At 36.6% G+C, this 144,179-nt stretch overlaps 6 protein-coding genes across 10 annotated transcripts in view; 2 read left to right on the top strand and 4 right to left on the bottom strand.

Annotated features, from left to right (window-relative positions):
- kank3 (KN motif and ankyrin repeat domains 3) overlaps positions 1-11,814 on the bottom strand; it is an 18,565-nt gene extending 6,751 nt beyond the window's left edge. The window contains exons 1-7 of the mRNA XM_078790370.1: positions 11,689-11,814; positions 8,868-10,568; positions 7,381-7,483; positions 5,145-5,366; positions 4,983-5,073; positions 2,599-2,818; positions 816-958 (exon numbers count right to left, since the gene is read on the bottom strand). Of these exons, the coding sequence (XP_078646496.1) occupies positions 816-958; positions 2,599-2,818; positions 4,983-5,073; positions 5,145-5,366; positions 7,381-7,483; positions 8,868-10,568; positions 11,689-11,725 (2,517 nt within the window). The 5' untranslated portion in view covers positions 11,726-11,814. The remainder of the gene's footprint in view (positions 1-815; positions 959-2,598; positions 2,819-4,982; positions 5,074-5,144; positions 5,367-7,380; positions 7,484-8,867; positions 10,569-11,688) is intronic.
- Positions 11,815-50,426: 38,612 nt separating this feature from the next.
- On the top strand, positions 50,427-56,270 carry LOC131129875 (angiopoietin-related protein 4-like). Its single transcript, XM_058073805.2, has 7 exons — positions 50,427-50,874; positions 50,955-51,065; positions 51,142-51,229; positions 53,525-53,638; positions 55,184-55,279; positions 55,356-55,640; positions 55,700-56,270. Exons 1-7 carry the CDS (start codon positions 50,458-50,460, stop codon positions 55,876-55,878), a joined length of 1,290 nt encoding a protein of 429 aa, XP_057929788.2. The 5' UTR covers positions 50,427-50,457; the 3' UTR covers positions 55,879-56,270.
- A 2,836-nt stretch (positions 56,271-59,106) lies between these two features.
- On the bottom strand, positions 59,107-81,113 carry LOC131129245 (dipeptidyl peptidase 9-like). 2 transcript variants are annotated; one of them, XM_058072565.2, is made up of 21 exons: positions 80,844-81,113; positions 78,213-78,303; positions 76,789-77,036; positions 73,990-74,102; positions 73,570-73,755; positions 73,300-73,468; positions 71,659-71,769; positions 71,450-71,578; positions 69,390-69,451; positions 69,222-69,322; positions 67,624-67,810; positions 67,376-67,535; positions 66,432-66,511; positions 64,931-65,101; positions 64,581-64,716; positions 64,308-64,453; positions 62,933-63,079; positions 62,704-62,856; positions 62,490-62,632; positions 60,989-61,100; positions 59,107-59,732 (listed from the first exon to the last, which is right to left on the bottom strand). In XM_058072565.2, exons 2-21 carry the CDS (start codon positions 78,266-78,268, stop codon positions 59,640-59,642), a joined length of 2,703 nt encoding a protein of 900 aa, XP_057928548.2. In that variant the 5' UTR covers positions 78,269-78,303; positions 80,844-81,113; the 3' UTR covers positions 59,107-59,639. The 2 variants fall into 2 exon arrangements, with proteins under 2 accessions (XP_057928548.2, XP_078646505.1); XM_078790379.1 differs by having other exon boundaries at positions 73,582-73,755.
- Positions 81,114-81,557: 444 nt separating this feature from the next.
- Positions 81,558-131,066, bottom strand: dazap1 (DAZ associated protein 1). Of its 3 annotated transcripts, none has more exons than XM_058072570.2 (12): positions 130,918-131,066; positions 121,099-121,139; positions 114,768-114,934; positions 111,507-111,572; positions 103,997-104,104; positions 103,760-103,808; positions 94,721-94,803; positions 91,769-91,916; positions 91,631-91,663; positions 88,371-88,520; positions 86,192-86,356; positions 81,558-82,359 (listed from the first exon to the last, which is right to left on the bottom strand). In XM_058072570.2, exons 3-12 carry the CDS (start codon positions 114,879-114,881, stop codon positions 82,190-82,192), a joined length of 1,086 nt encoding a protein of 361 aa, XP_057928553.2. In that variant the 5' UTR covers positions 114,882-114,934; positions 121,099-121,139; positions 130,918-131,066; the 3' UTR covers positions 81,558-82,189. The 3 variants fall into 3 exon arrangements, with proteins under 3 accessions (XP_057928553.2, XP_057928551.2, XP_057928550.2); XM_058072568.2 differs by lacking the exon at positions 130,918-131,066 and adding an exon at positions 123,251-123,412 and having other exon boundaries at positions 81,561-82,359; positions 103,997-104,101; XM_058072567.2 differs by lacking the exon at positions 130,918-131,066 and adding an exon at positions 123,251-123,412 and having other exon boundaries at positions 81,562-82,359.
- Positions 130,914-135,370, top strand: gamt (guanidinoacetate N-methyltransferase). Of its 2 annotated transcripts, none has more exons than XM_058072573.2 (6): positions 130,914-131,285; positions 132,560-132,705; positions 134,177-134,240; positions 134,348-134,415; positions 134,530-134,640; positions 135,138-135,370. In XM_058072573.2, exons 1-6 carry the CDS (start codon positions 131,102-131,104, stop codon positions 135,276-135,278), a joined length of 714 nt encoding a protein of 237 aa, XP_057928556.2. In that variant the 5' UTR covers positions 130,914-131,101; the 3' UTR covers positions 135,279-135,370. The 2 variants fall into 2 exon arrangements, with proteins under 2 accessions (XP_057928556.2, XP_078646514.1); XM_078790388.1 differs by lacking the exon at positions 130,914-131,285 and adding an exon at positions 131,309-131,466.
- A 1,118-nt stretch (positions 135,371-136,488) lies between these two features.
- Positions 136,489-142,541, bottom strand: ndufs7 (NADH:ubiquinone oxidoreductase core subunit S7). Its single transcript, XM_058073889.2, has 8 exons — positions 142,470-142,541; positions 141,967-142,003; positions 140,904-140,960; positions 140,596-140,716; positions 139,402-139,581; positions 139,288-139,334; positions 139,101-139,189; positions 136,489-136,788 (listed from the first exon to the last, which is right to left on the bottom strand). The coding sequence occupies exons 1-8, from the start codon at positions 142,483-142,485 to the stop codon at positions 136,691-136,693; spliced, it is 645 nt and encodes a 214-aa protein (XP_057929872.2). The 5' UTR covers positions 142,486-142,541; the 3' UTR covers positions 136,489-136,690.
- Positions 142,542-144,179: the final 1,638 nt, after the last annotated feature.

Genomic DNA, 144,179 nt, shown 5'->3' with positions numbered 1-144,179 from the left:
TCCAAATTGTTCTTTCCATGATCCAAATTGTTCTTTCCATGATCCAAATGGTTCTTTCCATGATCCAAATAGTAAATGTGAAATCATCCATCAGTCAAATGAGTGAATTCCCCTCCCATGTCTGGACCTTGTTTTTCTGCTGGTATACTGGAAAAGCGGTCAAAATGAGAATCCCCTGAAGCTTCCATGATGAGAAGAGGAGCTGGTTGTCATTGTGTTGGCTAATTGTACACTTATGATTTCACTTGGGGCTCCAAATATTGCTTTATAGTCATATTATTATTATTATTATAACCGGGTCCAAACCGACCCTAACAATACAGTGGTCATAATTTCAACCAGACCATTTCAAAATGTAATTTAAAAATTTTTTTTTGGTTTTATTTAGTTGAAATGGAGTTTCCTGACAAAGTCAAAAAGCCTTGATGCAATAAACAAATGTTATGTGATTCTTCTTATGCATTAAAATGTAAAACGGGTCAATGCCGACCCTAACACAAGAGGAGGGTTGTGGGGCAAGGCTAATTTATGTCTTCTATAGTTCTAATCTTGTATCGCAGGAGGCCATTACTCAATATAGCAGTCTGAATCACAAAGACGGCTAAACTCATCATACAGCAACTGGACACTCAGATCTAAAAAAATATACAGACTTGTACCAGTTTAAAATGGAAAAAAAAAACTTTAAAGTTTACCCATAATGCATATGCGTCTGAGCAAAGATTTCATCTGTGCCTGCCGGGGCGCTGCATTGATATCAGCCTCCCTCTGGGCTCCTCTGTTGCGATACCCCGATAAGAAAGACGGTAACATACCTGGCTGGCCTTGGCGTTGACGTTGCCTTTACTGAAGAGCTTCTTGACCACGGACATGTCGTCGTCCTCCTTCACGGTCGACAGAGCAGCCAGCATGATGGCCGTGTAGCCCGCCTTGTTCTGCTTATCCACGCAGCACATGTCTGGAGATAAATATATAAATAGAAATATATAAATAGAAATATAATATGAATAGTAACACCTGCATGAAGAAACGCACCTATACAAAAGATAGTTTAACAATATGTTTCTTATTTTTCAAAAATAATGCCAAACAGAAGTAGGTTTTGTCTTGCATAGGGGCCCCATGTTGCAGGGAGCCACTGCAGCCACCAGATGGCGCTGTGGCGAACAAAGCTTGTGTGTGTGTGATAACATTGTGTTGTACAGGACCGGAGCAGAACTGGACTGGAACAGTATCTTCTAGCTTAATGTTTCTTCATATTATTATTTCTTTATATATTTTATATATATATATATATATCTTATTATATATATTATATATATTTCTTTATGTCTAAGGTGAAAAAAATCTGCTTGTTTTTTTTTTCAATTTTCTTCGAGCTTAATGTTTCTTTATATTATTATTTCTTTATATTTTTTATACATTTTTTAAATTATATTATGATATAATATATATATATTTATAATATATATAAAATATAATATATATATATTTCTTTATATCTAAGGTAAAAAAAAATAAGGTATACGGTAAAATATAGTATAAGTAAATAAAGTATAAGGTAAAATAAGGTAAAAAAATCTGCTGTTTTTTTTTTCAATTTTCTTCGAGCTTAATGTTTCTTTATATTATTATTTCTTTATATTTTTTATATATTTTTTAAATTATATTATGATATAATATATATATATATAAAATATAATATATATATTTCTTTATATCTAAGGTAAAAAAAATAAGGTATACGATAAAATATAGTATAAGTAAATAAAGTATAAGGTAAAAAAAAGTTTTTTGTTTTTTGTATTTTTTTCAATTTTCTTTATTATTTCTTTATATTATATATATATATATATATTAATATATTATTATATATAATAATATAATATAAATATATTTCTTTATATCTAAGGTAAAAAAAAATCTGCTGTTTTTTTGTTTTTTGTATTTTTTTCAATTGTCTTCTAGCTTAATGTTTCTTTATATTATTATTTCTTTATATTTTTATACACATATTTTTATTATTATATATATATATTTTAATATATATATATATAAATATAATATCATATAAATATATATATATACATTATATATATTTCTTTATATCTAAGGTTAAAAAAAATCTGTTTTGTTTTTGTATTTTTTTCAATTTTCTTCTAGCTGTCTTTATATTATTATTTCTTTATTTTTTATATTTTTTTATTATATATATATTATAAATATATTTCTTTATATCTAAGGTAAAAAAAAATCTGCAGTTTTTTTTGTTTTTTGTATTTTTTTTTCAATTTTCTTCTCATACATTTTTTTCTTCTTAATAATAATAATAATATTATCTTTATTTTCACTATATTTTGACTTTATCATAGTATTAGAAAGTATAACTTTTACCCAAAAGTCTTTAATATTTCAACTTCTCTTGCTATTATGATTTTATTCTGCTAATATTTTGTCTTCATTCTTGAAAAATGACTGCTTTCTTTCTCGTGTGCTGCTGCTCTTTTTGGATGAATTCTATTTTTAGGACGGACCAATAAAAAACCACTTTGGCCGTCCCTGGTCTAAGAGATACCAAGGAGGTCTACCACCACTGACCCGTGTCCAGCAGCAGGTCCACCACACCAAAGTTGGAGTGCGAGACGCTGTAGTGCAGAGCGGTGTTGCCGTTGCCGTCGGTCATGTTGACCACGTGCTCCAACAGCAGTGAAGACACCTCCAAGAACGCCATCAGGTAGTCGGAGACCCGCGAGGGCTGAGCCATCTTGGCGCTGGAGATGCGGAACCACTCCAGCTGGACGGTGTGGGTGCTGGCGAGCTGCAGGTACGTTTCATTAAATCACATTTACATACGTATGTACTCCAGGTTTTCCACATATTTTATTACATTTATATTTTAGAATTTAGAATAATTTTTGCACTGTGCACAAGTGGTTAGCACACAGGTCTCACAGCTAGGAGACCCAAGTTCAATTGCACCCTCGGCCATCTCTGTGTGGAGCTTCCACATTGATAGTAACACACATGAGCATGAGTCTTAATTTTTGTCTGCAATTGCATATTTTCTCTTATTATTATATTGGGTATATGAATGTAAAGTTGACTATAGGGATGTTATATCACGTTTAGATGGCTCTAATCGTGTTAAAACCATATTTGGGAGTTGGTAAATGGGATTCCGATGCTCTAACTAAATATTTCATTCATAATTAAGGAGTCCTACTTCCGGGCTGCACGGCGGAAAAGTGGTTAGCGCGCAGACCTCACGGCTAGGAGACCCGAGTTCAATTCCACCCTGGTTAATTGGCGACTGCAAATTGTCCATAGGTATGAATGTGCAGCAAATGAATGAATGAATAATATTAATATGAGGCTGCACGGTGGATGAGTGGTTAGCACGCAGGCCTCGCAGCTAGGACACCCGAGTTCAATTCCACCAATTGCATGTTCTCCCCGTGCATGCGTGGGTTTTCTCCGGGTATTTCCTCCCACATTCCAAAAAAAACATGCTAGGTTAATTAGCGACTCCAAATTGTCCATAGGTATGAATGTGAGTGTGAATGGTTGTTTGTCTATATGTGCCCTGTGATTGGCTGGCCACCAGTCCAGGGTGTATCTCGCCCGAAGACAGCTGGGATAGGCTCCAGCACCCCCGCCACCCTTGTGAAGATAAGCGGTAGCAAATGAATGAATGAATGAATAATATTAATATGAGGCTGCACGGTGGTTGAGTGGTTAGCACACAGGCCTCGCAGCTAGGACACCCGAGTTCAATTCCACCAATTGCATGTTCTCCCCGTGCATGCGTGGGTTTTCTCCGGGTACTCCGATTTCCTCCCACATTCCAAAAAAAACATGCTAGGTTAATTAGCGACTCCAAATTGTCCATAGGTATGAATGTGAGTGTGAATGGTTGTTTGTCTATATGTGCCCTGTGATTGGCTGGCCACCAGTCCAGGGTGTACCCCGCCTTTCTCGTCCGAAGACAGCTGGGATAGGCTCCAGCACCCCCACAACAGTATCACTCGGATACTGTGAACATCCAGCAGCAACACAACATTTTGGCATGACTACTATTTTTATGAAAAATATACTGAACTGAGTGGTTAGCACACAGGCTTCACAGCTCGGAGACCCAAGTTCAATTCCATCCTCGGCCATCTCTGTGTGGGATAGGCCCCAGCACCCACGCGACCTCATGAGAATAAGCGGTAGCAAATGAATGAATGAATGATTAGCTTTTTAGCTCACTAGCTTATTAGCTAGTGGGCGTCTCAAGTCTCTGCAGCATCAGAGTTGCACTGCGATGTACAAACAATGAATAACAGGAGAGTAATGGGGACTATAGGGGTGTTATTTCATGTATACATGTCTCTAATAATGTTAAAAACCTTATTGGGAAAGTCATACACAGTTGTGCATGTGCCCTGTGATTGATTGGTGTACCCCGCCTCTCGCCTGAAGACAGCTGGGATAGGCTCCAGCACCCCTCAATGACCCTCGTGAGTTAAAGCGGTAAAAAATGAATGAATGAATGAATTTTGTCTCTTTTTAGGTTTGTTATTTCTTGAATTTAATATCAAAATGCTTGCAACTTTCTTTGGTTGCATTTTGGTTATTGGGATGAATAATGGAATATTAAATAACTCATGGCAAAACAGGAAGGTGTTGCTCTCACTGCCACTTTGTGTCTTTGGGAAGAGTCACATAAAGAATCACATCTTCACTGAAGGTAAAATACAACTTTTGGAATTGTTTTCCGACACTGTAATTGTAAAACTATAAAAACGCGTTTTGTGTTGGCTTTCTGGATTTACGTTAATTTTCTGATCGGTTGAAATCGGACCTTCTGTAACGAATTAAAGACACTAATCAAGGTTCCATCAAGGTCATCGCCGATAAACGATTGCTTGAACCAGGCTTCAGTAATTAGAGAATAGAATGAAGATAGAATAGTTTAAAAGAAACATGCATGGACGCACCACTTCCTTACTCTTCAGTGATTGGACGTCGTCATTGAGGTGATTCTTCAGAATGAGACAAGCTTCACGCATTTTGGAGCTCAGCTCAAACCTGTTCAGTAAAAACAAATATTCGACTTAATAAGAGTTAAATCCGGACGTATTAGCAGCGTGAGTTCCTACTTTTCTTTTACGCCATCAGATGAGAAATCGGATGCTCTGAGGGTTTCTTCGTCCGTGTCGCTCTCATCCAAGTTGACGTTTCTTTCCTCCTCTGATGTTTCTTCCTCCACATCCACCTCATCCTCCTCCGTGCTATCTAGGCAGTCCCCGTCTCCGCTTTCTTCAGAGGTGCTTCCCGCTTCCTCCTCCTCGTCTTCCTCTTCACTAGACGTGGATTCATATCTGCTGATGAGAATTTTTAATGCTGCAATTAAGTGGAATTAATCCTCACTTATCATTAAGTTTATAAGGTTAATATAGTGGCTGCAACAGTATCCTGTGTTGTTATTGTTAGAATAATTAGTATTCTGGCTGCACGGTGGATAAGTGGGTAGCACGCAGGCCTCACAGCTAGGACACCCGAGTTCAATTCCACCCTCGACCATCTCTGTGTGGAGCTTCCACATTGATAGTAACACACGAGTACGAGTCTTAATTTTGCACAGTGGACAAGTGGTTAGCACACAGGTCTCACAGCTAGGAGACCCGAGTTCAATTCCACCCTCGACCATCTCTGTGTGGAGCTTCCACATTGATAGTAACACACGAGTACGAGTCTTCATTTTGCACAGTGGACAAGTGGTTAGCACACAGGTCTCACAGCTAGGCGACCCGAGTTCAATTCCACCCTCGGCCATCTCTGTTTGGAGCTTCCACATTGATAGTAACACACGAGTATGAGTCTTAATTTTGCACGGTGGTCAAGTGGTTAGCACATAGGTCTCACAGCTAGGAGACCCGAGTTCAATTCCACCCTCGACCATCTCTGTGTGGAGCTTCCACATTGATAGTAACACACATGAGCATGAGTCTTAATTTTTGCACGGTGGTCAAGTGGTAAGCACAAAGGTCTCACAGCTAGGAGACCCGAGTTCAATTCCACCCTCGACCATCTCTGTGTGGAGCTTCCACATTGATAGTAACACACGAGTACGAGTCTTAATTTTGCACAGTGGGCAAGTGGTTAGCACACAGGTCTCACAGCTAGGAGACCCGAGTTCAATTCCACCCTCGACCATCTCTGTGTGGAGCTTCCACATTGATAGTAACACACGAGTACGAGTCTTAATTTTGCACAGTGGATAAGTGGTTAGCACACAGGTCTCACAGCTAGGCGACCCGAGTTCAATTCCACCCTCGGCCATCTCTGTTTGGAGCTTCCACATTGATAGTAACACACGAGTATGAGTCTTAATTTTGCACGGTGGTCAAGTGGTTAGCACATAGGTCTCACAGCTAGGAGACCCGAGTTCAATTCCACCCTCGACCATCTCTGTGTGGAGCTTCCACATTGATAGTAACACACATGAGCATGAGTCTTAATTTTTGCACGGTAGTCAAGTGGTTAGCACAAAAGTCTCACAGCTAGGAGACCCGAGTTCAATTCCACCCTCGACCATCTCTGTGTGGAGCTTCCACATTGATAGTAACACACGAGTACGAGTCTTAATTTTGCACGGTGGTCAAGTGGTTAGCACAAAGGTCTCATAGCAAGGAGACCCGAGTTCAATTGCACCCTCGACCATCTCAGTGGTTAGCACACAGGCCTCACAGCTAGGAGACCCGAGTTCAATTCCACCCTCGGCCATCTCTGTGTGGAGCTTCCACTTTGATAGTAACACACATGAGCATGAGTCTTCATTTTTGCACGGTGGTCAAGTTGTTAGCACAAAGGTCTCACAGCTAGGAGACCCGAGTTCAATTCCACCCTCGGCCATCTCTGTGTGGAGCTTCCAATTTGATAGTAACACACATGAGCATGAGTCTGAATTTTTGCACGGTGGGCAAGTGGTTAGCACAAAGGTCTCACAGCTAGGAGACCTGAGTTCAATTCCACCCTCGGCCATCTCTGTGTGGAGCTTCCAATTTGATAGTAACACACATGAGCATGAGTCTTAATTTTTGCACGGTGGACAAGTGGTTAGCACACAGGTCTCACAGCTAGGAGACCCGAGTTCAATTCCACCCTGGTTAATTAGCGACTCCAAATTGTCCATAGGTATGAATGTGAGTGTGAATGGTTGTTTGTCTATATGTGCCCTGTGATTGGCTGGCCACCAAATAATTAACAGTGTGTATGAGTATGAGGTATGAACTAGTATGAACTAGTATGAACTAGTATGAACTGGATGAAAGTATATGAAATAGTACATGTTTATCATGTTTATCCATTCCGACATACAAGAGGAACACCTACCCTCCATTTAGGATACCAACAAACTGTAAGCTCTTCTTGCCTGCTGTGCGATTCTCACCCGAGCCGTTACCATCCTTCCTCTTCATGATGGACTTCAGCATCCCTGTTTGCATTCGGGATGAAACTCATCATTAACATGGCACAACATTGACATGATTCCCGGATTCCCTATTCATGAAGATAGCGAGATATCCTGGTCTCTCTTGGAGTAAACATGCTTCTACAAGGTCTCAAGTATTGATCATTTTTAGGTCACGGCAAAACACTGACATCATTGCAACTGAGTAAAGCATTTCATTGGAGGACAAATACGAATGGATTGCACTGCAATGTACCAGCAGAAAAACAAGGTCCAGACATGGGAGGGGAATTCACTCATTTGACTGATGGATGATTTCACATTTACTATTTGGATCATGGAAAGAACAATTTGGATCATGGAAAGAACAATTTGGATCATGGAAAGAACAATTTGGATCATGGAAAGAACAATTTGGATCACGGAAGGAACAATTTGGATTATGGAAAGAAGAATGTGGATCATGGAAAGAACAATTTGGATCACGGAAAGAACAATTTGGATCATGTAAAGAACAATTTGAATCACGGAAAGAACAATTTGGATCGTGGAAAGAACAATTTGGATCATGCAAGGAACAATTTGGATCATGCAAAGAACCATTTGGATCACAGAAAGAACAATTTGGATCGTGGAAAGAACCATTTGGATCATGTAAAGAACAATTTGGACCACGTAAAGAACAATTTGGACCACGTAAAGAACAATTTGGACCACGGAAAGAACAATTTGGATCATGTAAAGAACAATTTGGATCGTGGAAAGAACAATTTGGATCGTGGAAAGAACAATTTGGATCGTGGAAAGAACCATTTGGATCGTGGAAAGAACAATTTGGATCATGTAAAGAACAATTTGGATCATGTAAAGAACAATTTGGATCGTGTAAAGAACAATTTGGATCGTGTAAAGAACAATTTGGATCGTGTAAAGAACAATTTGGATCATGGAAAGAAAAATCTGGATCATGGAAAGAACAATTTGGATCACGGAAAGAACAATTTGGATCACGGAAAGAACAATTTGGATCACGGAAAGAACAATTTGGATCACGGAAAGAACAATTTGGATCTTGTAAAGAACAATTTGGATCATGGAAAGAACAATTTGAATCATGAAAAGAACAATTTGGATCACGGAAAGAACAATTTGGACATGTAAAGAACAATTCAGATCGTGGAAAGAACAATTCAGATGGTGGAAAGAAAAATTTGGATCATGGAAAGAACAATTCAGATCGTGGAAAGAACAATTCAGATGGTGTAAAGAAAAATTTGGATCGTGGAAAGAACAATTCAGATCGTGGAAAGAACAATTTGGATCATGTAGAGAACAATTTACTGGTCAAAGGTTCCTGATGTCATCAAGAACATCAGTTATGTAAACATCGATGTAAACATCAAGATACCTGTTTTGATGTTGCAGGGCATCGTTCCGTCCTCCTGGTGTCCTCCTTTCTCCTCAGCTATACTGACCTCCTCCTCCGGTAAGACTTTATAATCAGTCATGGTCATCTGTCTCTTCTTTAGCACTTTATGTTCTTCTATGTTTTCATCAAACATATTTTCATACTGGGAACCAGTGCTGACCATGACACTTGGAACTGGTTCTTCTGGTTTGATTATAGGATCAGTTTGGGCGCCTTGCTCGGTCGTGTGCGGTTGTAAGCTATCGCCTGTACTTGCGTCCGTCGTTTCCGGACAGCAGAAAACCGCGGAATCCTTTAAGGTAAAGGATATGGTTTCAATCTGGGCGTCCTTTAAAACGGGTTTTGCGAGAACTTCCTTCTCGGAGGTGACTTTGGATGTCATGTGATCAATCTGGGCTCTGAGAGTTCCCAAGTCATTGCCGGTGACGCTGAGTTGGTTCTCCAGATCAGTAATAGACTCCTGCTGGAATTTAATGGTGTCCTGTAAGGTGTCCATCTCGCGTTGCGTCTCAGACGTCAAGCCGAGTAATGACTCCGTTACCCAAACCCCGGCATCCACTGTCTCGGATCTGAATTGTGTTGCTTCATCGCAAACTGCAGGGCTTTCAGTCCCGGTGCTCTTCTCGCAAACGTGGATCTCGGTTCCTTCAGAGGCATCTCTCAGATTGTGGTTGAAATAGAAAACCACTGAGTCCATTGGTTGATCATGTCCAACAGCTATGGATTTCTTCTCCACTGACACCTTCACTGGAACCTTCAATGCGGCTTTGGATGAAGGTTCTTCCTTTCCTTCAAATTTCTCAGCCAGCTTCTTCAGTTCTGCGGATTTTCCATGGTTTTTGTGAGAAGGTGAAGTTGAGGAGCTTAATCGATTTTGGATACTTTCTACGGTCTGGGTAGACACGGTCTTGGCTGCTTTGGTCTCCTGAAGTGCTATCAAGAGCACGTCTTTCTCGGCACGAAGTTCAGCCACCTCTTTTTCCAGCGCCGGAACTCCTTTCACTCGTTCCTCCATCTCCTTCAGTTGCTTCAAGGCCGTCGCCATCTGCTCTCTGACTGTCTGCAGCTGGCTGGGCGGCACCGGAGTCGCTGCCGGAGTGGTGCGTCCGGAGGTTTGAGGACTGGGTTTAGTCCAGATACTTTGCAGAGGTTGAGCTTGGGGGGGCAGCAGCTTGGGGGGATCCGCAAACTGGAACCGGCCGCCATTCTGGTGATGGTGGCTCTGTTCCTGCTGTAATCGCCGACTGGTTTCCAAAAGAGTCCGCTCGACTCTGGGGTTGCGTTGCGGCGGCGGAGGTGGGATTCTGGCGCCGGCAGACAGCGGGGGGGCACCAAGGAGCGTCACAGAGAGCCCTTCACAAGGCGCCGAACCGAGGCGATTTCGTGGCGGCGGCAGAGGAGGGGCTCTGCCATCCTCGCTAGCGGGGGAAGAGAGAGACTCCGTGGATGTCCAACCACTGGTGCGCCCGCCCGCACTCGGACATCTTTGAGAGGTCTTGAGCCCCCGTCCGGCGCGACGAGATGTGACAGCTGCTCTGCGAATGTTATGCCCGCTTTCGATCTCTTCCACATATTTCAGGAAGTCCAGATCAAGCTGGAAACCATATGGTGTTTGGACGGAGTACGATGCCGGCTGGTCAGCTTCCTCTTGAGTGGAGTAGAGGAATGAAGAGCCCAAATCTGCAGGAAGAACAGACATGTGACTGAACAATGCAGCATACCTTAACAAATTAATTTCCACCATAAAGGATTCAATGTCAATAAATGGAATATTTTCATAGTTAGAGCATAAAAAACCTGTTTATGACTTTCCCAATGAGGTTTTTAACATTATTAGAGACATGTATACATGAAATAACACCCCTATAGTCCTATTCTTCATTGTTTACATCGCAGTGCAACTCTGATGCTGCAGAGACTTGAGACGCTAGTGAGCTAAAAAGCTAATAATTTATTCATTTTCTGCCGCTTATCCTCATGAGGTCGCATGGATGCTGGAGCCTATCCCAGCTGTCTTCGCTACACCCTGGACTGGTGGCAAGCCAATCACAGGGCACATATAGACAAACAACCATTCACACTCACATTCATACCTATGGACAATTTGGAGTCGCTAATTAACCTAGCATGTTTTTGAGTTGGCCGAAGATGGAATTGAACTAGGGTCTCCTAGCTGTGAAGCCTGTGTGCTAACCACCCGGCCGCTGTGCAGCCCTGGTTCAGTATATTTTCCATCAAAATAGTAGTCATGCCAAAATGTTGTGTTGCTGCCGGATGTTCACAGTATCCAAGTGATACTGTTGTGGGGGTGCTGGAGCCTATCCCAGCTGTCTTCGGGCTAGAGAGGCGGGGTACACCCTAGACTGGTGGCCAGCCAATCACAGGGCACATATAGACAAACAACCATTCACACTCACATTCATACCTATGGACTAATTAACCTAGCATGTTTTTGGAATGTGGGAGGAAACCGGAGTACCAATGTGGCTAGGGTGGAATTGAACCCTGGTTTCCTAGCACCTCCGCTCGACCGCTGTGCAGCCCAAAATCTAATCAGTTCGCGTTTCAAACTGAGTGGGGAAGAAAATAAAAAGCCAAAATCTACCACTTCCACATGGAACGGGAGGTGAACTTTTTTTCCCTTTCAAATGCAAGACAAAATGTCCCATTACTGCCACCTAGTGACCAGAATACCACATATTTCAGTATGTTGTGACTAATAATAGACCATAGTCCATAATAGACCATGACGGCCATGATTGTACTGTAAAACAAAGCAGAGACATGACCACGTACTTACCAGGCAACTTAGTGTTAACTTGCACGGACTGAGTCATCTTTCAGGTGGGGGACCTTTCAGCACATAGAGCCTCAAACAACACCTGGCGAAGAAAACACAGCGACGTGATTGCGTTTGTCATCCATGACAAAGACAGAAAAGTGATGTCATCAGCGAAGCATTTCCCTTCAGTTTGGTGCATATATATATATATATATATATATATATATATATATATACACATAATGTACAGTATATGCCTAAAGACAAACATCGCTGTAGAATTGTTCCCTCTTGGTTAGCATTTCTTTCAGTTTGAGTCGGACCAAGATTTCCCAACATTTATTGAGGCACAAGGCACATACAATGGAACCTTGGTTTGCGTACGCCCCGGTTAGCATGTTTTTATTTATTATCAAAAATTTATTCAAAAATTAACAACAATTTATTCGGTTAGCGTTTGTTTCAGTTTGAGTTGGACCAATATTTCTCAACATTTATTGAGGCACAAGGCACATACAACGGAACCTTGGTTTGCATACGCCCCGGTTAGCATGTTTTTATTTATTATCAAAAATGTATTCAAAAATTAACAACAATTTATTCGGTTAGCGTTTGTTTCAGTTTGAGTTGGACCAATATTTCCCAACATTTATTGAGGCACAAGGCACATACAATGGAACCTTGGTTTGCGTACGCCCCGGTTAGCATGTTTTTCAGTTAACGTTGATCATTCCCACCCAAATTTTGCCTTGGTTTGCTCACATTCTCTGGTTAGAGATACACCATGTGAGTCCAACTGTGTTCCCAATGTATTTTTATTTATTAGCTTGGTAATACGTGAAAACCGGAACCAACCTAACGCTTTTCTAAGGTTTCTCCTGTGACTGAATGCAATAGAATCAGACTCTGAGATAAAAAAATGAATTCATTCATTCAGAGCTAAAACAAAAATTTAAAATTATGACTACAATTATAAAATTATGACTATATTTCCATTTCATTCTCTTAAAATAACTTATTTTTCTTGTTTATTTCTTATTAAGTCATTATTTTTTTCTCGTAAGATGGCAATTTTTTTCACATAATGACTATTTTGCTAATATCATCACTTTTTTCCCCAACCTAACAACTTTTTTATTTAATATTCCAACTCTACAGTATGCTTCTAAAAATGACAATAATAAAAAAAACAATATGATGACTTTATTGGCATGAAATTGACTTTTTTGCCCACATTTTAAAAATTATGTTGTTTTTTTTTTGTTCTTTACCTGTTTACTAATTTTCAAATTTTCTAATGTTTTTTGAGGAATACCTGGAATATGAAATGATAAAAAAAATTTCATTACAAAGATATTTCAAGAAAACAACCTGACCGGGTCATTTTTGACCCACTTATGGAAGGTTGGGGTAGTAACACAAAAACTAAAATTTCTTAAAATCTATAAAAGATAAGTTAAAAATGTGAACGGCATGATATCAAAAACATGTTTTTTTGAGGAATACCTGGAATATGAAATGATAAAAAAATTTCATTACAAAGATATTTTTTTGACCCACTTATGCATCTAAGGGTTAACTGTGCAACGGGGCAATAAAATGGCCACCGGCCCGCACTTTGGAGCCCCCTGGCCTACAGCACCTCTGTAATGACCTGGTGTCCCAATACATTGTGTGTATCTTCTTACATATGATACGGATGTAAGTATAGGGACTACTCTATCTAAGATAGATGACAATATGGAGACAAGCTTACGTCTCTCAGCCGCTTAACGGAGGATCCAGTCTGGTTCCTTCTTGTGTGCGGCTGTACTCAGCCCTGCAAAATAGAGAGGCAAAGACCATAACTCAGACATGACCCCACCAGGATGGGAGAGTGGGAATTGAGCCCACACATACAGTATAAAGTCAGCTATCCAATCCAATCCATTTTATTTATACAGCACATTTTATAAACAGTTTCCACATAAACAGTGCTGCACAGACTATATTAAAATTGTGGTGGCACGGTGGTCGAGTGGTTAGCGTGCAGACCTCACAGCTAGGAGACCAGGGTTCAATTCCACCTTCGGCCATCTCTGTGTGGAGTTTGCATGTTCTCCCCGTGCATGCGTGGGTTTTCTCCGGGTACTCCGGTTTCCTCCCACATTCCAAAAACATGCTAGGTTAATTAGCCACTCCAAATTGTCCATAGGTATGAATGTGAGTGTGAATGGTTGTTTGTCTACATATATGTGCCCTGTGATTGGCTGGCTGGCCACCAGTCCAGGGTGTACCCCGCCTCTCGTTCGAAGACAGCTGGGATAGGCTCCAGCACCCCCACAACAGTATCACTCGGATACTGTGAACATCCAGCAGCAACACAACATTTTGGCATGACTACTATTTTGATGAAAAATATACTGAACCAGGGCTGCACAGTGGCCGGGTGGTTAGCACACAGGCTTCACAGATAGGAGACCCGAGTTCAATTCCATTCTCGGCCATCTCTGTGTGGAGTTTGCATGTTCTCCCCGTGCATGCGTGGGTTTTCTCCGGGTACTCCGGTTTCCTCCCACATTCCAAAAACATGCTAGGTTAATTAGCGACTCCAAATTGTCCATAGGTATGAATGTGAGTGTGAATGGTTGTTTGTCTATATGTGCCCTGTGATTGGCTGGCCACCAGTCCAGGGTGTAACCCGCCTCTTGCCTGAAGACAGCTGGGATAGGCTCCAGCACCCCCGCGACCCTCATGAGGAAAAAGCGGTAGAAAATGAAATAATAAATAATAAATAATAAATAATAAATAATAAATAATAAATAATAAATAATAAATAATAAATAATAAATAATAATATATATGCAAAAAAAATAAAAAAAATATTAAAACTTATAAAAAAAATATTAAATATTATTAAAAATTATTACATATTATTAAAAATAAAAATAAAAAAAATTATAAAAACAATTATAAAAAATAATAATAATAAATAATAAAAATCATAAAAGATAATAAAAAATAAAGAATAAAAAAATATAAAAAATAATAAATAATAATAAATCATGGCCAGTCATTTCCTGTCCATCAAAATTCGAACCAAAATAAGGAGTACCATACCACTTTTCATCACCCCCCCCCCCCCCCCCCCCCCCCCCCCGTTGAGCTTGAAACTACATTGTTATGATGCAGTACAGTGATGGACTGGGTGGAGCTATACCCACTCCTGTCATCTCATTGGTCGGTTGTTACTTCCATTCAATAATCGAGAAGATTCCAAGTCATTTCTGTTAGTTTTTCTTTGTGATAAACACGATAGAGAAGCCATAAGCCATAAGTTATGTCCCAAATATGAGCACACTTCCAAAGTCTCATACAGTAACATCTCACACACGCAACCTCAAGTACATGTAGGCATTAATTTGCCTTCAAATACACACACACACACACACACACACACACACACAGATGTGTTTCCCAGCAGCCTCAGGCACATTCCTACAACATGCTGTTGAAACACGCCAGTCGTCCTTGGAACCAAAAGACTACTGATAACCTACACACACACACACACACACACACACACACAGCTGTCAGCTTAGACAGTTTATTGTCAGTAAGAACCCACAAAGCCCACAAGAGACAAGACCCTGGTAAAGTCCTAATGGGTCCAAACGGAAGGTGGATTCATTCATAAACAGTCCCCAGTGGAAGCAAAAACATATGTTGGACATTCTGGCAGCCCCTCTGCACAGTATCGTCTTATCAGCTACTGCCTGTTTCGACTCAGTGGGTTCTGTTTTTTGTCTCACTACACAGCACCACAGTGCACACACATACAGGTTTTGTTTTTTTTTTTTTTTAAGAAAGAAAACCTCCACTGGTGTATTTGGGACCAAACCACAACAAAGCCTTTAACTTTATTTGTGTTTGTTTACGTTGTTTTACCATAATGTGGACTACATTCATCTACATGGGCATGTAGGGTTTTTAGATGACATTGACAGACTTGATAAGGCGGGGTACACCCTGGACTGGTGGCCAGCCAATCACAGGGCACATATAGACAAACAACCATTCACACTCTCATTCATACCTATGGACAATTTGGAGTCGCTAATTAACCTAGCATGTTTTTGGAATGTGAGAGGAAAACGGAGTACCCGGAGAAAACCCACGCATGCACGGGGAGAACATGCAAACTCCACACAGACATGGCCGAGGGTGGAATTGAACTCGGGTCTCCTAGCTGTGAAGCCTGTGTGCTAACCACCCGGCCTCTGTGCAGCCCTGGTTCAGTATATTTTTCATAAAAATAGTAGTCATGCCAAAATGTTGTGTTGCTGCTGGATGTTCACAGTGTCCGAGTAATACTGTTGTGGGGGTGCTGGAGCCTATCCCAGCTGTCTTCAAGCGAGAGGTGGCCTACACCCTGGACTGGTGGCCAGCCAATCACAGGGCACATATAGACAAACAACCATCCACACTCACATTCATACAAACTCCACACAGAGATGGCCGAGGGTGGAATTGAACTCGGGTCTCCTAGCTGTGAGGCCTGTACGCTAACCACTCGCACACCGTGCAGCCCTGAAGTAGGACTCCTTAATTATGAATTAAATATTTCTTTAGAGCATCGGAATCCCATTTACCAACTCCCAAATATGGTTTTAACACAATTAGAGCCATCTAAACGTGATATAACATCCCTATAGTCAACTTTACATTCATATACCCAATATAATAATAAGAGAAAATATGCAATTACAGACAAAAAATTAAGACTCGTGCTCATGTGTGTTACTATCAATGTGGAAGCTGAATGACAGGCAAACAGGAAGTGACATCGGTGGTTCTGAGTTGGCTTGGCCGCAACAGTTTGGTGTTTTTATTAAGGGATTATTGTGCCTATAATGAGCTAATTCTAACGTACAGTAAAAGCTTGTTCTTCCGGCGATCAAGTCTGGTGCTTGTGTGTCTCGCCAACGACAGTTAGTGACCATTGTAGAATTCTACATATCTTTTTAATGCCTTTATTTTTGTATTTTTTGTTAATTTCGCATTATTTTTTTTATCCTTTAACAAGCTTAATTTATACTGTATTTATATACAGTCATGTACAGTCATTATACAGTCATGATGTGCTTTATATATCACTATATTGACAGTTACTATAGTACACATAATGTCATTTTATGGTCATATCACCGAGTACTTTGGTACGTGCCAAAAAAATTAAAAAATTTAAAAATAAAAAAAAAATTAAAAAAAATTAAAAACTAAATAAAAATTTATAAAAATTAATAAAATAAATTTATAAATAAAATAAATTTGCTAAATACAAGGATGAAGAGTCTTGAACCAGTCATGATGTGCTATATATATCACTATATTGACACTTACTATGGTACCCATTATGGCATTGGATGCTCATATCACTTACTTTGGTACGTCACAAAAAATTAAAAAAATTTAAAAATGTAAAAAAATTAAAAAAAACTAAAGAAAAAATTTAAAAAAATAATAAAATAAATTTATAAATAAAATAAATTTGCTAAATACAAGGATGAAGAGTCTTGAACCAGTCATGATGTGCTATATATATCACTATATTGACACTTACTATGGTACCCATTATGGCATTGGATGCTCATATCACCGAGTACTTCGGTACGAGGTACATTATTAAAAAAAAACAAACAAAAAAAACCTTAAACTGTATTATGGAAAGCAGGAAGTGAACAAATGTAACAGTTACTGATTGTAAAAGTACCAGATGGAGGGGTAGGATTTAATAAGCTTTGCTTCTTCCTACTCCTTTTGGACATGTGGAACTGGGAACTGATTATGTGATGCATTCAATTGTAATCTGAGGCATGTTCAAATGAAATAAAACCATAAAAAAATAAAACTGTATATATCTCGGCCTCCATGCACCCTGCCCATGACCCCCCCCCCTCCGCATCTCACAGCGAGTGTTGTTGTTCTTCTCACCACCACTTGGTCTCCTGTCTGATTTGATGACAGGCAGCAAATTACAGAGAGCAGGATGAAGGTGCATTCTTTTCTCTCGACACCCTAAGCTGTGACCGCCTGAACACTAAACACACACTGAACACACAACTAACTGTATGAAGTCAGCCAAAACCCCAAAAATGTTTAAATATATAGTCAGCCTACACAAAAATGTAGTGGGGGGGGGGGAAACCCCATAAAGAAAACGCAATAAGCCATAATTTCTGCTAACACACAAATGGAGTTAAGTCGTTGTCGTTGTGTATTTGTTAGAAATGCGCATGACAACAGACTCATTCATTGTTGACAATTCTTGTTGACAAAGCGTGTCTTTGAGGCAAAATGGAGTGAGTGCTCTAAAGTAATCTTTCCCAAGACACATACAATGGAACCTTGGTTTGCATACGCCCCGGTTAGCATGTTTTTCAGTTAACGTTGATATTTTACACCCAAATTTTGCCTTGGTTTGCTCACATTCTCAATGAAGTCTAGCGTTTTTGTTTCAGTTTGAGTTGGACCAATGGAACCTTGGTTTGCATACGCCCCCGGTTAGCATGTTTTTCAGTTAACGTTGATATTTTCCACCCAAATTTTGCCTTGGTTTGCTCACATTCTCAATGAAGTCTAGCGTTTTTGTTTCAGTTTGAGTTGGACCAATGGAACCTTGGTTTGCATACGCCCCGGTTAGCGTGTTTTTCAGTTAACGTTGATATTTTACACCCAAATTTTGCCTTCGTTTGCTCACATTCTCAATGAAGTCTAGCGTTTTTGTTTCAGTTTGAGTTGGACCAATGGAACCTTGGTTTGCATACGCCCCCGGTTAGCATGTTTTTCAGTAAACGTTGATATTTTCCACCCAAATTTTGCCTTGGTTTACTCATATTCTCAATGAAGTCTAGCGTTTTTGTTTCAGTTTGAGTTGGATCAATGGAACCTTGGTTTGCATACGCCCCGGTTAGCGTGTTTTTCAGTTAACGTTGATATTTTCCACCCAAATTTTGCCTTGGTTTGCTCACATTCTCAATGAAGTCTAGCGTTTTTGTTTCAGTTTGAGTTGGACCAATGGAACCTTGGTTTGCATACGCCCCCGGTTAGCGTGTTTTTCAGTAAACGTTGATATTTTCCACCCAAATTTTGCCTTGGTTTGCTCACATTCTCAATGAAGTCTAGCGTTTTTGTTTCAGTTTGAGTTGGACCAATGGAACCTTGGTTTGCATACGCCCCCGGTTAGCATGTTTTTCAGTTAACGTTGATATTTTCCACCCAAATTTTGCCTTGGTTTGCTCACATTCTCAATGAAGTCTAGCGTTTTTGTTTCAGTTTGAGTTGGACCAATTGAACCTCGGTTTGCATACGCCCCCGGTTAGCATGTTTTTCAGTAAACGTTGATATTTTCCACCCAAATTTTGCCTTGGTTTACTCATATTCTCAATGAAGTCTAGCGTTTTTGTTTCAGTTTGAGTTGGACCAATGGAACCTTGGTTTGCATACGCCCCCGGTTAACGTGTTTTTCAGTAAACGTTGATATTTTCCACCCAAATTTTGCCTTGGTTTGCTCACATTCTCAATGAAGTCTAGCGTTTTTGTTTCAGTTTGAGTTGGACCAATGGAACCTTGGTTTGCATACGCCCCCGGTTAACATGTTTTTCAGTAAACGTTGATATTTTCCACCCAAATTTTGCCTTGGTTTGCTCACATTCTCAATGAAGTCTAGCGTTTTTGTTTCAGTTTGAGTTGGACCAATGGAACCTTGGTTTGCATACGCCCCCGGTTAGCATGTTTTTCAGTTACCGTTGATATTTTCCACCCAAATTTTGCCTTGGTTTGCTCACATTCTCAATGAAGTCTAGCATTTTTGTTTCAGTTTGAGTTGGACCAATTGAACCTTGGTTTGCATACGCCCCCGGTTAGCGTGTTTTTCAGTTAACGTTGATATTTTACACCCAAATTTTGCCTTCGTTTGCTCACATTCTCAATGAAGTCTAGCGTTTTTGTTTCAGTTTGAGTTGGACCAATGGAACCTTGGTTTGCATACGCCCCCGGTTAGCGTGTTTTTCAGTTAACGTTGATTATTTTCCACCCAAATTTTGCCTTGGTTTGCTCACATTCTCAATGAAGTCTAGCGTTTTTGTTTCAGTTTGAGTTGGACCAATGGAACCTTGGTTTGCATACGCCCCGGTTAGCGTGTTTTTCAGTTAACGTTGATTATTTCCACCCAAATTTTGCCTTCGTTTGCTCACATTCTCAATGAAGTCTAGCATTTTTGTTTCAGTTTGAGTTGGACCAATTGAACCTTGGTTTGCATACGCCCCCGGTTAACATGTTTTTCAGTAAACGTTGATTATTTTCCACCCAAATTTTGCCTTGGTTTGCTCATATTCTCAATGAAGTCTAGCATTTTTGTTTCAGTTTGAGTTGGATCAATGTAACCTTGGTTTGCATACGCCCCGGTTAGCGTGTTTTTCAGTAAACGTTGATATTTTCCACCCAAATTTTGCCTTGGTTTGCTCACATTCTCAATGAAGTCTAGCGTTTTTGTTTCAGTTTGAGTTGGACCAATGGAACCTTGGTTTGCATACGCCCCCGGTTAGCGTGTTTTTCAGTTAACGTTGATATTTTACACCCAAATTTTGCCTTCGTTTGCTCACATTCTCAATGAAGTCTAGCGTTTTTGTTTCAGTTTGAGTTGGACCAATGGAACCTTGGTTTGCATACGCCCCCGGTTAGCGTGTTTTTCAGTTAACGTTGATTATTTTCCACCCAAATTTTGCCTTGGTTTGCTCACATTCTCAATGAAGTCTAGCGTTTTTGTTTCAGTTTGAGTTGGACCAATGGAACCTTGGTTTGCATACGCCCCCGGTTAACATGTTTTTCAGCTAATGTTGAGCATTTCCACCCAAATTTTGCCTTGGTTTGCTCACAATCTCCGGTTAGTGTGCAATATGGTGCACATCTTATTATGTTAATACACCGTCTGAATCCGACTGTGTTCCTAATGTATTTTTATTTATTAGCAAAAATTAATTCAAAAATTAAGTTTGTTTCAGTTTGAGTTGGACCAATCTTTCCCAACCTTTATTGAGGCACAAGGCACATACAATGGAACCTTGGTTTACATACGCCCCGGTTAACATGTTTTTCAGTAACGTTGATATTTTCCACCCAAATTTTGCCTTGGTTTGCTCACATTCTCAATGAAGTCTAAAAATGTTGGATTTAATAATTGGATAATTGGATTTGTTAGAACGGATTAAATGGATTTACATTGTTTTTCTCATGGGTAAAAATGTATTTGGTTAGCGTTTGTTTCGGTTTGAGTTGGACCTTCAGGAACGAATGAATGACTGTTCCAATGTAGCACACCAAACAAATGACTTTTCCCTTTCCAAGTATTCCCAATTCAGCAAGAACATATGGTCGTTTACATTTTCACAGAAGAGGAAATGTGCTGCTTTGGGTCTTGGGCTCATGTTTTGCAACAATGACCTCATTTCCCTCACCGCCACTTTTCCCCCAAAAAGAGACGTCAGCGAGAATAAAGACCCTAGCGAGGGGAGGAGGGAGTCAAAGTCAATGTCCTCCTCCTGAACCGGCAACCACTTTTACTACCTGGCAAAACTTTCTCCACCGAGGGCCACATACTGAATAACAAAAGGACGCAAGGATCACTTTGACATGTGTCAAGCATATGCTAGGATGTTAGATATATTTCAAGAAAAAAGTACATCGCAGCTTTGTGATGAAGATGATGAAAAAGAGATTTTAGTCTTTGCTCTTTTTTCCCATTTTTGCATTTTTTTTCTCAATTTTCCAAATGTTTCAACTTTCTTCTGACGTGATCTTCAAAGTCAATGTCAATTTTCTTCTCATAATACTATAGCTTTATTCCCATCACATTTTGACTTTATTCCCACAATATTTCTATAACTTTCCCCCAAGCTAATTTTTCCAAAAAGTACAACCTCATTTTGTTTAAAAAAAAAAAAAAATTCTCCTAATATTACAAGTTTATTCTTGTAAAATTGTAACTTTTTTCTTTTAAAATTTTGACTTTATTGACTGATTTTTTCCATTTCTGCTGTTGATTTTTTTTATTCTTCTTGTAAGGTATCTTTTTGTAATATGGCTTTATTCCCAGAATATTTTGACTTTATTCCAAACTACAACAACAACTCATTTTCCAAAAATCTAAATTTTTTTCTCATATTACAACTGTTGAAGAAAGTCTTTTTCTTTCATATTTCAATATTATAATGGTAAAAATAAATTATTTTTCCTCATAATATTATAGCTTTATTCCCATCACATTTTGACTTTATCCCCACAATATTTCTATAACTTTTCGGAAAGCTAATTTTTCCAAAAAGTACAACCTCATTTTGCTTTTTTTTTTAAAAAAATATTTCAATGATATGCTACTAAAATGACTATTTTTTTCTCCTGATATTACAAGTTTATTCTTGTAAAATTGTAACTTTTTTCTTTTAAAATTTTGACTTTATTTTTGTAAAATACAGAATTTTTCAATTTCTGTTGTTGATTTTTTTTTTATTCTTCTTGTAAGGTAGCTTTGTGTAATATGGCTTTATTCCCAGAATATTTTAAGGAATTTTTAAGGAATTTAAAAAAAAATCAAATTTTGTTTTTTTTTTTATATTACAACTTTTGAAGAAAGTCTTTTTCTTTCGTATTTCAACATTATATTGCAAAAATTTTTATTGTTGTGAAATGATGACTTTTTCTGGTTAGATTTTTTTCTCTTAATATTGGACACACTTTGGATATTTGGACATTATTCTTGTAAAATTACTGCAAATTTGAAACAATTGTATTAGGTTTTTAATTATATTAGATTAGATTATTAAGAAGAATTTTTCCATTTCTGCTGTTGATTTTTTTTAATTCTTCCTGTATATGTCTTATCTTAATATGTCTTTATTCCCAGAATATTTTAAGGAATTTTTAAAGATTTTTTTTTATCACATTTTGTTTTTTTCTCATATTACAACTTTTCAGTCTTTTTCTTTCATATTTCAACGTTATATTGCTAAAATTTTTGAAATGACGACTTTTTCTCGTAAAATTACTTATTCTTGTAAAATTACTGCAAACTTGAAACAATTGTATTAGGTTTCTTGTTTAAAATTATAATTATGTAATAAATAATAAATAAATAAATAAATTAATAATAATAATAATAATACATTTAAAAATTATTAATTAATATTAATAAATTATATTATATTAAAACAATTGTAATAGGTTTCTTGTTAAAATTATATAATAAATAATGAATAAATAAATAAAATAATTAATTAATATTAATAAATTATATTATATTTTTATATTACATTACATTATATTAATTTTATTTTATTAGAATTAGCCCCAGGTCACAAATGGCCCGTGAGCCGCCCTTTGGACACCATTGATGTAGCATTTTAAAATGAGGAGCTAAAGCAGGTTAATTTCCTTGTAAAGAAGAAAAGAGCATCGCAGTGCAAACGTCAGTATTCATACTCAACCTAAACTGGTGTAATCCTAATCTTAATCCTTAATCTCCTCTAGAAGTAAAGATCTGAAACCCTCTTGATGGCCTCTCGATCGCTACTTGGAGAGAAATCTGCAGTTTCCTGAAAGGAAGCCTACTTTTCCCCCTAATAAATCCCCCCTCATTCACTCCCACCCGCCCATCCATGCCCCTGCAGGAGACCTGCTATTGTCTCCCAGTAGGAATCGGGGGTGGAAGCGGAGGAGTGTTTGTCGGGGACAGGAAGCCCATCAAGCCGTCCTGAAAGCTGCTTCCTGAAAGCAGCAGGAAAACACCGCAGAGAAGAGAATCACAAAAATGAGTACTGAACAAATAGCGCCGACGTGACACACATGTATCCACCATCATAGAGGTCACATGATCACTTCATCACGTATGAAGAACTGTCTGTTTACACTTATAAATGCTACAAGTAGCTACTTCCTGTCTCCACTGTTCCTGTATATCCCACTGGAACGTGACATTGGCTTTTAACCGCAGTCAGGTCGACATCACATGCAAGCCCCTCCCTCTTCCTTCCAGATTGTCCACAAAACACAATCAAGCACATTGAACGTGTACAATGGCGCTTTATGCTGCTTTGGTGGCAAACACACACTCGCCATGTTGTGTGAGACCTCCCTTGTTTCTCTTCATACCAGAAGGCCTGTGTTCCTTCTCTAACAACTGTGTCCAGGTTCATAACGTCACACAGTCCATCTCATGAAGCCGACCAGTTCAGACACTGCTTATTAATTACACCAGGGGTCTCAAACACGCGGCCCGCGGGCCAAATGTACAATCATGATAATGGCTAAGACCTTAGCAGTAAATGACAGGAAGTGATGTTGGGGGTTGTAGTTTGTAGCCATGGCTGCAGAGTGAAAAAAGGTTCACCTCCCGTTCCGTGTGGAAGTGGTAGGCTTTGGCTTTTTTAAATTTTCTTCCCCACTCTGTTTGAAACATTTAAAAGGAATAAATTTGAGGCTAACTGATTAGCTTTTAGCATTCCAAAAACATGCTAGGTTAATTGGCGACTCCAAATTGTACATAGGTATGAATGTGAGTGTGAATGGTTGTTTGTCTATATGTGCCCTGTGATTGGCTGGCCACCAGTCCAGGGTGTACCCCGCCTCTCAGCACCCTTGTGAGGATAAGTGGTACAAAATGAATGAGTTATTTTATTTTATTTTATTTTATTTTATTGTAATGTAATATTTTATTTTATTTTATTTTATTTTATTTTATTTTATTTTATTTTATTTTATTTTATTTTATTTTATTTTATTTTATTTTATTTTATTTTATTTTATTTTATTTTATTTTATTTTATTTTATTATGGGGCTTAGAACCCAGAGGGAGGCTGACGTCATTGCAGCACCGCAATGAATGTGTTGCTCAGATCCAATTCATTACGGGATAACCTTAAATGAGTATTTTTCATTCATTTTTCTACCGCTTTTCCTCACGAGGGTCGCGGGGGGTGCTGGAGCCTATCCCAGCCTGGGGCTTAGAACCCAGGGGGAGGCTGACGTCATTGCAGCACCGCAATGGATGTGTTGGTATATTTATTTATTACTGATTGATTTTCTTTATTCTTGATTTGTTTATTTATTTTTCATCTTATTTTGTGTAGAAAAATAAAAATTAAGATATTTGAGAACAGTGGAATGTTTTATCAGAGATTTTATTGTAGAAAATCGGAACCAAAGCACTGAAAAAGTTTGTATATTTTTCTGTTTTTAATAAATTTTTTTTTTTTTTTTTTTTGGAAAACCTTGCCCAGACCGTAGCTCCAGTGTCCCCCAGGTAAATTGAGTTTGAGACCCCTGGTCTAAGTGGATAGAAAGCGTCTGAATACAACAACCAGCCACAATTAGAAGTTGACTGATTTTAAGGAAAACACAAAAGTCCTCACTGAGAGTGTGTGTGTACTTGAGATGCCTACACACTGTACATGTACATCAGCTGCCTTGTCATTACCCCCCCCCCCCCCTCCATCCATCAAACACATGCTGAACTGGTATAATTTTCAACCAGTGACGGAAATAATACGATCTGAGTCGCATATTTGTGTTGTGTCCCGGCAGAAAATGTCACCGACATCTGGTCCTTTTCCTTGCAAACATCTGGATACTGCTACTGTTGTTAAGGCAGACAAAAGTCATTAAACACAACTCTGTTGACCAGAAAATCTAGGTCAACACAAGCTGGTTGACTTTTGTTATTTGCTTGTGAGAAAAACACAAAGAGAACAAAGTGAGAGGAGAGGAAATGGCAGAATTGGCATTAAACCCTGAGCTTCAGCTTCTCAGAGCTTCAGCGTCGGGTGTCTTAAAATCTGAATCTTAAAACTGTTTGGACTTGTTTTTTTTTCTTTTATATAAAAACCCACGCTGGCGCCATTGTTACCAAAAAGACACACAAAATGGTTGCTAGAAATAATCCAGTCTTGTCAGCTTTTGGTCCTTGTGGTAAGCATTTTTTGAATGAAAAACCACAAAGAGCTGCCACTGGAACCCTGCTTTGGATTCTCACACCGATGCATTTTCTTGGATTGTATCTATGTTGGAGCTGCACGGTGCCCGAGTGGTTAGCGCGCAGGCCACACAGCTAGGAGACCTGAGTTCAAGTTCCAGCACCCCCACGACAGTATCACTCGGATACTGTGAACATCCAGCAGCAACACAACATTTTAGCATGACTATTATTTTGATGAAAAATATACTGCACAGAGGCCGGGTGGTTAGCACACAGGCATCACAGCTAGGAGACCCGAGTTCAATTCCATCCTCGGCCATGTTCTCCCCGTGCATGCGTGGGTTTTCTCCGGGTACTCTCCGGGGTTTCCTCCCACATTCCAAAAAACATGCTAGGTTAATTAGCGACTCCAAATTGTCCATAGGTATGAATGTGAGTGTGAATGGTTGTTTGTCTATATGTGCCCTGTGATTGGCTGGCTACCAGTCCAGGGTGTACCCCGCCTCTCGCCCAAAAGAAAGCTGGGATAAGCTCCAGCACCCTCCAGCGGTAGAAAATGAATGAACGATACTCATTTAAGGTTATCCCGTAATGAATTGGATCTGACCAACACATTCATTGCGGTGCTGCAATGACGTCAGCCTCCCCCTGGGTTCTAAGCCCCAGGCTGGGATAGGCTCCAGCAGGAAAAGCAGTAGAAAAATGAATGAAAAATACTCATATAAGGTTATCCCGAATTGAATTGGATCTGACCAACACATTCATTGCGGTGCTGCAATGACGTCAGCCTCCCTCTGGGTTCTAAGCCCCATAATAAAATAAAATAAAATGAAATGAAATGAAATGAAATGAAATGAAATGAAATGAAATGAAATGAAATGAAATGAAATGAAATGAAATGAAATGAAATGAAATGAAATAAAATAAAATAAAATAAAATAAAAAATTAAAATAAAATAAAAAATAAAAATAAAATAAAAAATAAAAATAAAATAAAATAAAATAAAAAAATTAAAATAAAATAAAATAACTCATTCATTTAAAATAAAATAATTCATTCATCTCCAAGAGATTTATCTCAACGGTGTCTCGACTGTAGACCTCGAACAGTTTGCTGCTAAGCTCGTATGCAGACTAAACACAAGGACCCAGTGTGATAATTCCAAAGAAAACAGGAACGTTTACCTTCCGTCATTCCCATCCCAACTACAGCATGACAACAAATGGCGCATTAAACATTTGTGGTAGCTTTTGTGTTTGTATTGCAGTATTACTGTGTGTGTTCCCCGTAGTATTAGGAACAGATGTATTTCATTATTATGAAACATTTTGGGAAGATTGAGGTTTGTTGTTTTGTTATGTTGTCATGTTCATGTGGAAATGCTGGATTATGAGAGTGGATGGTATTTTTTTTTCTTTTTTCTGAGCAGTGTTGACACTTACAGTAGTTGAGTTTCATGCAATGACTTCATAGGGCAGGGAAGCTTTTCCATAAGCGACATAACATTTCCATTATGAGCCAATGGATACAAGTCATTTCTGATTTGGAAAGCAAACCTAAGATTGAAAAAGCTGCACTCATTTTTAGTGATGAGGCCGATCCGATCCGGTGTTCCGATACCAGCATAAAATTCCGTTATTTGTGAAGATTTCCAATCCATGAGTCCCATCTGTGCTTTAATGTTGTCAGCAAAAGCAGCTAGAAAAATATCAACAAATGCAGCCAGAAAAGTCTTAGCGAATACAGCTGTCTCCACACGTGCATTGCAGCCGTCCTCCTCACTCCGCCGCACGCACACGCATGACGCGTTCAACCACCACGTACAAAACAGTCCCACTTCTACCCATTACGGTACAATCAACAATCGTGATAATGGCTAAGACCTTAGCGGTAAATGACAGGAAGTGACTTTGTGGGTTGTAGTTTGTAGCCATGGCTGCAGAGTGAAAAAAGGTTCACCTCCCGTTCCGTGTGGAAGTGGTAGGCTTAATAAATTTGAGGCTAACTGACTAGCTTTTAACATTCCAAAAACATGCTAGGTTAACTGGCGACTCCAAATTGTGCATAGGTATGAATGTGAGTGTGAATGGTTGTTTGTCTATATGTGCCCTGTGATTGGCTGGCCACCAGTCCAGGGTGGCCTCTCAGCATCCCCCGCGGCCCTTGTGAGGATAATTGGTACAAAATGAATGATTTATTTTATTTTATTTTATTTTATTTTATTTTATTTTATTTTATTTTATTTTATTTTATTTTATTTTATTTTATTTTATTTTATTTTATTTTATTTTATTTTATTTTATTTTATTATTTTCTTCTCCTAATATTACAAGTTTATTCTTGCAAAATGGTAACTTTTTTCTTTTAAAATTTTGACTTTATTTTTGTAAATTTTTTTCCATTTCTGCTGTTGATTTTTTTTAATTCTTCTTGTAAGGTAGCTTTGTGTAATATGCCTTTATTCCCAGAATATTTTAAGGAATTAAAAAAAAAAATCACATTTTGTTTTTTTTTCACATTACAACTTTTGAAGAAAGTATTTTTATTTCATATTTCAACATTATATTGCAAAAAAAATTTTTGTTGTGAAATGACGACTTTTTCTCGTTAGATTTTTTTTAAATATTTCAATGATATGCTACTAAAAAAGTTCCCTCGACATGACTTATTAATGACTATATGTTTTAAAAACGGTGGTAGAGTGAAAATTTGAACGGCTGGATGAGCTTTTAAGGCTATGAGAATGATGTCCCGACAAGGAAGCGCTCTGTTTGGTGATGAGACCACAGCGGTTTGGTTCAACTGAAAGTAAAAAAAAAAAAAATCCAACTCGGAAATAAGCGAATGTGGTGTGAGAGTTTTAAAAAAAAAAGTACAAATGTAGTACTGTCTGGTTAGCGTGTCTTGTGCGTGGTAGATTAATGCCTCATTCCAGAGTATTTTTAGCATGGAGTGGACGCAGCAGCAGACAGAATGTCTCTTTTGAGACACACATAACAAACAAACCTGTATGCACTATTGTCTGTCTTCCCATGTTGATCAGACAGCTGCTTTTAGACTGCGTGCAATTAAAACGTTGCCATAAAAAAAAATGTAAGACTCAAGTCCGACAATAATACATAGCCACAATGCTTCAATCCCACACATGAAGTGTCTAAATAATATTACAAACACATCAGTCAGTCTCAAGTATCAGGTAACATGAATATGAGCGCTGCAGTTTATTTTAATGCTGTTCCAATGTAGTTTAGTGCCAGACCGCTGTAAATACTTGTAATGTGGAAGCTCCAAAATACATCCCAACAACAACACGGTTACCTCTGGGTACAGTACAGGTGACGTTTGCCACGGAAAACACTTGAAATATGTTCAGTCCAGTTTTTGACTGGACACATTCTTTTATTTTTTATTTTTTTCTTTTTTACTCATTTTTTATTTTTTTATTTTTTTTTTTGTATATTTTGTTTTGTATATTTTGTTTTGTATATTTTGTTTTTTTATATTTTGTTTTGTATAATTTTTTATTTTTATTTTTATTTTTATTTTTATTTTTATTTTTATTTTTATTTTTATTTTTATTTTTATTTTTATTTTTATATGGTTGGACACATATGACTTTCTCTGGACTTGTTATCTGGACTTGTATATTATATTATTATATGAATTATTACGTTAACATAATTGGGCCTGTTGTGAGATAATTTAAACCTGCAATAAAAGCCTGCTGTTCCGGCGATCAAGTCTGATAATTGTCTCACGAACAATTACTGACACCTAGTGACCAGTGTAGAATACTACATTCACGAGTCTTCTTAATGCTTTTATGTTTGTATTTTATTTCATTTGGCCTTTTCTATGTTCAATATGTATATTCAATGTAGTTTGAATATACATGTAGTAGTGCCAGACCGCTGTAAATACTGAACTACAAATACAAATACTGGACAAATTTGTTTTTATTATTATTTTATTTTTTAGTTTTCATTTTATTTATTTTATTTATTTTATTTTTTAGTTTTCATTTTATTTATTTTATTTATTTTATTTATTTATTTTATTTATTTTATTTATTTTATTTATTTTATTTATTTTATTTATTTTATTTATTTTATTTATTTTATTTATTTTATTTATTTTATTTATTTTATTTATTTTATTTATTTTATTTTATTTATTTTATTTAATTTATTTAATGTATTTTATTTAATTTATTTAATGTATTTTTATTTTTATTTTTATTTTTATTTTTATTTTTATTTTTATTTTTATTTTTATTTTTATTTTTATTTTTATTTTTATTTATTTTGCATCTGACCAACATATTCATTGCGGTGCTGCGATGACGTCAGCCTCCCTCTGGGTTCTAAGCCCCAGGCTTCTTTGTCTACAGAGGCAGACAAAGAAGCTATGCTTCTTGTCTCCAATAAATGTGTTGCTAAAACTAAATGCATTATGGGAATATTATTATATTATTGGGTATAGTGGGTCATTATTATTATTATTTGACTGTGCGACGCTTGTGAGGATAACCGATAGAAAATGAATGAATGGTTTACACTATACATACAAATTAATCAGGAGTTGGACTAGAATCCTAATTATTCATGTTATTAATATATCTTTATGCTTCCAACATTGTGGGAACGACAATTTTTAAGTTTTGCCAAGTGTGCTATTCCAACTGCACTGCAGTCTAATGCTAAATGGTAGAGTCCAGCCTTTCTCGCCTCATGTGATAGCAATGCTTTGGCGACTGATCAAATGAACTCGTAATACGGCTAAAAATGGAAATCAGCGTCTTGCATTTTATCAAGGTTACTTTGCGTGACCACGGAGCTAAATTGGATGGCATTCGATGAAACGAACGTTGCCACAATCGACTGCGGCGTAACACAAGAAGAAAGCGGCATGAATGTTTGTCTGTAACTCTGGCCTCTCGACACCTCGGACTAAACTTACAGAGCGTCTATTTGAGGCGGCGGCGGCGGCGGCGGAGGCGGCGCCGCAGTAAGTCAAACCTCAGAGTACGGTTGCATAAAGACGCCTGAGGGAAAAGCACAATGTTGTTAGGGACATCAAATCTACTCTTTCTGCACGTGTCCTGTCACTTTAACTTCATCAGTCCAGCAAAGCAGTCAAGGCATTTTGATTACCGTAAATTCCGGGAATTAATAAAACATTACGTAAATTTCCTGACATGTATTTTACTTCAAAAATACTAATAAATGTTTGAATACTGTGTACATCACGAGTTAGTGAGGAAACGGGTGCCTTTTCTTTAGCATGAGCTGATCATATTACTAAGAAGATAATTCATCACACAGCAATCTAACATTCAAAATGTATACCTGACAAATATACAAACATTCACCAATATGACTTGATGAATGTTAAATGAAAAATACAATACTCATTTAGGGCTGCATGGTGGTTGAGTGGTGAGTGCAGAGACCTCACAGCTAGGAGACCAGGGTTCAATTCCACCCTCGGCTATCTCTGTGTGGAGTTTGCATGTTCTCCCTGTTCATGCGTGGGTTTTCTCCGGCTACTCCGGTTTCCTCCCACATTCCAAAAAACATGCTAGGCTAATTGGAGACTCCAAATTTTACAGCTGGGATAGGCTCCAGCACCCGCCCCAAGACCCTCGTAAGGAAAAGCGGTAGAAAAATTAATGAAAAATACTCTTTTAAGGTTATCCCATAATGAATTGGATCTGACGAATACATTCATTGCGGTGCTGCAATGACGTCAGCCTCCCTCTAGGTTCTAAGCCCCAGGCTGGGATAGGCTCCAGCAACCCCCGTGACCCTCGTGAGGAAAAGCGGTAGAAAAATGAATGAAAAATACTAATTTAAGGTCATCCCATAATGAATTGGATCTGAGCAACACATTCATTGCGGTGCTGCAATGATGTCAGCCTCCCTCTGGGTTCTAAGCCCCAGGCTGGGATAGGCTCCAGCGCCCCCCGCCGCGACCCTTGTGAGGAAAAGCGGTAGAAAAATGAATGAAAAATACTCTTTTAAGGTTATCCCATAATGAATTGGATCTGACCAACACATTCATTGCGGTGCTGCAATGACGTCAGCCTCCCTTCTAAGCCCCAGGCTTCTTTGTCTACGGAGCCATACAAAGAAGCTATGCTGCTTGTCCTCCAATGAAATATGTTGCTCAAACTAAATGCATTATGAGAAAACTTTTTTATTTAAACTCATGTTGGTATATATTTATATATTTGTGAGGTATACCTTTTAAGTGTTAAGTTGCCGTGTGATGAGTTTAATGGTGTTTGTACGATTGATGGTGAGTTTTTTTTTCATCGCTTACGATTTCAGCAAAGTCAAGAAGCACCGTGCCATCGAGTCATTTCATGGTCCTTGAACTCATCACACGGTAAAACAACAGCAAATGCTAGTCCTGCCTCAATTTCACACAAGGACGAAGAACCCTGCAGTGTTTGTACTAATGGCCTGATGAAACCAACACACCAACTCTCAATTGTGGGTCACACCCTTCCCCCCCTACCCCCCCTACCCCCCCCCCACCTGTGTAAACACACTTTGAAACCAAAAGTAATGATGTTATTGTGGGATCCTGACTAATATTTAATCACACTTTTCTTTCTCGAATCATCGAGTAATCGCTTACAATGGCGTCCAAATTAAAAAAAAATTAATAAAATATAATAATTAAAATATAAAATAATAATTAAAAAATAATTTGTTAAAGCAACATGTTTAGATATGCTAAGAAGTTATATTTGACAAACGTCTCTCTTTGTCCCCTTTCCCATTTTTAAGATTATTTCAACTTTATTCTAAAATAATCTTTTAAATAAATAAAACATTGCACTCGTAATATTCCGATTTCATTCCCATTATATTATAACTTTTCTACAATTTTTTTTTTGCAAAAATTACGGCTTTATTTTTCATATTAAAACTTTTAAAAAATAACATAGTTCTTCCTTAATAATTTAACTCAGCTCAAAGCAAATGAATAATAATGAAATAAATAATTATACAATAATATATATATATAATATATATAAAATAATAATAAATAAAATAATTATTTTTTTAAAGATTTAAAAAAAATATTTTTACTATTATTATATTATTATTATTATTATATTATCCTTGTAAAATTGCTACTTTTTTCAAATTATTATGAGAATTTCTCTTAATATTTTAACTTTGTCATAAAACAACAACACAATAATTTCCACCAAGCTAAAGTGGCTGCACGGTGGACGAGTGGTTGGCACGCAGGACGAGTGGTTGGCACGCAGGCCACACAGCTACGAGACCCGAAACTGTTTATCTTTAAGTACCCCACCTCTCGCCCCAAGACAGCTGGAATAGGCTCCAGCAACCCCCGTGACTTTCGTGAGGATAAGCGGATAGAAAATGAATGAATGCCGCTTAAGTAGCATCATTCGCGTTAATGCTACACTTTGTTACGGTAGTCGAATTGACAATTGACACACATTAGGAGCGTAAAGCGGGCAGCCAATTAATCAATGATGTGAGTTAATCGATCCCGGAGGCTCTCGCTTACCTTCTGACTGTGTCCCGGAGGTCCGTCACACTGGGACTGATCATGCCTTTCGCGGAAAGGCAAGCTAGCAAGAAAAGTTTGGGAGGGCAAGAAAGAAAACTCCTCCGTCCCCCTTGTTGAAGTTCGACGGCAGTGTCAAGTGATGCACGTGTGACCGCATGCTTCCGGTTTGGATTTTCAAAATTAAATAAAGCATTCGGCCACATTACAGTTATAAGAAAAAGCATGTTCTTTTTGTTTTTACTTTTCCCTTGACAATATAAACAAAATTAAATCCATAATTTGATTAAATAACGTACATTTAATGCATGCTAAATTATTTTAAATAATAAAATTATTAAAATTAGTTTAATAACTTTATTACTTAAAATATAATGTTTTGACAATATAAACAAAATTAAATCCATAATTTGATTAAATAATGTACATTTAATGCATGCTAAATTATTTTAATAATTTTATTATTTAATTATAAATATAATTATTATTATTTTATTATTTAAATCCATAATTTGATTAAATAATGTACATTTAATGAATGCTAAATTATTTTAATAATTTTATTATTTAATTATAATTATAATTATTATTTTATTATTTAAATCTATAATTTGATTAAATAATGTACATTTAATGCATGCTAAATTATTTTAAAAATTTTATTATTTAAAATAAAATTTTAAATAATTTTATTTTAATAATTTTATTATTTAAAATAAAATTTTAAATAATAAAATTATTTTAATAATTTTATTATTTAAAATTATAATTATTATTTTATTATTTAAATCCATAATTTGATTAAATAATGTGCATTTAATGCATGCTAAATTATTTTAATAATTTTATTATTTAAAATAATTTAATTATTTATTTATTATTTTAATAATTTTATTATTTAAAATAATTTAGCATGCATTAAATGTACATTATTTAATCAAATTATGGATTTAAATAATAAAATCATAATAATTATTATTATAATTAAATAATAAAATTATTCAAATAATTTAGCATGCATTAAATGTACATTATTTAATCAAACTATGGATTTAATTTTGTTTATATTGTCAAAACATTAAATTTTAAATAATAAAATTATTCAAATAATTTAGCATGCATTAAATGTACATTATTTAATCAAATTATAATTTGATTAAATTATTATTTAATCAAATTATGGATTTAATTTTGTTTATGTTGTCAAGGGAAAAGTAAAAACAAAAAGAACATCCTGAAAAGTTCCTTTTTTTCTTATAACTGTAAATAATACACAATAAATACTCAATATTATGTACTAAATGTATGATTACTTTAAAATGTACTAGTTCTTTGATGTGTGTTTCCATTGGGCGGCCACAATATATGCATGACAATTAGACAATTTTTTTACCTAGAAAATAAGAAAGAAATAGAAAAAATACACATAATTATTGACTAAACGTACAATAATTTTAAATGTATATAAGTTGTGATGTGTGAGGTCATGCTTTTTGTATACATATTTTGTATTGTTGGATTTCCTTGAAATGTGATGTGTAAGATTGGTCTCTGTGCTGATAAGTGGTGTGCACAAATATTGTCATATTCCAGCTGCAAGATAACCGCAAGGTTTTGCTGTTTTTGACGCACTGTGCTGTACTGTGCTGCACTTCTGTCGTTGGAGCAACAGAGGGCGGTGTTGTCTCTGCTTGCTGTCTTATGCCTTGGAGAAATCCCTGACTATGTGACATAGGATGATTTGGAAAGAGAATATAATAAAAGAGTGCAAATACATGCACACAGACACTGTAGTGGCCATTGGTGAAAATTGTAAATATTATTGGTCATGGTGAAAGTAAAATGAATAATGTAAACAACATTATGTGTTGTTTATGTTGTGGCATGGATCCATCAATACATGCATACATGCATACATGCATATGTGCATACATACATATGTAAAAACGTACATGCATACATACATACATACATACATACATATATACATACGTACGTACATGCATACATACATACATACATACATACATACATACATACATACATTCATACATACATATATACATACATACGTACAAACATACGTACATACGTACCTACGTACGTACCTACGTACGTCCATTCATCATGCATGCATGTATGTATGTATGCATGTATGCATGCATGCACGCGTGTCTTGATGTGTGCATTTATGCATGCATGTATGCATACATACATACATGCATGCATGATGGACTTACGTAGGTACGTAGGTACGTATGTGTGCATGTATTGATGTATATATGTATGCATGTATGTATGTATATATGTATGCATGTATGTATGTATGCAGGTATGCATGTATGTATGTATGTATGTATGTATATATGCATGTATGTATGTATATATGTATGCATGTATGTATGTATGCAGGTATGTATGTATGTATGTATGTATGTATGTATGTATGTATGTATGTATATATGCATGTATGTATGTATGTATGTATGTATGCAGGTATGCATGTATGTATGTATGTATGTATGTATGCAGGTATGCATGTATGTATGTATGTATGTATTTATTGATGTATGTACATATGCATGTATGGATGGATGGATTGATGGATAAATTTGAATGCAGGTATGTGTGCATGGATGTATGGATGGATGTATATTGTATGTATGCAAGTATGTGTGCATGTATGTATGGATGTATATATGTATGGCTGTGTGTATGTATGGATGTATATATGTATGCAGGTATCGATGGATAATTGTATGTATATATTTGTATGACGGTATGTATGGATGTATGTAAGGATGTTTGAATTTATGTATGTATGTATGTATGTATGTATATATATATGCTGGTATGCATGTATGTATGCACGTATGTAAGGATGTCTGTATTTATGTATGGATCCATCCATACATCACTATGCGGTCCCCCCCTGGACTATGTGGGAATCAAACGTTGAGCGTTTGTGTTGTTACCAAAGACACGTCAGACAGGAACAGGAAGTCTTGTGTCTCCTGTGACCCAGCGGAACAATGCAGGGTTTGGCAGGTCGCTGTGACCCAGCAGTAACAAAAGGACATCTTAGAAATGAATCAGTCATGAACTACCCACCATCACATCAAAACATTCATTTCTCTTGGTGTCCAAGAAGTAGTATATACAATATTTATATACAAGTATTTATAGTACAATTTTATAGTATGGCTCAGTGGTGGTTGTTTTTTGTATTTTTTTGTATTAAACAGTAAAGTACATAATGTAGAACGCTGATATTGACTTTGATATATTTTTGCAAATTGTTGTTGCAGTACAATAATGTGTGTATTTTGTGTTTACTTTGTTAATTGGTTTTGTGTCCCCCCCCCCCCCAATAAAACTTTGTACTACTTCACTTGTCATTTGTAATTATTTTTGCATCATTTTTGCATATAAAACTGTAATTATTGTCAACAAAATCAGTTTTGTGTTAACATTTTGGTTGCCTGGAACGGATTCATTTATTTTCTAAGGGAAAATATGTTTTGGTTAGAGTCCGTTTTGGTTTGAGTCAGATCCTCTGAAACGGATTCGACCAAGACACACTAAGCTGCGAAAATTTGGTAATGGTTTAATTTCATTTGAACATGCATCAGATTACAATTGAATGCATCACATAATCAGTTCCCAGTTCCACATGTCCAAAAAGGAGTAGGAAGAAGCAAAGCTTATTAAATCCTACCCCTCCATCTGGTACTTTTACAATCAGTAACTGTTACATTTGTTCACTTCCTGCTTTCGATAATTCATTTTTTTTTTAATAATGTACCTCGTACCGAAGTACAAATCCTCACAGCGAGGAGACCAGGGTTCAATTCCACCCTCGGCTATCTCTGTGTGGAGTTTGCATGTTCTCCCCGTGTTTCCTCCCACATTCCAAAAACATGCTAGGTTAATTAGCGACTCCAAATTGTCCATAGGTATGAATGTGAGTGTGAATGGTTGTTTGTCTATATGTGCCCTGTGATTGGCTGGCTAGGGTGTACCCCGCCTCTCGACTACTGGGATAGGCTCCAGCACCCCCACGACAGTATCACTCGGATACTGTGAACATCCAGCAGCAACACAACATTTTGGCATGACTACTATTTTGATGGAAAATATACTGAACCAGGGCTGCACAGTGGTGAAGTGGTTAGCACACAGGCCTCACAGCTAGAAGACCCGAGTTCAATTCCACCCAATTCTGTGTGGAGTTTGCATGTTCTCCCTGTGCATGTGTGGGTTTTCTCCGGGTACTCCGGTTTCCTCCCACATTCCAAAAACATGCTAGGTTAATTAGCGACTCCAAATTGTCCATTTCACCTTTATTGTAAATATTGATCCAAAATCGAAGTAGAACATCAAAGAGTCTATGGAACGAGAGATGACCTGTATTCCCGTGCTTCTTGACACGTTGGACATGCTTAGATAGACGCTATAAAGGTCAGACCTTCTCAGAAAACCAAAGCTGGAGGCCAAAAACAAAAAGCTGATCTTTATCAGAACAATATAATCATTTCCCCGCTGAGCGCTACCACTGCCGTGCTGACAGGATGGAGATAGCGCAACACCTGTCTGTCACCTCTGAATGTGCATCAAAGTCCACAGGCGTTGTTGGCAGCAAAACATGTTTTGACTTTCCTGCAATAGAATCCAGCGGGCGAATCAGGAAGAAGTCATAAACGCCTTTATATTGGTTTCAAGGTCTTCGGTCTGAGCTCCCAGTGGATATAATGGTTAAAACAGCAATATGAGGAGGTCAGCTGGCCAAATGTGGCCCGCAGGACACTAGTTTGAGGCCCCCAGCCTTGATATGAAAGTTTAATGTTAGTGCGGCCCGCGCAAGTTTGATATGGATGCTGTATGGTATCATGTACCCAGAAAAAATTATTACGTTTGATTCATGTTCATGTTAAAGGTTAAATAACTGTTAATAGTTATCCTCCCTATCCGTGTGGAAGTGGTACGTTTTTTTTTTTTTTTTTTTTGCTATTTAAGTTGAAAGGAAATAACTTGAAGGCTACCGTTTAGGTCGCTAGCTCTCTAGTTTGCGAGTTAGCATGTGTCTCAAGACCCTGCAGTTGCGCAATATGTTGTAAATAAAAAGAGTATAAATGTGACTATAGTCGTGTTTTGTCATGTCTATAAAAAAAGATGAAAAAAAAAAAAGAATTATCTCTCAGAAAATACTTAGCAAAATATGTATAAATCAGGGGTCTCAAACATGTGGCCCGTGGGCCAAATGTGGCCCGCAGGACGCCAGTTTGAGGCCCCCCGCCTTGATATGAAAGTTTAATGTTAGTGCGGCCCCACGCAAGTTTGATATGGATGCTGTATGGTATCATGTACCCAGAAAAAATTATTATGTTTGATTAATGTTCATGTTAAAGGTTAAATAACTGTTAATAGTTATCCTCCCTATCCGTGTGGAAGTGGTAAGTTTTTGGCTATTTTATTTTTAAAGGAAATAACTTGAAGGCTACCGTTTAGGTCGCTAGCTCTCTCGTTTGCGAGTTAGCATGTGTCTCAAGACCCTGCAGTTGCGCAATATGTTGTAAATAAAAAGAGTATAAATGTGACTATAGTCGTGTTTTGTCATGTCTACAGGGCTCTAATAATGCTTTGTTCATTTTAATCTGAAAAAAATCATTTGTCTACCCACCAACTATATGTGGTTTCTTAAGTTTTTATTATTATTATTATTATATTTATTTATTACTGATTGATTTTCTTTATTCTTGATTTGTTTATTTATTTGTCATCTTATTTTGTGTAGAAAAATAAAAAGTAAGATATTTGAGAACAGTGGAATGTAGAAAATTGAAACCAAAGCAAAGTTTATTCATTTTTCTGTTTTTAATAAATGCGTTTTGCCAAGAAGAATGAAAAAGTGTTGACTGACTTTATATGTTATGTACACAGCAATATATGTAAAATAATGCCAAATAACGCAGCAAAGACGCAATTAAATGTGGGATAAAAAATGTATTATTTTTTTCTCCACACATCTCTTGGATTTGTGTTTTGTAGGTAAAAGGTGAAACCGTGTGAGGGAGGAGTTTGACCTCTCTCACAGCAAAGGTCACGAGTGTTAAGTAACGGGATCGACCCAATAAGTACTTCAGCAAATGAAAGGCTCAAGCAGGGTTTGACTGTAAAAGTCAAAAATGAAAATGTTTAAAAATTGATCACCATAGCAATATTTGTGTGACTAGTATTATGTATAAATCAAATATATTTGTCACGGCATAGAAAACCTGTTTAAAACCTTCTAAATATGCTTTTTTAAACCATTATTAGAGCCCTCAGGACATGAAATAGCACCCCTATGAAGTTAAAGTTGAAATTTGGCATGAATAACAAGCAAGCTAGCGATTTAACAAGCACGCAAGCTAGCGAGCTAACAGTTAAAATTAAATTTATTCAAAACTTTAGAAGCCAAACATGTACCACTTCCACACAGGATGGGAGCAAGACTTGTACAAATGGCTGCATGAAGTAAAAATACAAATTTAAGGCAAGATCTTTCAGCAAGATCTACTGTATCGAATGTGAAAGTCAAAAATGGAATTATTAAAATTGATCACCATAGCAACAATCATTCGTTCATCATAAGGAAAACTATCAAGTCTTCATTGAACGTAAAGATATTTGTGTGACCAGTGTTCTGTATGAATCAAATATATTTGTTACGGCATAGAAAACCTGTTGAAAACCTTCTTAATATGCTTTTTTTAACCATTATTAGAGCCCTCAGGACATGAAATAGCACCCCTATAGTCACCTTTACACTCATATTACCCAATATATTAGACACAATTAAAGTAAATAAGCCATTTAAATAAGACTTGTGTTTGCGTGTTGTTATGAACGTCTTCCCAACAGGAGGTGAGCGTTGGGGAAAATGCAAGGAAGTAACATCGGAGGGTTAAAAATGTAGTTAAATTTGGCAGGGTCTTGAGACACATGCTAACTCGCAAACTAGAGAGCTAGCGACCTAAACGGTAGCCTTCAAGTTATTTCCTTTCAACTTAAATAGCCCAAAACTTACCACTTCCCCACGGATAGGGAGGATAACTATTAACAGTTATTTAACCTTTAACATGAACATTAATCAAACGTAATAATTTTTTCTGGGTACATGATACCATACAGCATCCATATCAAACTTGCGCGGGCCGCACTAACATTAAACTTTCATATCAAGGCAGGGGCCTCAAACTAGTGTCCTGCGGGCCACATTTGGCCCGCGGGCGGCATGTTTGAGACCCCTGTTGTAGAGTGCTGTATCATTCCATCTGTTGTTTTTCTGCGGTATTTATGCTTTTTTTTTGTCAATTTATTAGCCCACTTTTCCCCCCGAAGTGTAAAATTTACATATCAATATCAATATCTAATCTTGTGCATTAAAAAAAAACCAAGAACTTGGGTCTGTGTCTGAACAGGTGACCTTCTACATGTTGACAGAGTATAGCACATACCAAGCTTACATAAAGAAAAGTACAGTCCTGTGCTCTTTTATCAGAAAGAGTAGATGCCTCGGGCAAACAGCGTTGCTTTCTGGGTTAAAGTGCATGCTGGAGAACAGGATTGTAAAAAAAAAAAAAAAAAAAAAAATTGGAGAATAGGTCCCAGAGCAAGCTGGGACACAAGGATACATACTCCGAATGTGGAATCTGGGTAAAAGGTCGGGAATCAAGGAAGACTCAACGTTTGGAGCATTTGTTTCCAGGAGGAAATGAATGGCACATGGGAGCAACACATAACAATAACATTAAGCTAAACATGTACCACATAGAAACCGCATAGAAAACCTGTTTAAAACCTTCTAAATGTTTTTTTTTTACCATTATTAGAGCCCTCAGGACATGAAATAGCACCCCTATAGTCACCTTTACATTTGTATTACCCAATAACCACATAGAAAACCTGTTTAAAACCTTCTAAATATGTTTTTTATACCATTATTAGAGCCCTCAGGACATGAAATAGCACCCCTATAGTCACCTTTACATTTGTATTACCCAATAACCACATAGAAAACCTGTTTAAAACCTTCTAAATGTTTTTTTTACCATTATTAGAGCCCTCAGGACATGAAATAGCACCCCTATAGTCACCTTTACATTTGTATTACCCAATAACCACATAGAAAACCTGTTTAAAATCTTCTAAATATGTTTTTTATACCATTATTAGAGCCCTCAGGACATGAAATAGCACCCCTATAGTCACCTTTACATTTGTATTACCCAATAACCACATAGAAAACCTGTTTAAAACCTTCTAAATATGTTTTTTTAACCATTATTAGAGCCCTCAGGACATGAAATAGCACCCCTATAGTCACCTTTACATTTCTATTACCCAATAACCACATAGAAAACCTGTTTAAAACCTTCTAAATATGTTTTTTATACCATTGTTAGAGTCCTCAGGACATGAAATAGCACCCCTATAGTCACCTTTACATTTGTATTACCCAATAACCACATAGAAAACCTGTTTAAAACCTTCTAAATGTTTTTTTAACCATTATTAGAGCCCTCAGGACATGAAATAGCACCCCTATAGTCACCTTTACATTTGTATTACCCAATAACCACATAGAAAACCTGTTTAAAACCTTCTAAATATGTTTTTTATACCATTATTAGAGCCCTCAGGACATGAAATAGCACCCCTATAGTCGCCTTTACATTTGTATTACCCAATAACCACATAGAAAACCTGTTTAAAACCTTCTAAATATGTTTTTTACCATTATTAGAGCCCTCAGGACATGAAATAGCACCCCTATAGTCACCTTTACATTTGTATTACCCAATAACCACATAGAAAACCTGTTTAAAACCTTCTAAATATGTTTTTTATACCATTATTAGAGCCCTCAGGACATGAAATAGCACCCCTATAGTCACCTTTACATTTGTATTACCCAATAACCACCTAGAAAACCTGTTTAAAACCTTCTAAATGTTTTTTTTACCATTATTAGAGCCCTCAGGACATGAAATAGCACCCCTATAGTCACCTTTACACTTGTATTACCCAATAACCACATAGAAAACCTGTTTAAAACCTTCTAAATGTTTTTTTTACCATTATTAGAGCCCTCAGGACATGAAATAGCACCCCTATAGTCACCTTTACATTTGTATTACCCAATAACCACCTAGAAAACCTGTTTAAAACCTTCTAAATATGTTTTTTATACCATTATTAGAGCCCTCAGGACATGAAATAGCACCCCTATAGTCACCTTTACATTTGTATTACCCAATAACCACCTAGAAAACCTGTTTAAAACCTTCTAAATATGTTTTTTATACCATTATTAGAGCCCTCAGGACATGAAATAGCACCCCTATAGTCACCTTTACATTTGTATTACCCAATAACCACCTAGAAAACCTGTTTAAAACCTTCTAAATGTTTTTTTAACCATTATTAGAGCCCCCAGGACATGAAATAGCACCCCTATAGTCACCTTTACATTTGTATTACCCAATAACCACCTAGAAAACCTGTTTAAAACCTTCTAAATATGTTTTTTATACCATTATTAGAGCCCTCAGGACATGAAATAGCACCCCTATAGTCACCTTTACATTTGTATTACCCAATAACCACATAGAAAACCTGTTTAAAACCTTCTAAATGTTTTTTTTTACCATTATTAGAGCCCTCAGGACATGAAATAGCACCCCTATAGTCACCTTTACATTTGTATTACCCAATAACCACATAGAAAACCTGTTTAAAACCTTCTAAATGTTTTTTTTACCATTATTAGAGCCCTCAGGACATGAAATAGCACCCCTATAGTCACCTTTACATTTGTATTACCCAATAACCACATAGAAAACCTGTTTAAAACCTTCTAAATGTTTTTTTTACCATTATTAGAGCCCTCAGGACATGAAATAGCACCCCTATAGTCACCTTTACATTTGTATTACCCAATAACCACATAGAAAACCTGTTTAAAACCTTCTAAATATGTTTTTTATACCATTGTTAGAGCCCTCAGGACATGAAATAGCACCCCTATAGTCACCTTTACATTTGTATTACCCAATAACCACATAGAAAACCTGTTTAAAACCTTCTAAATGTTTTTTTTACCATTATTAGAGCCCTCAGGACATGAAATAGCACCCCTATAGTCACCTTTACATTTGTATTACCCAATAACCACATAGAAAACCTGTTTAAAACCTTCTAAATATGTTTTTTTATACCATTGTTAGAGCCCTCAGGACATGAAATAGCACCCCTATAGTCACCTTTACATTTGTATTACCCAATAACCACATAGAAAACCTGTTTAAAACCTTCTAAATGTTTTTTTAAACCATTATTAGAGCCCTCAGGACATGAAATAGCACCCCTATAGTCACCTTTACACTTGTACTACCCAATATATTAGACACAATTGAATGAAATGAAATTTGGCATGGCTTAACTAGCAAGCTAGCGATTTAACGAGCATGCAAGCTAGCGTGCTAACAGTTAAAATAAAATGTATTCAAAACTTGAGAAGCTAAACATGTACCACATAGAAACCGCATAGAAAACCTGTTTAAAACCTTCTAAATATGTTTTTTATACCATTATTAGAGCCCTCAGGACATGAAATAGCACCCCTATAGTCACCTTTACACTTGTATTACCCAATATATTAGACACAATATATTAGTTCACTTCCTGCTTTCTTATTAAAAAATAAAAAATAAAAAATAAAAAATAAAAAATAAAAAATAAAAAATAAAAAATAAAAAATAAAAAATAAAAAATAAAAAATAAAAAATAATAAAAAAAAATTTCACCAAATTTAAAATGCCACAAAATTTAAAATTCCACAAAATTTTAATTTTAATTTTTTGTCACATACCAAAGTTTTATTTTTATTTTTATTTTTTTAGGTGATAAGAGAACAATCAACACTTTGACATCCTTTGACGTCCTGACAGTTTTCATCTTCTAACACATCCCAAAACATTCCTGGGATGCTAATGAGCCGCCAGGCTGCTGCTGTGTGGACCAAAACAACGGAACATGTTCGATCACATCTGCACATGCACCGTACACGAGCTTCCTTCTATTGGGGGAGATTAGACATTGTTTCTAGTGGGTTAGTGTGCGAAAGGTTAGCCTGTCGTCACGTGCCTGCCTTATTGCATCAGACACCCCGCCCCCAACACCCCCGACACCCCCTTTTTTGGGGACCAGACACACAAAAAGAAAGCAAATAAAATGCATGAAAACACGTGCCTAATGTGACGTAATTAAGATATGCTAACATAACTTGAATGCGTCTTTTGAATGCCTTATATTTGTATTTTTACCTCATGTAGTCATTTGTACACGTTCTGCTCCCATCCTGTGTGGAAGTGGTTACATGTTTGGCTTCTCAAGTTGGGAATAAATTTAATTTTAACTGTTAGCTCGCTAGCTTGAGTGCTTGTTGAATCGCTAGCTTGCTAGTTAGCCGTGCCAAATTTCAACTTTAACCCCCTAATGTCACTTCCTTCCATTTGCCCAACACTCACCTCCCGTAGGGAACACATTCATAGCAACACACACAAACACAAGTCTTATTTACTCTAATTGTGTCTAATATATTGGGTAATACGAATGTAAAAGTAACTATAGGGGTGCTATTTCATGTCCTGAGGGCTCTAATAATGGTTAAAAAACATATTTAGGAGGGAACACATTCATAGCAACACACACAAACACAAGTCTTATTTACTCTAAATGTGTCTAATATATTGGGTAATATGAATGTAAAGGTGACTATAGGGGTGCTATTTCATGTCCTGAGGGCTCTAATAATGGTTAAAAAAACATATTTAGGAGGGAACACATTCATAACAACACACACAAACACAAGTCTTATTTACTCTAAATGTGTCTAATATATTGGGTAATATGAATGTAGAGGTGACTATAGGGGTGCTATTTCATGTCCTGAGGGCTCTAATAATGGTTAAAAAAACATATTTAGGAGGGAACACATTCATAACAACACACACAAACACAAGTCTTATTTACTCTAAATGTGTCTAATATATTGGGTAATATGAATGTAAAGGTGACTATAGGGGTGCTATTTCATGTCCTGAGGGCTCTAATAATGGTAAAAAAAACATATTAAGAAGGTTTTCAACAGGTTTTCTATGCCGTAACAAATATATTTGATTTATACATAACACTGGTCACACAAATATCTTTACGTTCAATGAAGACTTGATGGTTTTCCTTATGATGAACGAATGATTGTTGCTATGGTGATCAATTTTAATCATTCCATTTTTTTACTTTTACATTCAATACAGTAGAAAGATCTTGCCTTATATTTGTATTTTTACTTCATGTAGCCATTTGTACAAGTTCTGCTCCCATCCTGTGTGGAAGTGGTTTTAAAATTTGGTGGAATTTTAAATTTGGAGAAATTCTAAATTTTTAATTTTTAATTTTTAATTTTTAATTTTTAATTTTTAATTTTTAATTTTTAATTTTTAATTTTTAATTTTTAATTTTTAATTTTTAATTTTTAAATTCCACCAAATTTTAAATTCCACCAAATTTTAAAACCACTTCCACACATTAAATTTAAAATTTAAAATTTAATAAAAAATTTAAAATAAAAATAAATAAAAAAATAAAAAATAAATAAAAAAAAAAAATTATGATTACATTTTAAATTAAATTTTCAATTTTAAATTAAATTAAATGATTATGTGATGCATTCAATTGTAATCTGATGCATGTTCAAATGAAATAAAACCATTACCATTACCTGCAGTAAAATAAAAATTGATCAAAGAAAACAAAAATAAAATAATAAATATCAAAATAATCTAAAAAGTCCAAATAATCTACCAAACACCAATTTAGACCAAAACAGAGCTATCTAGGATGCTTAGTCTAGGATGTCAAATAACCCCCCCCTAACCACAAATCTATTTTTAACACAAGACTCGCTCCTTCCCCATCCAAACCCTCAGTGACATTGTTCTGATGATGATTTTGGATCAACATTTGCAATAAATGTGTCTGTTGCCATAATTAGATTGGCTTCACGTCATCTGAGGAAAGGAGGCTGGAGGGTACGTGCGGCACAGCGGCTGTGCACAGGGAAACGTGCACAGGGTCAGCATCCCTGCAGGACCGCCATGTCCTCAGATGACACACACACTGGTAAACAAAATGTCCAGTATCAACACGCTGAAGGAATTAACACAAAACCCAACCAGCTATTTGTTTGTCTGGGATTTGTGATACTTGAAAGGACTAATAGCAAATACTGGGTAAATGTTGTTGTAGCAGCTGTTAATTATTAGCCACTATTCAATTGAATGAGCATGAATAAGTAGGGCAAATAGTACAAGTGCTTTAAATGCTAACACTGAAGTGCCTAGCTCTCTATCACAGTTTTTTAAAAATATATTCATGAATAAAACTTGCTGTTTTGCAGTTGATACAAATAATAATAATATTATATTATTATTACTTGCATATTATTATTATTATATATAATTATTATATATAATTTATATAATATAATATTTTTTATTTGTATATTATTATTATTATTATTATATCATATATAATATAATAATTAGTATTTGCATAATATTATTATTATATATATATATATCATATAATATAATAATCATTATTTGTATATTATTATTATTATATATTATTATTATTATACATAATAATAATACATTTTATTTGTATAGTGCTTTTCAAAATACTCAAAGACACTTTACAGAAAAATTGAGTTGAATAAAAGCAAGCAATTTAAAATTTAAAATTTAAAATTTAAAATTTAAAATTTAAAATTTAAAATTTAAAATTTAAAATTGCTTGCTTTCATTCAACTCAATTAAAAATTAAAAATTAAAAATTAAAAATTAAAAATTAAAAATTAAAAATTAAAAATTAAAAATTAAAAATTAAAAATTAAAAATTAAAAATTAAAAATTAAAAATTAAAAATTAAAAATTAAAAATGCTTTTATTCAACTCCATGCCAAATTTCATTTCATTCAATTGTGTCTAATACATTTGGTAATACGAATGTAAAGGTGACTATAGGGGTGTTATTTCATGTCCTGAGGGCTCTAATAATGGTAAAAAAAAACATATTTAAAAGGTTTTAAAATTTAAAATTTAAAATTGCTTGCTTTTATTCAACTCAATTAAAAATTAAAAATTAAAAATTAAAAATTAAAAATTAAAAATTAAAAATTAAAAATTAAAAATTAAAAATTAAAAATTAAAAATTAAAAATTAAAAATTAAAAATTAAAAATTAAAAATTAAAAATTAAAATTGCTTTTATTCAACTCCATGCCAAATTTCATTTCATTCAATTGTGTCTAATACATTTGGTAATACGAATGTAAAGGTGACTATAGGGGTGTTATTTCATGTCCTGAGGGCTCTAATAATGGTAAAAAAACATATTTAAAAGGTTTTAAACAGGTTTTCTGGATGTGTTTAAAAACAACAACATTTAACTAGTGTATAAAAAGTCTCACGTGTGAGTTTCAGGGATTTGCCGAGCATCTGTACCGTGTCTGGAAACCCACGTGTCTCGTGTGTGGGTGTTGGTGCGTGTGTGTCCTCGTGTGCGTGCGATTGTTTTGGATTTTGATGAGTTTGTAAGAAGCCCTGCGGGATGAACTTTCCCCTACTTCTCACAAGGAAGCATTCCTGATTCATGCTCGAAAACCAGCAGCGACCCCCCCCGCCACACCCCCCCACACATTCATCCACATAAGTATGCCCATACGTCACAGTTGTCCCTTTGATTTTTCACATATAACTTGACATCATTAGAAGCATGATTGATTTGTTCCAGAAGGTCCAACTCTAACTGAAATATTCTCGTTTTCCCATAAGAAATGTTTTAGCATCTTTGTGTGTCGTTTGCCTGTTCCAGTATAACAATAACTGTTTGACTAAAATAATTCATCACACAGCAACTTAACATTCAAAAGGTATGCTGAATAAATTATTAAGCATGCAGTTTAAAATGTACAACAAAAAAAACAGTTAAAGGCTTCCCGTAATGCATTGCCCCTAATGGGGCGCTGCAATGACGTCAGCCTCCCTTTGGGCTTCTCGGGTTCCCTCTGGCGGACAGAGGCATCATTTTAAATCACATACAGTATTTACAATCTAAAGGCAAAACTTGGAAATAATTGTCATGGCATGTCATCACGTTCGCGTCAATAAAATATTCCAATATGAAGCGATATCTCATTTTTATGCCAGTTTCTGCCAAAAAATATCAGTCAAAAACAATATTAATGGACATCCCTCGTTATTAATACTTGTTATTATTAACATGTCATTTGGACAATGGGCCAATAATTAATGAATCATGGGTTTAAGCTGAGAAATTATAATTTTACACCAAAAATATTCCAATATGAACCGATATCTCATTGTTTTGCCAGTTTCTGCCGAAAATATCAGTCAAAAACAATATTAGTGGACATCCCTCGTTATTAATAATTGTTAGTATCAACATGTCATTTGGACAATGTGACAATAATAAATTAATCACGGGTTTAAGATGAGAAATTATAATTTTACACCAAAAATATTCAAATATGAAGCAATATCTCATTTTTATGCCAGTTTCTGCCGAAAAATATCAGTCAAAAACGATATTAATGGACATCCCTCATTATTAATACTTGTTATGCCAGTTTCTGCCGAAAATATGAGTCAAAAAAATTATTAGTGGACATCCCTCGTTATTAATACTTGTTATGCCAGTTTCTGTCGAAAATATCAGTCAAAAACGATATTAGTGGACATCCCTCATTATTAATACTTGTTATGCCAGTTTCTGTCGAAAATATCAGTCAAAAACGATATTAGTGGACATCCCTCATTATTAATACTTGTTATGCCAGTTTCTGCTGAAAATATCAGTCAAAAAAATTATTAGTGGACATCCCACGTTATTAATACTTGTTATGCCAGTTTCTGTCGAAAATATCAGTCAAAAACGATATTAGCGGACATCCCTCATTATTAATACTTGTTATGGCAGTTTCTGCTGAAAATATCAGTCAAAAAAATTATTAGTGGACATCCCTCGTTATTAATACTTGTTATGCCAGTTTCTGTCGAAAATATCAGTCAAAAACGATATTAGTGGACATCCCTCATTATTAATACTTGTTATGCCAGTTTCTGCTGAAAATATCAGTCAAAAAAATTATTAGTGGACATCCCACGTTATTAATACTTGTTATGCCAGTTTCTGTCGAAAATATCAGTCAAAAACGATATTAGCGGACATCACTCATTATCAATACTTGTTATGGCAGTTTCTGCCGAAAATATCAGTAAAAAACGATATTAGTGGACATCCCTCGTTATTAACACTTGTTATGCCAGTTTCTGCAGAAAATATCAGTCAAAAACAATATTAGTGGACATCCCTCATTATTAGACTTATGTCAGTTTCTGCCAAAAAATATCAGTCTAAAACAATATTAGTGGACATCCCTCGTTATTAATACTTGTTAGTATCAACATGTCATTTGGACAATGTGCCAATAATAAATGAATCGCGAGTTTAAACTGAGAAATTATAATTTTATACAAAAAATAATCCAATATGAATGATCTCATTTTTTTGCCAGTTTCTGCGATATTAGTGGACATCCCTCATTATTAATACTTGTTATGCCAGTTTCTGCCGAAAATAATTTTACACCAAAAATGTTCCAATATGAACCGATATCTTTTTTCTTTGCCAGTTTCTGCCGAAAATATCAGTCAAAAACAATGTTATTATATTATATTTATTTGTATATTGTATACAAATAAATGATTACTGAATAAAAGATTTTAAAAAGTATATAATGACTTTTACAGGTTTTAAAGTGTATGTTTCAATGGTTGACTGGTATTTGTACTTAAACCAGAAAAATGCAGAATTTTAGAATTCTTCACCTCCTCGTGTCTCCACTAGAAATAAAGAGCTTTCATTTCATCATCATACAATCGGTGACCATGATGAGTTGTTCCACGCCCCCAACCTCCCCCCTGCGTCCGCCTCCAAACCCCACCTCCGGCCAATCAGCTGCAGCGCTCAGCTATAAAAACTTCCCAACACAAACCAAGAAAAAGCAGCACGGAAAAATCCAAAGAGACCAAAGATGAAAATGCCTCAGCTTTCCCTCCTACTCCTTCTCCTCCTCGGTCTGATGAATGCAGCAGCAGGCTTCCCTGCGGACCGAAGGGACAAGCAAGCCTCCTGGGACGACGTCAACGTGGTGGCTCACGGCTTACTTCAGCTGGGCCAAGGTCTGAAGGAGCATGTGGACAAGACCAAAGTCCAGATGAGGGACATCGCCGGCAAACTCAAAGCCTTCAACAGCACCTTGACTGCACTTGAGAGGAAGCAGCAGGAGCAGGATGACGTCGTCAAGGTGGAAGCCGCTGAGGAGGTGATGAAGCACAACAAGGACATCCACTCCCGCGTGGACAGACTTGAGAAGAAAATGGAGGAAGTTCTTCAAGTGATACCTAACTCCAGCTTCAGCGATGCCGACTCAGCGATGCCATTTATCCAGGTGAGAAGGAAAACTTGATCCGAGTCAGACAGCGGGAAGAAAAACAAATCATCCCAAAAGTGTCCCAAATGTGTTTGCAGAGCGTCGTGGCTGCTCAGAACAGACGTATCGACCAGCTGGTGGACAAGATCAGGCAGCAACAAGACAAGCTGGAGAAGCAGAGCTTACACCTGCAGGCGCTGCAGAACAAGGTGAGTAAAAAGTGTCTCCGCCCGTGTTTTCGCACCATCAACCTGCTACCAAAAAAAAAATGTGTCATTCCTCCAGGTTGCACACAAGGGGGTCAAATCGCACAGGTGGAGGGATGAGGAGACCACACTGAGGGGCGACGCCCCACCAAGTGACACCAAAAATGGTAAAGTATTTTTCAGATGCAAACAACTGAAGGATGCATTATTAGAGCCCTCTAGACATGAACTAACACCCCTATAATAATTAAATTTCCGCAAAGTAGGATTCATTGAATATTTTCAGCATAGAAAACCTGTTTACCAACTTATAGATATGTTTTTTTAACATCATTAGAGCCCTCCAGACATGAACTAGCACCCCTATAATAAGTGAATTTCCGCAAAATAGAATAAATTGAATATTTTCAGCATAATAAACCTGTTTACCACCTTGTAGATATGGTTTTTAACATCATTAGAGCCCTCCAGACATGAACTAGCACCCCTATAATAAGTGAATTTCCGCAAAATAGAATAAATTGAATATTTTCAGCATAAAAAACCTGTTTACCACCTTGTAGATATGGTTTTTAACATCATTAGAGCCCTCCAGACATGACCTAGCACCCCTATAATAAGTGAATTTCCGCAAAATAGAATAAATTGAATATTTTCAGCATAAAAAACCTGTTTACCACCTTGTAGATATAGTTTTTAACATCATTAGAGCCCTCCAGACATGAACTAACACCCCTATAATCAGTGAATTTCCGCAAAGTAGAATAAAATGAATATTTTCAGCATAAAAAACCTGTTTACCACCTTGTAGATATGGTTTTTAACATCATTAGAGCCCTCCAGACATGAACTAACACCCCTATAATAAGTGAATTTCCGCAAAGTAGAATAAAATGAATATTTTCAGCATAGAAAACCTGTTTACCATCTTGTAGATATAGTTTTTAACATTTTTAGAGCCCTCTAGACATGAACTAACAACCCTATAATAAGTCAATTTCCGCAAAGTAGGATAAATTGAATATTTTCAGCATAGAAAACCTGTTTACCACCTTGTAGATATAGTTTTTAACATCATTAGAGCCCTCCAGACATGAACTAACACCCCTATAATAAGTGAATTTCCGCAAAGTAGAATAAAATGAATATTTTCAGCATAAAAAAACTGTTTACCACCTTGTAGATATGGTTTTTAACATTATTAGAGCCCTCCAGACATGAACTAACACCCCTATAATAAGTGTATTTCCGCAAAGTAGAATAAATTGAATATTTTCAGCATAGAAAACCTGTTTAGAGCTTTTTTTTAGCTGTAATCATCAAATTAGGAAATAAATTTTTTTACATTCTGTTTTTTTCTTTTTTATTGGCCCACAGTCCATTTAAAAAAAATACAATAAATTTTTTTTGGAAAAATACAACCATAATTTTCCGAGAATAAAGTATAATATTAAATATAATAATATAATATTATATTAATATAAAATAAATAAGTAATATTACGAGACTAAGGAGAAAAAAGGTAACATTTCATGACAATAAAGTCATAATATTATTAGAAAAAAACATAAAGTTGTCAAAGTCGCAAATTTTAGAAAATTAGGTTACCAAAAAGTTGTGATATTAGAGAAATAAAGTCCTAAATAAATAAGGTCATAATAATTGGAGTTAAATAAAATGGTCATATTACAAGAAAAATAACATGTAATATTATGAGAATAAAGTTGGAATAAAATTGAAAAAAACATGTTATTTTTTGAAGCATAAAGTTGAAATATTCAAGAAGAAAGATGGTATTAGTTGAAATATAAAAAAAATTAAGTTGCAATTTTTGGAAAATTAGGTTGAAAAAAATTTAGGATGTTAAGAGAAATGAAGTGTAAATATTAAGAGAACTGCATTGTCATTTTATGAGAATAAAGTCATAATATTCAAAGTAAAATAGAAAAAAAACTTTTTTTTTAGAAAATTTTAGAAATTTTAGAAAATTTGGTTACCGAAAAGTTGTGATATTAGAGAAAGTCCTAAATAAATAAGGTCATAATAATAGGAGTAAAAAAATGGTCATATTACAAGAAAAATAACATGTAATATTATGAGAATAAAGTTGGAATATTCTGAGGAAAAAACATATTATTTTTTTTTAAGCATAAAGTTGAAATATTCAAGAAGAAATATGATACTAGTTGAAATATAAAAAAAATTAAGTTGCAATTTTTGGAAAATTAGGTTGAGGAAAATTTATGATGTTAAGAGAAATAAAGTGATTTCAAGTAACAATGTTAAGAAACAAAGAAACTTTGCTCCTGAGAATATAAAAGTCGCCTCGTTGGCTGAGCTGTTTGCAGACGGTCCAAAGATCAGGAAAATGAGATCACCAGCTTGAGATCTCATCCGCTCTTATCTTTCAACTTGCATTGTCTGAATGATCAGAATGTTTGTGTTTTTTTTTTTTTGTTCAGGCTTAGCTCGAGATTGCCATGATCTTTTTCTCCACGGGCGGCGAATCAGCGGCATCTACGCCATCCAACCGCACGACTCGCAGCCATTCAACGTCCTCTGTGAAATGACCTCAGGTGAGAACCACAACAAATCGTTCATCTTGGTTAATTGGTTCCAGACTCCACTCTGATAAGTCAATTGGAAGCTTTCTAAATACATTTTTAACATCATTAAAGCCCTCTAGACATGAAATAGCACCCCTATAATAAGTGAATTTCCACAAAGTAGGATAAATTGAATATTTTCAGCATAGAAAACCTGTTTACCACCTTCTAGATATGTTTTTTAGCATTATTAGAGACCTCTAGACATGAACTAACACCCCTATAATAATTGAATTGCCACAAAGTAAGATAAATTGAATATATTCAGCATAGAAAACCTGTTTACCACCTTGTAGATATGGTTTTTAACATTATTAGAGCCCTCTAGACATGAACTAACACCCCTATAATAAGTGAATTTCCACAAAGTAAGATAAATTGAATATATTCAGCATAGAAAACCTGTTTACCATCTTGTATATATGGTTTTTAACATCATTAGAGCCCTCTAGACATTAACTAGCACCCCTATAATAAGTGAATTTCCGCAAAGTAGGATAAATTGAATATATTCCGCATAGAAAACCTGTTTACCACCTTGTAGATATGGTTTTTAACATCATTAGAGCCCTCTAGACATTAACTAACACCCCTATAATAAGTGAATTTCCGCAAAGTAGGATAAATTGAATATATTCAGCATAGAAAACCTGTTTACCACCTTGTAGATATGGTTTATAACATCATTAGAGCCCTCTAGACATTAACTAACACCCCTATAACTAACACCCCAGCTGTAATTTTGCAAGAATAAAGTCAAAATATTGAGAGAAAAAAATAGGCAATTTAACAAGAATAAACTTGTCAAACTTATTTTATGAAAAAAATAATGTCATTTTAGAAGCAATGACTGGAAATATTAAAGAATATTCTTAAAAGTTGTAAAATTATGAAATAGATTTGTAATTTTTTGAAAATTAGGTTGGGGAAAAAGTTCTAATATTATGTGAATAAAATCATAATATTACTAAAAGAAAATTTTGAAGAAAGTTGAAATATTTGGAAAATTAAAAATTTTGGGTTTTCTTCGGGTACACCGGTTTCCAAAAACATGCTAGGTTAATTAGCGACTCCAAATTGTCCATAGGTATGAATGTGAGTGTGAATGGTTGTTTGTCTATATGTGCCCTGTGATTGGCTGGCCACCAGTCCAGGGTGTACCCCGCCTCTCTCACCCAAAGACAGCTGGGATAGGCTCCAGCACCCCCACAACGGTATCACTCGGATACTGTGAACATCCGGCAGCAACACAACATTTTAGCATGACTACTATTTTGATGGAAAATATACTGAACCAGGGCTGCACGACGGTCGAGTGGTTAGCGTGCAGACCTCACAGCTGGGAGACCAGGGTTCAATTCCACAATCGGCCATCTTTGTGTGGAGTTTGCATGTTCTCCCCGTGCATGCGTGGGTTTTTTCCGGGTTCTCCCGTTTCCTCCCAGCGACCTTTGTGAGGAAAAGCGGTAGAAAATGAATAAATGAATAAAAATATGTCTTTTTTTGCTTTCCCAGAGGGTGGATGGACCATCATCCAGAAGCGTCTTGACGGATCCCAGAGTTTTAACCATCTTTGGGAGAGCTATAAAAAAGGATTCGGGAGCCTAAACAGTACGTACACACTTCAAATTACATCATAAATTTATGTCACAAAACTAAAATTAAAACTTAAATTTACCTCCCTCAGGTGAATTCTGGTTGGGTTTGGAGAACATTCACACCATCTCACAACAAGGCCAGTACCTACTACAGGTGGAGCTCTCTGATTGGGCGGGACAGATCCAAGCCACTCGTTATCACTTCCGACTTGATGGAGAGGAGAAGAAATACGCTCTCCACCTGGAGCAGGAGTCCACATCGGGAGCTAAGGAGGCGCAAAGCATCCTGACCGGACCTTCGGGTCTTCCCTTCTCCACCGTCGACAGCGACAATGACTTCGCTGCCGACGCCAACTGCGCCGAGCTTCACTCAGGTACGCTTTGTTGTGACACGTCTCGAGTATTCCAAACCAACAGGCCATTTTTCTTGTAGGTGGTTGGTGGTTCAGCAGCTGCGGGGCATCGAACCTCAACGGGAAATATCCCAGAAGGCTCGGCTTGGTCAAGAGGTCGCAGCCGAGGAGGATGTTTTGGGTGAACACAAAGGGAGAAAATATTCCACTTAGGACAACTCTTCTGAAGTTGGCTCCTACGTCCATAAACCAACAATAAAGTCCCAAGCATGAGAAGCAATGAAAGACTGCAAAAAACAAAAACATGCACATTTATTATGTATTTATTTATTTATAAGCTGTATATTATTCTCTATAAATATTTTATGCTGAAAACATATTATTTGTAAAAAAAAAAAAATAAAGAGGACCTATTATGCTTTTTCCACTTTTCTGACCCATAAATGTTGTAATAAAGATGCCAAACTTTCATATAATAATTAGGAAGTGAGCCCTGAAAGAAGTTTGGCATGGCTCAAAACGCTCGGTAGCAGAAGACGTGGTAAAAGTGTCCCTTTGTGATGTCACAGAGGGGCTGACTTCCTGGGGGCCAAATGTGGCTCCCTATCCGTGTGGAAGTGGTAAGTTCTTGGCTATTTAAGTTTAAAGGAAATAACTTGAAGGCTGCCATTTAGGTCAGTGGTCTCAAACACGCGGCCCGCGGGCCAAATGTGGCCCGCAGGACACTAGTTTGAGGCCCCCGCCTTGATATGAAAGTTTAATGTTAGTGAGGCCCCGCGCAAGTTTGATATGGATGCTGTATGGTATCATGTACCCAGAAAAAATTATTACGTTTGATTCATGTTCATGTTAAAGGTTAAATAACTGTTAATAGTTACCCTCCCTATCCGTGTGGAAGTGGTAAGTTCTTGGCTATTTAAGTTTAAAGGAAATAACTTGAAGGCTACCGTTTAGGTGGCTAGCTCTCTAGGTTGCGAGTTAGCATGTGTCTCAAGACCCTGCAGTTGCGCAATATGTTGTAAATAAAAAGAGTATAAATGTGACTATAGTCGTGTTTTGTCATGTCTATAAAAACAAAAAAAGATTTAAAAAAAGATAAAGAATGATCTCTCAGAAAATACTTAGCAAAATATGTAAAAATCAGGGGTCTCAAACACGCGGCTCGCGGGCCAAATGTGGCCCGCAGGACACTAGTTTGAGGCCCCCCGCCTTGATATGAAAGTTTAATGTTAGTGCGGCCCCGCGCAAGTTTGATATGGATGCTGTATGGTATCATGTACCCAGAAAAAATTATTACGTTTGATTCATGTTCATGTTAAAGGTTAAATAACTGTTAATAGTTACCCTCCCGATCCGTGTGGAAGTGGTAAGTTCTTGGCTATTTAAGTTTAAAGGAAATAACTCGAAGGCTGCCGTTTAGGTCAGTGGTCTCAAACACGCGGCCCGCGGGCCAAATGTGGCCCGCAGGACACTAGTTTGAGGCCCCCGCCTTGATATGAAAGTTTAATGTTAGTGAGGCCCCGCGCAAGTTTGATATGGATGCTGTATGGTATCATGTACCCAGAAAAAATTATTACGTTTGATTCATGTTCATGTTAAAGGTTAAATAACTGTTAATAGTTACCCTCCCTATCCGTGTGGAAGTGGTAAGTTCTTGGCTATTTAAGTTTAAAGGAAATAACTTGAAGGCTACCGTTTAGGTGGCTAGCTCTCTAGGTTGCGAGTTAGCATGTGTCTCAAGACCCTGCAGTTGCGCAATATGTTGTAAATAAAAAGAGTATAAATGTGACTATAGTCGTGTTTTGTCATGTCTATAAAAACAAAAAAAGATTTAAAAAAAGATAAAGAATGATCTCTCAGAAAATACTTAGCAAAATATGTAAAAATCAGGGGTCTCAAACACGCGGCTTGCGGGCCAAATGTGGCCCGCAGGACACTAGTTTGAGGCCCCCCGCCTTGATATGAAAGTTTAATGTTAGTGCGGCCCCGCGCAAGTTTGATATGGATGCTGTATGGTATCATGTACCCAGAAAAAATTATTACGTTTGATTCATGTTCATGTTAAAGGTTAAATAACTGTTAATAGTTACCCTCCCGATCCGTGTGGAAGTGGTAAGTTCTTGGCTATTTAAGTTTAAAGGAAATAACTCGAAGGCTGCCGTTTAGGTCAGTGGTCTCAAACACGCGGCCCGCGGGCCAAATGTGGCCCGCAGGACACTAGTTTGAGGCCCCCCGCCTTGATATGAAAGTTTAATGTTAGTGAGGCCCCGCGCAAGTTTGATATGGATGCTGTATGGTATCATGTACCCAGAAAAAAATATTAAGTTTGATTCATGTTCATGTTAAAGGTTAAATAACTGTTAATAGTTACCCTCCCGATCCGTGTGGAAGTGGTAAGTTCTTGGCTATTCAAGTTTAAAGGAAATAACTTGAAGGCTACCGTTTAGGTCGCTAGCTCTCTAGTTTGCGAGTTAGCATGTGTCTCAAGACCCTGCAGTTGCGCAATATGTTGTAAATAAAAAGAGTATAAATGTGACTATAGTCGTGTTTTGTCATGTCTATAAAAAAAAGATTAAAAAAAAGATTTAGAAAAAAAAGAATTATCTCTCAGAAAATATTTAGCAAAATATGTATAAATCAGGGGCCTCAAACATGTGGCCCGCGGGCCAAATGTGGCCCGCAGGACACTAGTTTGAGGCCCCCGCCTTGATATGAAAGTTTAATGTTAGTGCAGCCTGCGCAAGTTTGATATGGATGCTGTATGGTATCATGTACCCAGAAAAAATTATTACGTTTGATTAATGTTCATGTTAAAGGTTAAATAACTGTTAATAGTTATCCTCCCTATCCGTGTGGAAGTGCTAAGTTTTTGGCTATTTAACTTGAAGGCTACCGTTTAGGTCGCTAGCTCTCTAGTTTGTGAGTTAGCATGTCTCAAGACCCTGCAGTTGCGCAATATGTTGTAAATAAAAAGAGTATAAATGTGACTATAGTCGTGTTTTGTCATGTCTACAGGGCTCTAATAATGCTTTGTTCATTTTAATCTGAAAAAAATCATTTGTCTACCCACCAACTATATGTGGTTTCTTGAAGTTTTTATTATTTGCCGTTTTATTATTATTATTATATTTATTACTAATTGATTGATTTTCTTTATTCTTGGTTTATTTTTCATCTTATTTTGTGTAGAAAAATAAAAATTAAGATATTTGAGAACAGTGGAATGTTTTATCAGAGCTTTTATTGTACAAAATCGGAACCAAAGCAAAGTTTTTTTAATTTTTTTGTTTTTAATAAATGTGTTTTTTTTTTTGTTTGTTTTTTTGGAAAACCTGATGCGGCCCAGTCTCACCCAGACCCTAGCTCCAGTGGCCCGCAAGTAAATTGAGTTTGAGACCCCTGCACTAATGCTTTATGAAAAAACAAAAAACACAATCTGGAGTTTAGTATACCATAAATCCCTTTAAGAACAAAGTCAATCAATATATGGCCATCAGGCACAAATACAAAGCAATATAATGTAATATTTTTTTTTTAAAAAGTGGCATGTGTTTTACACATCCTGCTTGTTACATGTGACACACTTGTGCCTTTTTTGATTCGATCACCTGTGAGATAATAATAATTTGAAACAATAACAATAACTTATACCGGGTTACAATATGATGGAAATTGATTAAAATGTCCTAAATGTTTCTACTGACCAATAACAAAACAAAGTGAAGGATTTGTGTATGTATCTTTTCCAATTACTTCTCCACAGCACTGTTACGTCTCCTTTAAAGTACGCCGGACAACAAAAAGGGGAACAAATATGTTATCTTTTCGCCTGTGTTTTTGTCATTTTTACATAAAAAAAAATTATAAATATTTAGTTGCATGACTGATTTTAGAAAAGCTACGGTAAATAAAGGAAAAATGACGAGCTCACCAAAATCCATATAATGGGCAGAACTAACCAGAATGCAAAGCAGCTGCCCCCTGGTGGAAAGTCAGCAAAGTGAAAACTGCAGACAAGGTTCAGAGGTTCTGCTGGAGGAAGTGGAGCAGCGTGATCTCGTAGTGTTCTCCAGACTCTGGACACCTAATGCTGTGGCGTTCATTGGGGTACACCTAAAGATGGTTAAAAAAAAAAAATTCATTTGAACATGCATCAGATTACAATTGAATGCATCACATCATCAGTTCACAGTTCTACATGTCCAAAAGAAGTAGGAAGAAGCAAAGCTTATTAAATCCTACCCCTCCATCTGGTACTTTTACAATCACTAACTGTTACATTTGTTCACTTCCTGCCTTTCTAATATATATATTGTTCATTTTTAAAAATTTTAAAATATTTTTACAAAATTAATTAAAAAAATATTTTATATTATTTTATTATTTTTTTATTAAATTAAATTTAAAAAACAAAAAAAAATTTTATTGATTTATTTTTTTTTATTAATTTTTTTGTCACGTACCGAAGTACTCGGTGATATGAGCATCCAATGCCATAATGGGTACCATAGTAAGTGTCAATATAGTGATATATATAGCACATCATGACTGGTTCAAGACTCTTCATCCTTGTATTTAGCAAACATCAACTGCTTTTTTTTAAAGTAATATTTTATCTATGTATGTATTTACTAGTTTCATTTTTATTTTTTCTGTTTTTATTGAAGCCAAACCAAATTGACAAATGGTCTCAAAGTATAGGATAGAAATTTTCCAATAGTTATTATTTTTATTTACATAAGTCATTCTAGTTTTTTTTTGTAGAATTTTATTTTACAATTATTTGTATTATTTTATTTATGACTTTTATTTAAGTCTTTCTTATTTTGGAATTATTTGTATTATTTTTATAGACTTTTATTTAAGTGATTTTAGTTTTTTAATTATTTTTTGAATTATTGATATACTTGTTGTTGACTTTTATTTCATAAATTTTTATTTTGGAATATTTTTTTATGATTTATAAGACTTTTAAGTTATTTTAATTTTTGAATTTTTAAATTTTTTTTTAATTCTTTGTATCTTTTTTTTAGACTTTTGTCATTTTAACTTTTCTGTATTTTTATTATTTTTTAGACTCATATTTAAGTTTTCTTTTTTAGACTATTAAGTATTTTTTTTTCTTTTGTCACGTACCAAAGTACTTGGTGATATGAGCATCCAATGACATAATGGGTACCATAGTAAGTGTCAATATAGTGATATAAAAATAGTGACATTTTTAGCTAATTGCTTATTTTTAGCCATATGCATTATTTTAGCTGTTTAAGATATAGACGCTTTCTTTTGTATTAAACCTGCTTAAAACATTTTTGGGAAGGGGGTGTAAAGGCTTCAACTAGTGTACATTTAAAACTACTGTCTCCTACCTGAAGGTTGTATGGTTTCCCTGCCCGGATAAGTTGGGACACCAGGAAGTTGGTGTGAAAAAAGTGCACATTCTCGTCAAGAAACCCATGCAGGATCAGTAGCCTGTTTGGTCTGTGGGGAATAACAGCAGGTTATGTCATGTTTTATACATCGCTCTAGAACAGGGGTGTCCAAAGTGTGGCTTGGGGGCCATTCACAGCCACGGACTGTTTATTTACTGGCCTGTGGCATATTCTAAAAATATAATCTAACAAAAAAAAAAACACACGGCTGCACGGTGGTGGGGTGATTAGCGCACAGACCTCACAGTTAGGAGACCCAAGTTCAATTCCACCCTCAGCCATCTCTCTGTGTGGAGTTTGCATGTTCTCCCCGTGCATGCGTGGGATTTCTCCGGGTACTCCGGTTTCCTCCCACATTCCAAAAACATGCTAGGTTCATTAGCGACTCCAAATTGTCCATAGGTATGAATGTGAGTGTGAATGGTTGTTTGTCTATATGTGCCCTGTGATTGGCTGGCCACCAGTCCAGGGTGTACCCCGCCTCTCGCCCAAAGACAGCTGGGATAGGCTCCAGCTACCCCCACAATCCTAGTGAGGATAAGCGGCATAGAAACTTACTTAGAAACTTAGAAAGAAGAAAGTTTAAATAGTTAACAGAACTGTAAAATCAGCTGTAATTTTGCAAGAATAAAGTCAAAATATTGAGAAAAAAAATGGCAATTTGATGAGAATAAACTTGTAATATTATGAAAAAATTTTAGAAGCAATGACTGGAAATATTAAAGAATTCAACTTTCTTCAAAATTTTATTTTAGTAATATTATGATTTTATTCACATAATATTAGAAATTTTTCCCCAACCAAATTTTCAAAAAATTACAAATCTATTTCATAATTTTACAACTTTGAAGAATATTCCTTAATATTTCCAGTCATTGCTTATAAAATGACATTATTTTTTTCATAATATTACAAGTTTATTCTCGTCAAATTGCCAATTTTTTTTCTCAATATTTTGACTTTATTCTTGCAAAATTACAGCTGATTTTCCAGTTCTGTTAACTATTTCAACTTTCTTCTTGTAAGTTTCTATGCCGCTTATCCTCACTAGGATTGTGGGGGTATGCTGGAGCCTATCCCAGCTGACTTCAGGCGAAAGGCGGGGTTCACCCTGGACTGGTGGCCAGCCAATCACAGGGCACGTATAGACAAACAACCATTCACACTCACATTCATACCTATGGACAATTTGGAGTCGCTAATTAACCTAGCATGTTTTTGGAATGTGGGAGGAAACCGGAGTACCCGGAGAAAACCCACGCATGCACGGGGAGAACATGCAAACTCCACACAGAGATGGCCGAGGGTGGAATTGAACCCTGGTCTCCTAGCTGTGAGGCGGGCGCGCTAACCACTCGTCCACTGTGCGGCCCAATTAACAACATATTTTCAGAAAAGATTAATGAGTGTATGTGTAGGCTGAAATGACAGCTCTTACTCATTAGGGAACTTGTTGACATGCAGGGCAACAGAGCAGGCCTCGTAGCCCACTTGGTTGTTTTCGGGGGTGCCCAAGTACCGCTCGGTGTAACCGGTGTCGTAAGCCATCCACAAAGTCACCGGTGCACCCGCGATGGCAACCTGAATACCATAACAATATTCTCTTCATGTCATCGTTAATAAAATAGTTTCTGCAAAAATCTAGTGTTTACCTTGAAGATATCGGGTCTGTGAATGAGGCCCATGAGCGAGAGGAAGCCCCCATACGACCACCCATGAATGGCAACGCGATTCAAGTCCACAAACTTGTACTTGTCTGCTACATAGTGCAAACCTTCCACCTGGTCTTCGATCTCCACCTGACCCTGAAAACGAGATAATACCCCCCCGTACAGTGGATTGATGCTTTCATGGAACCTGCGTACAAAAGGCAAGCATTACCATTTTGTCCTTCACGGCTCCTTCAAACTCGAGTCCTCTCTGACAGGAGCCCCGCCCATCGATGATGAGCACAGCGTAACCAAGACTTGCTAGGATGCTTAGCTGCTGGTACTTCACACCCTTATACGAGTTATTCACCAACTGGACCTGGCAGAAAAGGAATATGTCTCTGGTAAAAAAAAAACACTAAAAACATATTAAAGCATATGGCGGCACGGTGGTCGAGTGGTTAGCGCGCAGACCTCACAGCTAGGAGACCAGGGTTCAATTCCACCCTCGACTATCTCTGTGTGGAGTTTGCATGTTCTCCCCGTGCATTGCAAGGTTTCCTCCCACATTCCAAAAACATGCTAGGTTAACTAGCGACTCCAAATTGTCCATAGGTATGAATGTGAGTGTGAATGGTTGTTTGTCTATATGTGCCCTGTGATTGGCTGGCCACCCCTTGTCAGGAAAAAGCAGTAGAAAATGAATAAATGAATGAATATTATGCATATTTTAGCCCCTTTGTGATGAGTTGTGGACTTTTATAGTGCAGCCACACATGAAAGCTTTCTAGATCTTCCAGAATCTGCACCTATCCAACTGGATTTCATCTGGTTAGGCTTATGTGCTATATATATCATTATATCGACAGTTACTATGGTACCCATTATGTCATCGGATGGTCATATCACCTCGTACTTCGGTACGAGGTGCATTATTTAACCCCCCCCCAAAAAAAACGAACAAAAAAACTGAAATGTAAAAATGTAAAAAATTAAAAATTAAAAATTAAAAATTAAAAATTAAAAATTAAAAATTAAAAATTAAAAATTAAAAATTAAAAATTAAAAATTAAAATCAGAAAGGCAGGAAGTGAACAAATGTAACAGTTACTGATTGTAAAAGTACCAGATGGAGGGGTAGGATTTAATAAGCTTTGCTTCTTCCTACTCCTTTTGGACATGTGGAACTGTGAACTGATTATGTGATGCATTCAATTGTAATCTGATGCATGTTCAAATGAAATAAAACCATTATGATGTGCTATATATATATATATATCACTATATTGACAGTTACTATGGTACCCATTATGTCATTGTATCACCTTGTACTTCGGTGCATTATAAAAAAAATGTATTATGGAAAGCAGGAAGTGAACAAAATTAAAAATTAAAAATTAAAAATTAAAAATTAAAAATTAAAAATTAAAAATTAAAAATTAAAAATTAAAAATTAAAAATTAAAAATTAAAAAAAAACATTACCATTAAGCAAAAGAGCAAAACGCATTCAACTGTCCATCATAGGAAACACCTAACAGGTTCTTGAATAGATCACGACAATAACCAAGATACAAACAATTAGAAATGAGAATAAGGATCTCAAACCTGAGGGCCACCGTAGACAAAGACAACAGTGGGATATTTCCTCCCCGGGACCAAGTTGTCTGGTTTGTACAAGAGGCCATAAATCTGGAAGCCAGACTTCCCTAAGAAGCTAAAGATCTCAGGATGAGTGTAATTGGGCGGGTAGCCTGCAAGTAAAAGTGAATGTATTGGAGAATGAATTTGTAAAACACATTATCGATATTTATTATCGATGCTAACATGGGAGAGAAAAATGAAAAACACACATATATATATATATATATATTTTAGTACCAGAGGGCTCCATCAGACTTGCCCAGAACTCAGGCTCTTTGTGCAGCGGGTTGTCGTCTGTGCTATTCAGTTTGTAGACATGCACGCAGGGTGTCCTGGTCAGGCTGCTGTAGTGGCTGACAAACATGTCAAATGTCTGTGCAAATGGACAAAAGAGGGACACAAATGAATGAAATCAGAAAAACAAAGCGATGCAATTAAATTCTGTGTTAATTAAATTTAGCATCTGTGCTAATTTAACAGTAGGAGTTGGAAACAGAAGAAAAATAACCGCATGTCAGTGTAAGCGGAAAAGATGATTCATTCCACAACGTAGTGTTATGCCGCTGTGTGTGTGTGCACGTACGTACATGGCTCACAGAGCAGCTGTGGGAGAAACCAGGCTTGGTGAGTCGTACAATTTCCCCCGGAGACTCGTAGCTCACGACGTACAAGTGATGCTCCAGGGGTGAGTCTTTGGTTCCCTGGAAGTACACCAGCTTGTCTCTCTCGTCCACCCAAATCTGAGGATTGGATGACCGCTGTATCAAATCAAGCATAAAACACAGGTCAGAAGAATATAAATTACTATTTTTTATTAGCATCAGCACTTTTCCTGCAAGGACATGCAACACAAAGTGCTTTACAGAATTAAAAACAATTACCACAATTAAAAAGAAAAACAATTACAAAGCCCCTATGAGCTGGAAACCTCATATTACAAATATACAACATAAGGTGGCCAGAAATATTTCAGTATGTTTCAGTAAAGCAAAATTTGTTCTCAATCAGAAATCACTCCACACTCTTTATTGATCTCTGGTTCTACCATATCTTACTTATTGTGTGGAAATATAGGCTAATAACTATAAAAAAAAAACTTCACTCGCTAAATGTACTGCAAAAAAGGCCAGTAAGGATAATTCATAATACCGCCTACGGAGAACATACTAATTCCTCATTTCTAAAATGGTACCCATTATGTCATTGGATGCTCATATCACTTTGGTATGTAACAAAAATAAAAAATAAAAAATAAAAAATAAAAAATAAAAAATAAAAAATTAAAAATAAAAAATAAAAAATAAAAAATAAAAAATAAAAAATAAAAAATAAAAAATAAAAAATAAAAAATAAAAAATAAAAAATAAAAAATAAAAAATAAAAAATAAAAAATAAAAAATAAAAAATAAAAAATAAAAAATAAAAAATAAAAAATAAAAAATAAAATGGATTGAGTAAGGAAGTCAAACAATGCACAATGATGAGCCAATTCAAGTAACAATACAAGCAGTTGATGTTTGCTAAATACAAGGATGAAGAGTCTTGAACCAGTCATGATGTGCTATATATATCACTATATTGACACTTACTATGGTACCCATTATGGCATTGGATGCTCATATCACCGAGTACTTTGGTACGTGACAAAAATAAAATAAAAAATAAAAACAAAAAAAATTGTAATTAAAAAAAATTTACAATTAAAAAATTAAAAATTTTACAATTAAAAAAAAAAAAATAATAATAATAATAAAATAAAAAAATACTTAAACTAGATTAGGAAAGCAGAAAGTGAACAAATGTAACAGTTACTGATTGTAAAAGTACCAGATGGAGGGGTAGGATTTAATAAGCTTTGCTTCTTCCTACTCCTTTTGGACATGTGGAACTGGGAACTGATTATGTGATGCATTCAATTGTAATCTGATGCATGTTCAAATGAAATAAAACCATTACCATTACCATACTTATTCTACTGTAATCAAATGTATGGGACCACCTGTATTTACCAAATGAGTGAGGCTTCGTGACTGCTTAATTTGAACAATACAAAAGCATATTATACAGACATGAACACATATATACAACCTTTGCGCCTTGAGTGGCCAACACCTCCCACTCTCCACTGGTTAGTGCCACCTCCTCCTTGATTGGACACTTGAAATTATCTGGTGAAATCACGTGAAGACAACTTAGAATGGAATTCTTGGTTGCAAAGTACACAAACGGTGGGGGACGTGAACAACATGGTGTTAATTTAGATTTAGATGTAGACAGACTTGCTATGAATAGTATACTGTATAGCAGGGGTCTCAAACATGCGTGGCCCGCAGGACACTAGTTTGAGGTCCCTGCCTTGATATGAAAGTTTGATATGGATGCTGTATGGTATCATGTACCCAGAAAAAATTATTACGTTTGATTCATGTTCATGTTAAAGGTTAAATAACTGTTAATAGTTATCCTCCCTATACATGTGGAAGTGGTAAGTTTTTGGCTATTTAAGTTGAAAGGAAATAACTTGAAGGCTACCGTTTAGGTCGCTAGCTCTCTAGTTTGCGAGTTAGCATGTGTCTCAAGACCCTGCAGTTGCGCAATATGTTGTAAATAAAAAGAGTATAAATGTGACTATAGTCGTGTTTTGTCATGTCTACAGGGCTCTAATAATGCTTTGTTCATTTTAAATCTGAAAAAAATAATTTGTCTACCCACCAACTATATGTGGTTTCTTAAGTTTTTATTATTTGCCGTTTAATTATTATTATTATTATATTTATTTATTACTGATTGATTGATTTTCTTTATTCTTGATTTGTTTATTTATTTTTCATCTTATTTTGTGCAGAAAAATAATAATCATCAGTCATTTTTCTGTTTTTAATAAATGCGTTTTTTGTTTTTTTTTTGGAAAACCTGATGCGGCCCAGCCTTGCCCAGACCCTAGCTCCAGTGGCCCCCAGGTAAATTGAGTTTGAGACCCCTGCTGTATAGTAATAATAATAATAATAATAATAATAATAATAATAGTATACCTGCAGAGTGTGTGTATCTTCTGTTCCAGTTGTAACTGCCACGTTCTAACAAAGCGGTGACCTTGTAGAGGTGGCAAAACCCCGTTTTGGACTCGTTTACAGTGATGAATGTAAACTCTTCGTCGCTGCTTTGGATGAACGGATGGAAGATATCATGGACCTAAAACAAAACAAATGTCACATGACTTCCTTTCCATATTACCGAAGTACACGGCGTTGATGGAAGACCATGCATCCCATTTACAAACATTGATCCAGATGTCACTAGTCTGTTGGTAAATGACGAGTGGGTGAACGGTGTCTCCCAGAGCCTCAAGGCGCCGCAGACGCTCCGGCCCAGTGGTCTGGTCCTGGTCCACAGGGATGAAAAGCGAAGGAGGCAAGAGGACCAACTGGAGATGCTGCTGGCGTCGGTCCATCATGGCTGCCCATGCACTGACAGAGGAGACAAGGTGTCATCACATGATCTTGTGTACTTCGGTACTCATTCATTCATTCATTTTCTACCGCTTTTTCCTCACAAGGGTCGCGGGGGTGCTGGAGCCTATCCCAGCTGTCTTCGGGCGAGAGGCGGGGTAGCTTTTATTGAGTTCTTCCTACATTTTTAAAAATGTTTTTTTTTTTCCAAATATTTCAACTTTCTTCAAAATTTTCTTTTAGTAATATTATGATTTTATTCACATAATATTAGAACTTTTTCCCCAACCTAATTTCCAAAAAATTACAAATCTATTTCATAATTTTACAACTTTGAAGAATATTCTTTAATATTTCCAGTCATTGCTTATAAAATGACATTACTTTTTTCATAATATTCATATCTCGTCAAATTTCAATTTTTTTCTCAATATTTTGACTTTATTCTTGCAAAATTACAGCTGATTTTCCAGTTCCGTTAACTATTTAAACTTTCTTCTTGTAAGTTTCTATGCCGCTTATCCTCACTAGGATTGTGGGGCTATGCTGGAGCCTATCCCAGCTGACTTCAGGCAAAAGGCGGGGTACGTGCTAACCACCCGGCCTCTGTGCAGCCCTGGTTCAGTATATTTTTCATCAAAATAGTAGTCATGCCAAAATGTTGTGTTGCTGCTGGATGTTCACAGTATCCGAGTGATACTGTTGTGGGGGTGCTGGAGCCTATCCCAGCTATCTTCGGGCGAAAGGCGGGGTACACCCGGGACTGGTGGCCAGCCAATCACACATATAGACAAACAACCATTCACACTCACATTCATACCTATGGACAATTTGGAGTCGCTAATTAACCTAGCATGTTTTTGGAATGTGGGAGGAAACCGGAGTACCCGGAGAAAACCCACGCATGCACGGGGAGAACATGCAAACTCCACACAGAGATGGCCGAGCGTGGGGAAAGACAAAATAAGAAGCCAAAAAGTTACCACTTCCACACAAAATAGGAGGAGAACTCATTCATTCATTCATCCATTTTCTACCGCTTATCCTCACAAGGGTCGCAGGGGTGCTGGAGCCTATCCCAGCTGTCTTCGGGCGAAAGGCGGGGTACACCCTGGACTGGTGGCCAGCCAATCACAGGGCACATATAGACAAACAACCATTCACACTCACATTCATACCTATGGACAATTTGGAGTCGCTAATTAACCTAGCATGTTTTTGGAATGTGGGAGGAAACCGGAGTACCCGGAGAAAATCCATGCATGCATGGGGAGAACATGCAGGGTGGGAATTGAACCCTGGTCTCTTGCTGTCCGTTATTACTATTTTTTTGCAAAGTAATAATGAATAATAATTAATAACAACAATAATGATAATTATTACCTCTATATTTATGTATGATTAGCCTGTAGTTGTCGTTCAAACTCACTATCGTCCATCTTTAGTCCACCCAGCTCTAGTGATGTATTCAGCACCGGGGAACAAAGTGGCGAAGGGCACAGGAAGCTCTTTTTCCTGCGTGCTGATAATCTAGTAGGAAACAAAACATGGATCAAAATAAAACTCTTTCAGTTTTTTGGAACGAGTGAGGACTTACTTTGCCGAGACTGTCAGTCTTGATTTGAAGTAATTTCAGAGTAATTGCCGGATTCTTGCTGCCTGGAAGTAAACAGTCATACTGTAACAAAGAGTAGTGGTGCCTCAATGTGGGAAAATTGGTGAATGACAGTTTCATACAAACAATTTACTAAAAGAAGGGTGTCCAAAGTACAATTATTAAAAAAAGAAAACAGCTAAAACTGTGAAAAAAAAATAACGCTTAAGAAAAAGTTGAAATGTTGATGCTAAAAGCTGATATGCAGGCTGTTTTTTCTTAAAAAAATCTATAACTGCATATTTTTTCAGCCTTTTTTGCAAATGATAAATACAAAAATGGCCGCCACATCCTTTCATTTTTCAGTATGAGGCCCTTAGTGAAAAGTTTGGACACCCCTGGACTAAGACTTAGTTGTCTTGATGAACTCTCAATTACTGTATTAAAACATAAATTGTAATTGTAATTGTAGCTGTAATTTTATGAGAATAAACTTCATAAACCTAATATGTTATGAGGAAAATTTTAGGAGCATCCTAAAAAATATATAATTCTTTTAAAAGTCATTATATTATGAGAAACAAAACAAAATAAAAGTTTTTATTGCTGGAAAATTAGGTTGGGAAAAAGTTTTAATATTACGGGAATAAAGTCAAAATATTCTGGTAATAAAGTCATAATATTACAAAAAGAAAATTTACAAGAATAGTGAAAAAAAAAAGTTTATATATTGTAAAAAATATTCATTCATTTTCTACCGCTTATCCTCATGAGGGTCACATTGGTGCTGGAGCCTATCCCAGCTGTCTTTGGCCGAGAGAGGCGGGGTACACCCTGGACTGGTGGCCAGCCAATCACAGGGCACATATAGACAAACAACCATTCACACTCACATGCCAAATGTGGCCTGCAAGACACTAGTTTGAGGCCCCAGCCTTGATATGAAAGTTTAATGTTAGTGCGGCCGGCGCAAGTTTGATATGAATTATGCTTGATTAATGTTCATGTTAAAGGTTAAATAACTGTTAATAGTTATCCTCCCTATCCGTGTGGAAGTGGTACGTGTTTGGCTATTTAAGTTTAAAGGAAATAACTTGAAGGCTACCGTTTAGGTCGCTAGCTCTCTAGTTTGCGAGTTAGCATGTGTCTCAAGACCCTGCAGTTGCGCAATATGTTGTAAATAAAAAGAGTATAAATGTGACTATAGTCGTGTTTTGTCATGTCTATAAAAAAAAGATTAAAAAAAGATAAAAAATTATCTCTCAGAAAATACTTAGCATAATATGTATAAATCAGGGGTCTCAAACATTCGGCCCGCGGGCCAAATGTGGCCCGCAGGACACTAGTTTGAGGCCCCCGCCTTGATATGAAAGTTTAATGTTAGTGCGGCCCCGCGCAAGTTTGATATGGATGCGGTATGGTATCATGTACCCAGAAAAAATTATTACGTTTGATTCATGTTCATGTTAAAGGTTAAATAACTGTTAATAGTTATCCTCCCTATCCGTGTGGAAGTGGTACATTTTTGGCTATTTAAGTTGAAAGGAAATAACTTGAAGGCTACCGTTTAGGTCGCTAGCTCTCTAGTTTGCGAGTTAGCATGTGTCTCAAGACCCTGCAGTTGCGCAATATGTTGTAAATAAAAAGAGTATAAATGTGACTATAGTCATGTTTTGTCATGTCTACAGGGCTCTAATAATGCTTTGTTCATTTTAATCTGAAAAAAATCATTTGTCTACCCACCAACTATATGTGGTTTTGCAAGTTTTTATTATTATTATTATATTTATTTACTACTGATTAATTTTCTTTATTCTTGATTTTTTATTTATTTTTCATCTTATTTTGCGTAGAAAAATAAAAAGTAAAATATTTGAGAACAGTGGAATGTTTTATCAGAGCTTTTATTGTAGAAAATCGAAACCAAAGCACTGAAAAAGTTTGTATATTTTTCTGTTTTTGTTTTTTTTTGGAAAACCTGATGCGGCCCAGCCTTGCCCAGACCCTAGCTCCAGTGGCCCCCAGGTAAATTGAGTTTGAGACCCCTGGCTTTTACCCAGTACCTGCACGTGGATATCGGTATACGTCGGTGTTGCACTCCTCCAGAGCTGGAGAAGGGACGTGGATGACATCAACCTCAGACTCATCAACTTCCTCATAGAGAATCTGCATTGCTTTTCCGCCATCTGACTCTGAGACGGAAATATAAACAAACAATAACTTTGAATTGCAACGCATCAACAAAGACATCAAACCTTTGCAAATGACTCACCATGCTGTGCAACTGGACGCCACCAGTATGCCGTGAAACGGTTAAATTCTTCTTGAGTGACAAAAGAGGCAACACCGGCTGTTTTGGCATCCTCGTTTGGTTTGTCAATGCCTAAAAGGTGATTTCCAACACAGTTGCAGAATCAAATCAAATCAACTTTATTTGTAGAACACTTTTCCTGCAAGGACATGCAACACAAAGTGCTTTACAGAATTAAAAACAATTACCACAATTAAAAAGAAAGCCCCTCCCTCCCACCCTCCAAACTAGACACAAACACAACACTAGGGAGACATGGCATGGCCGTCCACACTGGGAGGAGCCGAGGAGCCGCAGGCCGTGCCATCGGGGGACCAGCACCCGGGCCCCCTGATTCCGACGGGAATTTTGATGTGGAACCCCACATCAAAAAGGAGGAACCCCCATCCCCAGGGGGATGGCACCCCCTCAGCAGACCCGACACAGCCCCCAGTGTGGAGGACCCCCCCCTGAGGAAACAATGGAGTTAAAAGCTAAAGACTAAGAGCATAAAATAGGACTAAGAAGATTTTTTAAAATATTAGTTCAAAGCCTGATATTAAAAAGGTGTGTCTTTAATCATCTTTTAAAAATATCAATATTAAAAATATCAATAAATATTAATATTTATGTATTTGCACAAATAATTTAAATAATTTATTCTAAATATTTAATTAATTAAATTATTTCTTATTTATTTATTTATTTATGATTTATTTATGATTTCTTTGATTTATTTTTACATTATTTTTTACATTATTTAAATTATTCATTCTAAATTATTTAAATTATTTGTACAAATTACTGTTTACGCTGTACATTGTTCATATTTTATGTCATCTATTTATTCCCCACATTATTATTTATTTTTTATTATTACACGGGAGCCAGGCAACGACATTTCGTTGTTAAAAGCTAAAGACTAAGAGCATAAAATAGGACTAAAAAGAAATAAAATAAATAAAATAAAATAAAATAAGTTAGAAATATTAGTTAAATATCTTCTTTTAATCTTTAAAAGATTTAAAACTTTAATCCTCTTTTAAAAATATCAATATTAAAAATATCAATAAATATTAATATTTATGTATTGTACAAACAATTTATTCTAAATTATAAAATAGCACTAAAAAGATTTTTTTTTAAATAAAAACGTTTAAAATATTAGTTAAAAGCCTGATATTAAAAAGGTGTGTCTTTAATCTTCTTTTAAAAATATCAATATTAAAAATATATATAAATAAAAATATTTATGTATTTGTACAAATAATTTAAACAATTTATTCTAAATTATTTAATTCATTATATTATTTATTTGTCAAATTTTTTATTTAATTATTTATAAAAAATAAATAATTGATTCTAAATTATTTAAATCATTTGTACAACTTAATGTTTACGCTGTACATTGTTCATATTTTATGTCATCTATTTATTCCCCACATTATTATTTATTATTTATTATTACACGGGAGCCAGGCAACGACATTTCGTTGTTAAAAGCTAAAGACTAAGAGCATAAAATAGGACAAAAATGATTTTAAAAAAAAAGTTTAAAATATTAGTTAAAAGCTATGTCTATGTCTATCGACAAAGTGCAATACTGTAAGACTGATTTCTGACCTTTATGACAAAAGGTGAGCCTTTTTTCTTCATTCGTCTTGATATTGGTCACCCAAATGTCATAATTGTGGATAAAGCTGATGACGTCATCATCGGTGGGGCAGATTTTGGCATCCATGCGGGTGCCTGAACACTGGGTCATTATCTCAAAAGGATCCATGGGAATCTTCTGAGTAGACACAAAAGTGAAATCTTTCAACATGTGTAACCTTGTTTGATTACGGTAAAGGTAATCTATGAGAAAGCGTCTAGAAAATATGACTTTCATATTTGGGAACTCACGTTGGCTTCATTTTTCAAACCATCAAAGCACCAGTAGAGACTGTTGTTGGCCTGGAACAGAAAGAGGCCCCTGGATGGGTGGTAGTCATAGGATGTGATGCCGGACACCCCCAAGCGCTTCCTCTCCCGCAGAAGCTCCTCCTCCCGAGAGATGGTCTTGTTGCGAGGGCTGGTCTGGGATCAGGGTTTAGAGGAGAGACAAGTTCTGACAAATTTATTCATTTTCTACCGCTTTTCCTCACAAGGGTTGTGGGGGGTGCTGGAGCCTATCACAGCTGTCTTCGGCCGAGAGAGGCGGGGTACACCCTGGACTGGTGGCCAGCCAATCACAGGGCACAGGTGTCTTCATTGTGATGGTAATAATATAACACTTTGATGGCAGTAGCTACTAGAATAAAGCATGCGTACCTTAAAGTGATCCAGAATATGCTTCCATGACAGAATAAGAAGGGCCTCTTTGCGTATCTTCCTGGGAATGTCGGCGTAGAGTAATGAGTTTTCCCTCCTAGGGTATGGCATGCCTACAGTAAGAGATAAGTAAGTCGCTGAATCAGCAGAAAAAAAGCAAATATTATGTCAATAGCCATTATGTCAATAGTATACATGGACCCAAATATTCCAATTCACTTTGGTTTATTTGCTCAAACGGAAAGAATCGAACAGGAGTGGAATATTCCTTTAACCAATCCGATTGAGGTATCTTGTACCCGCTCAAACGGAAATTTGTCAGGGTGCGTTCTTCTTTGTGGTGTTTTTCTTCTTCTGTTGTTTATTGGCGGTTGGCAAGCGGCTTTCGTGTGCATTAGCGCCATCTTTGGAACAGAATCTAAACCAGGGGTCTCAAACTCAATTTACTTAGGGGCCACTGGAGCTAGGGTCTGGGCAAGATCAGGTTCCCCCCCCAAAAAAAATATCAATAAATATTCATATTTATGTATTTGTACAAATAATTTAAATAATTTATTCTAATTTAATTAATGTATTAAATTATTAATTATGTATTTATTAATTTAATTATTTATTACATTATTTATTAAATTATTTGAATAATTGATTCTAAATTATTTAAATTAATTGCACAAATTAATGTTTACGCTGTACATTGTTCATATTTGATGTCATCTATTTATTCCCCACATTATTATTTATTATTTATTATTACACGGGAGCCAGGCAACGACATTTAGTTGTTAAAAGCTAAAGACTAAGAGCATAAAATAGGACTAAAAAGATTTTTTAAAAAAAGTTTAAAATATTAGTTAAAAGCCTATTAAAAAGGTGTGTCTTTAATATTTTTTAAAAAATATCAATATTAAAAATATCAATAAATATTCATATTTATGTATTGTACAAATAATTTAAATAATTTACTCTAAATTATTGAATTTATTAAATTATTTATTAATTATGTATTTCCTAATTTAATTATTTTTTTAATTATTTATTAAATAATTTCAATAATTTATTCTAAATTATTTAATTTATTAAATTATTTATTAATTATGTATTTATTAATTTAATTAATTTTTATTATTTTTACATTATTTTTAAATTATTTATTAAATAATTTAAATAATTTATTCTAAATTATTTAAATTATTTGTACAAATTACTGTTTACGATGTACATTGTTCATATTTGATGTCATCTATTTATTCCCCACATTATTATTTATTTTTTATTATTACACGGGAGCCGGGCAACGACATTTAGTTGTTAAAAGCTAAAGACTAAGAGCATAAAATAGGACTAAAAAGATTTTTTAAAAAAAGTTTAAAATATTAGTTAAAAGCCTATTAAAAAGGTGTCTTTAATATTTTTTTAAAAATATCAATATTAAAAATATCAATAAATATTCATATTTATGTATTTGTACAAATAATGTAAATAATTTACTCTAAATTATTTAATTTATTAAATTATTTATTAAATAATTTCAATAATTTATTCTAAATTATTTAATTTATTAAATTATTTATTAATTATGTATTTATTAATTTAATTATTTTTTAATTATTTTACATTATTTTTAAATAATTTAAATAATTTATTCTAAATTATTTAAATTATTTGTACAAATTACTGTTTACGCTGTACATTGTTCAGGACTAAAAAGATTTTTTTTTTTAAGTTTAAAATATTAGTTAAAAGCCTATTAAAAAGGTGTGTCTTTAATATTTTTTTAAAAATATCAATATTAAAAATATCAATAAATATTCATATTTATGTATTTGTACAAATAATTTATATAATTTACTCTAAATTATTTAATTTATTAAATTATTTATTAATTATGTATTTACTAATTTAATTATTTTGTAATTATTTATTAAATAATTTCAATAATTTATTCTAAATTATTTAATTTATTAAATTATTTATTAATTATGTATTTATTAATTTAATTATTTTTTAATTATTTTTACATTATTTTTAAATTATTTATTAAATAATTGAAATAATTTATTCTAAATTATTTAAATTATTTGTACAAATTGCTGTTTACGCTGTACATTGTTCATATTTGATGTCATCTATTTATTCCCCACATTATTATTTATTTTTTATTATTACACGGGAGCCAGGCAACGACATTTAGTTGTTAAAAGCTAAAGACCAAGAGCATAAAATAGGACTAAAAAGATTAAAAAAAAAAAAAAGTTAAAAATATTAGTTAAAAGCCTGATATTAAAAAGTTGTGTCTTTAATATTCTTTTAAAAAATCGGCACTGGACTGCTAAGCAAAGTTTGTTTTTGATTCAAACTAAATTCCAAGACCGGACAGACGTAAAACTGGCAATACGGAGTTATTCCGACAAGCGAAAGAAAAACTCAAAGAAGTCGGTATCACGTGATGTTGGTGTTTACGTTTTACTGGGCATGCCCTATTGACTATTCTGGTTGATTTTCACGGCGCATGTAGAGAAAAACTCGTAAAAAAAAACATGGCTACTGTGGAGTGTCTGTGGTGTAAAGACTAGCATAGCAATGTAATATTGGTCCGTGTGGCAACACCTACCTTGTTCCTCCTATTAGACTTATTGATGTGTGAGGTCTGGTGATATTTTGTAACATTTTTGGTTAGTGGTGTGCCACAAGATTTTTCCAAATCTTGTGGCTAAAAAAAAAAGGTTGAAAAACACTGCCTTAGTGCAACCAGGCACGCCATCGCCAATCATTGAGAGCTTTCCATGCAACCAAGATTACCAAGGAAGTAGATGCGATGGGAATGTGGGCTGGCCTCGTCCTTCTTCTGTACGAAGCAGAACTCGTGCGGCGCCTTGCTGACGAGCGAGCTCATGTTCTTGCGGCTCCCGTGAATGATTTTTCGCAGATCCGCCCACGTGTGCTTTTGCACCTGGAAGGCGGTCGAATTCACATCGTCCATCTCCACCACTTCTGTGCTCTCCGAGAGCTCATCCAATACGGGCATGCCTGCCAGCGCCTCTCTGATGCTGCAGACACAAACAATAGCACTCAAAAATATTTTTTATTTTTTTTAATGATTTGGACCAAATTGCTTTTCTTTCTATAACATGTGTTTATCATCATCATCAATTTGTGCAATCACTGTGCAATACTAAGGCTCTAAATGCAATATATTAAGTTCTATATGAAGTATTTCTATAATGCCTCATATTAACTCACTAGCAAGATCTCTTGTGTATAGACCGGTCATATACTTCATCTCGTTTCATATTATCTACATACTGTATTTGTATATAACTCTGGCTAAAACTGTTGATTTCTTAATACTTATATTCATTTCTTTTTTTTTTTTTACTCAAATACTCAAAAAGTATTTTTAAACATAAAACCAAAACTTCATATTACAAATATACAACATAGCGAAATTTGTTCTCAATCAGAAATCACTCCACACTCTTTATTGCTCTCTGGTTCTACCATATCTTACTTATTGTGTGGAAATATGGGATAATAACTATAAAAGTAATCTTCACTCGCTAAATGTACTGCAAAAAAAGGTCAGTAAGGATAATTCATAATGCCGCCTACAGAGAACATACTAACTCCTTATTTCTAAAATCACAAATACTTCAACTTCCTGGATGCTCATATCACCTCCTACTTCGGTACGTGACAAAAAAAAAATTTAATTTAAAAATTTAAAAATTTAAAAATTTAAAAATTTAAAAATTTAAAAATTTAAAAATTTAAAAATTTAAAAATTTAAAATTTTAAAAATTTAAAAATTTAAAAATTTAAAAATTTAAAAAAATTTCAAAAAAATTAAATGTTGAAATTTTTAAAATTTTAAATTTACATTTTTTTTTAATTTATATTTTTAAAAATGTACATTTTTCTAATTTTAAAATTAAATTTTTTTTAATGTTACAATTAAAAAAATATTTTTTTAGAATAAAAAAATAAAATAAATAAACTTAAACTAGATTAGGAAAGCAGGAAGTGAACAAATGTAACAGTTAGTGATTGTAAAAGTACCAGATGGAGGGGTAGGATTTAATAAGCTTTGCTTCTTCCTACTCCTTTTGGACATGTGGAACTGGGAACTGATTATATGATGCATTCAATTGTAATCTGATGCATGTTCAAATGAAATTTAACCATTACCATAAATGTGACTTTTGGTATTAAAAATGATCCCAAACCTGTCCTGGTTGTATTCTTTCTTGTCTTCAGTTTTCAGCCTCTTGACCAGGTGCATAAACCATTGGATAGCCTTGAACCAGTCTCGGCTCCCTGAAGAACAGAACAGAAAGTTCATCAATGACAAGAAGACTGTCGTCAAATCATCAAAAATAATCATCATGACAAGAACCTCGACTAACTGAAAAAAAAATAAACATCAATTGGAAAGAATAACACCCTAATCTAAGCTCACATGCTATCGACACGTAAACTGTTGCCGTTACTGGGATGATGGGCCCGTTCGGAAAAGATATCCGTATGCTGCTTCATCCTGGAGCTGCGGCTCTTCATCCAAACACTGCCAAAAGTCCCGCAGGTTGATTCTGCCCCGAGAGTCTCACTGCGTGTGATTGCTGCATGACGCCGACACTTGGACGTCTGTGTCAGTACGCTGGAAAATGTCACATGTCCATGCCACATTTTTACTAAGGCTTGTATACTGCAAGCTGTTTTGTTGCCTGGATCTACAAGTTCCACTCGACGTCATTCCCAGAACAAGCAATTAATGTGTGATATCGCCAAAAGTCCTAAAAAAATGGCAATGACTTCAAATTTATACCTATAAAATTAAGGATTTGAATAATGCTCCAAAGATATGAATTAAAGTGTACACAATAAAGTGAGGCAGCACGGTGGAGTAGTGATTAGCATGTCTGCCTCACAATCTCCATTGGAATCTCATTGTGCTCACGTGTTCCCTTAACATTCCCGACCCAAATATTCATTCATTTTCTACCGCTTTTTTCCTCACAAGGGTCACGGAAGGTGCTGGAGCCTATCCCAGCTGTCTTCGGGCGAGAGGTGGGGTATATTTTTCAGTATATTTTTCATCAAAATAGTAGTCATGCCAAAATGTTGTGTTGCTGCTGGATGTTCACAGTATCCGAGTGATACTGTTGTGGGGGTGCTGGAGCCTATCCCAGCTGTCTTCGGGCGAGAGGCGGGGTACACTCTGGACTGGTGGCCAGCCAATCACAGCCAAATCACATATAGACAAACAACCATTCACACTCATATTCATACTTATGGACAATTTGGAGTCGCTAATTAACCTAGCATGTTTTTGGAATGTGGGAGGAAAACCGGAGTACCCGGAGAAAACCCACGCATGCACGGGGAGAACATGCAAACTCCACACAGAGATGATTCCGAGGGTGGAATCGAACCCTGGTCTCCTAGCTGTGAAGCCTGTGTGCTAACCACTCGTCCACTGTGCAGCCCTGGTTCAGTGTATTTTTCATCAAAATAGTAGTCATGCCAAAATGTTGTGTTGCTGCTGGATGTTCACAATATCCGAGTGATATTGTCGTGGGGGGCGTTGGAGCCTATCCCAGCTGTCTTCGGGCGAGAGGCGGGGTACACTCTGGACTGGTGGCCAGCCAATCACAGCCAAATCACATATAGACAAACAACCATTCACACTCACATTCATACCTATGGACAATTTGGAGTCGCTAATTAACCTAGCATGTTTTTGGAATGTGGGAGGAAACCGGAGTACCCGGAGAAAACCCACGCATGCACGGGGAGAACATGCAAACGAGGGTGGAATCGAACCCTGGTCCTCCTAGCTGTGAGGTCTGCGCGCTCACCACTCGACCGCCCTCCCACAAATATATATATTTTATTTGTTTTCCTTAAAAATATAGATTTTTTTCTGCAGCAAATGAATCTCATTCACCATAAATCAGTAATAATTTAAGAATACAAGATAATACAGATGAAATGAAAACCGAATAATGTGTGAAACTGATATTTTTTTTTATCAAGCGTTGTGTTTACCACTTATTCAGCGGTCCTTGAACACACCACTGTTGTGCTGTGACTGTACTACATGACTCCCATTCATTAGCAACGAGTGCCTATACATTGTATAGTTTAAATGTGTTTAGTAAGTGTGTGAGACATATTTAGGGCTTAAACCTGGACTGAGAGGGAGGGTTGCGGAGTTGTGTATACTGTTGTAGTAATATATTGTTAAAATGTTCACATAGATATTTGTTAAGAATTATTTGTGCTTTCGTTTTACTCTGATTCAAATTACGATCAAAAAATGAAAGTGTTGAATACCAAAATTAGCAACATTAGCGACCTCTACTGACCAGCGGCGAGATGCCATCTTTTTGGGGGGAAACAAGCACAGAGATGCATCATGGGACATGTAGTTTATAATCACTGTGACGCAGCAAAGACCGTATTTTGTAGATATTTATATTGTTTTCAAACGTCTATGTGCCAAATAACGAATTTAAAAAAGGTGTGGGCTTCGACGGTATGTTCAGTATGTTATTTGCTGCTGTTTCTGATTATTTCTTAGATAGTTTCTACCCAGCCAAAAAACTTCCTTGTTTCAGTTTCAATAACTTGACGCCGCCTACGTAGCAAAATACGCCAAACGGTTGTAAATGGGTTTAAAAACGTTGTTTCATTTTAAAGTGTTCATACTTTATATAAACTTGCGGTATGGTGGTAACGTCGCTTTAGCCGACAACATATGCTAACATGCTAACCTAGCAAAACACGACTTCAAAGATTTTTTTTAAAAGTGAAACTAATTCTGCTTGTTTCCGATTAAACAACACTGTACTTACTCGATTACGGGATGATGTCCACTTCTGTGGTGTGGAGAATTCATTAAAACATCTTATAAACAAAAGTAAACAGGAAGTTCACAGTGGAAGCAGACAGATTGAGTCGAATATCGATGTTGTCGATAATAGCCTAACTGTAATACATCGATACTGGGTTGATGTGATCGATATTTAGAGCTCGAGAGTAGTAGTTTTTGTTTCTGCTCGTTTGTATGTGATTATTTTGTCTTAAAATGTTCAATATTTTCATTTCCTGTAATCCTTGGTCACGTGTTTTGTCCTGATTATAATCATGATCAATACATTTTAAGTCATGAATTATTCAATGGTTTTGAAAAAACTGTAAAAAGTATCAGTATCGTGGATACCAAACCTATATTTACTTGGTACCTGATCAATATCAACATTTGCACCGCCTATTTCAAAAGGTTTAAATCAAGGGTGTCCAAAAATATTTTAAAAATATTGAAAATATTCAACATGTAAGCCTTGCCTTTTTGCTGTATTGTGTAATGTGCCGTGAGCCAATAAAATAAAATAAAAATTAAAAAAAATACTACAGGCAGCACTTTGGACACCCCTGGTTTAGTTATATATATTTTTTTTAAATAAAGATTTGAGTTAAAAAAAAAAAAGCAGCAATTCAGTCAAATTCATTGGACAGATCATATCCTTAAAACATTTATTTTTTTTTAAATAATTTGTCCTTTTTGCATAGTGCAAAATGCACCCAAAACAGCCACCTGAGGGAAGTCTACAACTTTAAATTAAAAAAACAAGCAAAGTGTACATTTATAGTACAAAATTCCTTTTTAAAAAATTGCACAGTTTGTGTATAATATATATATATATATCTATATATATCTATAATCTCAATTTCAAACAAACTTGAAAGGCTCAGAAAGTAAACAATATTCACCAAATAAAAACAATTTCCCTAGAATTTAAAGCTGAGGAAATTGAAAACCCTGTTTTCATTTTAGTCGACCATAAACATACATATTTATACGAGAGTCTTTTTCAATATAGTTTGTGTGTGCTAGTGTTTGACAAGACAATCAAAATTATTGCAAAGAAGTTGAGTTCTACTATAAAATATGGTTGGTGGGGATTGGAGATAAAATCTGTTATATTTTCCATAAATTAGACAAACAAAAATATGTTTACAACTTTTTCGACATAATCTACTTTCATTGTGGTTTCCGTACCACAAAAAATGTGCATTCAAAAATTCCCATAAAACAATCTATCACACATTTCCCTGACTTTTTTTTTTTTTTTTTTTTTGCCCAGATAGTTTTTTTTTTGTTTGAACTTTACACAGCACCCGTCACCACGAGTGAGGGTCAACGTCGATATGGGTGGAATCCTTGCACGTTGTGGTTCTGTCCTCTGCCAAACGCGGTGGCGGCGGGCTGGGGAGCGGTGGCGGGCTGTGCTGTCGGTGCCCCGTACGCCGTCGACTGGTTGGGGTCTGCAAAAGTGTGGCTAAAAGCCGTCAAGTCCTGGCCGTACCCTGGAATGCATGATGAGAAAATGGAGCAAGAGACAAAAATGAGCTTCCGACTAAAAATCATCCATCCATTTATAAAAACCATCCTGGATAAGCAGTGTGACAGTTTTCTACTTGGACACTTGGTGGCACTGTTACTCTGTAAATCAGGGGTCTCAAACTCAATTTACTTGGGGGCCACTGGAGCTAGGGTCTGGGTGAGACTGGGCCGCATCAGGTTTTCCAAAAAAACGCATTTATTAAAAACAAAAAAAATTAAAAAACTTTGCTTTGGTTCCAATTTTCTAGAATAAAAGCTCTGATAAAACATTCCACTGTTCTCAAATATCTTATTTTGTGTAGAAAAATAAAAAGTAAGATGAAAAATAAATAAACAAATCAAGAATAAGGAAAATCAATCAGTAATAAATAAAATAACAATAATAATAAAACAGCAAATAATAAAAACTTAAGAAACCACATATAGTTGGTGTGTAGACAAATGATTTTTTTCAGATTAAAATGAACAAAGCATTATTAGAGCCCTGTAGACATGACAAAACACGACTATAGTCACATTTATACTCTTTTTATTTACAACATATTGCGCAACTGCAGGGTCTCGAGACACATGCTAACTCGCAAACTAGAGAGCTAGCGACCTAAACGGTAGCCTTCAAGTTATTTCCTTTCAACTTAAATAGCCAAAAACTTACCACTTCCACACGGATAGGGAGGATAACTATTTACAGTTATTTAACCTTTTACATGAACATTAATCAAACGTAATAATTTTTTCTGGGTACATGATACCATACAGCATCCATATAAAAACTTGCGCGGGCCGCACTAACATTAAACTTTCATATCAAGGCGGGGGGCCTCAAACTAGTGTCCTGCGGGCCACATTGGCCCGCCGGCCACATGTTTGAGACCCCTGCTGAAAATGACGAGGAGACCCTTAATGACAAAACACGACTATAGTCACATTTATACTTTTTTTTTTTTTTTACAACATATTGCGCAACTGCAGGGTCTTGAAACGCATGCTAACTCGCAAACTAGAGAGCTAGCGACCTAAACGGTAGCCTCCAAGTTATTTCCTTTCAACTTAAATAGCTAAAAACTTACCACTTCCACACGGATAGGGAGGATAACTATTAACAGTTATTTAACCTTTAACATGAACATTAATCAAACGTAATAATTTTTTCTGGGTACATGATACCATACAGCATCCATATCAAAGTAGTGTCCTGCGGGCCACATTTGGCCCGCGGGCCGCGTGTTTGAGACCCCTGCTGAACATGACGAGGAGACCCTTAATGACAAACCACACTGATTTCTATCACCAACGCCAGCGTACATAAACCTATTCTACACTAAATGAACGTAAATGCAACATATATAAATATGAGACATTATAATATTCAAAATTGGACCATAAATGCATTGTGTCCTCTTAATGAGTGCAGGGAAAAGAATGGGTAGGTTAATGATATGCGCACAACTGAGCCATGAATATATTTCTGTTAATTAGATCATCCTTGTATAAGCGACAAAGCAATGCAGACAAGAACAAAAAAAAAAAAATGGAGGTCAAAGTTCATCTGGGTATAGTAAAGTGACAGCCACAGCGGAAGACAAAAAAATTTGATATACTTTGAAAATAACTATGGCCGTGTTTTACTACACACGCAGCAATTTGTATTGTATGTACATGCAAAAATGTACGCACAAGATACAGTATTTGACAGAGCAAACTGCACTGAACAAATGCTACCTTTTTGGGGGGGTCGGGGGGAATTGGATGCTGGCACCTACCTGCGCTATCTCCACCCTGTTCATCCTGAGCATAACTGTGAGAAGGACGCGTTGGTCCGTAGGCAGAGGGGTCCTGAGGGTAGGTACCCAAGCCTATCAGGGAGACGAGGAGACCAGGTTGACTGAACCCAGATACTGCTGGCTGGCTGGCTAATTTGTACCCCGTCCGCCCACCACGCACCACCCACCCACCCACCGTACCAAGTTGACTCATTTTATCTGGTTCTCTCATCACGCGGTTACATGAAATTATATCGTATCAGTCGGTACTGTACTCTAACGCCAGCCTGGTAATGTTTTGTCGGCACGGTGGTCGAGTGGTTAGCGTGCAGACCTCGCAGCTCGGCCATCTCTGCGTGGAGTTTGCATGTTCTCCCCGTGCATGCATGGGTTTTCTCCGGGTACTCCGGTTTCCTCCCACATTCCAAAAACATGCTAGGTTAATTAGCGACTCCAAATTCTCCATAGGTATGAATGTGAGTGTGAATGGTTGTTTGTCTATATGTGCCCTCCAGTCCAGGGTGTACCCCGCCTCTCGCCCGAAGATAGCTGGGATAGGCTCCAGCACCCCCATGACAGTATCACTCGGATACTGTGAACATCCAGCAGCAACACGACATTTTGACATGACTACTATTTTGATGAAAAATATACTGCACAGCTAAGAGACCCGAGTTCAATTCCACCCTGGCCGTGGGTTTTCTCCGGGTACTCCGGTTTCCCCCCACATTCCAAAAACATGCTAGGTTAATTAGCGACTCCAAATTGTCCATAGGTATGAATGTGAGTGTGAATGGTTGTTTGTCTATATGTGCCCTGTGATTGGCTGGCCACCAGTCCAGGGTGTACCCCGCCTCTCGCCCGAAGATAGCTGGGATAGGCTCCAGCACCCCCTGCGACCCTCGTGAGGATAAGCGGTAGAAAATGAATGAATGAATGAATGAGTTCTCTTATTTTGTGTGGAAGTGGTAACTTTTTGGCTTCTTTTGTCTTTCCCCAACCTTGGCCATCTCTGTGTGGAGTTTGCATGTTCTCCCCGTGCATGCGTGGGTTTTCTCCGGGTACTCCGGTTTCCCCCCACATTCCAAAAACATGCTAGGTTAATTAGCGACTCATTTTTACCTAAAATAAAACAGGCTGTTAACATTGATTGCAAAAGGCTGAATGGAGGCAAAGCAGGAACAAAAAAAAACATGATGGCTGAGTAACATAGCCGGATCAGAAAAGACTCATACACAATACCATACAGCAGGGGTCTCAAACATGCGGCCCGCGGGCCAACTGTGGCCCGCAGAACACTAGTTTGAGGCCCCTGCCTTGATATGAAAGTTTAATGTTAGTGCGGCCCGCGCAAGTTTGATATGGATGCTGTATGGTATCATGTACCCAGAAAAAATTATTACGTTTGATTCATGTTCATGTTAAAGGTTAAATAACTGTTAATAGTTATCCTCCCTATCCGTGTGGAAGTGGTAACACAAAAAAAAAAAAAAAAAAAAAAAAAAGCCAACAAGGCTCTCAACAAGGGAGACGGAGGTGTTAGGGAGTAAAGAGGAATGGTTGGAACTTCTTCAGCAAAGAAGGAACAAAAAGGCAAAGACAACAAAGCATTGCAAGGCAGGATGATCTAATTTAAAGAAACGTCCACAAACCAATTTTTTTTTTTTTTAACAATACGCAGGACTTCTGCAGAAAACTGACAAAAAAATGAAGAACCCTTCACGGCTCAGTTGCGTGTAGGCTTCATGTATGCAAGAAGCATGTATGAATATGCAGCTAAATGGACCCTGGTTTTATTTTAGTCTCAGCTCAGACCTGAGCAAGGGTGTGTTCACACTTGCAGTCTGGTACCCTGAACCATAAAATACCTGCTAGTCTGGTTTGCGTTCACTCGTGTATTTTTGTCAATGGACCAAAATAAGGCGTTAAGACTTAAGACCAAAGGAACCAGACTAGAAGATTAAACGCTACTAGAGTCCATTTTACCAAGTGTGAACGCGCCCTAAAAGTACAAACACGATACTTTTCTTACCATACTGGCTATACGGAAATTCCGGCTGTCCGGCGGAAGCTTTGCTCAAGTCCTGAGTTGGTGTCGTGGTGGCAGCAAAGCCCAATGTTGCAGTTCCTGGAGTGGTAGGTGGAGGAGGAACTTGTGGAACATACTGGTCGGCTTGAGGAGTGGCAAAACTGTAACCTGTTACACAAGAAAGATATTATCCCTGTTACTCTTTCATTCTTTTTCTATCGCTTTTTCCTCATGAGGGTCGAGGGCTTTTGTCTAAACATGAACTGGACATCAAACATTACATTACCTTTATTGGCACACGTCCATCAACACAACTACACTGCTGAAGGCAGACGCTGGCCACAATAGACTAATGATAGATAGATAGATGGAACGATAGCTAGAACGATGGATGGATGGAACGATAGAACGATGGATGGATGGATGGAACGATAGAACGATGGATGGATGGATGGAACGATAGAACGATGGATGGATGGATGGATGGAACAATAGAACGATGGATGGATGGATGGAACAATGGATGGATAGATGGATGGATGGATGGAATGATAGATAGAACGATGGATGGATGGATAGATGAGTGGATGGATGGATGGATGGAATGATAGAACGATGGATGGATGGATGGATGGAACAATGGATGGATTGATGGATGGATGGATGGATGGAACGATAGAACGATGGATGGATGGATGGAACGATAGAACGATGGATGGATGGATGGAACAATAGCTAGAACGATGGATGGATGGATAGATGGGTGGATGGATGGAACGATAGAACGATGGATGGATGATGGAACGATAGAAAGAACGATGGATGGAACAATAGATAGAACGATGGATGGATGGATGGAACGATAGATAGAACATCTATCTCTCTCTCCATCAGATAGATAGAACGATAGATAGAACGATAGATAGAACGATAGAATGAGATAGAACGATAGAATGAGATAGAACGATAGATAGAACGATAGATAGATGGATGGATGGATGGATGGAACGATAGATGGATGGATGGATAGAATGATGGATGGATGGATGGATGGATGGATGGAACGATAGATGGATGGATGGATAGAATGATGGATGGATGGATGGATGGATAGAATGATGGATGGATGGATGGATGGATAGAATGATGGATGGATGGATGGATAGAATGATGGATGGATAGAATGATGGATAGAACGAACGATGGATGGATGGATGGATGGATAGAACGATGGATGGATGGATGGATGGATAGAACGATGGATGGATGGATAGAACGATGGTTGGATAGAACGATGGATGGAAAAATGGATGGATGGAAAAATGGATGGATGGAACGATGGATGGAAAAATGGATGGATGGAACGATGGATGGAACAATGGATGAATGGAAAGATGGATGGATGGAACAATGGATGGATGGAAAGATGGATGGATGGAACGATGGATGGATGGAAAGATGGATGGAAAGATGGATGGATGGAACGATGGATGGATAGAACAATGGATGGATGGATGGATGGATAGAACGATGGATGGATGGATGGATAGAACGATGGATGGATGGATGGATAGAACGATGGATGGATGGAACGATGGATGGAAAAATGGATGGATGGATGGAACGATGGATGGAAAAATGGATGGATGGATGGAACGATGGATGGGGAAATGGATGGATGGATGGAACGATGGATGGAAAAATGGATGGATGGATGGTTGGATAGAACAATGGATGGATGGAAAGATGGATGGATGGAACGATGGATGGATGGAAAGATGGATGGATGGAACGATGGGTGGATGGAACAATGGGTGGATGGAAAGATGGATGGATGGAACAATGGGTGGATGGAAAGATGGATGGATGGAACAATGGGTGGATGGAACAATGGGTGGATGGAACAATGGGTGGATGGAACAATGGGTGGATGGAACAATGGGTGGATGGAACAATGGGTGGATGGAACAATGGGTGGATGGAACAAAGGGTGGATGGACGGATGGAAAACTGGATGGATGGAACGATAGAAGGATAGGTCTCCAAAGGACAAACATAGTATCAGTATTTGTCGCATAGCAGAAATGACTGTAAAAGTACATCAATTCAATGCGTTCATCTTCCATGTACGACCACCGTGCATGCCGTTTCAACGTCATACGAGTGTGTCGGCGTCACTCACCAAACTGCGGTGCTGCGCTGAAGCCCTGCTGAGGGTAGCCCTGAGGTGCAGCAAAGCTGCCCGCTGGGGTTGTGACCAGGAATGCACTAAAAGGCGAAGGGGGCTGCGTGGGGGTCCCCCGGCCCGCTGATAACGGAGGTCCATAACCACCTGATTGATTAAAGAAGAGGCCATTTGATGTATTTCTTCACACAATGTGTCAAGTCAAACCATTGTCCAAAATAATCTAGATAGGATGAACATGAGAAAAAAATAAACATAAAAATACTTTTCATAGCACTCATTAAGCAAATAACAAATTTTCATTGCAATTATCACGTTATTTTGCTAAATTAAACACGGGAGATAAGGTGGGTAAAAATCTGAAAAATTTTTTTGGATGACACGGTGGTCTAGTGGTTAGCCCGCAGACCTCACAGCTAGGAGACCAGGGTTCAATTCCACCCTCGGTCACCTCTGTGTGAAGTTTGCATGTTCTCCCCGTGCATGCGTGGGTTTTCTCCGGGTATTCCGGTTTCCTCCCACATTCCAAAAACATGCTAGGTTAATTAGCCACTCCAAATTGTCCATAGGTATGAATGTGAGTGTGAATGGTTGTTTGTCTATATGTGCCCTGTGATTGGCTGGCGACGCTCATTCCTTTGCAGTGTGCTTATATTAAACTGGAGCCTTTATAGTAATAATTTTAGTTACTTGACAAGATGGGCGCAAAATGCAAATGGTTTAATACGCAGATGAAATAAAATAACGGAATAATAACATTGAACTGTCCTGTTTGTCACTGTTGTTGTTATGGGAATTCTTGTTGCTGCTCTTTTTGTCTCTCTCTCTCTCTCTCTCTCTACTGTCCCCATGTACATAAGGGCATGTAAGGGCATTTAGATCAACAATACTATCTGCCCCAATGGCTGGATGGGACAAAAAATAAAAATAAAAAAAATGAAAAAAAATGAAAAAAAATGAAAAAAAATGAAAAAAAATGAAAAAAAAATGAAAAAAAATTACGGAATAATGAAAGAGCGATGGATGGATGGAACGATAGCTAGAACGATGGATGGATGGAACGATAGATGGATGGATGGATGAAATGATAGATGGATGGATGGAACGATAGATGGGTGGATGGATGGAATGATAGATAGAACGATGGATGGATGGATAGAACGATAGATAGAACGATGGATGGATGGATAGAACGATAGATAGAATGATGGATGGATGGATAGAACAATGGATGGAACGATGGATAGAATGATGGATGGATGGATGGATGGAACGATAGAACGATGGATGGATGGATGGATGGAATGATAGATAGAACGATGGATGGATGGAACGATAGAACGATGGATGGATGGAACGATAGAACGATGGATGGATGGATAGAACGATGGATGGATGGATAGAACGATAGATAGAATGATGGATGGATGGATGGATGGAACGATAGAACGATGGATGGATGGAATGATAGATGGAACGATAGAACGATGAATGGATGGATGGAACGATAGAACGATGGATGGAACGATAGATGGATGGATGGAACGATAGAACGATGGATGGATGGATGGAACGATAGAACGATGGATGGATGGAACGATAGAACGATGGATGGATGGAACGATAGAATGATGGATGGATGGAACAATAGAATGATGGATGGATGGATGGATGGATGGAACGATAGATAGAACGATGGATGGATGGATGGATGGAATGATAGATAGAACGATGGATGGATGGATGGATGGAACGATAGATAGAACGATGGATGGATGGATGGAACGATAGATAGAATGATGATGGATGGATGGATGGAACGATAGATAGAACGATGGATGGATGGATGGATGGATGGAACGATAGATAGATAGAACGATGGATGGATGGATGGATGGAACGATAGAACGATGGATGGATGATAGAACGATAAATAGATAGATAGATATAGATAGAACGATAGATAGAACGATGGATGGATGGATAGAACAATGGATGGAACGATGGATAGAATGATGGATGGATGGATGGATGGAACGATAGATAGAACGATGGATGGATGGAACGATAGAACGATGGATGGATGGATAGAACGATGGATGGATGGAACGATAGAACGCTAGATAGAATGATGGATGGATGGATGGATGGAACGATAGAACGATGGATGGATGGATGGATGGAATGATAGATGGAACGATAGAACGATGGATGGATGGATGGAACGATAGAACGATGGATGGAACGATAGATGGATGGATGGATGGAACGATAGAACGATGGATGGATGGATGGAACGATAGAACGATGGATGGATGGAACGATAGAACGATGGATGAATGGAACGATAGAACGATGGATGGATGGAATGATAGAATGATGGATGGATGGAACGATAGAATGATGGATGGATGGATGGAACGATAGATAGAACGATGGATGGATGGATGGATGGATGGATGGATGGAATGATAGATAGAACGATGGATGGATGGATGGATGGAACGATAGATAGAACGATGGATGGATGGATGGAACGATAGATAGAATGATGATGGATGGATGGATGGATGGAACGATAGATAGAACGATGGATGGATGGATGGATGGATGGAACGATAGATAGAATGATGGATGGATGGAACGATAGATAGAACGATGGATGGATGGATGGAACGATAGATAGAACGATGGATGGATGATAGAACGATAAATAGATAGATAGATATAGATAGAACGATAGATAGAACGATGGATGGATGGAACGATAGATAGAACGATGGATGGATGATAGAACGATAAAACGATAAATAGATAGATAGATATAGATAGAACGATAGATAGATAACAATAACACAGCAGTGAAATTGCCAACAATGGCTGGACGGGACAAAAAATAAATAAATAAATAAAATAATTAAAAAAATAACGGAATAATGAAGAAAGAAATGAAGTAAAGAATAGGTTAATAGATGCAGGTAAAGGGGATAAAAATATGTATAACGTTTAATGTACTGCTGAACAACATGACGCTGATCTATACGTATACCTTATATATGTATATTATTATGTGTGTATATATTATATATATTTATAAATAGTATGTATATTGTATATACTGATCTGATACACTTTCCCTTTTTTTACACCAAGGTGTGCAATTTATATAGCAATAAATCACAAACATGAACGCAATTAAAATGTCAATCAAACAAATATTAATTTACAAATGAGGTAAACAGACCCTGATTTCTTACCTATAGGCTGGCCGGCAGTCGCCACCCAAACTCCTTTTTGGGGAAAAAAATATTTTATAAATCATTTTTCAGTGACATGGCAGTACTCTGAAGTAAAAAGTACACACTAAATAAATCTAATGTTATTTCCCTACTCACCCTGTGGCCCGTAAGGTTGATGCCAGGTCTGGGCGGGCTGTGCCGGCCAACCATTAGCTGCACTTAGGATGCTCCTGGGTGCCCACTGGCCCGGGCCGAGCTGGCCAGGAGTTTTATCGTCACGAGGTTCTGCTTTCTTGACTTCAACCTGGACAAAAAGGACAAGGAGAACACGTTTGGTAACACCACCAGGTAACGTTCTACCAAGTCCCTCACCTAAACACACATTTTTTGGATTTATATTATATGGTTTAGGGGCCCAAAATTGGATCTTACTGTGTAACCAGGTGGCAAAAAATAAACTATGTGTATCAGGTACTATGAGTCGGTAATGCAAATATTTGCCAAAAAAAAAAAAAAACCTGAAACAGGTCTGAACATGTACATGAGTGCCTGAATTGTACCTGACAAACATAGATTTTATTAATAATATTTTTTTAAATCATTAAACTGCCCTCTCTAAATCAATATATATATATATGATAAATATCTAATGGAAAATTACAACTTACCTTTCTCCACCTAATGCTTATAAAAGAACATTTATTCTATTTGGAATAAGTTTTAAGGGGGGGAAATGGATGTAAAGAGGAAATTGGATCTCAAATCTAAACAGAATATTATAAGTTAAACATGCAGAAAGAACAAATATTTTTGTTTAAGGTTGAATCTTCATACTGTGTCAAATGCGGAAAAAAGTCTTATTTCTTCATGTTATGTGTCCTTTTATGTATTTGTATATAATATATTCCTGTATGAATATCCACATAATTAAAAAATCTGCGTGACAAGGCACAGCAACAAACGGTTAACCAACTCAAGGAAACGGGTGCGGTGCGACTAAGGGGGCGCTGACCAAAAATAGACTGAAGGTTTGAGTTATTGGGGTCACCTTGCAGGAGGGAAAAAAAAAAAAAATGAATCACAAATTCCAACCCGCTATAAAAGGTGTCTTTTTTTCTCTGTCGACCCAATTACGCGCACATGTCTGGTACTGTAGTGGTGGCCCCCGCCGCCGTCAGCTACCGCGGCGCTTGGTCCCGTGGGCATCACAGCTTGGCGTGATGGATACCATGACTTCTGTACAGTCCCCAACAGCGGAACTGGGATTTGCGCCGCAGTTTGATGTGCCCCATTTTCTAATTTTGTAACTCATATCTCCCAAGCGCCCACGAGTCCCGGCGTCAGGTAATGTCAAGTCAAGAACAATGGATTAACTTAGAGTCTGGATGCCTGCTGGAAAAAAACCAGGGCAAAGTCAAGAGGGTGTCAAACTGGAGCGTTTACAGTTTGGGTTCCATACAGCAACAATAAGGTGGGATTAAACCTACATTTTTAATGGAAAAAGTAGCATTTGATTGATTGGATCATTGATTTAATTCAGGGGTCTCAAACATGCGGCCCGCAGGCCAAATGTATCATTATTATTATTACTATTATTATTTAAAAAAGGCTACACTCAGCGGCATGGCGGTTGAGTGGTTAGCGCGCAGTTTCCTCCCACATTCCAAAAACATGCTAGGTTAATTAGCGACTCCAAATTGTCCATAGGTATGAATGTGAGTGTGAATGGTTGTTTGTCTATATGTGCCCTGTGATTGGCTGGCCACCAATCCATGGTGTACCCCGCCTCTCTCGGCCAAAGACATGCTGGGATAGGCTCCAGCACCCCCACAACAGTATCACTCAGATACTGTAAACATCCAGCAGCAACACAACATTTTGGCATGACTACTATTTTGATGGAAAAATATACTGAGGCCGGGTGGTTAGCACACAGGCATCACAGCTAGGAGACCAGGGTTCAATTCCACCCTCGGCTATCTCTCTGTGGAGTTTGCATGTTCTCCCCGTGCATGCGTGGGTTTTCTCCGAGTACTCCGGTTTCCTCCCACATTCCAAAAACATGCTAGGTTAATTAGCGACTCCAAATTGTCCATAGGTATGAATGTGAGTGTGAATGGTTGTTTGTCTATATGTGCCCTGTGGTTGGCTGGCCACCAGTCCAGGGTGTACCACAATCTCTCGGCCGAAAGACATGCTGGGATAGGCTCCAGCACCCCCTGCGACACTCGTGAGGAAAAATCGATAGAAAATGAAATGAAATGAAAATAATAGATGTTGTATAGCTGCAGTTTTTTTTTATTTATTTGACCCCAAACCCTAATTTGGAGCTAAATAAGATATAATATTTGACTCAAATGAGATTCCAGGTGGGTTATGTTTACTCCACAGAGCAGCCGCACTCGGCAGAATGTAAGGAGACGTACTTAAAATATGACACCATGGTGAATGTATTTACTTTCTCCCAGTTGGGAAAGCTTGCCTTAAACTGAATTGGAATTAACTTCGCACTGTAAACCCTCATCCATCTGCCACACACGCTGAAATAACGTGAACATATTATTATATTCTACTGTGACGTTCAAATTGTACTATTTATAGAGCTGACGGACACAGTATGGAGATTCTTTGATTGAGGTCACTGAGTTTTTTTTTTTAAATGTAAAAAGAAGACATGTTGACGTGAAAGTGACCTGACAACCAAATATCAAAATAAAAAAAAAATGAACAGATTGGACCAATCCTTTAGGAGATTTATGTGTCTATTTTTTATTATAAATTAATGTATATATATATATGCATAAATGTGCAGATATTTAATTTGGTACTTTTTTATTAAATAAGGTAATTAAAATGAGTACATCCTAAAGGAGTGGTCGGTTTTAAACAGAGCCTCAGGCGACAAGATCTGAAATATACGTAATAGTTATTTTTATATAATAATAATAATAATAATAACAGAAATGACTGCAGAGTAAGATGTGTTTCAGCATGAAATGCCGAAAAAAAAAAAAAAAAGTGAGAATTAACGCAGCATCGTGTTACATCATAATTGTCGCTCGAGCCTCTGTTTTATCTGAAGGTTAAAATAAAACTACAACTACACACTTTTTTGCCCATGATGTCGTGATAATGCATGTTGACAGCCTGGTCCACTGATTGTTCGGCCTCGAAAGTAATAAATCCAAAACCTAGCCAACGACCAAGAGTGAATCAAGGTAGCAAAGGGGGGAGTTGTGACAACACAAGATGAAGAACAGTATCGGGCATTCGGCAGAGTGAGGATCGGTCAAGACTGAGCAAGAGGCGACCTCGGGGGTTCGGAGGATTTCGCATTTCGAATTTGAGCGATGACGGGTACGCCATTTGATTTCCGTGTGAAGAGTTAGCGTAAATTCCGGACTATAAGACGCTACTTTTTTGCCAAACTTTCAACCCTTATGAAAAAAAAATGTATTTATCAATATATTACTTTAAATATATTATATTATAATATATTATTTTTCCATTATATTTTCCAATACATTATATATTATAAATACATAGAATAATATATTTTTGTACATATGTTATACAATATATTCATGTAATATATGGCAATATATTGCAGAATATACAAATATATTGAAATATATTAAATCCAAATATAATATGAGTTTATATATCCCAAATTATACGCAATTTTATATATGTAAAAATATAGTCCTTTTTTGGTCTTGATCGCAAGATATTTTTTATATGTATCAATATATACACATATATGATCTATGCATATATTGCAATATATTGGAAAATATAAACATAATATCCCATATATGGAAATATATTTCCTAATACATTGCATTATATTTGCCAATATACTGCGATATTTTTTTTTCCATAGAAAAAAATATGGAAATATGGAATTTTTTCCATGGAAAAAAATATATTGCAGTATATTGGCAAATATAATGCAATGTATTGGGAAATATATTTCCATATATGGGATCTTATGTTTATATTTTCCAATATATGCATAGATCATATATGTGTATATATTGATACATATAAAAAATATCTTGCGTTCAAGACCAAAAAAGGACTATATTTTTACATATAAAATTGCATATAATTTGGGATATATAAACTCATATTATATATTTCAATATATCGAAAGCGGCAATCATTTGTATATTCTGCAATATATTGCCATATATTACATGAATATATAATATATTGTATAATATATGTACAAAAATATATTATTCCATGTATTTATAATATATAATGTATTGGAAAATATAATGGAAAAATAATATATTAAAATACAATATATTTAAAGTAATATATTAATAAATATATTTTCTTTTCGTATGGAAAAAATATATATTGCCGTATATTGGCAAATATAATGCAATGTATTAGGAAATATATTTCCATATATGAATATATAGATTATAGATATATTTATTAATATATTACTTTAAATATATTGTATTATATTACAATACAATAATATATAATATTATAATATATTTCGTAAGGGCCCCTTACGAAAAGAAAATATATTTATCAATATATTACTTTAAATATATTGTATTATATTATAATATATTATTTTTCCATTATATTTTCCATAATATATTTCTTCATACATTTCATTATATTTGCCAATATACTGCAATATTTTTATTTTCTTATGGAAAAAAATATATTGCAGTATATTGGCAAATATAATGCAATGTATTAGGAAATATATTTCCATATATGGGATCTTATGTTTATATTTTCCAATATATTGCAATATATACATAGATCATATATGTGTATATATTGATACATATAAAAAAATATCTTGCAAAATGTATGTATGTTTATGTACAAAATCGTTTTTTCGGCTTATAATCAGGTGCGCTCTATAGTCCGGAAATTACGTTAGTACATTTCGAAGAAATATCATGTGATCCAATTCAAGAAGACGCGCTTTCATCCGAACCCCCCCCCCCCCCATTCTTGACTTGTTCCGGGTATTTTTTTGCTGTGGAGCACACACACACACACACACACACACACACACACACTCTCGTGGCGAGCTATTGTTAATGCATCACAAAAAATATGGAGAAACACAAACTGTAGAACAACTAAAGCTTTCTCCGAGCTTTCCCAAAAAATGTCATCATCTACTTTTTGAGTCAGCCGGGATAAGCCGGAAATCGAACAATTAAAAAAAACACTGAAGATGGTAACACAAAGATATAGGCCATTAATTGGTCTCTCCCAAGGTGACTTGATGTTGAGTTGTCATGGGGGACACACAAAGAACGTGAAGTTTTTAAACTGAAGGCATCAATTCCCACAGATTCCTCCCGACGTCTGACGCTACTTTTCGCAGTGATCTACTTTCAAATCTGATTAACTTCCCCCGCTATTGCAGAAGTGGGTTGTGTGCTCATCTGTACTCGGGGACCTAACCTGAATCCGCTTCAACGTCCTGCGAGAGACAGATTTTTAGAAGACCTCCAACCCAAACGTACCCTACATTCGTGACCTGTTGATATAATTAACATCTGTCAGTGGCTTGTCCTTGGGATCAATTTAGAAAGTTAAGACACAATCTTGGTTTACACTATTTCCGTGTTCGCGTTCGACTTGTTGCAATAATCAGGGACTAATTCTGTGTTATCATCTTAATACTGTATTTTTTAACTCTATTCAGTTTAAAATCAAACAGGGGTCTCAAACACGCGGCCCACAGTAAATAAAACTTACCACTTCCACACGGATAGGGAGGATAACTATTAACAGTTATTTAACCTTTAACATGAACATTAATCAAACGTAATAATTTTTTTCTGGGTACATGATACCATACAGCATCCATATCAGGGGACTCAAACGGGCCAAATGTGGCCCGCAGGACACGAGTTTGAGGCCCCGGCCTTGAAATGAAAGTTTAATGTTAGTGCGGCCCCGCGCAAGTTTGATATGGATGCTGTATGGTATCATGTACCCAGAAAAAAATTATTCGTGTGGAAGTGGTAAGTTTTTGGCTAAACGGTAACCTCCAAGTGATTTCCTTTAAACTTAAAAAGCCAAAAACTTACCACTTCCACACGGATAGGGAGGATAACGATTAACAGTTATTTAACCTTTAACATGAACATTAATCAAACGTAATAATTTTTTTCTGGGTACATGATACCATACAGCATCTATATCAGCGGACTCAAACGGGCCAAATGTGGCCCGCAGGACACGAGTTTGAGGCCCCGGCCTTGAAATGAAAGTTTAATGTTAGTGCGGCCCGCGCAAGTTTGATATGGATGCTGTATGGTATCATGTACCCAGAAAAAATTATTACGTTTGATTCATGTTCATGTTAAAGGTTAAATAACTGTTGATAGTTATCCTCCCTATCCGTGTGGAAGTGGTAAGTTTTTGGCTAAACGGTAACCTCCAAGTGATTTCCTTTAAACTTAAAAAGCCAAAAACTTACCACTTCCACACGGATAGGGAGGATAACTATTAACAGTTATTTAACCTTTAACATGAACATTAATCAAACGTAATACATTTTTTCTGGGTACATGATACCATACAGCATCTATATCAGGGGTCTCAAACACGCGGCTCGCGGGCCAAATGTGGCCCGCAGGACACTAGTTTGAGGCCCCCCGCCTTGATATGAAAGTTTAATGTTAGTGCGGCCCCGCGCAAGTTTGATACGGATGCTGTATGGTATCATGTACCCAGAAAAAATTATTACGTTTAATTAATGTTCATGTTAAAGGTTAAATAACTGTTAATAGTTATCCTCCCTATCCGTGTGGAAGTGGTAAGTTTTTGGCTATTTAAGTTGAAAGGAAATAACTTGAAGGCTACCGTTTAGGTCGCTAGCTCTCTAGTTTGCGAGTTAGCATGTGTCTCAAGACCCTGCAGTTGCGCAATATGTTGTAAATAAAAAGAGTATAAATGTGACTATAGTCGTGTTTTGTCATGTCTATAAAAAAAAAGATAAAAAAGATAAAGAATTATCTCTCAGAAAATACTTAGCAAAATATGTATAAATCAGGGGTCTCAAACATGCGGCCCGCGGGCCAAATGTGGCCCGCAGGACACTAGTTTGAGGCCCCCCGCCTTGATATGAAAGTTTAATGTTAGTGCGGGCCCGCGCAAGTTTGATATGGATGCTGTATGGTATCATGTACCCAGAAAAAATTATTACGTTTGATTCATGTTCATGTTAAAGGTTAAATAACTGTTAATAGTTATCCTCCCTATCCGTGTGGAAGTGGTAAGTTTTTGGCTAAACGGTAGCCTCCAAGTGATTTCCTTTAAACTTAAAAAGCCAAAAACTTACCACTTCCACACGGATAGGGAGGATAACTATTAACAGTTATTTAACCTTTAACATGAACATTAATCAAACGTAATACATTTTTTCTGGGTACATGATACCATACAGCATCTATATCAGGGGTCTCAAACACGCGGCTCGCGGGCCAAATGTGGCCCGCAGGACACTAGTTTGAGGCCCCCCGCCTTGATATGAAAGTTTAATGTTAGTGCGGCCCCGCGCAAGTTTGATATGGATGCTGTATGGTATCATGTACCCAGAAAAAATTATTACGTTTGATTCATGTTCATGTTAAAGGTTAAATAACTGTTAATAGTTATCCTCCCTATCCGTGTGGAAGTGGTACGTTTTTGGCTATTTAAGTTTAAAGGAAATAACTTGAAGGCTACCGTTTTAGGTCGCTAGCTCTCTAATTTGCGAGTTAGCATGTGTCTCGAGACCCTGCAGTTGCGCAATATGTAAATTAAAAAAAAAGTATAAATGTGCTATAGCATAATAGTAGGATACTAGCCCAGTTTACGAGAGAACTTTGTGTACACCCCATTTTTTTTTTCTTTACTAATTGAGCATGAGGGGAGAGTTTTAAAAACGTTTGGCCTGTACCTCTGTGGTACCAGTCAATGTACAGTAACCTAAAAGGAGAAAAAGACAGATCTTAAGAGACACGGTTAATCACATTCAAACAATTCACAAGGAAAAGGGGCGGGGGGGGGGGGGGGGGACAGAGGAAAGAAAAATAGAAAGGGCTTACTTACAAAAATACTTAAGTTTCTACATATGGGGAGAACACACTATGCCATTTAAACTACATGTATCATTTATGTGCAAAATCAGGGTGAAGAAAACTTATTCCAATACTGAAATGTCTAATGATTTGAATGTTTTTAAATATGTATTATTATTAAATAATATGCAATGGTGGTTGCTGGTGCGTTACGTCATGTTAAATTCCAATGACAAACCATTCTGGGTTTTTGTCCCAACAAGAGAGCAAATGAAGCGCCGAAGGAGGAGCGGTAACACGGAACATGTTGTGGGTCACTGGTCGCAAGCGTTATTTTGCAATGTAGGACAAATGGAGATGAAAACAGATGTGACTGGAGCTCAGCAGGCAGTGGCTGACACCAACGTTGCCGGTGGCGGGTCTGATTCCCATTCACGCTAAAAGTGTCGCTGTACATATGAAAGAATGAAGATTTAAGTAGCTGTAATTTCCTGAGATGCTACTTTTACTGCCGGGAAGTAAGCAAGAGGTCTTTTTTTGTTTTGTTTTGTTTTTTAATCAAAAACAAACTTTGCTTAGCAGTCCAATTCCGATTGCTCGCCTCAATTTTTTTGAGGCCCCCGCCTTGATATGAAAGTTTAATGTTAGTGCGGCCCGCGCAAGTTTGATATGGATGCTGTATGGTATCATGTACCCAGAAAAAATTATTACGTTTGATTCATGTTCATGTTAAAGGTTAAATAACTGTTAATAGTTATCCTCCCTATCCGTGTGGAAGTGGTACGTTTTTGGCTATTTAAGTTGAAAGGAAATAACTTGAACAAGAAATGTAGAAAAATATCTTAATTTGTATTTTTCTGCACAAAATAAAATGAAAAATGAATAAACAAATCAAGAATAAAGAAAATCAATCAGTAATAAATAAATATAATAATAATAATAAAACAGCAAATAATAAAAACTTAAGAAACCACATATAGTTGGTGGGTAGACAAATTATTTTTTTCAGATTAAAATGAACAAAGCATTATTAGAGCCCTGTAGACATGACAAAACACGACTATAGTCACATTTATACTTTTTTTTTATTTACAACATATTGCGCAACTGCAGGGTCTTGAGACACATGCTAACTCGCAAACTAGAGAGCTAGCGACCTAAACGGTAGCCTTCAAGTTATTTCCTTTAAACTTAAATAGCCAAAAACTTACCACTTCCACACGGATAGGGAGGATAACTATTAACAGTTATTTAACCTTTAACATGAACATGAATCAAACGTAATAATTTTTTCTGGGTACATGATACCATACAGCATCCATATCAAACTTGCGCGGGCCGCACTAACATTAAACTTTCATATCAAGGCGGGGGCCTCAAAAAAATGGAGGCGAGCAATCAGAAATTGGACTGCTAAGCAAAGTTTGTTTTTGATTCAAACTAAATTTCAAGACTGGACAAACAAAAAACTGGCAATACGGAGTTATTCCAACAAGTGAAAGGAAAAACTCGGGAAAGCCGTTATCACGTGATGTTGATGTTTACATTTTACTGGGCATGCCCTATTGACTATTCTGGTTGATTTTCACGGCGCATTTTTGGTTAGTGGTGTGCCACAAGATTTTTCCAATGTAAAAAAAAAAAAAACGTGCCGTGGCTCAAAAAAGGTTGAAAAACACTGATGTAGGCCACTTTGAAGGACAATCCCCCCCCCTTTGGAAGGCCAACTGTTTTGCATGTTGACCATCTGGCTGCTTCTAATTTGTCCCCTTTAAGTTGATGCTTTGCCTCCCAAAGCACCTGCTAATGACTTTCCATTAACTGTTTATGTTTTTACTAAGGTTCTCTCGCACAGTGTTTTTCAACCCTTTTTTGATCTTGTGACACACCACTAAAAAAAAAAAAATGTTACGAAATGTTACCATGACCAGAAAAAATTATTACGTTTGATTAATGTTCATGTTAAAGGTTAAATAACTGTTAATCGTTATCCTCCCTATCTGTGTGGAAGTGGTACGTTTTTGGCTATTTAAGTTGAAAGGAAATAACTCGAAGGCTACCGTTTAGGTCGCTAGCTCTCTAGTTTGCGAGTTAGCATGTGTCTCAAGACCCTGCAGTTGCGCAATATGTAAATAAAAAAAGTATAAATGTGACAAAATGTTACCATGACCTCACACGTGCATCAATAAGTCTATCGGAGGAACAAGGAACCCAGAAAAAAATATTACGTTTGATTAATGTTCATGTTAAAGGTTAAATAACTGTTAATAGTTATCCTCCCTATCAGTGTGGAAGTGGTAAGTTTTTGGCTATTTAAGTTGAAAGGAAATAACTTGAAGGCTACCGTTTAGGTCGCTAGCTCTCTAGTTTGCGAGTTAGCATGTGTCTCAAGACCCTGCAGTTGCGCAATATGTTGTAAATAAAAAGAGTATAAATGTGACTATAGTCGTGTTTTGTCATGTCTATTAAAAAAAGATAAAAAAAAAAAAAAAAGAATTATCTCTGAGAAAATACTTAGCAAAATATGTATAAATCAGGGGTCTCAAACACGCGGCCCGCGGACCAAATGTGGCCCGCAGGACACTAGTTTGAGACCCCCCGCCTTGATATGAAAGTTTAATGTTAGTTTGATATGGATGCTGTATGGTATCATGTACCCAGAAAAAATGATTACGTTTGATTAATGTTCATGTTAAAGGTTAAATAACTGTTAATAGTTATCCTCCCTATCCGTGTGGAAGTGGTAAGTTTTTGGCTATTTAAGTTGAAAGGAAATAACTTGAAGGCTACCGTTTAGGTCGCTAGCTCTCTAGTTTGCGAGTTAGCATGTGTCTCAAGACCCTGCAGTTGCGCAATATGTTGTAAATAAAAAGAGTATAAATGTGACTATAGTCGTGTTTTGTCATGTCTATTAAAAAAAGATTAAAAAAAAAAAGAGTTATCTCTGAGAAAATACTTAGCAAAATATGTAGAAATCAGGGGTCTCAAACACGCGGCCCGCGGGCCAAATGTGGCCCGCAGGACACTAGTTTGAGGCCCCCCGCCTTGATATGAAAGTTTAATGTTAGTTTGATATGGATGCTGTATGGTATCATGTACCCAGAAAAAATTATTACGTTTGATTCATGTTCATGTTAAAGGTTAAATAACTTAATAGTTATCCTCCCTATCCGTGTGGAAGTGGTAAGTTTTTGGCTATTTAAGTTGAAAGGAAATAACTTGAAGGCTACCGTTTAGGTCGCTAGCTCTCTAGTTTGCGAGTTAGCATGTGTCTCAAGACCCTGCAGTTGCGCAATATGTTGTAAATAAAAAGAGTATAAATGTGACTATAGTCGTGTTTTGTCATGTCTATAAAAAATAAAGCTAAAAAAAAGATAAAGAATTATCTCTGAGAAAATACTTAGCAAAATATGTATAAAATCAGGGGTCTCAAACACGCGGCCCGCGGGCCAAATGTGGCCCACAGGACACTAGTTTGAGACCCCCCGCCTTGATATGAAAGTTTAATGTTAGTTTGATATGGATGCTGTATGGTATCACGTACCCAGAAAAAATTATTACGTTTGATTCATGTTCATGTTAAAGGTTAAATAACTTAATAGTTATCCTCCCTATCCGTGTGGAAGTGGTAAGTTTTGGGCTATTTAAGTTGAAAGGAAATAACTTGAAGGCTACCGTTTAGGTCGCGAGCTCTCTGGTTTGCGAGTTAGTTGTTGTTTAATGTCTATTTAGTGTCTATACGTGCCCTGTGATTGGCTGGCGACCAGTCCAGAGTGTACCCCGCCTCATCGCTCCAGCAACCCTCGTGAGGAAAAGCGGTAGAAAATGAATGAATGAATGTCTGCCGCACATCTGAGAGATGCTAAAACATGCTTTTTGTGATACCTCGTCATGTTGAAAAATATACAAACATACAGTATGTACTAAATGATATTTTCTATTTTGCGTATAAAAGGTATGGTATCAAGTGATGAAAATGAATGTGATTTCTACATTTGGTTTCTGTATAGAATAGTTTGTCATGAGATTTAAGATGGTTAGGTATGGAGAGGGGAGGGGGAAAAAAAACGGGATCAGCTTTTACCTCGGGGCCTCTGCTTCTCCGCATCATACATCATTACCACTTCTGTGACCTTGAATTGGACAAAGGGAAATAGTAGTTCCATTTAGAAAACCAGACCTTCATTTTTTTTTTTTTTACCAATGATTCTACCTCCATTAAAACAACTCTAATTACCCTTTCCAATTCCTTAAAAATGTATGAGTCATAAAATTATGATTTTTTTTTTTTTTTTTTTTAATGTGACTTAATAATACTCACCACTCCGAATCTATTGAAATAGTCCTTGAGTTCAGGTTCGCCACAGTTATGGGGGATTCCACCTACAAATATCTTCTTTGATTTATTGCTATCAGCTTTGCTGCCCTTCTGAAAGAAAACAGGGAGTGTATGGATTTCAGTGTCTGTTAAAACAATCCCTCTGGGGAAGGGCCGCTTTAGCCATCATCTATTCAGACAGTGCAGAAGAAATGAGGTTCCTCCTCTTGCCCCGGGGGGTGTAATTCTTAACATGTCATGTCAATGCAAAACACTGGTCTCCGCAGATCAGGGAACACGGCCTCCTCCACTCAAGTCTCTTCACAATTGCAAGGCACTTGCGTTCACGCCGGAAAGGCTAGAGGCTGTTTCCCCGCCCCCCCCCCCCAACAAAGATTTTAATCAAATGCATCCTTTGCTTTATCAGTGAAACATTCAGTGCCAAAAAGGGATTTTCTCATTTTTTTATATTATGAGTTTAATCCTGTAAAATACCCCTTTTTTTTCTTAAAATTTGGACATACTCGGAAATGTATTTTTTGTTATGTTTTTTTTTGTCATTAGTATTTAAACTTCCTTCTTATGACGATAATAATATTATGAGAATTATAACTTTATTTGTTCTCATACTAATGTGACTTTTTAAATGTGTTTTTAATGGAACACATCCAACAAGTGTACTGTAAAGCAAGTTAAATCGATAATAATATAGCTAATAAAATGTGTTCTTCGGTGGTCTTTTGGAATTCTGCTGTGGGAAATTGTTGCTTACAGCCATATATGTGACTTTTCATGTAAAGAACAATTTGGATCACGTAAAGAACGATTTGGATCACGTAAAGAACGATTTGGATCACGTAAAGAACGATTTGGATCACGTAAAGAACGATTTGGATCACGTAAAGAACAATTTGGTTCATGTAAAGAACGATTTGGTTCATGTAAAGAACGATTTGGTTCATGTAAAGAACAATTTGGTTCATGTAAAGAACAATTTGGATCATGTAAAGAACAATTTGGATCATGTAAAGAACGATTTGGTTCATGTAAAGAACGATTTGGTTCATGTAAAGAACGATTTGGTTCATGTAAAGAACAATTTGGTTCATGTAAAGAACGATTTGGATCATGTAAAGAACGATTTGGTTCATGTAAAGAACGATTTGGGTCATGTAAAGAACGATTTGGATCATGTAAAGAACAATTTGGATCATGTAAAGAACAATTTGGATCACGGAAAGAACAATTTGGATCACGTAAAGAACAATTTGGTTCATGTAAAGAACGATTTGGATCGTGTAAAGAACAATTTGGATCGTGGAAAGAACAATTTGGATGGTGGAAAGAACAATCCGGATCATGTAAAGAACGATTTGGATCATGTAAAGAACAATTTGGATGGTGGAAAGAACAATCCGGATCATGTAAAGAACAATTTGGATCATGTAAAGAACGATTTGGTTCATGCTCTTGAGGACTTCATGGAAAGAACAATTTGGATCACGGAAAGAACAATTTGGATCACGTAAAGAACAATTTGGATCACGTAAAGAACAATTTGGATCACGTAAAGAACAATTTGGATCACGTAAAGAACGATTTGGATCATGTAAAGAACGATTTGGATCACGTAAAGAACGATTTGGATCACGTAAAGAACGATTTGGATCACGTAAAGAACAATTTGGATCATGTAAAGAACAATTTGGTTCATGATCTCCAGGACTTCATAGAAAGAACAATTTGGATCATGTAAAGAACGATTTGGTTCATGTAAAGAACGATTTGGTTCATGTAAAGAACGATTTGGTTCATGTAAAGAACAATATGGTTCATGTAAAGAACAATTTGGATCATGTAAAGAACGATTTGGTTCATGTAAAGAACGATTTGGTTCATGTAAAGAACGATTTGGTTCATGTAAAGAACAATTTGGATCATGTAAAGAACAATTTGGATCACGGAAAGAACAATTTGGATCACGTAAAGAACAATTTGGTTCACGTAAAGAACGATTTGGATCGTATAAAAGAACAATTTGGATCGTGGAAAGAACAATTTGGATGGTGGAAAGAACAATCCGGATCATGTAAAGAACAATTTGGATCATGTAAAGAACGATTTGGTTCATGTAAAGAACAATTTGGTTCATGTAAAGAACAATTTGGTTCATGTAAAGAACAATTTGGGTCATGTAAAGAACGATTTGGATCATGTAAAGAACAATTTGGATCATGTAAAGAACAATTTGGATCACGGAAAGAACAATTTGGATCATGTAAAGAACAATTTGGTTCATGTAAAGAACGATTTGGATCATGTAAAGAACAATTTGGATCGTGGAAAGAACAATTTGGATGGTGGAAAGAACAATCCGGATCATGTAAAGAACGATTTGGATCATGTAAAGAACAATTTGGATGGTGGAAAGAACAATCCGGATCATGTAAAGAACAATTTGGATCATGTAAAGAACGATTTGGTTCATGCTCTTGAGGACTTCATGGAAAGAACAATTTGGATCACGGAAAGAACAATTTGGATCACGTAAAGAACAATTTGGATCACGTAAAGAACAATTTGGATCACGTAAAGAACAATTTGGATCATGTAAAGAACGATTTGGATCACGTAAAGAACGATTTGGATCACGTAAAGAACGATTTGGATCACGTAAAGAACGATTTGGATCACGTAAAGAACAATTTGGATCGTGGAAAGAACAATTTGGATCGTGGAAAGAACAATCCGGATCACGTAAACAACAATTTGGATCATGGAAAGAACAATTTGGATCACGTAAAGAACAATTTGGACTGTGGAAAGAACAATTCGGATCATGTAAAGAACAATTTGGATCACGGAAAGAACAATTTGGATCACGGAAAGAACAATTTGAATCACGTAAAGAACAATTTGGATCACGTAAAGAACAATTTGGATCACGTACAGAACAATTTGGATCACGTACAGAACAATTTGAATCACGTACAGAACAATTTGAATCACGTAAAGAACAATTTGGATCACGTACAGAACAATTTGGATCACGTACAGAACAATTTGGATCACGGAAAGAACAATTTGGATCACGGAAAGAACAATTTGGATCACGTAGAGAACAATTTGGATCACGTAGAGAACAATTTGGATCACGTAAAGAACAATTTGGATCACGTAGAGAACAATTTGGATCACGTAGAGAACAATTTGGATCACGTAAAGAACAATTTGGATCACGTAAAGAACAATTTGGATCACGTAAAGAACAGTTTGGATCACGTAAAGAACAATTCGGATCACGGAAAGAACAATTCGGATCATGTAAAGAACAATTTGGATCACGTAAAGAACAATTTGGATCACGGAAAGAACAATTTGGATCACGTAAAGAACAATTTGGATCACGTAAAGAACAATTTGGATCACGTAAAGAACAATTTGGATCATGTAAAGAACAATTTGGATCATGGAAAGAACAATTTGGATCATGCAAAGAACAATTTGGATCGTGTAAAGAACAATTTGGATCACGTAAAGAACAATTTGGATCATGTAAAGAACGATTTGGATCACGTAAAGAACGATTTGGATCACGTAAAGAACGATTTGGATCACGTAAAGAACGATTTGGATCACGTAAAGAACAATTTGGATCGTGGAAAGAACAATTTGGATCGTGGAAAGAACAATCCGGATCACGTAAACAACAATTTGGATCATGGAAAGAACAATTTGGATCACGTAAAGAACAATTTGGACTGTGGAAAGAACAATTCGGATCATGTAAAGAACAATTCGGATCATGTAAAGAACAATTTGGATCACGGAAAGAACAATTTGGATCACGGAAAGAACAATTTGAATCACGTAAAGAACAATTTGGATCACGTAAAGAACAATTTGGATCACGTACAGAACAATTTGGATCACGTACAGAACAATTTGAATCACGTAAAGAACAATTTGGATCACGTACAGAACAATTTGGATCACGTACAGAACAATTTGGATCACGGAAAGAACAATTTGGATCACGGAAAGAACAATTTGGATCACGTAGAGAACAATTTGGATCACGTAGAGAACAATTTGGATCACGTAAAGAACAATTTGGATCACGTAGAGAACAATTTGGATCACGTAGAGAACAATTTGGATCACGTAAAGAACAATTTGGATCACGTAAAGAACAATTTGGATCACGTAAAGAACAGTTTGGATCACGTAAAGAACAATTCGGATCACGTAAAGAACAATTCGGATCATGTAAAGAACAATTTGGATCACGTAAAGAACAATTTGGATCACGGAAAGAACAATTTGGATCACGGAAAGAACAATTTGGATCACGTAAAGAACAATTTGGATCACGTAAAGAACAATTTGGATCATGGAAAGAACAATTTGGATCATGGAAAGAACAATTTGGATCATGCAAAGAACAATTTGGATCGTGTAAAGAACAATTTGGATCACGTAAAGAACAATTTGGATCATGTAAAGAACGATTTGGATCACGTAAAGAACGATTTGGATCACGTAAAGAACGATTTGGATCACGTAAAGAACGATTTGGATCACGTAAAGAACGATTTGGATCACGTAAAGAACGATTTGGATCACGTAAAGAACAATTTGGATCGTGGAAAGAACAATTTGGATCGTGGAAAGAACAATCCGGATCACGTAAACAACAATTTGGATCATGGAAAGAACAATTTGGATCACGTAAAGAACAATTTGGACTGTGGAAAGAACAATTCGGATCATGTAAAGAACAATTTGGATCACGGAAAGAACAATTTGGATCACGGAAAGAACAATTTGAATCACGTAAAGAACAATTTGAATCACGTAAAGAACAATTTGGATCACGTAAAGAACAATTTGGATCACGTACAGAACAATTTGGATCACGTACAGAACAATTTGAATCACGTACAGAACAATTTGAATCACGTAAAGAACAATTTGGATCACGTACAGAACAATTTGGATCACGTACAGAACAATTTGGATCACGGAAAGAACAATTTGGATCACGGAAAGAACAATTTGGATCACGTAGAGAACAATTTGGATCACGTAGAGAACAATTTGGATCACGTAAAGAACAATTTGGATCACGTAGAGAACAATTTGGATCACGTAGAGAACAATTTGGATCACGTAAAGAACAATTTGGATCACGTAAAGAACAATTTGGATCACGTAAAGAACAGTTTGGATCACGTAAAGAACAATTCGGATCACGGAAAGAACAATTCGGATCATGTAAAGAACAATTTGGATCACGTAAAGAACAATTTGGATCACGTAAAGAACAATTTGGATCACGTAAAGAACAATTTGGATCACGTAAAGAACAATTTGGATCATGTAAAGAACAATTTGGATCATGGAAAGAACAATTTGGATCATGCAAAGAACAATTTGGATCGTGTAAAGAACAATTTGGATCACGTAAAGAACAATTTGGATCATGTAAAGAACGATTTGGATCACGTAAAGAACGATTTGGATCACGTAAAGAACGATTTGGATCACGTAAAGAACGATTTGGATCACGTAAAGAACAATTTGGATCGTGGAAAGAACAATTTGGATCGTGGAAAGAACAATCCGGATCACGTAAACAACAATTTGGATCATGGAAAGAACAATTTGGATCACGTAAAGAACAATTTGGACTGTGGAAAGAACAATTCGGATCATGTAAAGAACAATTTGGATCACGGAAAGAACAATTTGGATCACGGAAAGAACAATTTGAATCACGTAAAGAACAATTTGGATCACGTAAAGAACAATTTGGATCACGTACAGAACAATTTGGATCACGTACAGAACAATTTGAATCACGTACAGAACAATTTGGATCACGTAAAGAACAATTTGGATCACGTACAGAACAATTTGGATCACGTACAGAACAATTTGGATCACGGAAAGAACAATTTGGATCACGGAAAGAACAATTTGGATCACGTAGAGAACAATTTGGATCACGTAGAGAACAATTTGGATCACGTAAAGAACAATTTGGATCACGTAGAGAACAATTTGGATCACGTAGAGAACAATTTGGATCACGTAAAGAACAATTTGGATCACGTAAAGAACAATTTGGATCACGTAAAGAACAGTTTGGATCACGTAAAGAACAATTCGGATCACGGAAAGAACAATTCGGATCATGTAAAGAACAATTTGGATCACGTAAAGAACAATTTGGATCACGTAAAGAACAATTTGGATCACGTAAAGAACAATTTGGATCACGTAAAGAACAATTTGGATCATGTAAAGAACAATTTGGATCATGCAAAGAACAATTTGGATCGTGTAAAGAACAATTTGGATCACGTAAAGAACAATTTGGATCATGTAAAGAATGCCAAGAAGTAGAGTGAACCAAGATGTGGACCTGTTCTGCTTTTTGATTTCACTTTATGCTAAAGTTGTGTTGCTGAAAACAATAACTTTTTCTACCTTTTCTTGACATGAATATATATGGGTCAAAATTGACCCCAACACCATAGATGTTTCTTTAGTGATGAATACTAAAATGAGAAAATAAATCAAACTCATTGATTTAAGAGATATGTTCTATATCCCTCAGTAATAGCCAGGTAACAAAAGAACCTTCCATTTATGAATTTAATAATATTCTTTTGAGGTTCATTTGACCATTTTTGTAAATTAAAATGGAGGGGTATAGTGACAAAAAAAGGCCAAAAGTATTAAAAGCAACATTTTCATGGATGAGGAAGCCTAAGAAGGTAACCAAGACATGAGAAGCTAATTTGATGGTTATTGTTTTTAGTGTATTTTATATCTGATTTAATACATGGGTCAAAACATAAGAGATGCTACCAGAAAGCTAACACAAGAGGAAGGCTAAAATATAAAATCCACTCTAGACACTTATAACAATAACATTAGAACAATTGCAATAACACATGCACAATCTGCCTTTACAAAGATAATGTACTTCAATAACCATCATTAATAAAAAAAGGTGCCGAGTGCAGTACATTGTAGTGTACACCGCTGCAAACTACAAAACGGACTGTTAATTGCTTATTTTGATGTTTCCCCACATACATTCATTTATATGTAGTGGCCCGCCACAAATACATTTGGCAATATCTCATAAACACATGAAAAGGCGATAGGTCTGCCAAAGAATAAGAAGACGTAGCAGGAGGGGCCAGTGTTGCAAACTTAAAATTGTATTTTTTTTTAAAACTGACAAACTGTTGGCCCCTCCCCCGTCTAAAAAGCAAAGTAACCTGTTAGGCAGTAAATGGACGGACAACAACGCTAATATGGCGGTCTACTTTTCTCTTTAACATTTTAGCCTCAGGGGGGGGGGGGGGGAGGTCTGCACTCTAGCAAGTGCCACTGGAATTATCTTTGCGCGGGCAGATTGTGACAGGAAGTCTGATTCCAGGGTAAAACGCCTAACATTGTCTCTCACCAGAGGAAATCCAATTTTTTTTCTTACCCATCCTTCTTTAGTTCGAGACTTTTCAGGTTGCATTCCTCGAGGAGTGCACGGCTTTGGGTCAATCTGACAGGAGACAGAGGACAGTTTTTGGTCGTTGGATGAAGAAATACTGCATTGGTTTGTGGTATGTTTCTATCCGTCTGAATATTCCAATACTGCCAATTTGACTTTGAACTGGTAAGTCTTGTTGGGTAAACAAATATCAGACTTTTAGAAAAAGGGAAACATCTGCACAAGTAGCTGCAGGCAGGTACACATCTACACTACTCTTACACTTGCTTGTACTTAAACAACCCAAGTATTTTACTGCTTATTTTTCTATATTGTGTATTTTGTACTGCTTAACCAACTCTGTACTCTTGCTGCTGTGCAATACAAATTTCCTCACTGAGGGACGAATAAAGGCATATCTTAATCTTAATCTTAATCTTAATCTTAATCTTAAATGCAGTTTTCCTTCAGAGGGAAAATAGAACAATTTGGATCACGCAGAGAACAATTTGGATCACGCAGAGAACAATTTGGATCGCGTAAAGAACAATTTGGATCGCGTAAAGAACAATTTGGATCGCGCAGAGAACAATTTGGATCGCGCAGAGAACAATTTGGATCGCGTAGAGAACAATGTGGATCACGCAGAGAACAATGTGGATCACGCAGAGAACAATTTGGATCACGCAGAGAACAATTTGGATCACGCAGAGAACAATTTGGATCGCGTAAAGAACAATTTGGATCACGCAAAGAACAATTTGGATCGCGCAGAGAACAATTTGGATCGCGTAGAGAACAATTTGGATCGCGTAGAGAACAATTTGGATCATGCAGAGAACAATTGGGATCGCGCAGAGAACAATTGGGATCGCGCAGAGAACAATTGGGATCGCGCAGAGAACAATTGGGATCGCGCAGAGAACAATTTGGATCGCGTAGAGAACAATGTGGATCGCGTAGAGAACAATGTGGATCGCGTAGAGAACAATGTGGATCGCGCAGAGAACAATGTGGATCGCGCAGAGAACAATGTGGATCGCGCAGAGAACAATGTGGATCGCGCAGAGAACAATGTGGATCGCGCAGAGAACAATTTGGATCACGTAGAGAACAATTTGGATCACGTAGAGAACAATTTGGATCACGTAGACAACAATTTGGATCACGTAGAGAACAATTTGGATCACGTAGAGAACAATTTGGATCACGCAAAGAACAATTTGGATCACGTAAAGAACAATTTGGATCACGTAGAGAACAATTTGGATCACGTAGAGAACAATTTGGATCACGTAGAGAACAATTTGGATCACGTAGAGAACAATTTGGATCACGTAAAGAACAATTTGGATCACGTAGACAACAATTTGGATCACGTAAAGAACAATTTGGATCACGTAAAGAACAATTTGGATCACGTAAAGAACAATTTGGATCACGTAAAGGACAATTTGGATCACGTAAAGAACAATTTGGATCACGTAAAGAACAATTTGGATCACGTAGAGAACAATTTGGATCACGTAGAGAACAATTTGGATCACGTAGAGAACAATTTGGATCACGTAGAGAACAATTTGGATCACGCAAAGAACAATTTGGACCACGTAAAGGACAATTTGGATCACGTAAAGAACAATTTGGATCACGTAAAGAACAATTTGGATCACGTAAAGAACAATTTGGATCACATAAAGGACAATTTGGATCACGTAAAGAACAATTTGGATCACGTAAAGAACAATTTGGATCACGTAAAGAACAATTTGGATCACGTAAAGAACAATTTGGATCACGTAAAGAACAATTTGGATCACGTAAAGAACAATTTGGATCACATAAAGGACAATTTGGATCACGGAAAGAACAATTTGGATCACGTAAAGAACAATTTGGATCACGTAAAGAACAATTTGGATCACATAAAGAACAATTTGGATCACGTAGAGAACAATTTGGATCACGTAAAGAACAATTTGGATCACGTAGAGAACAATTTGGATCACGTAAAGGACAATTTGGATCACGTAAAGAACAATTTGGATCACGTAAAGGACAATTTGGATCACGTAAAGAACAATTTGGATCACGTAAAGAACAATTTGGATCACATAAAGAACAATTTGGATCACGTAGAGAACAATTTGGATCACGCAAAGAACAATTTGGATCACGTAAAGAACAATTTGGACCACGTAAAGGACAATTTGGATCACGTAAAGAACAATTTGGATCACGTAAAGAACAATTTGGATCACGTAAAGAACAATTTGGATCACGTAAAGGACAATTTGGATCACGTAAAGAACAATTTGGATCACGTAAAGAACAATTTGGATCACGTAAAGAACAATTTGGATCACGTAAAGAACAATTTGGATCACGTAAAGAACAATTTGGATCACATAAAGGACAATTTGGATCACGTAAAGAACAATTTGGATCACGTAAAGAACAATTTGGATCACGTAAAGAACAATTTGGATCACATAAAGGACAATTTGGATCACGGAAAGAACAATTTGGATCACGTAAAGAACAATTTGGATCACGTAAAGAACAATTTGGATCACATAAAGAACAATTTGGATCACGTAAAGAACAATTTGGATCACATAAAGGACAATTTGGATCACGTAAAGAACAATTTGGATCACGTAAAGAACAATTTGGATCACATAAAGGACAATTTGGATCACGTAAAGAACAATTTGGATCACGTAAAGAACAATTTGGATCACGTAAAGAACAATTTGGATCACATAAAGAACAATTTGGATCACGTAAAGAACAATTTGGATCACATAAAGAACAATTTGGATCACATAAAGAACAATTTGGATCACGTAAAGAACAATTTGGATCACATAAAGAACAATTTGGATCACGTAAAGAACAATTTGGATCACATAAAGAACAATTTGGATCACGTAAAGAACAATTTGGATCACATAAAGAACAATTTGGATCACGTAAAGAACAATTTGGATCACATAAAGAACAATTTGGATCACATAAAGAACAATTTGGATCACAGTAAAATACTTGGGTTGTTTATATTGTTTATTTTTCTATATTGTGTATTTTGTACTGCTTAACCAACTCTGTACTCTTGCTGCTGTGCAATACAAATTTCCCCACTGAGGGACGAATAAAGGCATATCTTAATATTAAATGCAGTTTTCCTTCAGAGGGAAAATATGAACGTGAAAATATTGTTGTAGTTGTCCTTTTTTTTTGTTTTTTTTTAGAAGAAATACTCACATTTTTCCCATCTAGAATGTGCGGCTTTGTCTCCAGCACCGCCCGTGCACAATTGGGGTCTTTGAATTTGACAAAACCAAATCCTCGTGACTGATTAGTAGTTTTGTCCTTCATTATAACACAATCCACTACTTCCCCGTACTGTGAAAAGTAGTTTCTCAGTGTCTCTGAGGGAAGAAGATAAAAAAAAAGAAAATAAAGACCAAAACAATCACACTTTAACACAGAAATACTGCAGTTATGAAAGACATGACTCAGCCCTGTTTGCCTCCAGAACACAAGGGGTAGATATAGTATGGACACTTTCAGCATGATGAAAGATGTTAAAAAATACTTTCAGTATATGTGCTGAAAGGCGAATCAACTATTCATAAAATTAGAAGGTTTTGTGCGGTATTAATTTCTAAATATATATATATATATATATAACATCTAGCTCATTGAAGCTCCTCATGCACAATGTCATCTTCCACAGCCCCGTACGCCACGGCATTGAGATGGCGGCCCACACCAACTGAGGCAAATGCAAGTTTGAACAAATGAAGAGTCTGTAATTGCTTTTTCCTCATAGCTGGGAAGCCCTGCGGGCAATGCCAAGGGCGGGAACAAGCTGAGTTTCACAGTGCTGTGCTTCTGATGTGTATGCTACGGTACTGGTAAGGCAGACAAGACTAAAAGCTACACAAGGGAACAAACATGGCTGGACACAGGCTCGACCGTGGGTGGGCAACCTTTAGTACGATGTGGAGCGCTAATTGAAAAAAATCGCAAAACATTTGTTTATTGTATGAAGGCTTTTTGACTCTATTATCTATGAAACTCTATTTCAACAAAATTTCAACCCGATAAGAATAATAATAATAATAATATGACTATAAAGCAATATTTGGAGCCCCAAGTGAAATCATAAGTGTACAATTAGCCAACACAATGACAACCAGCTCCTCTTCTCATCATGGAAGCTTCAGGGGATTCTCATTTTGACCGCTTTTCCAGTATACCAGCAGAAAAACAAGGTCCAGACATGGGAGGGGAATTCACTCATTTGACTGATGGATGATTTCACATTTACTATTTGGATCATGGAAAGAACCATTTGGATCATGGAAAGAACCATTTGGATCATGGAAAGAACAATTTGGATCATGGAAAGAACAATTTGGATCATGGAAAGAACAATTTGGATCATGGAAAGAACAATTTGGATCATGTAAAGAACAATTTGGATCATGTAAAGAACAATTTGGATCGTGGAAAGAACCATTTGGATCATGGAAAGAACAATTTGGATCATGGAAAGAAAAATTTGGATCATGGAAAGAAAAATTAGGATCATGGAAAGAACAATTTGGATCACATAGAGAACAATTTGGATCACGAGAAGAACAATTTGGATCACGTAAAGAACACGTAAAGAACACGTAAAGAACGATTTGGATCACGTAAAGAGCGATTTGGATCACGTAAAGAGCGATTTGGATCACGTAGAGAACAATTTGGATCACATAGAGAACAATTTGGATCACGTAGAGAACAATTTGGATCACGTAGAGAACAATTTGGATCACGTAGAGAACAATTTGGATCACGTAGAGAGCAATTTGGATCACGCAAAGAACAATTTGGATCACGCAAAGAACAATTTGGATCACGCAAAGAACAATTTGGATCACGTAGAGAACAATTTGGATCACGTAGAGAGCAATTTGGATCACAGAGAGCAATTTGGATCACAGAGAGCAATTTGGATCACAGAGAGCAATTTGGATCACGCAAAGAACGATTAGGATCACGCAAAGAACGATTAGGATCACGCAAAGAACGATTTGGATCACGCAAAGAACGATTTGGATCACGCAAAGAACGATTTGGATCACGCAAAGAACGATTTGGATCACGCAAAGAACGATTTGGATCACGCAAAGAACGATTTGGATCACGCAAAGAACGATTTGGATCACGCAAAGAACGATTTGGATCACGCAAAGAACGATTTGGATCACGCAAAGAACGATTTGGATCACGCAAAGAACGATTTGGATCACGCAGAGAACGATTTGGATCACGCAGAGAACAATTTGGATCACGCAGAGAACAATTTGGATCACGCAGAGAACAATTTGGATCACGCAGAGAACAATTTGGATCACGCAGAGAACAATTTGGATCACGCAGAGAACAATTTGGATCACGCAGAGAACAATTTGGATCACGCAGAGAACAATTTGGATCACGTAAAGAACAATTTGGATCACGTAAAGAACAATTTGGATCACGTAAAGAACGATTTGGATCACGCAAAGAACGATTTGGATCACGCAAAGAACGATTTGGATCACGCAAAGAACGATTTGGATCACGCAAAGAACGATTTGGATCACGCAAAGAACGATTTGGATCACGCAAAGAACGATTTGGATCACGCAAAGAACGATTTGGATCACGCAGAGAACAATTTGGATCACGCAGAGAACAATTTGGATCACGCAGAGAACAATTTGGATCACGCAGAGAACAATTTGGATCACGCAGAGAACAATTTGGATCACGCAGAGAACAATTTGGATCACGCAGAGAACAATTTGGATCACGTAAAGAACAATTTGGATCACGTAAAGAACAATTTGGATCACGTAAAGAACGATTTGGATCACGTAAAGAACGATTTGGATCACGTAAAGAACGATTTGGATCACGTAAAGAACGATTTGGATCACGCAAAGAACGATTTGGATCACGCAAAGAACGATTTGGATCACGCAAAGAACGATTTGGATCACGCAAAGAACGATTTGGATCACGCAAAGAACGATTTGGATCACGCAAAGAACGATTTGGATCACGTAAAGAACGATTTGGATCACGCAAAGAACGATTTGGATCACGCAAAGAACGATTTGGATCACGCAGAGAACGATTTGGATCACGCAGAGAACAATTTGGATCACGCAGAGAACAATTTGGATCACGCAGAGAACAATTTGGATCACGCAGAGAACAATTTGGATCACGCAGAGAACAATTTGGATCACGCAGAGAACAATTTGGATCACGTAAAGAACAATTTGGATCACGTAAAGAACAATTTGGATCACGCAGAGAACAATTTGGATCACGTAAAGAACAATTTGGATCACGTAAAGAACAATTTGGATCACGTAAAGAACAATTTGGATCACGTAAAGAACGATTTGGATCACGTAAAGAACGATTTGGATCACGCAAAGAACGATTTGGATCACGCAAAGAACGATTTGGATCACGCAAAGAACGATTTGGATCACGCAAAGAACGATTTGGATCACGCAAAGAACAATTTGGATCACGTAAAGAACAATTTGGATCACGTAAAGAACAATTTGGATCACGTAAAGAACAATTTGGATCATGGAAAGAACAATTTTCCTCCCACATTCCAAAAACATGCTAGGTTAATTAGCGACTCCAAATTGTCCATAGGTATGAATGTGAGTGTGAATGGTTGTTTGTCTATATGTGCCCTGTGATTGGCTGGCCACCAGTCCAGGGTGTACCCTGTTTCTCGCCCGAAGACAGCTGGGATAGGCTCCAGCACCCCCATGACCCTTGTGAGGATAAGCGATAGAAAATGAATGAATTGCTACAAAATCTTCAACAAATAGTAATGCCTGTGCTTGCGAAGGAAGATGTAGCCACCCATGCAATTCCAACTGCATATGGAATATATTTTGCATGACACTCTTGTTTTGTTTAGGCAGACATGGGCAAACGGCGCTCTTATTTACTCTAATACCGGTACATAAAAAAATATTGCCCAACCCTATTATGACAATATTAAGAATGAGTAGTTTTTGTTATAAAATGCAGTCGACTACCAATGCTTATATGAAATCCTAAACAAATTATAGTTATAGTTATAATGTTGAATTTATGGAAAGTATACAATTCTTATTCCAACATAGTGTTTTTCTCCCTTTTGCAACGTCTGCAATGAAATGATCAACCTGTTCTACGCAGTTGTATTGTGTTAGTTAAATACAAAATACCAAGTTGACTTAGCATTAGCTTATTTTTGTGTTTAACAAGTAAACAAGAAAACACTTCATTCACGTCTGAGTTGAAGCCGCATTATGTTTGAAGCCACGTTCGCTCGACTGCGCGTCACCCTGACCCCTGACCCTGACTGTTTACATAACACGCAATGTGAACTGCCCATTGCAACTCGCTAAGGATGATTTTTGCTCCCCGCTACTACTAATTTTACATACTTTTGTTTTGCTATACTTGGGGGGCCCATTGTTGACACCAGTGTTTTGAGATTGCCAGCCCCCTGGGCGGCGAGACCATCTCTCGGAGGTCCAAACGAGGAGGTTGCATAAGCAGACTAAATGCATATTGTAAATAGGAATACGGATCAGTAAAATTCTTGCAAAGCGCAACCTGGACAAGCAGTAATATTTTAAAAAAAGCACGTGGATGTAATTTGATGTGCTGCACAAACAAATCTCATCTCATTAAAGTGCTCATGACATTATAATGTAAAATAAAATAAATAACATTGACAGGCATGTGTTCTGTGTACTCAAATATTTAAATACTAACGTTCATTCATTCATTTTATGTTGACTCCAACGCTTTCTCATCTGTCTCATCTACGCCGGTTTCCTCCCACATTCCAAAAACATGCTAGGTTAATTAGCGACTCCAAATTGTCCATAGGTATGAATGTGAGTGTGAATGGTTGTTTGTCTATATGTGCCCTGTGATTGGCTGGCCACCAGTACAGGATGTACCCCGCCTCTCGCCCCAAAGACAGCTGGGATAGGCTCCAGCATACCCCCACTACAGGTTCATTAGCGACTCCAAATTGTCCATAGGTATGAATTTGAGTGTGAATGGTTGTTTGCGTATATGTGCCCTGTGATTGGCTGGCCGCCTCTCGACTACTGGAATAGGCTCCAGCACCTCCATGACAGTATCACTCGGATACTGTGAACATCCAGCAGCAACACAACATTTTGGCATGACTACTATTTTGATGAAAAATATACTGAACCAGGGCTGCACAGTGGCCGGGTGGTTAGCACACAGGCTTGACAACTAGAAGACCCGAGTTCAATTCCATCGTCAGGCATCTCTGTGTGGAGTTTGCATGTTCTCCCCGTGCATGTGTGGGTTTTTTCCGGGTACTCCGGTTTCCTCCCACATTCCAAAAACATGCTAGGTTAATTAGCGACTCCAAATTGTCCGTAGATATGAATGTGAGTGTGAATGGTTGTTTGTCTATATGTGCCCTGTGATTGGCTGGCCACCAGTCCAGGGTGTACCCCGCCTCTCTCGCCCGAAGACACCTGGGATAGGCTCCAGCATCCCCCGCGACCCTCGTGAGGAAAAAGCAGTAAAAAATGAATGAATGAATGAATGAAAATAGCTTATGACTTTCTAAATATAATTTAACATAATTAGAGCCCTCTAGACATGAAATAGCACCCCTATAGTGACCTTTACACTCGTATGATCCAATGTAGTAGACATAAATAAAGTATATAAGACATGCTCATTAAGACAGGAAGTAATGTCGGGGGTTCAGAGTTGAGTTTCAACTCTACGTGGGTTATGTAGCGCGTGTAAGATATTTCAAACATAACAAAAGCCTTTTGTTCCGGGGATCAAATCTGGTGCTTGTGTGTCTCATGGAGCATTGCAGTAACATGACTGACACCTAGTGACCAGTGTATAATATTATGTATTATAACATCGTTATTTGTATTTTAGTTCATATAGTCATTTTATGGGGAAAAAATCTTTAATTTAGGAAAAATATATATTTACATTTCTATGAATATGCATATATTTGGACTAACAATAGGCAAGAAAAAAAACGTTTCTTTGTATTTGTAAACATATTTGTTGTTCCTATTCACCACAGCCACAAATAGATTGCAGTCCTGTGAGGAAGACTTACTACTGGTGCTCTTCAATGCTGTTTTACAGCCACGCAGTCGTTAAACAAAACAGTTATTCAAATGACACAATATTAATAAATTTCACAATTATTTCCATACGGCAGAAAAGCAAGGTCTGTAAGGTTGAGAGATACGATAGCGCTCATTTGTTTAGCGCCATTAGGAAAGACATTCATCAATATTCAACGCTTTAAGTGTAGACTCGACAATGTTTTTATTTATCTTTTCACAGTCCTAATAATCATGAAGCTAGCTAGCTCCTCCTGTAAGACAACAAACTACATCTCCGTGTCCTGGAGACAATGACAGATTCCACTGACTCTATGTTGCATACAAATGAGCTTAGGGTTCACATGTTTAAATAAAATAATATTTAATATACTTACCTTGTGTGGTGCTCCAGTCCAGTCCACCGACAAATAATTTTCTAACAAAAACAAAAACAAAAGACCAATGAGCATCACAGTAGGAGAGTTCATTGATTTTTCATGATTTTTCATGATTTCCCCCCCACCCGCACACACACACACACACACACACACACACACCATGTTCAAGGCCGTGTGCTTTCATTTTAAAGAAATCACAGTTTTTATTATCTTTTACTATCTATTTTCTACAAGAAAAGCTCTGATAAAACATTCCACTGTTCTCAAATATCTTACTTTTTATTTTTCTACACAAAATAAGATGAGAAATAAATAAACAAATCAAGAATAAAGAAAATCAATCAGTAATAAATAAATAAATATAATAATAATAAAACAGCAAATAATAAAAACTTAAGAAACCACATATAGTTGGTGGGTAGACAAATGATTTTTTTCAGATTAAAATGAACAAAGCATTATTAGAGCCCTGTAGACATGACAAAACACGACTATAGTCACATTTATACTCTTTTTATTTACAACATATTGCGCAACTGCAGGGTCTTGAGACACATGCTAACTCGCAAACTAGAGAGCTAGCGACCTAAACGGTAACCTTCAAGTTATTTCCTTTCAACTTAAATAGCCAAAAACTTACCACTTCCACACGGATAGGGAGGATAACTATTAACAGTTATTTAACCTTTAACATGAACATTAATCAAACATGATAATTTTTTTCTGGGTACATGATACCATACAGCATCCATATCAAACTTGCGCGGGCCGCACTAACATTAAACTTTCATATCAAGGCGGGGGCCTCAAACTAGTGTCCTGCGGGCCACAGTTGGCCCGTGGGCCGCGTGTTTGAGACCCCTGATATAGATGCTGTATGGTATCATTTACCCAGAAAAACTTATTACGTTTGATTAATGTTCATGTTAAAGGTTAAATAACTGTTAATAGTTATCCTCCCTATCCATGTGGAAGTGGTAAGTTTTTGGCTTTTTAAGTTTAAAGGAAATACTTTGGAGGCTACCGTTTAGGTCGCTAGCTCTCTAGTTTGCGAGTGAGCATGTGTCTCAAGACCCTGCAGTTGCGCAATATGTTGTAAATAAAAAAGAGTATAAATGTGACTATAGTCGTGTTTTGTCATGTCTACAGGGCTCTAATAATACTTTGTTCATTTTAATCTAAAAAAAATAATTTGTCTACTCACCAACTATATGTGGTTTCTTAACTTTTTATTATTTGCCGTTTTATTTTTTTTATTATTATTATTATTATATGTGGCCCGCAGGCCGCGTGTTTGAGACCCCTGGGTTAGTACATATCAAGTTGTATTATTTTTTTTTGCAGCCATAGTGTAGTCAGGTGTAAACAGCAAATACATAAGTTTACACAGTTAGGTAAATATGAGCTATAACTGTCAAAATACACATGAAAGTGCCATTATAAAAAGCTAAATATTTAAATTCAGCACATTTTTTTAATAATTCTATATTACCACTAAGGTATAAGAGGCAGTCTTCACCCTAGCATGGTGCCTCCGGAACGGGACACAGAGGAGGGGGTGCTCCCGGTATGCGGACAGGTTCACCCGGATGCTGGATAACCGTAGCGATACGGCAGCTGTTTAGTCCACTGTCTAAGTTTCCTTATGCGGGCTCGTTATCGGACAACAAACTTGACCGCTGAGCCGAAAGTGGAGAACCAGCGGGCGGGATAGGATGCTACATCCTCCAGCGGTGCCCGCTAAGTGTCCTCTTGGCCAAGTCAGTGAGACTTTGGCTTGGCTGGCAAGCGCTACTAGCTAGGCTAGCTCAGCAGCTGGTATAAGTGACTAATATAACACTTTTGCACATTACCGTAACACGCCGCATGATAGAACCCCGAAGCAAAGTCCTGCGTTTCTACTAAAGCCACCATATGCGCCACTTTTATTATAAGTTTCACTTTTTGAACCGTCTTTGTCCCGGCTAGCTGTCCCGCTAACTTACTGGAGCTAAGCTAGCTTGCTAGCTAACGCTAGCTGTCAAATGACAGCTTGACAAGCTGGGTTGCTGACAGAGTGCAAGTTACAACAACAAACAACAAAATAAAAACAATTAATTAAGGACGAGATCCATTACATTACAACAGCGCTTCGTCACAAGGAGCTTACCCGACTTCATCGCCGACTAAGTTCATCTCTGAGGCTATAAAGCAGGGGGGCTTGTGGGAGCTGTGGCCGGCTTCTCGCTTGAGTGCTGCCCCTCTCTCTCAGACTGAGAGCGGAGGAAGGTCACTCCGCTTTTTGGTTCAAACTGCTCTGCGCAATGACGACGCTGCAGGGAGCTGCGCCTTTAAAGGAACACCGCTCCTTCCCAATGGCTTCCCAATGGCGCCGGAGTGTCGTTAACATCACATTTCTTTAACATTTGTTTAACCACAAAGTATGGATATTATTTTTCATATTTAGTACCTTTGAACAAATTAATGACTTGACTTTTAACTGTGCATTGCAAATGGCAAAGAAAACATTTTTTCCTTTACATTATTAACTTTGTCAATTTGAAACAGCCCGCCACAAATACATTTAGACCGCCACAAGTATCATTTATCGCGGTTCATTATTTCAAAAAAAAAACACTATTTACATATGTTTTATTATTTATTTATTATGTATTATTAGTCAAATAATATTGAAAGTGGTTAGTGCGCCGACCTCACAGTTAGGAGCCCAGGGTTCAATTCCACCCATCTCTGTGTGGAGTTTGCATGTTCTCCCCGTGCATGCATGGGTTTTCTCCGGGTACTCCGGTTTCCTCCCACATTCCAAAAAAACATGCTAGGTTCATTAGCGACTCCAAATTGTCCATAGGTATGAATTTGAGTGTGAATGGTTGTTTGCGTATATGTGCCCTGTGATTGGCTGGCCGCCTCTCGACTACTGGAATAGGCTCCAGCACCTCCATGACAGTATCACTCGGATACTGTGAACATCCAGCAGCAACACAACATTTTGGCATGACTGATATACTGAACCAGAGCTGCACAGTAGGCCGGGTGGTTAGCACACAGGCTTCACAGCTAGGAGACCCGAGTTCAATTCCATCCTCGGGCATCTCTGTGTGGAGTTTGCATGTTCTCCCCGTGAATGCGTGGGTTTTCTCCGGGTACTCCGTTTTTTTCCCACATTCCAAAAACATGCTAGGTTAATTAGCGACTCCAAATTGTCCATAGATATGAATGTGAGTGTGAATGGTTGTTTGTCTATATGTGCCCTGTGATTGGCTGGCGACCAGTCTAGAGTGTAACTCGCCTACTGGGATAGGCTCCAGCACCCCCCGCGACCCTCATGAGGAAAAAGCGGTAGAAAATGAATGAATGTATGAATTAACTTTGTAAATTTGGGGCAGCCCGCCACAAATACATTTAGACCACCACAAGTACATTTGTCCCTCATAAACAAAGACATTACAGTAATTACTCATTTATCGAGATTCATTATTTCCAACCCCACTGTGAAAAAAAAATTGTTTACTACTATTTAAATAAGTTTTTGTGTTGCTATTTCCTGGTTGACTGTTGTATTATTAGTCAAATAATATTGACAGACATGTACTGTATGTAGTATTATGGTTACTAGACGTCAGTAACATTACATTAATGAGACAACCATGGCATGTCTGACATGATTTTGAGTTTTTAAAAAGTTCTCCTATTTCGTGTGGAAGTGGTAAGTTTTTGGCTTCTTACTTTGTATTTCTTTCACACTACTTTTAAAACATTTTTTTTTAAGTTTAGAATAAATACATCGGAGGCTAGCTAGTTAGCTCATGGTATGCTATGTTTAAATTTAATCACATTTAATGTAATTTGGCAATTCATATTGGCAGAATGTACTTTTGAAATATACATGTCCATTTATTGTTTACCAATAATAAAATATAGAATTTCTTAAATCATGTGTATGGAATACACCCACAGGAGAGCAGCACATACCCGCGTTTGGTGTACACACACACACACACACACACACACACACACAACTTTATCAATAGACTACACCTACAGCACACAACCCATCACACACCACATGGTGACATAATGCATTCTATTGTTCTATACGTCTAAAGTGCAGTCCAGGGGCCATTTGCAATCCACGGCTCGCAGTACATTCTAAAACTATAATTAGAAAATTAAAAATAATACTTTTACAAGAGAAAAGTAAAAAATATTAACAGAAAATGTCATAATATGAGATTTAAAAAACGTCATTTTAGTAGTATAAAGCTAAGAATAAACAAATAATAAACAATAAATAAAGAAAAAAAAATTTGCGAAAAATTCAGTGGTGAGAATAAAGTCTAAATATTAAGCAAATAAAGTCATAATTATGAGAGAATTGAAATAAGTGGAAAAAATTTGGAAAAATGTCATTTTAGTATCATACAAAAATGTTAAGTCGTAACATGAGAAACACAAAATAAAATAAAGTTTTAAATCAAATAAAATTGTTTGGGGTAAAAAAAAAAAGACATGACATGACAATAAAGTTAAAATATTCTGGGGATAATATTAAGAGAAGAAAATATTTTAAAAATCATTTTGGGAGAAAGTTGAAATATTAAAAAATAACAGCAAACATGGAAAAAAGAGCCTGACATCACTGCCATCCTATTATTATTATTATTATGCTGGTTTTATATTAGGTGGCACGGTGGTAGAGTGGTTAGCGTGCAGACCTCACAGCTTGGAGACCAGGGTTCAATTCCACCCTTGGCCGTCTCTGTGTGGAGTTTGCATGTTCGCGCCGTGCATGCGTGGGTTTTCTCCAAAAACATGCTAGGTTAATTAGCGACTCCAAATTGTCCATAGGTATGAATGTGAGTGTGAATGGTTGTTTGTCTATATGTGCCCTCTGATTGGCTGGCTAGGGTGTACCCCGCCTCTCGACTCGGATCACTCGGATACTGTGAACATCCAGCAGCAACACAACATTTTGGCATGACTACTATTTTGATGAAAAATATACTGAACCAGGGCTGCACAGTGGCCGGGTGGTTAGCACACAGGCTTCACAGCTAGGAGACCCGAGTTCAATTCCATCCTCGGCCATCTCTGTGTGGAGTTTGCATGTTTTCCCCGTGCATGCGTGGGTTTTCTCCGGGTTCCGTTTTTTTCCCACATTCCAAAAACATGCTAGGTTAATTAGCGACTCCATATTGTCCATAGGTATGAATGTGAGTGTGAATGGTTGTTTGACTATATGTGCCCTGTGATTGGCTGGCCACCAGTCTAGAGTGTACCCCGCCTCTCAACTACTGGGATAGGCTCCAGCACCCCCACGACAGTATCACTCAGATACTGTGAACATCCAGCAGCAACACAACATTTTGGCATTACTACTTTTTTGATGGAAAATATACTCCCGAAACTGGGATAGGCTCCTATAGTGAGGATATGAAGCACTATAGAAAATGGATGGATGGAACAGATGTGTTTGTTTTTGGGGGGTTTTTCCAGACAAAAGCATTTTTCGACTTTGACACAGCATATGTGGTGAGGAAATCATCTGAAAAAGAAGACAAGAAGCTGATAGTGAGTATCTGGTTGCCCTTTACCACTGATTACTGGACATTATCTTTGCTTTGAGCTGGACAAAACAATGCATGTTAAACCTTAACCCCATCAGAGGGGAGGGGGATAGTAAAATATCAATATGTAGTAAAACGTTGGAGTGTCCTGAGAATAAACTAAGCACAATTAGGAGCTGTTTTGACTTCAGTCCCATTGACAATCATATTTTAACAGGGGGACTTCCTGTTCAGTGCAAAGTAAGCTTGAAAATAAAATAAAGGCAGTATTAAATCTAGATTCTCCCAATGCACTCATTTTTTTTTTTTCGATTGTTGCGAGATGAGACCATTTTCAGCATTTGTGCATATAACTCCACTCCAGAGCACTTGTTTGGGACATTTAGCCTTCCCGGTACATTCTAGGTGTTACTATGCTGATGTTAGCACGTTAGCATATTAGCATTTTTTTGCTATTTTCATTTGTAGACACATATAAACGCTTACCAATATCATGCTCGGTGTTAGCAATTCCAGGTGTTACCGTGATGATGTTAGCATGTTAGCATTGCTACTATGCTAACATTAGCATATTAGCATTTTTTGCTATTTTCATTTGTAGACACATACAAACACATACAAACACTTACCATTATCATGCTAGGCGTTAGCAATTCTAGGTGTTACCATGATGATGTTAGCATGTTAGCATTGCTAGCATGCTCACATTAGCATATTAACATTGCTAGCATGCTTACATTAGCATATTAGCATTTTTTGCTATTTTCATTTGTAGAAACATATAAACACTTACCATTATCATGCTAGGCGTTAGCAATTCTAGGTGTTATCATGATGATGTTAGCATGTTAGCATTGCTAGCATGCTAACGTTATCATTGCTAGCATGCTAACATTAGCATATTAGCATTTTTTGTTATTTTCATTTGTAGACACATATAAACACTTTCCATAATCATGCTAGGCGTTAGCAATTCTAGGTGTTACCATGATGATGTTAGCATTTTAGTATTGTTAGCATGCTAACGTTAACATATTAGCATTTTTTGGTATTTTCATTTGTAGACACATATATAAACACTTACCATTATCACGCTAGGCATTAGCAATTCCAGATGTTACCATGATGATGTTAGCATGTTAGCATTGCTAGCGTGCAAATGTTAGCATATTAGCATTTTTTGCTATTTTCATTTGTAGACACACATAAACACTTACCATTATCATGCTAGGTGTTCGCAATTCTTGGTGTTACCATGCTGATGATAGCATTGTTAGCATATTAGCATTTTTTTGGTATTTTCATTTGTAGACACATATAAACACTTTCCATGATCATGCTAGGCGTTAGCAATTCTAGGTGTTACCATGATGATGTTAGCATTGCTAGCATGCTAACATTAGCATATTCACATTTTATTGCTATTTTCATTTGTAGACACATATAAACACTTACCATTATCATGCTAGGCGTTAGCAATTCTAGGTGTTACCATGATGATGTTAGCATTGCTAGCATGCTAACGTTAGCATATTTGCATTTTTTTATTTTCATTTGTAGACACACATAAACACTTACCATTATCATGCTAGGTGTTTGCAATTCTAGGTGTTACCATGCTGATGTTAGCATTGCTAGCATGCTAACGTTAGCATATTAGCATTTTTTGGTATTTTCATTTGTAGACACATATAAACACTTACCATTATTATGCCAGGTGTTAGCAATTCTAGGCGTTATCATGCTGATGTTAGCATGTTAGCATTGCTAGCACGCTAACATGAGCATTTTTTGCAATTTTCATGAATATTAACATAAGCAGACACCTGTTGGAGAACTGAATCATTGCCTTTCAAAGACAACACATTGTGCTGTGATGACTTCAGGTTTTGCCGATTTCACTTTAATTAGCTGTGTAGCATCGTGTCACAACACGAGACCTGCATCGTTTGTTCCCATCGTTTGTTACTGCGTGAACGCGAGCTCTTACATTATTATTCAAAGCAGCGTGACTGGAGAGGCCCCAGTAAGAGAGGTAGGTGGATATAAATCGCTGACTGGATGAGGACCCTCAGTGAGGAGTAAACCCCACTCAGCCTCAGCTAATGCGACTCAAGTGCATGATGGGTAATGGTGATAGAGCCGATGTGAAGCTGCTGAAGTGATCTGTTTTGGGCCATGATAGTCCCGTTGTGTTGCATGTCATGTTGTACACATGAAAAGGTTAGCTTATCTGATAATTAATAGCCAAAGACTGCTTTTTGGTGCTAAATTATATACAACTGTTTTAATGCACTGTTCCTGAAAAATAAATAAGTCAAACACCTGCAACATTTATGTTTGTAAACATGGCAGCGTCATTATTTTTGCACGCAGAGGGGAGGCGTTTAAACAGCTGGAGCGTGGAACAAATGGTTAGTATGTATGAACTTTGTGGCCTACGTTTACATCAGGGGTCTCAAACTCAATTTACTTGGTGGCCACTGGAGCTCTGGTCTGGGTGAGACTGGGCCGCATCAGGTTTTCCAAAAAAAAAAAAAAAAACGCATTTATTAAAAACAAAAAAATTTAAAAAACTTTGCTTTGGTTCCAATTTTCTACAATAAAAGCTCAGATAAAACATTCCACTGTTCTCAAATATCTTAATTTTTATTTTTCTACACAAAATAAGATGAAAAATAAATAAACAAATCAAGAATAAAGAAAATCAATCAGTAATAAATAAATATAATAATAATAATAAAACGGCAAATAATAAAAACTTAAGAAACCACATATAGTTGGTGGGTAGACAAATGATTTTTTTCAGATTAAAATGAACAAAGCATTATTAGAGCCCTGTAGACATGACAAAACACGACTATAGTCACATTTATACTCTTTTTATTTACAACATATTGCGCAACTGCAGGGTCTTGAGACACATGCTAACTCGCAAACTAGAGAGCTAGCGACCTAAACGGTAGCCTTCAAGTTATTTCCTTTCAACTTAAATCGCCAAAAACTTACCACTTCCACACGGATAGGGAGGATAACTATTAACAGTTATTTAACCTTTAACATGAACATTAATCAAACGTAATAATTTTTTCTGGGTACATGATACCATACAGCAGGGGTCTCAAACACGCGGCCCGCGGGCCAAATGTGGCCCGCAGGACACTAGTTTGAGGCCCCCGCCTTGATATGAAAGTTTAATGTTAGCGCGGCCCGCGCAAGGTTGATATGTATGCTGTATGGTATCATGTACCCAGAAAAAATTATTACGTTTGATTAATGTTCATGTTAAAGGTTAAATAACTGTTATTAGTTATCCTCCCTATCCGTGTGGAAGTGGTAAGTTTTTGGCTTTTTAAGTTTAAAGGAAATAACTCGGAGGCTACCGTTTAGGTCGCTAGCTCTCTAGTTTGCGAGTTAGCATGTGTCTCAAGACCCTGCAGTTGCGCAATATGTTGTAAATAAAAAGAGTATAAATGTGATATTTATTTATTACTGATTGATTTTCTTTATTCTTGATTTGTTTATTTATTTTCTTATTTTGTGTAGAAAAAAAATTAAGATATTTGAGAACAGTGGAATGTTTTATCAGAGCTTTTATTGTAGAAAATCGGAACCAAAGCAAAATTTATTCATTTTATTCAATCTAATGGGGCCCAGTGTTTGAGACCCCTGATTTATAATATACATTGCAACAGTTTTAGCAATATCAGTTGCCATTATAACCGCATATTGTTATGTATTGGAATAGAATTGTTAAATAAGGTACGTCTTTGTTCAGATGTTATGCAACAAGAGTAAAATATATTGCCTCCTTGTGTGGAATCCAACAGGGAACTTCAGCTGTCCTTTGCTGCACTCAAAGAACAAGAAACGTGAACGAGTTCTCACTCTGAAGATATTTGATCCCAATTGTGTTTTTATGGATGTGTTTTAAGAGTGAAGTGTATATAAATATAACTAACTCTAGTTATTTAAATATTGATAAACAATAAGCATACAATACTGATTCATTTTGAACCACTTAAGTGCTACAATCAAAGGATCTCCAAAGGATCGCTTATATAAACTGTATCTAGTTTATATAAAAACATTAATATAATTTAAAAAGCCTTAATGACGGCAAGTAAGCGCTTATAATTATTATTTTTATGATTAATTCATTAACTTGGACAACTTCAATTGTGCTTCTGACCTTTGGTTTTGTCAGGGCTTCCACTGACAAATTATTCACCAGAGTGACGCATCTTACTTGGAGACAATCTTGGGCAGAGCGACCACCGTTCCCTCTGTTGAGCTTTTGACCTGTCGTCCAACTCCCGCCGCGTCAGCACGACGCAGCCCGATATAAACGCCGGCCTCTCGCTTTTCGCCCTCCTCGCTGTGAAGACACAGTTTCGGTCAGACATCTCCTTGGACTCCCATCGCGACACAAAATGACCACCACCGCCACCGGCCAGCCGATATTCTCAAAGGGAGAGGACTGCAAGCCGTCATGGCACGACGCCAACGCCGGCTACAATGACGCCGACACCCACCTGGAGATCATGGGCAAGCCCGTGATGGAGCGCTGGGAGACCCCGTACATGCACTCCTTGTCAACGGTAGCTGCCTCTAAAGGTAGTTTACTTGTGTTGGTTTCCATTATCGGACAACTGTGTTTGTTCGACAGGGTTGTCCGAGATTTGGTTTAGTACGTTGCAGTTTGAACATATAAAGTAACTTTATGTGTATAAGCCCGTGATGGAGCGCTGGGAGACCCCGTACATGCACTCCCTGTCAACGGTAGCTGCCTCCAAAGGTAGTTTACTTGTGTTTGGTTTCCATTATCGGACAACCCTGTTTGTTCGACAGGGTTGTCCGGTATTTGGTTTAGTACGTTGCAATTTGAGCATATAAAGTAACATTATGTGTATAATATAAATGAAACATACTTTTATCACTTTGTATGCGGTGTTTTGTGACATAGCCGTAGTATTACAAGATTTAAAACTGCATATTAACAATCTTTGTTGGGGGTGGGCTGTAGTGTAGATTTTGGTATGAATTTGATACCAAGGACCGGTATTAGTGATACTAATATTAATAATTAATAATGAAATACTAATAATTGATGAATATAAAAATCTAAAAATAAAATAAAAAAAAAATATCCATCGACTTCAGATTTTGGTATGAATCTGATACCAAGGACCGGTATTAGTGATACTAATATTAATAATTAAATACTAATAATTGATGAATATAAAATATAAACATACAAAAAATAAAATAAAAATAAAATAAAAATATTAAACGACTTTAGATTTTGGTATGAATCTGATACCAAGGACCGGTATTAGTGATACTAATAATAATAAAATACTAATAATTGATGAATATAAAATAAAATATAAAAATAAATAAAAAATTAAATGAAAATAAATTAAAAAATAAAAATAAAAATAAAATAAAATATCCAACGACTTTAAGACAATGCAACAGTACAACAAAAAATATATATACATAAAATACATGTAGAAGATAATAACTACTACTTGGATCAAGTAACACATATGTGAAAGTGAGCTGCATGGTCCTGGAAGAGTTCTCCAACAGCTGTCACTGTGCTGGTGGAGGTCGGCCAAGATGTCTGCAGGGGGGAGGCCGGAAAACTCATCTTTGATTTGCGTGAAAATAGACCCTCACCACTCCCATGTGTGTGAATTCCCTTTGACTGTCTTGTATTTAACATTAATGCATACATTATTATGCTGATATTAAAGGAGTCATGAACAGAATATACTGTACTAAATTGCAATTATCAGTGTAAATGATTAGGTGCTAATCAATAAAAAAAAAATCGTATGAGGTTTTCAGGCCACATGCATCCAACTGGTGTAAATCTCCACTAGGTGGTCGCGTTTTGGAGATCGGTTTCGGCATGGCCATCGCAGCCACCAAACTGGAGTCTTTCCCCATCGAGGAGCACTGGATCATCGAGTGCAATGACGGAGTCTTTGCCCGACTGGAGAACTGGGCAAAGTGTCAGCCACACAAGGTCGGTAGAACTTCAACTGATATGCTTTACAGCAGGGGTCTCAAACTCACTGGAGCTACGGTCTGGGCAAGGCTGGGCTGCATCAGGTTTTCCAAAAAAAACGCATTTATTAAAAACAGAAAAATATACAAACTTTTTCAGTGCTTTGGTTCCAATTTTCTACAAGAAAAGCTCTGATAAAACATTCCACTGTTCTCAAATATCTTAATTTTTATTTTTCTACACAAAATAAGATGAAAAATAAATAAACAAATCAAGAATAAAGAAAATCAATCAGTAATAAATAAATATAATAATAATAATAAAAACTTAAGAAACCACTTATAGTTGGTGGGTAGACAAATGATTTTTTTCAGATTAAAATGAACAAAGCATTATTAGAGCCCTGTAGACATGACAAAACACGACTATAGTCACATTTATACTCTTTTTATTTACAACATATTGCGCAACTGCAGGGTCTTGAGACACATGCTAACTCGCAAACTAGAGAGCTAGCGACCTAAATGGTAGCCTCCAAGTTATTTCCTTTAAACTTAAAAGGCCAAAAACTTACCACTTCCACACGGATAGGGAGGATAACTATTAACACTTATTTAACCTTTAACATGAACATTAATCAAACGTAATAATTTTTTCTGGGTACATGATACCATACAGCATCCATATCAAACTTGTGCGGGTCGCACTAACATTAAACTTTCATATCAAGGCGGGGGCCCGCGTGTTTGAGACCCCTGATATAGATGCTGTATGGTATCATGTACCCAGAAAAAATTATTCCGTTTGATTAATGTTCATGTTAAAGGTTAAATAACTGTTAATAGTTATCCTCCCTATCCATGTGGAAGTGGTAAGTTTTTGGCTTTTTTAAGTTTAAAGGAAATAACTTGAAGGCTACCGTTTAGGTCGCTAGCTCTCTAGTTTGCGAGTTAGCATGTGTCTCAAGACCCTGCAGTTGCGCAATATGTTGTAAATAAAAAGAGTATAAATGTGACTATAGTCGTGTTTTGTCATGTCTACAGGGCTCTAATAATGCTTTGTTCATTTTAATCTGAAAAAAATCATTTGTCTACCCACCAACTATATGTGGTTTCTTAAGTTTTTATTATTTGCCGTTTTATTATTATTATTATATTTATTACTAATTGATTTTCTTTATTCTTGATTTGTTTATTTATTTTTCATCTTATTTTGTGTAGAAAAATAAAAATTAAGATATTTGAGAACAGTGGAATGTTTTATCAGAGCTTTTATTGTAGAAAATCGGAACCAAAGCAAAGTTTATTCATTTTTCTGTTTTTAATAAATGCGTTTTTTTTTTGTTTTTTTTTTAAACCTGACACGGCCCAGTCTCACCCAGACCCTAGCTCCATATGAAACTTGCGCGTGTTTGAGATCCCTGCTTTACGGTAATAAAGCGTTACAAAAAGGTGAGTGAAATGAGTTTTTTTTTTTTGTGTCACCGCAGGTTGTCCCTCTGAAGGGCCTCTGGGAGCAGGTTGTACCCACGTTGCCAGATAATCACTTTGATGGTATGGAATCGCTGCATATGCAAAAAATGCACGAATGTGGCTGCATCTCGTAGTATAAAAAAAAAAAAGTATAATAATGCGTACAAGCGTGTTCCCCTGTTTTCCAGGTATCCTGTATGACACTTACCCTCTGTCCGAGGACTCATGGCACACTCACCAGTTTGACTTTATCAAGGTTGGTAGAGAATATACAATGTTACCAAGCATGCTTTGCGGTATGTCAAAATAGACCCGTTTGGGATCTAATGTACATTTAATGGTTTGGAAATTGTCTTACGCATCTTTGTAGGGTCACGCGCACAGGCTGCTGAAGAGCGGCGGCGTGCTCACCTACTGCAACCTGACTTCCTGGGGAGAGCTTCTCAAGACCAAATACGACAACATCCAGACCATGTTTGAGGTCGGTTGCCTTCACGAGCAGGGAAAAGCACGAAAAGCCACTTTTAATGGCCTCCGTCTCCCCTAGCATTTCGGCTTGGTTGCCAAAATATCTGTGGGGAGAGGGGGGGGGGGTCCCAGACGTAGGCGGAGCTAGACACGATCCTGCCCGTTGATTGGTTGTTTCTGCAACTGAATGAAAAACAATGAAAGTCCACCATGCATACCTATGGGACTTAACCCGTGACAAGAATAACATGCCTTTATAGGACACGTGTCAATGTCAGTAACTACATGACCCGTGCAAGACAAAGTCCACTTTTGGAATTCTACGGAATTCTTTTTAAAAGGTTATGAGACAATCAGGAATTTTTTTTTTTTTGCATGTTACAGTTAATCACTATTGCATTTCCCTTTATGATCCCCATCCATTGAGAGTCCATATTATGCATGTTCATCCATATTGTAACACTTGGAATATTACTGATAAAAATGGTTAACTCTTGTTAATGATTTCAGGAGACCCAAGTGCCCCATCTGCTTGATGCCGGCTTCAGGAAGGAGAAGATAAGCACTACCACCATGGACATTGCACCACCCGCTGAATGCAAATACTACTCCTTCTCCAAGATGATCACCCCCACTATTATCAAGGAGTAAAGTGCAAAATACTGCTGCACTTTTTTTTTTTTACTACTATGTGCCTTCTACTCTGATCCGCTTCTAATAAAAATAAATCCAGATCAGGTTTGTTGGTGAATGAATGCCACATAATACATATTTTGTTTGCAGGTGTGTGCAGTAGGCTTTACACTGTTCAGCAGCTATTTCATGTATTTTTAGCTAAACAGTAACATTACTGACACCTAGTGACCAAATTAGGGTACTACACATGGGGGTCACAAGAGCTTATAAGATTAAAATTGATTTTTTTGTTCAGAACAGGGGTCTCAAACTCAATTTACTTGGGGGCCACTGGAGCTAGGGTCTGGGTGAGACTGGGCCGCATCAGGTTTGCAAAAAAAAACAAAAAAACGCAGTTATTAAAAACAAAATTTTTTTTAAAATTCGCTTTGGTTCCAATTTTTTACAATAAAAGCTCTGATAAAACATTCCACTGTTCTCAAATATCTTACTTTTTATTTTTCTACATAAAATAAGATGAAAAATAAACAAATCAAGAATAAAGAAAATCAAATCAATCAGTAATAAATAAATATAATAATAATAAAACGGCAAATAATAAAAACTTAAGAAACCACATATAGACAAAACACGACTATAGTCACATTTATACTTTTTTTTTTTAATTTACAACATATTGCGCAACTGCAGGGTCTTGAGACACATGCTAACTCGAAAACTAGAGAGCTAGCAACCTAAACGGTAGCCTTCAAGTTATTTCCTTTCAACTTAAATAGCCAAAAACTTACCACTTCCACACGGATAGGGAGGATAACTATTAACAGTTATTTAACCTTTAACATGAACATTAATCAAACGTAATAATTTTTTCTGGGTACATGATACCATACAGCATCTATATCAGGGGTCTCAAACACGCGGCCCATGGGCCAACTGCGGCCCGCAGGACACTAGTTTGAGGCCCCCGCCTCTGTGTTTGAGACCCCTGGTTCAGAAGAAAGCTTTTTTTTTTTTTTTGGAAAACCTGATGCGGCCCAGCCTTGCCCAGACCCTAGCTCCAGTGGCCCCCCAGGTAAATAGAGTTTGAGACCCCTGCTTTATATCCTTCTTTCCTCTTGTTTGGGTGCATTAGTTAAATCAACTTTAACAGGCGCCACCTGGTGGCCAGTAGCCTATATATCCATGTGAGCAACAACAAACCACATCCATGGAATAACGTTGGATATAACTTGAATGCACGTTTTAATGAAGTGCTTCATTTGAAGGTCGGAACGTTATGTTAAATAACATCATGACTTTATTCAGGTGTTTTCCTAACAGCTCCATATTGGAGAAGACCGCTATATGTTCCCGAATGAGACCAGAAATAAAACACAAGTCGGGTTACGCGCACACACACACGTCATACATACATTAGAACGCCTTCATCACTTCCGATACCAAATTGCCAACTTCTTCTCGCGTTTGATCTTCCTCTGCAACTGCAAAGTTCCATAGAGAAGAGCCTCTGCTGTTGGGGGGCAGCCTGCACACACACACACACACACACACACACACACACACATCTTCATCTGTTCCTACATTGACTCACTGGTTTGTTTACATTCAGATCCCTCCCGTTTCTTATTTTACTGGATAGTTTTCTACATTAAAAACAAAAAATGACTTGCCCATGGGGAATCCTTAAGGTGAGAACTACTTCCCCCGAATTTGCCCCATGTAAAATGAAAAGACCGCCATAATGATATCACCTTCATTTTTGTGGCATCACATGAGAATCTCAAATAAAGATGAAATAATTATCATTTCTTGTGTTTCTTTTCCTACACAGATTATAATTAAATAGATCACATTGTGTACATGTATGTTAACATGGCATGCCATACTACCTTACACATGGTAGTCGTAGTAAGCAGTGATATTTATAGGTTGCGCACCACAATGAAACATTATTGAATAGACACATTTGTGTACTAGTAAAGTGTTTTTAATCCAGAAAAAAAAATGCTCAATGGTCAAACAATAATAAGCCCTTGAGACACATGCTAACTCGCAAACTAGAGAGCTAGCGACCTAAACGGTAGCCTTCAAGTTATTTCCTTTCAACTTAAATAGCCCAAAACTTACCACTTCCACACGGATAGGGAGGATAACTATTAACAGTTATTTAACCTTTAACATGAACATGAATCAAACGTAATAATTTTTTCTGGGTACATGATACCATACAGAAAAAAATGCTTAATGGTCAAACAATAATTTGTGAAGCAAAGGTGAGAAAAATACACAGAGAAATGGAACCAAATCATTTCCTGCGTTTATTTCTACCTGGCGTCATAAGCCTTTTAGCTTCATTGCTAATCCAAACCAAAACAGGGCGGGGTAACAGGGTAGGGTAACAGTATGGGCGGGGCAAAATCATGTTAATGGTGTCCGGTGTGCACACAGCTTTAAGCTGTCGTTTCAACATTAAACTTTGGTATCAAGGTGGGGGCCTCAAACTAGCGTCTCGCGGACCGCATTTGGCCCACGGGCCGCGAGTTTGAGACCCCTGCTGTATAATAATGCACGGATCATGCGCAGTTAATGGTAAAACCTGAATCAAGCTGGGAAGTTCCGCCTTTTCTTGTAGATATGTATTCATGTTATTATTAGCTCATTATTGCAGCTGTTCTAATATACAGTAAACCTCGGATGTATCGGATTCAATTGTTCCCACCGGTTTTGTCCGATATAAGCGAAATCCGTTATATGCGTATACCGGAAAATGTCCGTTTTACGCATATATCGGATTTATATCCGTTATAAAAAGGCACTTCCTTGACTATGTTTCCAATGTACCTGGACAATGAAAAGAGACGTAAGGTAATGAGAATTGAACTTGCCAAATCCGTTATAAAAAATCTGATATATGCAATGAATTTTTATTGGAAATGCATTACAGAAAAATCGGTTCTTTTTTATCTGTCCGTTGTGAGCGAACAGACAGATAAACATTAACATGATTTTGCCCCGCCCATACTGTTACCCCGCCCTGTTTTGCTTTGGATTAGCAATGAAGCTAAAGGCTTATATGACGCTGGGTGCAAATAAATGCAGGAAATGATTTGGAATAAAACGGGAAAATACACGTCAAGATAAAACATGTTTGTTAAAAGTTACGACGCTGCTCCCAGATTGGAACTGAGTACGATGCTAACTTGCTAATTGGGTCAAATTATTAAGTTTCATTAATGTTCATGTTGAAGGTTAAATAACTTAATACTGTACAATTGAACCAACTGTATGTGGTTTCTTACGTTTTTCTTATTTGCTGTTTTATTATTATTTTACTTATTTATTACTAATTGATTGATTTATTGTCTTTATTCTTAATATGTTTATTTTTTTTAATTTTATTTTGTGTATAGAAAAATAAGATATTTGAGAACAGTGGAATGTTTTATCAGATATTTTGGTGTGGAAAAGCGGAATCAAAGTACTGAAAAAGTGTAGGGTATAGCAGAAGCAAAAGCATTGAAGATTTTATTATTATTATTGATTTTTTTTCCAGTTTTTAATAAATGCGTTTTTTTTTTGTTTTTTTTTTTTTTAAAAAAAACCTGATACAGCCCGGCTTCACCCAGAACCTAGCTCCGGTAAATTGAGTTTGAGACCCCTGTTATACAACGTGTGTGGGTAAAACGCGGACTGTGGACTACGGACTGCCGTCTAAATAAACGATTCTGATTGGTCCATTTCAAGATTTGCAAGGATTTGGTTCTGGTTTTGGAGATTCTCGACATATTGCGGTGAACCCCAGAGGTCTGTGTGTGTAATTAGTGATGATAATCCTACCTGGAACATAAATGTCCACCGGTACGATGCGGTCACAGCCTCTGACGACGGCGTACGAGTAATGATAGTAGCCTCCTCCGTTAGCACAGCTGGATGAGCACATCGTGATTTCATCTTCGGTTATAAAAATTAAACCGGAGGACAAGAAAGTTGAGAAAATGTGGCTTTTATAAAGTCGGCATCGTACCTTCCCATGGAAATGACGTATCTCGGCTCAGGCATCTGGTCATACACCTATAAGAAACGAGATATAAATAAATGTTTTGGAGCAACTTCTCAGCGTATAATTCTTCGCCCTTACTTTTCGCAGAGCTGGAGCCATTTTGTTGGTCAGCGTTCCGGCCACGATCATCACATCGGCTTGCCTGGGACTGGCTCTGAAGACGACTCCGAAACGGTCCATGTCGTAACGGGGCGCCGCCATGTGCATCATCTCCACCGCACAGCACGCCAAGCCAAAGGTCATAGGCCACAGGGAGCTCTGAGAGCGGTAACACAACGGCGCCGTGTATTGTATTGATTGTACATATTTACTGTATTATTTGTAATATTATATAACGTTGTTCTTATTTTCAGCACTACTCTCTCCCGTCAGAGTGCTTTTGCTCAGGCTGCATTTGGAAATAAGAATTTGTTCTTAAATTGCTTGCCTGGGTAAATGAAGGTCAAATAAATATAAATAAATATAAATAAATATAAATAAATATAAATAAATATAAATAAATATAAATAAATATAAATAAATATAAATAAATATAAATAAATATATTTAAAAAATTAAATAAATTATAAAAATATAAATATTGTATTTTAATGCATCGTTTACTCTGTTTTTACTCTACTCTATTTTTATTTCTTTTGTTCTTAAATTGCTTGCCTGGGTAAATGAAGGGCAAAAAAATAAAAATAAAAATAATAAAAACATTAATATTAATATAATAAAATGTAAAAGATTAAATAAATAATAAAAAATAATTAATTAAATAAATAATTTAGAGAAATTAATTATAATATAAATTATAAAAATATAAATATTGTATTTTAATGCATCGTTTACTCTGTTTTTACTCTACTCTATTTTTATTTCTTTTGTTCTTAAATTGCTTGCCTGGGCAAATGAAGGTCAAATAAATAAATAAATAAATATAAAATATAAATATAAATAAATATAAATAAATAATTATAATATAAATTATAAAAATATAAATACTGTATTTTAATGCATCGTTTACTCTGTTTTTACTCTAATCTATTTTTATTTCTTTTTCTCTACTGTAAAGCGTCTTTGAGTACTCTGAAAAGCGCTATACAAATAAAATGTATTATTATTATTATTATTACACCTCTGCGATGAAAAGCTTCGTGTCAAGAACTACTGCACTTGGCGCAGCTGACACCGAGCGCCTGGCTCTCGCTGTCGTCGTGCGTCTACGTTTGTCGACACATTTGGTCGTTTAGTCGGTACGGTCATAAGAAGAAAAGACAGACGACTCACCCGACGCGCCCAGTTCACCAAATCATCCAGCTTGGTGATGACATACTCGCCCTTGCTGCTGGCTACGGATGTTGGTTTGGCAGCCGCCACCGCCGTGCTCTTCTCTCTGACAGGAACCACACTGCAAACGGATAAGCGTGCAAAATGCTTTAAAAAAAAAAAAATCGGTCTGCATTTATGTGGCACGGAAGGCCATGGAAGGAAAGTAAACATCTCACACACACACTGGTGATGCAACATGAGAAGAACCACAAGATTCTTGCTAGATGACAACCTGTTATTTTCTCATATGAGCACAAGTATCTCACCTGGTGGTGGTGTTGTCGTGCAGGTTCTTCTGCTGAAGAACTAACACTGACATAGGTCTGTAGAATGGAGAACATGTACATAGAGTCTTTGAATAACTTTAGGTAATTTGTCTCTTTTTTTATTTTATTTGGGCAAATATATGAAACATTACAGTGCATTTCTTACATTAATCAAAATATAACTTTCCATTATTTACATTTGTATTCAACTATCTGATCACAAGCCCAAAAGGAGTAGGATGAAGCAAAAGCTTATAAATGCCTACCCCTTTTTGCAAGATATAATCATGTTTTTTTTTTTAATTTTATTTGGGCAAATATATGAAACATTACAGTGCATTTCTTACATTAATCCAAATATAACTTTCCATTATTTACATTTGTATTCAACTATCTGATCACAAGCCCAAAAGGAGTAGGCTGAAGCAAAATATAATCATGTTAAATATAATCAAGATATAATCATGTTCATGCCACGGTCTTGTTTTCCCTTGTTATTATTATCATTGTAATATTATTATTGTTATCATTATTGTTATAATCTTTATAATTATTACCATTATTATTGTTATTATTATCACCATTATTATAATCACCATTAATATCACTATTTTCATCATTATAGTTGTAACAATTTTTTGATTTTTTTATTATTATTTAATTTTACAGACTTCATTGCTTCTTGTAAAGTGCTGTATCATTCCATCTGTTGTTTTCTGAAATCCTATATAATATTTGTGCTTTTGTTGTCAATTTATTAGCCCACTTTTTCCCCCTTTTTTAGTGTAACATTTACATATAATTTTCTGTATTGCATGTGTCTAATCTTGTACATTAATAAACAATAACTTGAGACTGTGTCTGAACAGGTGACTAACTCAAACATTATGCACATATATATGTCATAATGACAGAAATTATTTGATAAACCTAAAGTAGAGTTAGTGGCACAGGTAAAAAAAAATATCATATAATAGAATATGCAGTAAAAAAAAAAGGGGAAGAGTTCTGTAACATGTTAGAGCAAAGCTGTTTTTTTAAGGGTGATTCGAAAAGTTCTTACCTCTTACAAAAGTTGCCAAACATGGCTAGGCGAGGCACTGCAAAATACAAATATTAAACACACTCGTTTAATAATAACGGCAAGTTTATCATAGTTATTGACGTAAGTGTCGGTTTTCTGAAGCATCACGACAATGCATGAATAGATTAGTTCGATAGAATAGATAGTTTAAATACATTTAAACGATGTAAACGATACGAATAAACTTTTTATGGAGACGTTTATCGTGTCGTTTGTGTGGTTTGTCTGTTTATAATATTGCCGTTATTTTACAAAATGACCATCGTCTTGCCTAGCTTACTTGTTAGCTTCCATGCTAACACAGACACAGCAAGGTCAGCGTGCGTATGTAGAAAAACACACTCCTGAGGATACTAACCATGCCCAAACGTAACAAATGTGATCTTATGTGTGCTGGTTTTCAAATATAAATCACAAACGACACTTAAATAGCTCTATTAGGTTCACAAAAGTCTATTGTTTTGTGCCAAAACATGACTTACCTACCAACGCCGCCATCTTTGGGATTCTGATTACGTCACAGTGGTTTTTGGCGTGAATAACCAGTTTTCTGGCGCTAGAGGGCGCTGCCGTAAAGACTAAAATAGCTCTTGATTTATTGCAAGCTGATATTTGATCAAACACTTATTAGTGAAAAACAATGAAAATTAATGAATTAATGAATGAATAAATGAATTAATTAATATCGGGCTTTGCTTTACGCCCCCTAGTGGCCTGCGTGTAGACCCAATTGTAATTTTATAATGTAGATTTAATATATTTTCTGTAATATATACTGCAACTACGTAAATATGACAACTGTGTGTTATTGTTTGTAAATGCAAAAATTAAAAATAATACATATTATGTATTAGATCTCATATGGCTGACCAGTTTGCATAAATTGAAAGACAAAAAAAATATTTAATAATTTCATAAATTATCTTAATTATCTTAACATATACGTTAACAACATAACGCAATGGCATCATGGCAAGCGATACTCACTCGAGGTGCATTCACAGACACTCCGAACTCCCATGATCACAACACTATCTTTGTTATGTGTGAATGTGTGGTCTTAATAAACAAAAAGACAACATTCTTATCACCCACACTCAAAATAACTCACTCTAGATGTAAAAAAATAATAATTAAACTCACTTATTGGTTCATATAATGCACACAAACAATGAACACGTCCATAATTGTCTCCTTTAGAACAAGATGTGCTAGCATATCTATATCAAGTACTCTGCTCTCCGTGCCGGCCACATGATGATGAAGGCATGATCATGAAGCGTACAATTTACTGTATTTAAGTATGCTCCAGAAAATAACACTCAAAACATGCAAATTTAACTTTAATTGCGTGGTGTTTTTGAACGCAACCCTTCATTGCCCATAATAACGAGGTTAAAGTGTGATTCAAATGTTCTGCTACTTAAAGACTTTTCAGTTTGATTTAAAATTTCACTTTGTTTAAAGTTGTTTATAATCATTTTATTTTTTTAAAAATTATCACAATTATGGGTTTATTTCCATAATATTTGACCAGCAACTTAATTTTCTAAAATTGCAACATTACTTTTAAAACACATATTTTCCATAGATGAAGACGCTCCTCTGCTATGAAGCTTGTTTTTATTAGGCTTATTAATTATTTAATAATTAATTGTTTAATAATTTATTAAACAATACATATTATGTATTAGGTCTCATATGACTGATGCGACCAGTTGGCATAAATTAAAATTTCACTTCGTTTGGAGCTGTTCATAATAATTTTTTATAATCATTTTATTTTTTTTAAATCCTCACAATTATGAGTTTATTCCACAATCTGCTCTCCGTGCCAGCCACATGATGATGAATGCATTTAAAGTGAGCTTACAATTTACTGCATTTAAGTATGCTCCAGAAAGTAACACTCAAAACATGCAAATTTAACTTTAATTGCGTGGTGTCCTTGAACGCAACCCCTTCATTGCCCATAATAACGCGGTTAAAGTGTGATTCAAATGTTCTGCAACTTAAAGACTTTTCAGTTTGATTTAAAATTTCACTTTAATCATTTTATTTTTAAAAAAATTCTCACAATTATGGGTTTATTTCCATAATATTTGACCGGCAACTTAATTTTCAAAAAATTGCAACATTACTTTTAAAACACATATTTTCCATAGATGAAGACGCTCCTCTGCTATGAAGCT

This window comes from Doryrhamphus excisus, linkage group LG4 (assembly GCF_037039965.1).
Source record: "Doryrhamphus excisus strain RoL-2023G ecotype Guam linkage group LG4, RoL_Dexc_Guam_v1.1, whole genome shotgun sequence".
NCBI lineage: Eukaryota > Metazoa > Chordata > Actinopteri > Syngnathiformes > Syngnathidae > Doryrhamphus > Doryrhamphus excisus.
Note: the sequence above shows the minus strand (reverse complement) of the source record. Positions and strands in the feature narration are given on the sequence as shown.

Coding starts and splice junctions, on each gene's coding strand:
- gamt (XM_058072573.2), top strand. CDS start 131,102: ATGACCACCACCGCCACCGGCCAGCCGATATTCTCAAAGGGAGAGGAC. Junction 131,286..132,559: donor AACGGTAGCTGCCTCTAAAG/GTAGTTTACTTG, acceptor AATCTCCACTAG/GTGGTCGCGTTTTGGAGATC. Junction 134,641..135,137: donor ACATCCAGACCATGTTTGAG/GTCGGTTGCCTT, acceptor TAATGATTTCAG/GAGACCCAAGTGCCCCATCT.
- ndufs7 (XM_058073889.2), bottom strand. Junction 139,190..139,287: donor TACGTCATTTCCATGGGAAG/GTACGATGCCGA, acceptor GTGCTCATCCAG/CTGTGCTAACGGAGGAGGCT. Junction 136,789..139,100: donor GGTGGACATTTATGTTCCAG/GTAGGATTATCA, acceptor GTGTGTGTGCAG/GCTGCCCCCCAACAGCAGAG.
- LOC131129875 (XM_058073805.2), top strand. CDS start 50,458: ATGAAAATGCCTCAGCTTTCCCTCCTACTCCTTCTCCTCCTCGGTCTG. Junction 51,066..51,141: donor TGCAGGCGCTGCAGAACAAG/GTGAGTAAAAAG, acceptor TCATTCCTCCAG/GTTGCACACAAGGGGGTCAA. Junction 55,641..55,699: donor CTGCGCCGAGCTTCACTCAG/GTACGCTTTGTT, acceptor TTTTTCTTGTAG/GTGGTTGGTGGTTCAGCAGC.
- dazap1 (XM_058072567.2), bottom strand. CDS start 123,276: ATGAACTTAGTCGGCGATGAAGTCGG. Junction 103,809..103,996: donor ATTTCAATAGATTCGGAGTG/GTGAGTATTATT, acceptor GTCCAATTCAAG/GTCACAGAAGTGGTAATGAT. Junction 94,804..103,759: donor GGAGAAGCAGAGGCCCCGAG/GTAAAAGCTGAT, acceptor GTCGTTGGCTAG/GTTTTGGATTTATTACTTTC.
- LOC131129245 (XM_058072565.2), bottom strand. CDS start 78,268: ATGCACCTGGTCAAGAGGCTGAAAACTGAAGACAAGAAAGAATACAAC. Junction 77,037..78,212: donor AAAGAATACAACCAGGACAG/GTTTGGGATCAT, acceptor TTGTGTCTGCAG/CATCAGAGAGGCGCTGGCAG. Junction 63,080..64,307: donor TTGTCTACGGTGGCCCTCAG/GTTTGAGATCCT, acceptor CTTTTCTGCCAG/GTCCAGTTGGTGAATAACTC.